We start from the raw sequence: 106609 nt of genomic DNA on the forward strand, positions 1-106609 counted from the left end.
AACATTTTCCTTATCAGGCAAGGCTTAGTTTCATATGTCCTTTATCAATGTTTTTTAAGTGAACCATCAATCACAACATATTTTTCAAGAACATTTGACATACAGTTCCCCTGATTAACAGGGATGTAAAAGACTACTACAACAGAACACATACATACTGGAGCTACTGCTAAATACAACTAGGTTCATCCTAGTACCTACACAACATTGCAATTCACTACCTAGAGCTATTCACCCTTTGGCACAATCTTTCGAAAAATCTTAATTTATATAAAATAGTTATACAGAGGCACAAGGCAAGTGTAAAAAAATGTTTATAGTTTCCATATTATTGTTACAGTTTGGGAAGTGTTATAACAGTCGCTAGAGTGATGGTATGAGAAACGACATTGTACATGTTGTGTCAAGTTTACGTTAATAGTGAGAAAATGTGTTGTGTGGTTAGCAGGATGGTGTGTAGTAGGAAGCAGAGCTACTGCTCCTAGCTCAAGCAGAGGGGCACCAACCTTAAAATACTACAGTATAATAAGTTTTAAATCATTTTATTTTTTATTTTTTGGTAAGAAAAATATTATTTGTTGACACTGTGAGAAATTATCAATTCAAATATTAGATAGAAAATGTCATTTGGGTAAATGTGATACACTCAACAGAAAGACGATTTAAATTTCCATCTTATGAGATTAAATTTGTCCAGAACTAAAATCCACTATTTGAAAAACATGCTAATATCTTAAATTCATAGAATAATTTCTGTTGAAAATGGATGAAAATAAAAATTGAATTCAAATTCTTTGATGCATTATATTAAATCTATAATAAATAGAATGAAAGGTGTCTGACAAAGTATACACTCCTTTAACCAGCATAAATGTCATTATTGGCAGAGGAAAATTCTTGTCTCTTAGATCACTAACTGCAATACTGAAAAATTACAATAAGGTGTTTAAAACAGAATACAAGTATTACCTAAGATAGAAGTGTAAACATGGTACTTTTTTTAACAAGAAGCTGCTAAATTAGTCAACACTGTTTCAGCAAGTTGGTTTAACTGCTTATTAGGTAAGATACATGTTTTATTTCAAAACTATGTCATTTCCAGGATTGGGAAGCTTCTACAGTGTTCACAGGTCATATCACTATACCTTACTATCACCAATTTATATCTATAGTGAGTTTTAAAGGCATAGCCAAAACTTATTAGAACATAAATGCTATTACTAATCATAATATGCTTATAATTAATGTATGCTATTTATCAGAATATTTGCTATCAACCAAAGAAGGAACTGTAGAAATTAGCTTAGAAGATTTTTGGTGTAAGGTTTTTTTTAGAACATGAGGACAGACTGCTCCTTTACTACAACACATAGTACTCAATAAAAAAATGTTCATCTAATCAAAAATTTTAGGCAATTTTTGATAAAATAATAACTAGAAAATAAATATTTTATGACAATTCTAGTCCAGTAAAATTTGAGAAAAAAAATTATTAAGCACAAGGTGATATTATTAAAAGAACCTGCAAAATTAGTTGGTTTATTATTTTGTACACAACAGAGACAACATCCTGTAACCTTCATGAAATTGTGTAAGAAAAATATTAAAATTCTACTTATTCTAGACACTTTTAAATAAGTCTTAAAATATTTATGAAACATGATAAATATTTATATCTTCCATGAATAGTATCAGGAGAACATTAAAAGTCAAAGCAGGAACTATAGTTATCTTAGTCACTGTAAAGACCAATAACTAATTTAAATTCATTTAATTCTTAATTAACAATGAACTACAAAGGCAGACATTTTAATACAACTATGCCAATAATAAATCAATAACCAAACATTATTTCATTAGTAGTTAAAATATTATAGCCGAAAAAAATTTGCATTAAGTTGTTTGTATTTAGAAAGAAAGTGTTAAATACTATTTGGATTCAGAACAATATTTTAATTATCAAAGGTAAGTAGCACTATTTATTTGCATTAAACTAATGAAATAAATATGATTTGCATGTATATAACTCTGTTACTATAACACAACAAATCTATTAAGGTGAAAAAAATAATTACTTTTTTTTATAAAATTACTGAATGTATCGATGATCTGGTATAATTTGGACATACTTATCCATTTACCTAGTAAATACTTTCTATAAATGAACTTTACATAATCTAGAATTATTAGGAAATTATTGAAAATAACATTCAAATAAAACAATCCAGCTAAACAACATGAAAGAACACAAAACAATTTTTAAAAATGACTGAATCGAATCTAGTCACACTTAAAATATTAAATTAAATAATTTCACTGCTTTTTATTGTAAGTTACACTGTATGTAGCAGAGCAGAATTCTGTTATAAATGAAATTAAAAAACTAAAGTTTTAATTTTACTTTTAAATACCTGAGTTAGCAGGATACGCTGGATATTGAGTTTAAGTGAAAATGTCTTCAATAAAATTTATTTTTTTGATAGTTACAAAAAAAAACCCAGTTCAAACTTGAAGACACTCAGGAATGGTTGGCCTGAACCTCAACAAGACCACTTACTCTTCAACTTATAAGATTTTAAAATTCTGCATTACAACAACTTAAAATCTTACAAGTTCATTGCATTTGTTAGTGTCATCTGAAATAATTATTTTTTTAGTAATATAACAATGCTTGCAAATTTTTTAATATTAATTAGATCTTAATATCAAAATTACAGAATATTAACATGTCCAAAAACAGAAAATTTGTTCAATAAGCAATTTTTTAATTAAATGAATAATTCACCATGTAAGCTTAAATGTGGGATATGATGGAAATTTTGTATCTTGTGAATAATGCCATTCTGAGTGGGATGTAATTAAAAATTTATCTCAAACACTATCACTTAATCAAGTTTTAGAAAAGATTTCTAATAAAGTATGTATTTAGTTTATAATAAAAAAAGGTCAATGATTTTCAATTTTTCTAAACATGCCTTATACTAATTATTGTTATTCTGAAATGTAATTTAAGGAAATTATTTAAAAAAAAGATATGTATTTGAAAATTATGTGTCCTGTTAAGACCAAAATTTTAGGATGAATAATTATTTTGTAATAAATTTATAAAATTGTAATATCATATAATACCATCAAAGAAGTTATACATAAAAATGATACTCTTCATTTCTTACAATTGCTCTATACTTATGTAAATTTTTCAAAATATACTTCTTTATTAGAAACACAAGAAACAATTTTTATCAGAGAGAATTGAAGACCAATACTCCCTTCTTTCATTAAAAGATACAACAAAATAAGTATAATAATATTTATTAGCTTTATTTTTTCCTATATAGTGGCATGTATTAATTGAAAAATATAAAAATTATTCTCTTTTAGCAATCAACTCCAAATGGTTTTTCCTGTTTTTAATAACACTTGTAGATTGTTGAAGTTTTGTCTTTTATCTAACATATGAGATGTGTTCAAAAAGTAATGAGAATTTTTTTTTTTGGAAAGAATTTTATTTATTCGTCTACAATAATGTTATCCACTTCAAAATAGTCCCCATTAGATATTATACACTTATGCCAGTGCATCTTTCTAAGCCCCGAAACACTTCTGGAACTCGATCTTTGGAATAGGGTTTAGCACTTTCAGCGATTTGCTTTTTATCTCATCTATGCTTGTAAAACAAGAGTACTTTAAGGTTCTCTTTTTGGGAACAGAAAAAAATCACACAGGTCCATGTCTGATGAATATGGCGGCTATTACAGTGTTGTTTTTGGCTAAAAATTGACGAACAAGCAATGAAGTGTGAGCAGGCACATTATTGTGGTACAAAAACCATGAATTGTTTCATCAGAAATTGGGCATTTTTTTCCCATTGCTTCAAGCAAACATCGTTGAAGTTGTAGGTAATACTCCTTATTGATCGTTTGACTTTGTGGCAAGAATTCATGATGTACTATGCCGTTAAAATTGAAAAACACAGTGAGCATAACCTTCACATTCAACCATACTTGTCAAGCTTTTTTCGGACTTGGTGATCCGGAATGCCTCCACTGGGGTGATTGAGCCTTAGTTTTGACATCATATTCGTAAACCCATGTTTCATCACCTGTTATGACACATTTCAGTAGTTCTGCAATGTTGTTGACTTCATTTACCGACTCCTGAGCAACTTCCATTTGCCGCTGTTTTTGTTTGAAATTCAACAATTTTGGAACAAATTTTGCTGTCACATGTTTTATACTCAAAACATCCAAAAAGATTTCATGGAATGACCCAACATCATCAGTAACATCTCTGATTGTGATTCGGCGATCATTCATAATCACTTCTTTCATTTTTTCATCGGTTGTTGATGTGCTGGGGTGTCCGGGGTGCTTGTCATCTTCACAACATTCTTGGAAATGCTTATACGAGGTGGATGAGAAAAGTAATGAGACTGACTTTTTTTACCTTCTAAAGTTTTTATTTTTTTCAAACAACAATATAATGCCCTTCAAAGTAGTTTTCTTTGGCAACTATACACCGGCGGAGTCGTCGTTCCCACTCCTGGTAGCAGAGCTGGAAGGCTTTTAACTGGACGGTCATAGTCTTTTGAATGTTCTCCAGAGTTCCAAAATTACACCCTTTTAAAACATGTTTCAATTTCGGGAAAAGGAAAAAGTCATGACTCAAATCTGGTGAGTAGGGGGGGGGGGGGGGTTGAGAAACTGTAGGAATGCATTTTGAGGTCAAAAATTCCCTGATGGAAATGGCCGTGTGACACAGGGCATTGTCACGAAGAAGCATCCACTTGTCTGCAATGTATGGTCTGACGCGAATCACTCTTTTCATGAGTCTTTCAAGGACACCTTTGTAAAACACTTGATTGACAGTTTGTCCAGGAGGAACAAATTCTTTATGCACTATACCTCTACTGTCAAAAAATCAAATCATCATGGTTTTGATTTGCTCATTCGACATTTATTCAGTTGAGATGATGGAGTGTGCCACTGTTCGCTTTTCCGCAGGATCGTCCTTAAATATCCAGGATTCATCACCTGTGATCACACGATTGAAAATTTCTTGGTCATTGTCAATCCTCTCAGGAAGAAGATCAACGCAACGTTTCTTCGATTGTACTTCTGTTCCGTTGTCAGGTTTTTGAGCACTAATTTCGCATGACCAAATCGTCTGTCAAAATTTGATGTACGGTGAAAGTGTTTAAATTTAACTGTTCACTCATCATCCTTATTGTTAATCGACGGTCTGATCTCACAAGAACCCTCACACGCTCAACGTTTTCGTCAGATTTTGAAGTTGAAGGTCTCCCTGGATGAGATTGATCTTCAACGTGTTTTTGCCCTTCCAAAAATGATTTGTGCCAGCGGAAAACTTGTGCTCTTGATAAGCAATGTTCCCCATAGGCCTGTTTCAACTTTTCAAAGGTCACACATGCAGATTTCCCAAGTTTAACACAAAACTTGATTGCACAACGTTGCACTAAATTTCGATGCTCCATTTTCGTAATACAAAAACAAAACTTCACTGATGGCGCTGTAAAAAATAACGGAGTTGAAACTCGTCTAGCACACACCAGTAAACACAGCGTTGCCAGATCGCTCGCAGTGTTACCATTCTCATTACTTTTCTCACACACCTCGTACCACTTGAGAAGTGTTCAGTCAAATGTGTTTTTGGTCAACTATTAAAAAAAACAGCATCCAGTGAGGATACCCAAAACGTGTGAAATGTAGTGGGCACTGAGATGTTTACAATGTCAACAAGGTCGCATAAATTCAGTCGTCAATCATTTAATGGCATTGTGATTTTTGTGACATTTTCATAGGTTGTAATAGTTTCTTGGCATCCTGAGTGTTCATCATCTTGAATGGATATAAGACCATGTTTAAATTAAGTAGCTCACGTTTTCATCGTCAAAAATGAAAGGAAGGAATCCTTAAAAGTGGAACCTGACTCCTTTTGTATGTCCATCGAGGTTAAACCTTTTAACACAAAGTACTTTATAACAGCTCAAACTTCAATTTTATCCATTTTTCAAAAGATTTCTTACTTTGCTTTACTTGATCACCAAAAACAAGCAACTACACGCATAATTTTGAAACTTTGCAGCACACCATCTAAAGGATCATATTTGAAAATATCATAGTCATACTTAAGCCATCTGTATTACAGGTCAAGAGCTTTGACCCTCCTACAGTTAATGTACAAATTGCTACATTAATACAATTTCTATTTCAGCAATGGCAGGACACATAAAAAAATGAGTTATTTAGTACCTAGAACTCATTTAGTATCAATTTTTAGTTCCTGAAGTAAAGGAAAGGAAGTGTTGTGATCATGAAAGATTATGGTTTTCTGATTTCAATAGAAATATCCATTTTGACCATCCCTGAAACCATTTTAACTAGTTTCGGCGTGACAATTGTACATATGTATTATGTCTCCTAACTCAAAAATGATTAGCTGCAGGATGTTGAAATTTTGGATTTAAGACTGTTGTAACATCTAGTTGTTCATCTTTCCATTTGATTGCAATCGACTGAACCAAGGGCCCAAAAAATTTGGATTTTGGACTTTCTCTTTAGGGCAATAAGCCCTCATCGAGAGCTTTTCAACGATGTATCATAAGTGGTACTAATTTTCATTAGTTCCAGAGTTATAGCCAAATAAAATTTTAATTAATGAAATATTTGGATCGTACAAGGGAAGGCACATTGGTTCAAATCAACTTCATTATTTTAAAAAAAATTTAAATGTAGTTATTTATTACCTCTGATAGTTAGTTAACCTCTGATTGTAAATAAATTTTTTAAACTTTTACAAAATTTAAATATTTTGATTTATTAATAATTATTAACCTCAGATTGTAAAAAAAAATGTGTATATGTAATTTAATAGGCCTGCAAGGAACTCATGTAGTGTCCACAACAGATTCTTTACTGTTTATTATAGAATAGTTATTAAAACATTGTTACCACTCATAAATTTGTACAGACATTCAACTTCATACTAATTGTAAATATTAATAACTACTGAGTTATTCCACATTATGTACAGCCATTTTTTTGTAAATAAAAAGCATCAGCAATTGATTTTACACATGAATTAGACTATTTTAAGAATGATTTTATCATAAACATATTTTTTTGTCTTTGCGTCTACTAGATTTTCTCCAGTAACATAATCTATTAAAAAAATTATACTGCATTTCATTTCACATACAGCAGCAATCTCAATGAGAGATCTGTGAAACCTACAGAAGTACTTATAAAATGACTTGCTTGTTGAATTGTCTGCAGTTAATGTGTTATTGAGAAACTTGAGCTAACAATTTCTTATGCCAAAGTTCAATTTATGGTGGAATTGATGTTACAAATATAATATTTTTCTTTCAACTAAGACATATTTATGATACATTTTATTAATACTTTTACTACTTTTTATTTTGAAATTAGTGATTTCAAAAATCCTACCTTGCACAATAAATATAACTGGATCCTTTCACTCTATTTCTGGATAATACTTTTTATTAATATCTAACATTTATGAAGTGGTAACCCCCCTAACATATTTCTGTTGAAATGTTTATAGTTTAATATTTTGGAAGTTGCCTTTCTTTCTGTAAAGCAAAGTTCTGGGGTCAAACCATAAGGAATGTGTATCGAGTTACACTTTGTAACAGTGATAAAGAGAAAAAACTGTGCCATTGCATCTTTAACAGTTATGAAGTGATTAATTGTTTTGATATTATCTCATTCAGATCTATCTCTATAGTCATAGTTGATTTCTGAAAAACTTTCTTTTCCACTTGTTATTTTCATATTCGTTTTCGTAAAGAATTTTCCTAGCATACTCTAGTTTAATAATTTAAATAGTAAATAGCCTTAATAATGAAAATATGTCATGAAGTCTACCATTGTACATAACTCCTGTCATTTAACTGAGCAAGCAAGGTACAGATTTCTGTGATTGTGAACTAGTAAATATATTTAATGGCTCATTTTTTAGCTCAAAAAATCTTGGAAGGTTTTGTAAGATTTTTTTATTCTTTTGAATAATCTTTGGCAACGAGACATCTTGACAAATGAAGCAGCAGTTAAAACATGTACAAAATCTTGTCACTTTTCAATCTTCCAGTAATTACAAATAGAATGATAATTTTTTCACAACAGTTCGTTTTGTTTCAAGATGCTGGATCTGGAATTATTTTAATCAACAAATCTGATGTGATGTGGTCCTTTACTTATAAAGAAATTTAATAGTTAGCTTTTTACGCACATGGCTTAAGACATCTGAAAACATCAGTCTAATAGAAGATAGTACTGATTAACAAAAGGTATTTATTTTTTGCCAGTCACCTTAAACTGATTTAATTCCTTCATCACAAACTAATAAAATTGCATACTTAGCAATATTATGAGACAATTATACTTTTTGGCAATTTTATAACTGTCAGCTTGTGCTTGTACATAAAGAGTTGCTTCCCATACCGAACCTTATTTGTTTTGCTTCAGGCAACAATAACTGACTAAAGTAGTTGTTAAAATTTTCAGATGAGTATGTGATTATGTTTGTTATTCAAATGTTCTCCAGTTAATTGGGATCATATTCTCAATGCATGGTTTTCAGGTCCACTGAATATTGACTGAAAGTTTAGATAACAAACTTGGCTGTTCTAGTAAATTCCACATTCCTCTCTGTACTGCTTTTATGATAACACTTGCAATTTGTTCATTTTCAAGTTGTTATTGAATTTTGTCACCAACTCATTTTCAATTTTTCTCCTTTAATATATTTATTGATATTGTAATTTTAAAAAAATTACACATAACCTGTTAGTCAAATGTGGTATAACATGAACAAACATGTGTCATAACTGTAAACCTATAAACAATTGAATGCTGATGCATTGTATGTGAGCAAGTAGTCTTTTGCAGTATTGATCCTAGTATATCAGTGTGCTATTGAGATCCACTACAAAGGAGAGTGCTGTGAACAATAAAATGGGTTCAGAAACTCTGGAGTAGAGAGTAGTTGTAGCTGCAAAAGTTTATTTATCCCTTAAGTAGACAAATACATATGATAAACCAATTCCTACATAAATATGAACTACTAAAGTAAATACTAAATAAAAAGAATATATAACATAAGTATTTGACCTAATGAAAATATACACTGAACAGTTTCCTAGAAATAATAATTGTTTTAATTATAACAATATCACTAACGAGAAAGTTTTCTAATAGAAATAATAATAACTGTGTTAATTATAACAATGACACTAATGAGAAACAGGCACAACCATAATCATGCTGAAGATGGAAATGCACAAATAAGAGTTCCAAAAACTTCTTTTCACAAAACTGTATAACTTGTTTTTAAACTCGTTTTGCAATAAATAAATAGAAACACCTTTTTATTTAAAACAAAATTTCAAAAGTGATTGTATTGTAATTTTAAAAGTGATTGTATTTCATCCTCTTATTTATTTAATTCTGGGTTAGAATGGAGGCAATAAATAAGAATCAAATATTAATATGTTTCATTTATTAAGAAAAATGAAATACAAAAAAATAAAATACATTAAATATAAATTCTTTAGTACTGTTTTGGAAAAAAAATTAATTTCTTAAAACTGTTTTTAATACACAAAATAAACATGTTTGTATGAAACTAAAACACTCAAAAACAATATCTAATTATTTTAAATACTAATAAAATAAGCCTTTCTTACTAAATTACCGAGTTACAATAATAAAAAACTAATTAAATGAAATGAACAAGTTCTAAAAATTTTCTGGTATATGTTCTCATTTTACTTACACCAGTTAGATAACTGTATTGTAATACAAAAAATTATTTAAAATTTTTTGTATTACAATACAAAAAATTTAAAATAATCAAAATTGTTTATTTAAACAAATATGGGTAGGGAGAAGAAAAGCCAGCCTCTGAGAGTGATTCTGACTGAATTTTCAATTTGTGTTCGTTTTGCATAATACTGTGCTTTTTAATTTTTATTTTGATAATTAATGTTGGTATTTTTATAAATGAATTTAACAGTAAAGAATTATACCATTTGTATATAGTAATTTTTTTTAATGAAATTAGAAAAAAATGTTTAAAATTTTTTTTCCAATTCATTATTTGAATTTTTATTTATATGTAGGCAAGTCTATTAATATTTTCATAATAATATAAAATTTTCTGTTGAAGTTTATATGTAACACCATAATACTGTTTCTTATCAATCTTTTATAGCGATTTAAAAAAAATCTATTTCATTACAGAAAAATGGCCTACCATTTTAATATTTATATCTATCACCACTATGGTATGCAAATATGGTGTGTTATTGTAGTAATGTAGGAAATAAAGGATGGCTTGATGAATTTGTAATGGTTTAACTTAACTATCCATTAGAATTTTTTCAGTCAATTACAGTAGTCTACAACTATTTGTTCTTACAATATACGATAAATATGTAATTTTTAACAATATTTTACCACTTCTGTTTACTTATAGCAAGATATATCAAAATTATGTAAAATTCTTTAAAAAAATGCTATTTCTTAGATTTGTTCTAAAGAAGCAAATAAAAAACCAATCTAACACAAGGCAATCAGTAACCAGACTTTAACAAGACTACTACGTTAAATGTAATATCTTGCTTTTAATTATCTAAGTTGTTCATTCTCTTCTTATGACGTTCTATAGCTTCCTGATGTCTTTTGATTTGTTCTTCATGAAAACTTATCTCGTCAGTTAAATCATCTTTCAGTCTTTTCAATTGTTCTTTTTGCTGAAACATAAGACAATCATTAATTTTTAACAAGATGAATGGATAAGAAGGATTATTAAAAAGGATCCATTCAGTAAATTACAAGATAAATGCTTTATAAAATGAATCATAAATCACCAATTTTTATGAGTACTTTCTTTGGTGTAGTTGAAGAGTACTTTCTTAATCTGGTTAGGAAACCATTAAAATATACTAAATAATGAGGTCGGTCTCAGACCATATTTTTTCCTCAAAAAGTAGCTGAATGTGAGCAGTAAAACTCTGTATAGTTCAGTTCTAATATCTATGTGAATCATTTGATGTGTGTGTTATTGTAATAGGTGGTTGTTGGATTTTTATTTCATGTATAGCAACAAGTTTTTGAACAATGTATTGCAACAAGGTCTACAAAAAGTTTGCTGATATCTTAAGCAAAATGATTCATAAGATTAAGTGTTCAGTAATGAAGCTATGGGTATTTCACAAATTAAGAGTGGTATCATTTTCAAACTGGCCAAACTTCAGTTGAGTGTTATCAGGGTACTGGTAGGGTGTAAATTTAAAATCCAAATGTCATTAGTAACACACACATTTTGTTAATGTAAACTGTTGACTGATCAACCAAGAAATTATAAATGGTAATGGGATTAGCAATGCTTCCATATAAACAATTTGAGGATGTAAAGCATGGCCATGGAATTTAAGCTAAATCTAATTTCGTTTGAACAAAAAAAGTTTTCATGTTACACAGGATCTACTTAAGTGTACCAGTGGTTATCCTAACTTTCTTAAGAATATAATGGCTGGCAAATAATTTTGGATTTACCAAAATTATTTTTTTAATTTTAGATTCAGAGACCAATGCTCAATCATCCCCAAGGCCTAAGAAAACAAGAGATTAAACCTGCAAGAATCACAAGTAACAGTACATCATGATAATGCACCTACTGGTTTGTCATCTATAATCTGGGATTTCTTGGTCAAGGATGAAACTCTTGAGGATGGCCAGGCTCCTTGTCATTTCTGATTGTTCCCAACATTGGAAATTCTGCTGAAAAACGTCCTGATTTGATAGGCCGAAGATAATGAATGTTAACAGTGCATTTGGTAATTATTCCAAGAATGGACTACAAAAGATTCTTGGGCAGTTCTGGACAGGAAGACTGACTTTTCATTATTTTATTTTTTCCTTTTGAAACATCAACATTCCAACTTACAGCATCATAAAGAACAACACTCTTTTAACTTGCCCTGCTCAAATTTTTTCAAACTTAAATTGAGTACAACTCAAAAAGACTCAACCAATTTTAATCAAATTTTTCATATGCACAACTTCATATACACTACTACAGCAAATCTAAATTTCAATGAAATTGATCAAGTACTTTTTGAGATTTTCAAACCATGAAATGTTATATATTGGCTTATAAATAAACATATAAGGAAACCACCACAATTTAAGTGAATGGTATTTTTGTCCTCCTCAAATAATACATGTGCTGAAAGTTTTCCCCTTGCCAACTGGTGTATCTAGTGTACTAGTCTGTTGTGTTTGTATTTTATATACAAATGTGTCATGTTATAAATAACCGGATGATGTCATCTGGTTAGATAGTACAACAAACCACACTCATTCTGTCCCCACTTATGCCAGCTGACCTCAAAACATAAAGAAAATTCATTTTCATCGCCAACTTCCACCATTGTAATTGAAAGTAATTATGTATTTTTCTTTGAAAAGTTGGTAAAACATTTCTAGCAATGGATTAAGTGTGTGGAATGGTGTCACAAGAGGAATATACTGAAGACCTGGAAGTCACTAGGTATTTTTTCATGTGTGAGGTTGGATACTTTCTGAACAGGTCTTGTATATTTTATCTATGCTATTTTTATCATATTTAGTATAATAATGTATCACATATTAGTCAAATGCAATAGGATTCTGGTTTTTAAATGCTGCATATAAAACTTGAATGATGTAGTTAATGTCTGCATGTATCCTGTTTCTATTATCTGATTTACAAGAGTGGATCTTTTGGTGTGTATAGTGCCTGTGCATTCCATGTAATTTGAGAATGAATATGCATCAACTTTGTCCAATCTAATATTGTACAGTCACTGCAGTTTAATTTGTATACTTTTGGGTAGCTGTGTATGCTGAACTACTTAGCAATAGTGTGAAAGTTTGTCATGTTTGTTTATATACAGTGCATGTTTTTTTTTCCAGAATAATATTTTCATTTGAATCTTGTTAACTTAATATTATTATCACCTTTTCATTTTTTGTAAAATAGCAGTGCAGTAGGTAGTAGTTTTTTCCAGCAGTAGGAAAAAAACACTAATTTTAAATTTAAATATCACAAAAAAAATGATTACAATAAAATTAAATTTCTCATTAAATAGTTAAAAAAATAACAATACAGCAAAATGTGATGTAAGAAATAGAGGGTAATCTGTGAATGGAATACAACATAAAGTATTGAGCAACTTCTGGTAATAATGAAAAGCAGCATTATTTTGGAATGAATTTGTAATCATTGAGTGAAAATGATGCCTACTTTATCAATTATTCATGCTCAACCTTTGATATGGCTAGAAATGGCTGAATTAAATGCTTAAAAAATGACATGAGATATTGTACCATGTTTGTATGAAGCCAGTAATGAAAATGCAATGATAGTAGCATGGAGACTACACTGATCATTGATTATTGGTGATAAAATTAAAAAAAAACAAAACATATACACAATGTCTATGGAAATGAATAATTTTTTTAATTATGTGGTCAAAATTTATGGCTAAAGTAGTAATTAATTTATGGTCTATTTACTGCATTTATGAAACTCTGGTAGTTTATTAATTTTTTTTTTAATACTCTTACATTTAAATTTTTGTTTGCAGAGTGGATTTATTATCAGTTTTGTAAAAATTTGGACTATCTAATACAACAACAGTGCATTCAAAAAATAAGTCCCATAGAAAAAAACTCATTTTTATTTTTCATTCAACATAAGGTTGTAGCATTTCTTTGGCTTGGTTCATCACGATTTAATCCAGACAAATAAAATGTTCTTTCATTTAAATACTTTTTTTTTACATTAGACATAATTTGGTTTAGTAACACCAGCTATTATTTTCCTAAATATGTAATGAGTAGAGAAAAAGTTCTTCTAAAGCCAAAATTGATTGCCATTAACTAAAAAAAAAATTTATAGATAAAAAGAAATATGCTAAATTTTAAACAAGATACAAACAAAATTATTATAAAAAATGATCTATAATGGTTATTAAAATAAACTTGTAAAAAATAGAATTAGTTTAGAATCATTTTTATAAATTTATTAAGGATCTGTTATAAAAAAAATGAAATCATTATGAATCAAAAACATAAAAACTATTATTTTAGCATTTACTAGATAAAATACATTTAGCATTTTAAAATTTATTTGGCAGTAACAAGATATGAATTTCAGATAACAACAAACAATAACTGTTGCTAACATCACAAAGCTCAGGAAAGTGAGGAAGCTAAAAATATCACTCAACTTATAATGATGTAAAAATGGTTTGTTTTTATTCTACAATATGGAACATTTCCAAACACATTTAAAACTTATGTTAACAGCAGAAAACAAATTTACATTACAAATATACTTAAAAATCTGAACAATAAAACTAATACAATAAAATACAATACATAATTTATTACAGTTAATAATTAAAACTAGGATTAATAATATGAAAACATCAAAAGCTAGAAACGTCTCGCAGTAGTATTAATGATGGGGAAAAATATTAATAAAAAGTATATTTATATAGAACTAGTTAAATAAATCACTTTTAAAAAATTAGAGGATTTAAATAACTAAAAGAAAATTAAATTATACACTTATTAGTTTTTCATATGAAATGCATGACAAATAAAAAAAGATAATCACTTAAACAATTTACAGGTGAACAAATGTATATATGTTCACTCAGAGATGGGTATGGGAAAAAAGTGTACCATGTTAATAAGTATTTTTAGAACTAGGACAACACCTATAACAAAGTCAAAAAACCTAATTGTTTACTATCCCCTCCACATCAAAAACTTTTTGATATGGCAATATGTTCTATAAAATGATTTGCAAATGATAAGGAAAGAGGTCTTGAGATTCAAAAAGGCATTGGGTTGAATAGATTGTCATTATCAGGTAGTAAAATCCACTTACCGCGAGTCTGAAGGACAATGTTCCACGATCACATAATTCAGTTGTGGTTATGGCTTTGACATATTCATATGATCAGGCTTTTTCATGCAATGGATGCGTATTTACATTATGATTTTGTTTTATCGAAAGACAGTGAATCCTTATCTACGTGTTTGTACAACCACAGTGTTTAACAAAAATCGAAGAAATGTCTGGATTGCAGAAATCAAATGACATTACATGAAAAAAAGGAGTGTTTTATTGTCAGAGAAGAGCTAATACAGCTGATTCTCACCAGAAATAAATTTAAAAAAAGTTGTGACAAAACAATCTCACAAAATAATATTTTGTTTTCGTCAAGATTTAACTAAACAAAAATCTGTTGATTTTTGCATTTTGGTTTACATTAAAACCTCCGCGTCTCTTGTATAACAAGATTGGCATATCTTCTGGTGCATGTGTGGATAAAGTTCATATTTTTGTGAAGTTTGAACATACACTGTATTACACAAGTCTTCAGTGATTGGTGTAGGAGTAACTGTTGAATTAGTCAAAACAAAAATACAAAATATAATACAGGAAGGCAGATTGATGTTAATGAAAATTCAGAGGTATTGAGAGTGGCAGTAAAAAGGGTTTCTTTATTCCAGTTCCGACTTGTGGAAGTTAAACTTTATTAGCAATAATTAAACAATACAGTTTGCCTGATACTACTATCACTAGTAGTCTCAAAAGTGTTTGAAGTTTGAGTTACAAACAGCTGATAGTTAACCACTTGGTATAGTTTGTCATTCCAGAAACTGGGGCTCATATGCAAATGAGAGAACATGGTGTGAAGTTTGGGCAAATGTGCCTAGTTGTAGTAACCAAAAGCACCATTTATTCAGCCATCTGGCCAAATTCATATTCTGTCAACTTAATCTGGATTGTAAATTACAAATCTATGCCTTGTTAAAAACAGTAGAATAGCTTTACAACAGTTCTGAGCAACAGCAGCAGCCAGACAAACTACCTTCAACAAATGTTTTTGAATCTTCTGAAGACAACTTTTAAGGTTAGTTAACGCAAGTTTTTATGAGTTTCCACCTTAAAACAGACGTTTTTCTACTGTTCATACTTGGTTTAGATTAATTTATTTCAAAATCAAAAAGTTCAGAGGCAGGTGGAAATTGAAAATAATTATTATCAATACATATTCTCCGATTTCTCTTATAAGGTAATTAAAATAATTATCTTGTCATAAACTCCAAGATAACTTTCAATAGACAATAACTACGATATTTATTTCTGTAAATCACGGAAATATTCAAGAATCAAAAACTAAACATAAAAATTCATTTAATATTCAAATTGTAAAAACCTACCTCCTAGGTCAACTAGGTGTCAACCTGTACATTATCAGCCAGGAACAAACTTATTTTTTTCAAATCACAATCTTGAATATGCATTAACAAAATGTATTTAATATAGAAAATGAGATAAATGAAACAGTGGATACAAAAATTACTTGATTTAAAGAAAAGTAGATTGCTGGTTAGATGAATTAAACATAAGACCAGATGATTTAGAAGCCTCTGTTCTGGCCCCACTTCCTCCATAATTAGTATTTCTAACTGACTTAGGTCATTTTTATTTTCTAATATTCATGGAAGTAGATGATTTGATAAACATGAAATTCTGAGGTAATCTACCATCTTAGTTTATAACAAGATCTAAAAAGAAATTAAAAATTTTCCCTTTTGATATCTTTTAAGTGGAGGGGGAGGAAAAATTTGAAATATATGTCATGGCAGTATCTATATATCTGTTTATTAATACAAATATGACTGACTGAGATTTGAACCCAGAACCTTCTGGATAAAAGTCAGAGAAACTACCACTCTGCCGATTTCTTATGCAGAAAAATATTAAGGCATAAATTTGTGTACAACTAAATGATTATTTTGTTTTATTTGGATACAGACAGATGAAGTTAAACAGTTTCATCAAATTATTAAAATATAAAACATGTAAGAATCATATGCAATAAGATGAATCTTACTTTTGACATACATGAAGTAGCCACCCGTAGTAAAAAAGATAGGAAAGATCCTACATAAATAAATCAATAGTTATATATATATATATATATATATATATATATACAACCTTCAGTGGTCTACCTGATAATAGAAGTACTCTTCTTCTTTACCAGCTTCCATTTTACCAAATGCACCTCCAGCTTCTCTAATTGAACCACCACCACCACCACCTTTTCCAGCACCACTTCCAAGATCACCAACTTGGTTTTTTGAATACTGTGCCATACTGCAAAGAAAAAATTCAAGTTCTATTTCTAAATGCTGTACATACTTTTTTTACAATTACTATATCATCGTTATTTTTAAAATTTACTAAACTTTTGACTCCTAATTTTTTTACAACTGTTCTAATTTCTATAACTGCTTTTTACAAATTAATTGACAATTGTACAACACATTACTGTAGAAATCATTATGTACTGAATTAAGAGTTGTTTAATTCTTTTGATTAAACATGACTACTCCTCTTGTCTGCCATCATTGTCTCACCTGTGGCACTGTCAAACTAATGACCGAGATGACTATAAAGTACATCTGGGCCTGATAATCTTAACTGAAATTAAATTTAACGTATTGCACATCATTCTGATTTAAAGTTCAGTTTTTCATAGTTGGTAGGTAAATTTATTTATGACTACAATGAATAAATTTGCTAGTGCAGCGCTTTCTATATATCTATATACATTTTAATAATATAATACATAATACAATATAATACAGGTGATTCAAAGAAACGGGAAATTCTGAAAGTTGTGTTGATAGCCGTGGGCAATTGGTACCACTTGATAAGTGGTGCTAGCCCCTCTAACCTAACCTGCCATTTAGTTGTCATGGATCCTTGGAGAGGTGCGCAATGTGCATTTGCTATCAAAGTGTTTTACAAAAACAATGACAGTGTGGAGGGAGTGCGTAGAGAATTTCCCCGTCATCTTAATCTGGGATGGCACGACTGTGTTCCATCAGCACATGCAATTAAAACATGGATATCTAATTTTAAGGAAACTGGTTTGGCAATGAAAAAGAAATCTCCAGGCCGTGAGCGAACCGTCCATACACCACAGAATGTTCAAGCTTTACAAGATGCTGTCACACGAAGTCCACATCGGTCAATCCGTCGTATCTCAGCATCTTTACAATCGCATAGTTCAAGTGTTCGAAGAATGTTAGTGAAGGACTTGCAATTCCATCCATACTAGTTACAGATCGTACAGGAACTGAAACTGAACGATGCAGTGTGCGAGCACAATTCTGTAAAGTAATGCTTCAGAAGATAAATGATAACAAAGAGTTTGTTCACGAACTGTGGATGTCAGACGAAGCGCATTTCCACCTCAGTGGATTTGGACAAGCAAGATTTCAGATATATTTTTTTGAGGATGACAGTCTTGCGATTACAGTGACATCAGCTCGTTACGTAGCCATGCTTGAAACCTTTGTTGTGGAACAACAAAAGAGATTTCCACTGTTTGTTAATACAGCCTGGTTTCAACAAGACGGAGCAACATCACATACTGCATGAATATCGATGGCAGCTGTACGCCGATTGTTTGGACAACGTGTCATTTCACGAAACGGTGACATTAGATGGCCTCCCAGATCGCCTGATCTCTCAGCTTGCGATTACTTTTTGTGGGGGTCACCTTAAAAGCAAAGTGTTCCACAGTAGACCTGCTTCAACGAAAGAACTGAAGGCAAAGATCCGAGAAGGAATTGCAGGAAATTCCAGTTGAGATGTTACGTCAAACCATGAACAATTTAACGAAGCGACTTCGTGAGTGTTTACGTAGAAGAGGAGGTCACCTGCAAGATGTCATCTTTAAAAAGTAAACTAAAATGTATGTATCCTAAAATGGCAACATTTGTACAATTACATGAAATAAAATTCATTTTCTAAAAAAAATTTTTCATTAAAGTTATTAAATTTTTTAAATTTCCCGTTTCTTTGAATCATCCTGTATATATATTTTCAAATATATATATATAAACAGGCTTTCAAAATATCTTTGCAGAGCAATTTTTCAGCTTCTTTGACAGTGAAGTTGTGCTGTTAAAGGACAACTTGTCTGTTTTGAAGCAGCTGGGAAATCCTTAAAAAAAAATAAATTTGTTCTGTTTTTGAATCTTTTTTCTTTTAGTTAATTTTTTTTAGCCAAATTTTGTGTGTTTATTTACTGATCACATAACATCTGAGTGTGTTGATTTTATGGATTCTTTGTGCATTATGAACAATTTGCATCTTACAGTTAACAAGTCTGTGAAAAAGAAAGAAATCTGTTTTGATATAAAAGTAATTTACATAAATATATTTTAAAGAAAAGGAGAAGCAATGTAACTTTTAAGAAGTAATACTATTTATATGAACATATTAAACTTTACATAAGTGATAGAAAAATATAAATAATTAAATTCCTTGACTAGATCATATTTATATTTCCAAGTCAGCTGAAAGAAGTTCAGTAACTAAGTTTAAGAATTTTTTTTCATAATGTATGTATAACATGAATGTGTTTATATTGTTTCTAAATCAACCTTATATTTAATCAGTATGCATACACCTTGTTTTTCTCTTTGGCTGAGAATGAACTATGGCTTTAGCTAGTTTACACAGATGACATATTAAAATAAACTGGATAAGTTGGTGAATGGATAACTTTCAAATGGTTCTGTCTTGATTATTACGCCAAGAGGACTAGACAATTATTGCAGATGTGTGGGAAATGATTAATGTACATTTAGGTGATGCTACATGATTTACACAATGTAGCCTGAAAACAAATTTTTTATAAAAGAAACCAACAAGTAAAGACAGCTGTTTTCATCACTTTTTCCATGAGCTGTAGCTTTCTTATTTGACATCATAAAGAGGTCAAATAGGACTTTTTGGAAACAGTAAAGTTGGAACTTCTCATAGTGTACTCAAAATTAATTTTTTTATGTAACCAAATTTTGTAATGTTACTGAAGTTACGTTTACAAATTGTTTTTTCAAATTTTCAGCCCAAAATAAATAATGAAGGGCTTAAGATAACAGGCCTGTTTTTTACCTTTTAATTATTAGGTACTAGTAGTACTTACAAAAAAAAATGGACTGATACAGTGTCCTTCATTAAAAAAAAATGGCCGCCAAATCATAAGATTTTGAAAATGTCTCATTTTTGGGGCCCAAAAACCACATGTGGGACAGGTGGCAAAAATCAAAAGTCTGGGCGACCTTGAATCAGAAACACTTATGTTAGTTTTGGTACACAAGAACATTAGTGTTTCTGATTGCTTTATAGATTTACCAAAGCCAAAATGTAAAAATTACGCCTGCTGCGTATATGATGGCAAGTGTTGGTTAGGCAAAGTCATTGAAGTCAAAATACATGAAAATGGAGAGTAATATCGAATACACTTTTTCCATCCGTAGGGTCCTGGTACTTCATTCAAGAAATCATTGTGGGATAATTAAACAAGGGTACAACTCAAAATTATTTGAAAGATTCTCATGCCTTAGAACTTTTTCTATCAACTACTGGAAGAGGACACAACATTACACCAAAGATAGGTGAGGATCAGTTCTACTCAATTAAAAAAATGGCAGGAGCACTAAGTTATGTTAGTTAAGTTTATTAACAAAAAGTGCAAGATTTATTCATAACTTTTATTAGCAGGAGTAAAATAAGGTAAAAGTGAATTGAACAACTTGTTAAAGTAATTGTTTAGTGATTGAATATTTATCATTTTATAATTGACTACTATTTATTAATTATTAATTTATTTATTCTAATGAATCTAGTTGTAAATTTTACAATGAAAAAAATTTTGAAAAGATACATAACATCAGTATTTTTGGATATGTTGTTTACAGTTAGAAGGAACAGTGTTTTTAGCGGTTCTGTTGGTTTCATTACTCGTCAACCCCTTTGAGTGATAAAATAAATTTATATTGTTTTAAAGTATGTAAAAAGTACTTATGACTGTAAACATTTCAGATTTTTGCCATGTGTCCCACATGTGGTTTTTGGGCCCCAAAAATGAGATCCATTTTTTTAATGGACACTCGCTAACAGTCCAGTTTTTTATAAGTACTACTAGTACCTAAGAGTTAAAAGGTAAAAAACAGGTCTGTTACCCTAAGCCCATCACCATTTATTTTGGGCCCCAAAATTTGAAAAAAAAAAAAAAACAATGTAAACGTAAAGATTACAAGATTTGGTTATGTAACAAAATTAATTTTGAGTACACTATGATGAAATTCCATCTTAACGCTTTCCATAAAGCTCTTTTTGACCCTCTGTACAATGTAAAATAAAAATGACAAAAATGTCTGTATTTACCTGTTGGGCGAGTTAGAAAATAGTCTACTACTCAAGAACATTTTTTTTTTGCCACTACAATGTGAGTAGTTATCATATACCAAATATCATCAAAATCAAATATAGTGATTCACTGATCATTTGCTGAATTAAAATGGAATACCACAACTAGTAGTGTCTAATGTGGACACCACATAACTTCCTTGTACGCCTAATATTAAATTACATATTTTTTTTTGTTATTATTGAATTATTATTTATTGCAAAGTTTTTTTTTATAATCAGAAGTTAATAATTACAAATTTATTTATTTATTTAACCAGCAAATACAGCGAGTTAAGTTTAAGTATACAAAGATATACGAAAAAACTCTCAGCCTATAGAGGTAATCTGAGTTACCTGTACATAGTTCTGGTATCTTATGGCTAAATAACAATCAATAGTTAAAATAATCTTATTATTAAATTCATCTTTTCCCCTTTATCACCCACAAAACATTTAAATATGTGCATAAAATTAATTACAAATGAAACAATTTTTATATTTATAACACTTGAATTATAAATTTATTATGTTCTTAGTCCTTATAGACTTTATCACTTTGGTTTTAATACTTTTTACTGACGAGCTGATATTTTTCAGCTCAATAGGCAGTTGGTTGAAATATTTCACAGCAATGTACTCGTTATTTGTTGTAGATAAAGTCTTATTAATTCTTGGAATTATTATGCTTTTATTTCTCGTTTTGCTGTTTGATTGTAGAAATTTATTTCTTAAATCATCGAAATTGTGAATAACGAAAATTCTGTTATGTTTAAAGGCACTATTGTGCTTTGATTATTGTCTTTAAAAATAATTTTAAACATTCTCTTCTGTAATGAGATCAAGGAATTAATCACATTACCACAAGCGCTTCCCCACGCTATGATGCCATATGTAGCAATACTATGGAATAAAGCATAGTAGATTGCTATTAATTGTTTGGTATCCATCAAATACGAGGGTTATTTTTTTTCAAGGTCCGATCGGTCACAAAATTAAAACCAGTGAAAATAAAATTTTTTTTATTTGTAACAAGTACTTACATAGTAATGCTATTTCTCTACATAGTTGCCACTCCGATTTAGGCATTTGTCGTAGTGTGGTACCAACCTTCCAATACCCTCGTCATAGAACTAAGCTGCCTGTATTTTCAGGCATGTTTCTACGCTGGTCTGCAGCTCGATGTCTGTGCCAAAATGTTGTCCTCCTAGCCAGCGTTTCATGTGAGCAAAGAGGTGAAAATCGGATGGAGCCAAGTCCGGACTGTATGGTGGGCTATCAAACACTTCCCAACGAAAACGCTGCAGGAGCTTCTTTGTTACAGCTACAGTGTGCAGCCGAGAATTGTCATAGAGAAGGAGAATGCCTGATGACAACATTCCTCTCCGCTTATTCTGAATTGCCCTTCGTAGACATTGAAATCACGCAGTATGAGGCTGCAGTGGTCGTGCCACTTTCCATGAATTCCACCAAGACAACTCCATTCCGGTCCCAGAACACAGTAGCCATACACTTTCTGTTGGAGAAGGTTCGCTTGAACTTCTTTGGTTTACTGGGAGAATGAGAATGCATCCACTGTTTGGATTGTTCTTTTGTTTCTTCAGTTTCGAAATGGACCCATGTCTCGTCCCCTGTGACAATTTTGTTAAAAAAATCTTCTCCTTCATTGTGGTAGTGCTGGAGAAACGTCAGGGAGGTGTCCATTCTCATTGTTTTGTGATGGTTGGACAGCATCTTGGGAACCCATCTCGCACACAGTTTGCGGTACTGAAGTCTCTCACTCACAATGGTGTAGAGAGCTGACCTTGAAATTTTAGGAAACGATCACTCAACACAGAAATTGTGAACCGACGATTTTCTCGAATTGCCTCATCCACTCACTCAACGAGATCATCGGTTGACACTCTCTTCCTTCTCTGACCGCCTGCATCATGAACATCTGTACGTCCTGCTTTAAAGTTCCTGCACCATTGATGCACTTTGCTGTCATTCATTTAAGTTTCACCGTTCACATTACTTATTCGTCAATGAATTTCAGCTGCATTACACTCTTAAGCCTGAAGAAGTCGAATTACCGTACGCACTTCACACTTGGCGGGAGATGCTGTTGTTGTAGACATGTTTATGTGCTAGCTGTGTGTTCAGAACTAAACCAAGTGATGCGGCGTGATTGAGGGCCATACTAGAGACGCTGCGCAACACATATGCGCAAAGGTTCATCCGATTTTTGCGCGGGTTTTTATTTGGGTCCTTGAAAAAAAAAATAACCCTTGTAACTTATTTTTTTAAAAAATAAACAGCAGATATCTGACTCTGCACTTCAGATTTTGCACATGATGTTCCCATTTTAATCTATCAATTATTATAACCAAGTATTTGGTTTTCTCGACTCTGTCAATAGATTGTTCCTTAATTTGCACATCAATGACATCAGGAACACTGTCACAATACGCTCCAAAAGCCATACAATAAACAGTCTTTTTGATATTTAAAGAAAGCTTGTTAGTTGACAGCCACTTACTTATTTTTTCTAGGTAGTTATTCATGTTTGTTTGGATTTGAATCCAGCTAGGACCAGTACTAGTAACCACCGTGTCATCCGCGTAGGATATAATGTTATTGTCTGGAATGATTTTTAATACATCATTTATATAAACTAGAAATAATAGTGGTCCCAGAATAGTTCCAGTTGTTATTGATAATTCACCACTTTTGCAGTCCATGATCTTTACTATTTGATAAGTAATCATTCAACAGTTTTAATGCTTCATCTCTAATTCCACAAGACTCAAGTTTATCTAGAAGTATTGAATGGTTAACCGTGTCAAATGCCTTTGACAAGTCAAGGAATGTTGCTATTGTTGGTATGGAAGCATCAATATTATTGCAGATGCATTTTCTTATGCGCGCTAAGGCATGACTTGTACCCTTACCTTTGATAAACCCAAATTGATTTTCTGAATTATTGCTTCTTGAAAAATTTTGAAAGTCTGGTATGCATAACTTTTTCAAAATTTTTCGCGATATTTGAAATCAGCGAGTTTGGTCTATACTTTGTAGGTAGATTTTTATTACCAGACTTGTAAATCGGTACGACTTCTGCCCTTTTAAGCACTAGCGGCCATATTGACTGTTCGACTGAAAGATTAAAGATATGTACAATAGGTTCACTAATGTATGTTATTACATGTTTTAAAACTTGAACACTTATTCCATCCACTCCACCAGCTTTTTTTTTCATGCTGTGTACTATGGTAAATATTTCATTGATGCTAGTAGGATTTATAAAGATGGAATTGTTATTTGTTTCAGTTCCTCTTTTATGTTCAATATCTGTTGTTTCTATTGTTTTAGCTAGTTTTGGTCAATATTACTGAAAAATACATTGAAACAATTAGCTATATCTTGTATGTTATCTAATTTTTCTCCATCTTCATTGATTAAGTATTCCAGAGGTTTATTCTTGCTGCTATCTTTCCTATTGATTTTCATGTTTACTAGCTGCCACAATTTTTTACTGTTTGTAATCACTTTTTGGAATTGATTTTTTTCATATTCTTGCTTTGCCTTCAATATAACTTTATTCAGGTTTTTTTACATACGTCTTGCATTCTTATTTCAAGGTCTCGTTGTGGATATCATTTCTCCAGCGCTTATATAATTTTTCTTTTATTTCACAGGACTTTATAATTCCTCCGGTAATCCATTTAGATCCTTGCCTCCTTTTCTTCATAACAGTTACTATTGTTGATTTTTCAATTGCGTGTTCATGTTTACTAGCTGCCACAATTTTTTACTGTTTGTGATCACTTTTTGGAATTGATTTTTTTCATATTCTTGCTTTGCCTTCAATATAACTTTATTCAGGTTTTTTTACATACGTCTTGCATTCTTATTTCAAGGTCTCGTTGTGGATATCATTTCTCCAGCGCTTATATAATTTTTCTTTTATTTCACAGGACTTTATAATTCCTCCGGTAATCCATTTAGATCCTTGCCTCCTTTTCTTCATAACAGTTACTATTGTTGATTTTTCAATTGCGTGTTGAATTGTATCTATTAACATATTTGTTGCTGTGTCTGGATCACGTTGCTCATTTATAAAGTTCCAGTTCATTTTGCCACATTCCATTGTTAGCTTATTACAGTTTATATGTGAATAACAATATGTCTTTTTTATTTGCGATTTTTCAGTTTGGAAACTTAGAAACAGTGGCAAATGGTCTGTGAAAGGATTCATGTACTTACATACTTTGACACCGTCTTTGTTGGTTTTGATAAAGATATTATCAATACATGATCCACTTGATGAGTTACAAGTATTTGGTCTTGTAATTCCCTTAAAAGAGGGAAGATAAACACTTTCAAGAAAGTTATTAACACAATCATTTACTATAGGATTACCTTCCATGATATCAATGTTAAAATCACCTACTATGCAATGATTATTGCATAGTTTGTTTACTTTTAAGTATACATTCATTATATCTATAAAGTTGGTTTTAGTGATATCATGGCATCTGTATGCACCAGTTATCTTAATATTGGTTTTATTATTGAAACTTATTTTAGTACTGAAGCACTTGAAGTTGTTTACATATTCAATCGTGGTCGTTTTTTTAAGCATTTATTAACATACATGACCACTCCATCTGCTTTGTTTATTCTACTATCATTGTAGTATATGTTATAATCAGGCATACTGAAATACTCATAGCTTTGTAGCATCCATGTCTCAGTACACACGATTATATCTGGTTTATTACCCAGCCTTTCTATAAAAGATTCCAGTTTATTATGATTAGTGTTTAAACCTCTTATATTAACATGCAAAATAATCAATTCGTTGCTGCATAAATACTTATGCATTGATGACATGTCGATAAATTCTAGATCTACTGTATCATAATCAGTTATTTGATTCATTAATGTTCCTTATCTTTATTTACCGTTGGTAATTTATTCTCTCGTATATTTGCTTCTTCAGATATTTTTCCATTGTATCCCAGGAAATTTGGAATTTTTGGTTTGCTAGGATAATCAGTTAATTTTATTTTCTGATGTATTATATGCTGTAGATACACACATTTGGCTGTATCAGTTGTTATATGATCTTTGTTCCTGTTAAGACCATATTTTCCATTATAAAAGGAACAATTTATACACCTAATAGGCTGTTTATAATTGCAGTCTTTTATTAAATGATTCCCACTGCATCTAAGGCAAGCTAATTCTTACATTTTTTGGGACTATGCCCAATTCTGCTATAATAAACCAATGTATTTAAATTTAAAAAAAGAAGAAAGAAGTAAATGAAATCGGATTCCCGCCCATATCCCTTTCCCTTAGTAAAGTCATATTTCATTAACTAAAATTTTATTGTGCTATAACTCTGGAACCAAAGAAAAGTACCACTTATGATATATCGTTGGAAGAGTTTTCAATGAGAGCTTATACTACAGTTAAGAAAAAGTCCAAAATCCAAATTTTTGGACACTTTCGGTTCAGTCGATTGCATTCAAAAGGGGAGGTGCATAACTGGATGTTACAACAGTACTAAACCCAAAATTTCAACATCCTATGGCTAATGGTTTTTCAGTTATGCGAGGTACATACATACTTCTTTCTTTTTCTGTTTAGCCTCCGAGAATTACCGTCTGGTATTATTTAAGAGGATACGTATGAGTGTAAGTGAAGTGTAGTCTTGTACAGTTTCAGGTCGACCATTTCTGAGATGTGTGGTTATCCGCATACAGATCGTGGTATCCACGATCTAGTATTCAAATCCATATTAAAGTAACTGCCTTTACTAGGATTTGAACACTGGAACTCACAACTTTCATATCAGCTGATTTGCGAAGACCAGTTCACCACTAGATCAGCCTGCTGGGGGATATATACATAGTACGCACGTACAGACATCAAACTGAACTAGTCAAAATGGATATTTCCGTTGAAATCTGGAAACCGAAATTTTTCGCGATTACAATACGTCCTTGCTAATACAAGCAAGTAAGAACACATAAATCCATATAATACATACTAGCCTACATATTTCAGTTATTAAATGTCTTATCTCCATTCAACTTGAAAAGATTAATAAATTACTTTGCCTTCACTTCCACTAAATAGTTAATACTACAAAAACCAGTAAAAACCTAGTATATCTAACTGTAACACAACAGATTAATGAAGCAAGACTATCAATCTTTAGGTATGATGGGGCTGCAGAATGGTCTTTGAGATACAGCTAATGGCTCTTTTTAAACAGAATGAAAATGAGGTACATTAAACTAACAAAATGGTTGTTTGTATTCGAGTAGTATATTTAATTAAACAGGATATTTTCCGGTGACCAATAATTTCACAATATTACCTAACGTTAACTTAATTACTAAGAAAAATTAACCCGATTCAAATTTATACTTGGTTGGTTAATTCTCACTCAACAACGTGAATTCTAACGGTTCAATTAATTTAAGTAAATGTTATCTTAATCATTTAAATTTACTACCGTATCGGAAACACTTTAATCTAAATTTAACAAAATAAATTTCATTGTAAGGTTTAGATCAAACAAAAGAAGTTGCAATTGAAATTATCCTTACATTGTATGCATTATCTTAATAAAATGTAAGGAATAAAAATGACTATAACTCACTTTATTAAGTTCAACTGACAGCGAATAATCCCAGCTGCAGTATTGCGAAACATTTTACCGAAACACTTTGGCTGTAGTTAAGAAATTACACCACACTACAGCTCTGAGTACGTAGCGAATGGAAAGTGGAAGGAGCTACTACTCATTAAATAAAAGAGGTACAATAAAAGTTGAACATATATTCTAAATCTAAGTTAGAAAAGGAATTGACGTTATGCATTGAAAAAGACATTATTTGGAATTAATCTTAATAACTTCTAATTATTTTATATTATTTAGTTTTATATTTTTAAAATAAATTACCAATTTTTATGATCATATTTTCATAAAATTAAAAAATATAATAAATAATTTGCTATAGTGTATCTGAAAAGATATATATATCAAATTTTTGATTTAAAAAAATAAAAGTTTTATGGTTTGTTAAGAAGAAACACTGTTGATTTGAATTTTAGGTTAACTAAGCTGTCAACTGGTTAAAAATAGTCGCTACTCTGGAGTGATTTTTCGGCTATGTTGGTGTTGGATGTTAATAATAGAAATGTGTTATGATACTTATGTTATAGTCAGTAAAGGAATTTAGTGAAATTACGTAATGAGACTGAATATAATTTTACGTGCTTCCATGAAATTAATTTGAGGCAATTAAAACTTATTCAAAAGCCTAAATGTGTTTGTCTTTGAGTTACAGTTCCTTCACGGATCCTGTATTAATATTACATAATGATCTTGAAATTATTACAGTCGGTATTAATTGCTTCTAATTTATTTCCTTAGAATCGTATGACTGATGATAAATGGAAGGTTCTGTAATTGAAAGTCTGGCTCAGTAAATTCAGAAGATAACTGTAACCATATACTCTTCTGTACAATATTTAACTTAGTGTTAACAGTATGGCTTCTGGATCTGCGACTGGTGAGAGAATTTTTTTTAAACGTTTTATTGTCATTTTTTAAAATTAATTTTTAAGATGCTTTAAAATATGTAACGTTCTAGAACTGAATTTTGTATTGAAACATTTTGCTAGTTAGTATTTGTACATTTTTACATTAAATGTTAACTGCCATACTGCATAATAATTGTATACTGAGGGCTTTGTGTCAACACTGTGTCAGTAAATTCATGGTATATTTTGGTGCTATTTTGAAAGCTAAAGCGATGGATACTTGAGGCAAGTGCCAAATTTAAGAGAAAAATTTTAATATTTTATCATGTAGTCGCTGGCTCGGCATGATCTCTGAACTACTCTGTTCAGATCAGTGCAATAAAAACGTTTTTGTCTTATGTGCTGAGAACATCAGGAGTTGCACTGTGTGTTCTCCACTGTCAAGTGATGTATGTCATTGATGGGAATAGTGTGCACATTTTGCTTCACAAAATTGCAGAATTAAAAGTATAGAAGAGTAGGATCATGGATACTGTGGAGGCCATTGCTTCCATTCACTACTTCTGATTCATTGATAGAAAGATTTATTGAGGAAGTTATGAACACAGCTAGCACAGTAGAGAGGAGTATCAACCCATTGAAAAAGCAATAACCATCTCATTTTGGTGAAATTGAAATAGTTCTAGCATATCAAAGTAGTTGTAATATATCATGATAATCTCTAAATAAAAAAATGGTCAGGTCTCGCCCAAGAGCATACCAAATGTTTAATATACGATCATGGTATGTTAACAGTTCATTGAATATTAACTGGGCAGAGTATAATTAAAATTGTATCACATTAAAATCTGGTACTTTTATAACAGTGCCACTTGTCATTTCATGGATTAATCACAGTAAATTTAATAATTGTTATTTCTGTTATATTAGAACTGCCATTAATGTTTATTTTCTATTAATTTTTAATTACTTTGTTATCTCTAAACTTTTACACACGTCATGTGTGTAAAATTCTGTTTTGATTTTTTGTTGTCTGTACTTTCTTACCAGAACTCTACTCTGTTTTATAGCTAGATACCATATTTTATTTTTTCTGCATAATCCTTGTTCATTACTTTTTTGGTATAATTGTCTGAAATGATAAAATGGCCCTTCTTACAACTAAAGATTAACTTTCTTTTTGACATAGGAATTCTTCCTTTAAATGCATCTGTAGAGATATTTGTAAAAAATGCTTATATTAAACATAGTTTATGGGTTATGTAATAAGTGCTTATGTTGCAGTAAAGTAGTTGTGCATATAGGCAACTGATTTGTTAAGCCTATGCTGCCATTTGTTTCATTTATTCATGGCGGCATGAGGTGATTATGAAATGATATGATTACCTTAGCATTTGAATATAGGAAACAAAACATACATAGGAAACAAAACATAACGTTTTTTTTTTTTAAAGTATCATTATATCAAACATGTTTGTTATTTATGTATTGTCTAACTTACTTGAAATTATTAAGTAATACAAAATTTTTATGCTGCTTGAATCATATAGTGGTTGGTATAATATTTATAAGTTATATGCAAATAAATACTTTTTATTAGTACTTACCAATATTTTATTCGGTAATATATATATATATATATATATAAAATATCAATCTACACGGCAGAGTTTTAGTGTCTGTCTTTCATCTGTAGGTCCTGGGTTCAAATCTTGCTCAGGTATGGCATGTTTGAAATTTGAAACCTTTTCGCGAAGGAGCAAAGTAATCAACAGCCTCTTTTAAGTAGTTATCTCACTAATATAGGCAGTTAAATTAACATTCGTGAAATAGATAATATGGAGAAAGATGAAAAATCAAGTTAAGATACTGAATTACAAATATTTGCTTTTAAAGCAAAATTCATTTTAAAAAAATGATGCATATTTTTTTTATTCTTTAAATCATAAACGCTTATTGAGTTTCTTCATTGATAGTTATATTCAGCTTAAAAATTTTAAGAGATGTTTTATACTTGATAGTTGATGATAGTTAATAATAAATAAAAAAAAGAACTGTTTTGTTGATATGTGCATGATAAGAAAAATTTTCATTTGATGACTGCTATGAAAAGAATGGTGAACACAAACGACTAAAAGAGTATACTGAAATGGTATGTAATGTAAATATACACTAAATAAGCATTAAAAAATACATTAGTAAATATACACTAAATAAGCATTAAAAAATACATTACTGGAGTAGGGAAACATGTGCAAGTATGTTGTGTAGGAGCTACTTACAAACTAATAAGATAATGGATTACATTGTCAAGTTATTAGGTTAATGATAAAAATGGGGTAATGAAATAATATATGAAAACTGACAGACTTTTGCCATTAATTGACCCTTAGTCCAACCGAATTAGAAGTTGGGATGAAGATATTAGTAAGATAAGTTATTTATTGTAAATTGTATTATACAGTGGTAATAATTGGAAGTGATGAAAGAAAGATGGTGATGAATGGGTGTGAATTCCTTGCTGACATTGAAAAAGTGTTGAAAATGGTAATTGAAAATTTACTTATATTTTAATAATTTGACATTTTATTAATTCATTTTTTCAAAATCATTCCATCATGGATTTTGAATCATATAAAATCCAGAATATATTACAACTTTTGTTGTTTAAAGTTTTAAGTGTAGGTATTTTATAGTCTATTGTAATATTCATTGTTCTTTGTTATCCATTTCTTACATTGTTATATATACATGATCTTGCTATCTTGCTTTTATTGTATAAGATAAAACTTTTAATGCTGTAGATCAAAAGTTGACAAGAAACCTGCTGATTAAAACCTTAAATCAATGTTATAAAGAAAACAATTTGCCAACAAACCATAGCAGAACTGAAGTAGATGATTTAGATTGCAATAAAATTATCTCTGCTTAGAGATAATTTTGAGAATCTCAGATATGTAATAGTACTGTTGAATCAAATCATCTGTTTCAGAAAGCACTGAAAACACTTTCTGCAAGGTGTCAACAGGAATGGTACCATTAAGAATCTTACAGAATATACCTGGGGAATGAAATAGCATACTTCAAACTTCAGCCTGGCTTTAAGCTTCTCAGCCAGAGAATACATGATCCTAGTATGGAGTACTCCTTGTCATGCTAAAGAGATCAGTCTGGTTCTGAATATAAATGCAAATTGTTGGGTTGTTCAAATCAAAAGTGTTCGAATCTAGCATCTGTATTTTTTATGTTTGCATTGAGAGGTGTTGCCCCATCATGTACTAGAGTTAGAGTAATTGAAGAGAGGAATAATGCTTGTGAAAAATTAACTTAAACCATCTATTACATATGCAGCAAACAGAGGTACCCAGATTCTGTTCCATAGGGAGCTTACCCTCAAATACCTCAAAAGCTTCACATGCGACTGAAAAGTGAAGACTAATTTTTGGAGAATGACATGAAGAGTGATAAAATAAAATTCAAGAGAGTCTCACCATAGGTCACGATCTACTAAATCCAATGTGGTGATTTCTGAGTAGGCCGAGAACTGATATTATACAAAGAATGCAGGGAGAACCTGTATGATGGTGATACTTCATGAACATGTTATTTTACTCAGAACTCCTTTCGCTTGGTATAGTGACCAAAAAGTAGAGCATGTGAAGATGTGGATTTTTTTTAATAGCAAATGACAAAGTTTTAAGAGCTGCAAGGTAGATGATGTATGATTTGGACTTCATAAAGTAAAGTAAGTTTTTTATTGAACAGGTGATTTTATTAAAATTTTTATCCATAAGTTATTTTCTAAGAACTCTTAGAGTTGTTCATTGTACATATTTTAGTAGTTATTTTTTATCATGCAGGTAACCCTCGCAATAAAGTGGCCTTAAAGCCTGGTCATTCTTTAATGGACTGGATTCGTCTTGGAAATTCAGGAAAAGATTTAACAGGTGTTGGAGGTGCATTCACTAATGTAACAAAAGCTGAGTTAGCTGAGCATAAATCAATGGAGGATGCATGGTTGTGTATTAGAGGTATTTTTTTCATTCTTCTGAAATGGTGTTTCATAGCTGTATAATTTTATTTTGTAACCGTGTTTATAATATATTTGCTGTATGACTGTATTTTGTCATCAATCTAGTTAAGACAGCAAACATGTTTTATTAATGTTTATTGTATGTTTAATGTTGTAGCATCTACATATGATCAATGTGAACAGCCCTTTCTAAGTTACTTTTGCAAGATTTACATTTCAGAAGGATTTTCTTATTTCTTTAGGATCAGGTGGAGGTTGATTCATCATTGATCGTTGCTTTTCATTGTAGTATTATTATTATCTTTTTTTTTATAATGACTATCTCGAAGATTTTATTGTCCATAATGGTAATGGTGAAGTTATTATTTTTAATATGACTGGAAGAAATTTTAAATATTGAACAATTTGTTTACCTGTTTTGAAATATTAAAATCAATCAAATCATAAATTTAGTAATGCTATTATTAAATAGAAATTCTATACTTATAAAAAACACTTCTCATCATACTCAAACAGAATGAAACACTTATTCCATTCATATGTGACTAAAAAAATAATTTGATTTAGTTAAAAATCCGTACTAGTTTTAATTATATTCTAAATATAAATCTCAATTTGTAAAATTCTAACATTATTTCACAATGCAGTAGCAACACTGTGTGTTGACCATCAAACAAAGCTGTAATGTCTAGCTGAAACGGTTGGGAGTGGATGATGGATGTTAAGTTTAAATATTGTTCACTTAAAAATATATTGTTTTATTTCCTGTTCACTTTTTTACAGTTTTAAACATTTACTTTCTCCCCTCCCACTTTTATATAACAAGATTTTTTTTTGTTTTCTTTACTAAAAAGAAATTCATTTGGTTTATTGTTTTAATAATACAGCAAATTAATGAAGATATTTGCTTTCTGATATTTTAATCAATTGCAGTAAAACAAGGAAGGAAGTTGTTGATTTTAACTTATATGTAATTTTTTTTTTAAATATTCAAGCCTTATTTGTTGCTTAGTATATCTACTTTGACCATTCTTTTTTTAGTTTTTAGAGGAAGTTCCTTTGGTGTTCCTTCTACATTTTTTCTAGAGAGCTTAAATAGAAGATATTAAAAAAAAAAATCTTCTACATGAATGATTGGAAGATATTGTTTATCTTTTTATTATCTTCATTGTTTGATATAGGATCATCAGTGCTGCTGTTTAAAATAGAAAAATTATTTAAAATAGAATTTAAATCCTTTGAAATTAGTGTTTCACTTATTCAATAAATTTGCTTGAAAAACATGTGTAATAAAGAAAAGCAACTCAAAACAGTAAGCATTATGATATGCTGTTTTGTTTACACAAAAGTATATTAACAGCATTTTAACTTAACAGGTTAATTTAAAGTAACATCTGTATTAACACATACATTTGTTACTGTAAACATATAAATTGTATAAATTGGTGTTTTCTGCATGAAGTACTTCAGAACTAATAAATTCAAGAACTAATTATTAAAGCCTAAATACTAATAGAAAACATCCTGATAATTTAAAAGCATAGGAAGATGGAAGTGCTTGAGATTGATGTATATAGGATTCAGGGAATAGGTACAACATATAATGGGTCCATATGTTGTAATTTGTTAAAACGCATGTTATTTGCATTTGCTAGAGACTGCGGGTATACCTCCTATTAAATGCTGATGAAATAATATGGGTTTATATATTATGTTTTTCTGTTTGCTAATTTGTGATATATGTATTGTCTTTTGTGTTGTTATGATTATAAATTCTATTGTTAGTCTGTCCGATTTAAAGTTATCAGTAATTATTTTATTTTATTAGGTGTTGTATATAATGTAACTCACTACATGGACTTTCATCCTGGTGGCTGTGATGAGTTAATGCGTGGTGTAGGAACAGATGCAACTAATTTATTTAACCAGGTATTCATTCTTAATCAGTTATATATTTCATTAAAAGGTTCACAGTTTCAGTGGAAAATAACAATTATAATAGAGTGGTGTAGATTGTTTACATAACATAGCAGGAATGAACCTGGTTATATTCAGAATTTTCTCTTGCAACCAAATACCATATCATTTCCTTTTACATAAGTCTTCAGACTTCTTTGCTAACTGAGTCATTAAAAAGAAAGGAAGATTATGATAGGTCTTCTGTTAATAGTTTTTTATCTGTTGCTCAGTAATAGTATCCTAACACATTTATTAACTGATTATTTTATTTTGTTGCATTGCAGTAGGTAAGTAATACAAGTGGTAGATGTGTAAAAAGTCTGCAGTTGTATTTAATTTTTATTTATACTTGTAGTCATTGTAGTAACATGTGGGTTAATGAAGTGCATTATTGTACTGTGTTTGCATGTAAAGTTATGAGTTTCTAGCACGGTTAATTCTCATACTTACCATCATAAGTTTTAAAAAACCAAACTGGATTGGTGAGAAGTATTTTCTCAATTTCACGTCATCAATTTGTTTGATTTGATACATTTTCTCCATTACTTTTGATTCTATAGATCTTACATTTTGAATTATCTACATCCCATATTCAAATTCTTTACTTTCCTTACTCTTTTTACTTCCTTTTAAAGAAGTAAAGGAAGTATTGTGATTGCAAAAAATTTTGGTTTTTAGATTTCAATGGAAATATCCATTTTGACCATCCCTGAATCCATTTTGACTAGTTTCGATATGTACACACATATGTATCTCACATAAGTCAAAAATGATTAGTCGTAGGATGTTGAAATTTTGGATTTAGGACTGTTGTAACATCTAGTTGTGCACCTTCCCGTGTGATTGCAATTGACAACCAAACGTGTCCAAAAAAGCCGAAATTCCAAAAAAAAATGTGGATTTTAGACTTTTTCTTAACTGTAGTAATAAACAACCTTCATTATAAGCTTTTCAACTATGTGATAAGTGGTAATTATTTTCATTGGTTCCAGAATTATAGACAAATGAAATTTTAATTAATGAAATATTTTGACTTAGAAGGGGAAGGCACATTGGTTTGAATCAGACTTCATCTGCTTTTTTTTTTTAACTTTTTTTTAATTTAAATATATTGATTTATTAATAATTATTAACCTCTGATTGTAAAAAAAAATTATGATTAATAATAACTCTATAATAACAATAAAAAAAAGGAAAAATATTGGAAGTTATTAATGAAATAAAGTTTTATGTACTTTTCATTTAAAAAAATGTGTATATGTAGTTTAATAGGCATACAAGGAAGTCATGTGGTGTCCACATTAGATTTCTATTCTTTCATTTTCTTCTAGAACCAAATTAATTTATCCTGAAAGACATAATATATTGCCTTTCAATTTTGTCCGATATTTAAAAGATATAGTCACAAACTTATCAGTATTGCTATTTGCTTGAAATCTTTTAATTTCATCTATTGATCCAATCAACTACTTTTCAGTATTCTCTTGTAACACTACTTTTTGAAAACCTTTGTATGTATGGCTGATGTCTGTTTGTTTTGCTAACATAAAATGCTGATATAGGGTGTTTGTAAAAGAGTTCCTTGGTTCCAAAAAATCATAATGAAACAATGTAATTGGTTAAAAGCATCCAATTTTCATATTTATGTTTGCTATATTATTAAGTTTTTCATCACAAATATTCATTGCGTTGGCAGCAGTGTGTGACCTTCACTGCATATCCGGTTGACAGTTTCACTCTCAGTCATGACTACATTGCAGCAGAAAGCTCAGTGTGTGATTTGGTTTACTGATTCAAGATCATTTACCACAATTAAGCATAATTATTGATATGAATATGGTGGTGCCGTGCCTACAAATCAAACAGTACTCCAGCAGTTTAATCAGTTTAAGGAAAGAGGAAGTCACCAGGCAGGCCGTATGTATCTGAACAGAATGTGGAATGGAATCCAAGGATCTTGTATGTGTAGCCTGAAAAGTCGTTAGCAAGGTGTAGGTTAGAGTTAGAATACCTAAATATAGTGTAAGTGGTGCATTAAAGGCTTAGACTACGTATGTATAAGATGCAACTTTTACATGAAATGTAAACCTTATAACAAACTTAATGACTAGTAAAAAAATTGGAGTTTGCAGCTTTAATGGTTAACCACATTGATGAAAATGAGGACTACCTGAAAAATTTCATGCTTTCAGATGAGGCAGTAGTCCACATTGTGTCAGTAAATTGATGAAATTGCAGGATTTGGGGATCAGAGCCACTGCATCAAGTTATTGAACATCAGCGTGACTCTCTAAAGTCAATGTTTGGTATGAACTGATGAATGACCGTATTTTGGGCCTGTTTATTTTTGTAGAAGGTACAATTATTGGGGGATATTTTCTGTGATATGCTTGAAGTTTCTGTCTTTCCATAGATTGACAATATTGAACAATAAAAAGGATTAATTTTCTATCAACTAGATGGTGCTCTGCCAAATTATAGCAGCTGTGTTCATGCTGCATTAAACATTTAGTTTCAAAACAGGTTGATTGGAAGAGATTGGTGGCCAAAAGTATGGCCACCAAGGATCCCAGATATGACCCCACTAAGTTTCTTTTTATGGGGGAATGTGAAAAACATTGTTTATTCAGAGAAGATCCATGACATAAACAACATACAGGAGAGTATTGTTGTGGCATTAGCATCCATTAAACCTGATATGCTGGCAAATAACTGGGAAGAGCTAGATGTGTGCAGGGCAACGATTGGTGGATATATTAAAGTGTATTAATTAAACATGAAAAAACTTCAGAATTTACCATTTCAGAATATTTACTCATGTAATACTTTAATTGTAATGTTGTTTAAATAATACTTTAAACCGAGGAGTTCTTTTATCGACACCATGTATTTTTGATTACTGAACTATGTGGTTTATACTGTTGACCTTTTTCTGGGCTGTATCAGTCAGAAGCAAAGTTCAGTTAGTATCTTCCTCATTTCATCAGTTATTATTAATTTACTTCTTGTAAAACAAAATCATGCTTGTTCTTTATATTGATTTTTGTCTTTTTAAAAAATTTTTTTTTAAAAATTTTATTTTTATTTAGTACTTCATCTTTTTGTTATATTTCATTATTTTTACTTCACTCTTGTTTACTGTTTAAATAATTTTTTATTTAATTTCTCTAGCAATATGTCCATAGCATGAACACTAACTTATTCCAAGTTCTGTCAAAAAAAAAACTTATCATTAGCAAATCTGAATCTTAAAAATTTTATTCCCTGAACACTTACTCCATTCACTTAAAGAAGAGTCTCTTTTTGTTGTCATAATTCTTCTATTAGAAACTAAAAAAAAAACAACGATGTTAGGTTACATCCTTGTCTTACTTTCTGGATCATTTCATGTAATTTCAGCCAATATGAATGAATTTGGTTGCTTCATGACTGAGAAAAATTTCTTATGTACATGATTTCCTAGATGATTTTAGAGTTCAGTTATATAATTTCTTGTAGCAGAGTTAGCCAGTTTTAGTCATACTGCATGATAATTTATCTTTTACGAGTGTTTATGTCAGTTGATGCTGTTTTCAATGTTGCTTGATTTCGATGGGAAAAACTAAATCAATTGAATAAGCTGCCCTCATTCTTTCCTCCCACAGTTAAGAATTTAAAATAAGAAATGATTGAATTTGGTAATAAAATCTATTTCAGTTTTCGCTTTTGAATTGCATTATATTTAATTATAAATTTATTATAAAATATTGAAAACACAACAGTTTCTAGAAGTTTATGCTTCATCAGGCACTTCATGGGATGTTCAACAAAAAGTTATTCTTTTTAACAAATTAATTAAAAATTTTAATAAAAATGATTTCAGTGATAAAGGCTTCTTTTTACAAGTCATTTACTTTTATGAACTTAGTTAATCTCTGCCATCACAATGTTGGATTTTGATATTGATACTGAATGGAACTTTTGTGGTACATTTTATAATAAACGTTTTTGTTATGATAGTGGAGGAACTGTTAAATACTGTAATTTATAGATCTTCATTGCAACAAGTGCTAATAAGCCGTATTTTGAGTCCTGAGACCATGTTTGAATTTAGTAAATTGAATATTGAAGGGATTTTTTCTTTTACACTGCTGAAAACGCTATTGAGACATTAATTCCTTATTGAATAACGAGTTTGAAAATGTAATTTATGTGCGTGCAACTGGATTAGTGCATATATTTTTGCCATTCAATTAAAATAAAATAAAGTGCTTCAGAAATTCAATTTCTACAAACTGTGAGAAATAAACATTTTTTAAATTGAATCTTCTATTGTATCATTAATTCAAGAAAGGTACTACATTGCTTGTATGTATGATTCAAGATGGGGAGGTTTTGGAGAAGAGGTAGAACCATTTTTTCATCCACCACAACCTGTGGCATTTTCTAGTTTTTTATTTTGATGTCCGTTATTATGTATCACTTTTAAGATGTTATTAATTGTGATGAATTTTACAGGTGCAGTCAGGTAGAGAGATATTGATAAAAAGCAGAAGTACGACGGCTGTCCAGAAAGTAACTTACGTTTTGAAATAAAAAACCAACCAAATAAAATAGAAATTTTATTATGTACACTTGAAAGGGATAATCTTAAACTTTTTTTCTAGATAGTTGCCATTTAAATTGAGGTACTTATCATAATGATGCACAAGCTTTTCAGTTCCTTCTCTGTAGAAATTTGCCGCCTTAGATTTTTGGCACCCATCTTGCACAAAACTTATGATAATCAAGCTTCCTTGATACAATTTGATGCAGTAAACTTCATGAAATTTGGGGGAAATGAAACGAGAGTTCTGTAATCGTAATGCAGCAATTTTCATGAATTTTATTGTTGATTTTCATCGTCAGTTCATCAGTCACAAGGCTAGGCCGACCACTGCGGTCCTAATCATGAACATTGGTGCGGTCATTTTTAAACTGAATGAATCACTGCCTCACTCATTATTCCATCTCCGTACATCTCACAAAGTTGCTGATGAATTTCAATTGGTTTGTAAAAACTTAATTACTGAAAGCATCTCACAACTCATTGGATTTTTTTATTGAAGTGCACATTTAAAAAATTCACAATGGACAAAGTAGAAAAATCACAGACCACATACTGCGACAGCTTGATGCATACTGAGTGTAGAAACATTTTGACGTGAAGGTGGCAGCTCTATTCCCATCCATCTCCACGCTAGGCACAAACGTAAGTTACTTTCTGGGCCACCCTCGTAGAACTTAGTCAACTGAGCTGTATTTTTAAATGAAGATTATTTAGTGTTAGAAACATGAATAAGTAGTAGTAAATATATGTAAAAAATATTTTTATTGTTGGGTTAGGTATAATTTTATTTTATTATAATTTATGTGTTTGTGTGTTTAATAATTAACATTATATAAAAAAAAAAAAAAACAACAAAAACTCATTTATATTTTAGCTATGTTTGAAATTATTATTTAATTATTTTTTTCAAATGCATAATAAATAAATATTGATATCATTTCATGTCGTTAACAGTTGTATCCCAAGAATGTAATAATGCTGATTTGAAAGTACAGGTAATGGAAATCTTTTATCACTCAGTAGTTTATGAGTCATTCCATTTTCAAATGGATTGGATAGTATTCCAATAAAAACATAAGTTGGTTGCTTGACCAATTAAAAAAAAAAAAATGAAACTTACCAACTTGTATGCTACATGTTTCAGGACCTTAAAACTATTTTTTTAAATTTTTTATTTAAGCAGTTTACCTGTGGAAGGCATTTTTTTTATGGTGCGTACACCTATTTTTGTGATTGTAAGGGTTAACGGAAAAAATCATAACTAAAAAACTATTGGTCCTGGAAGTTTGAAACAAAAATCAATTTAATATCATATTTTCTCAAGGTAAAAGATTGGTCCAGTGTTTTATTTACCTTTTTTTTTAAGAGGTGAAGAAACCATTTTCAGGTGCTTGGGCAATGCCAGGCTTGCTAAACACAGGTCCTGCAAGATGTTATTTATTAAACGTGTATATGTTTCTTTGCACTGCCAACTAAACCTCCACCCCTGGCTACCCACCCTTCCTGATACAGCTGGTGTGTATTACTTCAGGAAAGGGGGAATATGCCCTCACAAACACACGTCAGACTAAAATCTCACCGCACACTTCATGACATCCAATCATCACTCAGAGAACATACCTCATATGCGTAACCTATGAGAGTGATGCCTGGAGGTAGAGGTGTAAAATATGCCATCATACACTATATTCCAAAGGGCTGGCCCAAGGATCGGCTCTTGTGGAATTCCTCTATCTATGCACTGTTTGATTGCTGCATCTTTCACTTGCTGAGATAGGAGAGAATTATCCTTCTCAGAAATGGGTGGACTCTCATGCTCTCCAGCACAATCCTAATGGCATCATGGGTCACACAGTTAAATGCGTTGCACCACGAGCATGTAGATCCTCCTCTCTCCAATAATTCTCCTTGCCATACCAACAACTTCCGACACCATGTCCAAAGCAGATCTTCTTCTCCAAAAACCGAATTGTTTATCTGAAACTACCCCTGCATCCTGAATAACTCAGTCAGCCTCTGCAGCAGCATGCACTCAAGTATCTTTGGCATAGTGTTGATCAATGCCAGTGGTCTATAAAAGGACAGCAGCATCAGGTCCTTCCCCAGCTTGGGAATCAAGACCAGGCGCTATCATTTCCACCTCTTAGGGAACACCCCCTCATCTAAACAACTATTGTATATCTTCAAAAAGGCATTAGGGTCCACCCCAACAGTCAGCTTAACTGCCAAATTTGAAAAGGTCTGGTCCCACTGCCTTATCCAGAGGCATCCATATCACTGCTGCTGTAATCTCCCCTCTGGTGAAAAGTGGAGAGGAATTCACATCATCCTCAACTTCTGCAATGACCCCATCTCCATAAGGGAACAGTCTCTCAATTATGTTATGAACCTCTCTGGTGTCCAATGGTAAGGGGATTCTCTTAGTTCCCTTTTCACGACAATTTTAAATGGATTCCCCCAGGATCTGTATCAATTTCTGAGATAAATTGCTTCCAAGATGCCCTTTTAAAGTCTAATGAGTTATTGAGCTTGCTCCTGTACCCCCTATATCAGGCCATGTATAATTGTGCTAGTGAGTAGAGACATGTATGCTGCGTGAGCCTCCTAGCCCCCAAGGCACTCACCGTGTTTCTGAGCAATGTCTTCTGTCCACCAATATACTGGGGAATGATTCTTCTAACAATACCTGCGAGGGAGAAGAGCAGCACGTGCTGTTTCCAAGCAGTTGACCAGACATGCGGCCCCATCCTCTGCCGCAGTAACCTCGCCGTGCTGAGATCCAGTGTCTCCACAAATTCTTTCGGGTCCATACCCCAGGTAATCCAGCCATGGGAACTGGGCTCCCAGCCCCCAGAGAACCTCCATCCGTAATACTCATGAGGATGGCCTGGTGATCACTTACTAGGTAGTCTTCACTCACCTGCCAGTCCCAAATCTGCACCGACAGATCCAGTGTAGGAAAAGTAAGATCAATAATGGACCCAGTGTTCCCCTCCTGAACATTAGTGCACCATTCTAGATTCAGTATTGCAATGGCCTCGATCAGTAGTGGTTTATTTACCTATCTTCTTTCTTTGAGAAAATTACCAATAAAATTGAACATGAAAAATGGTGAAATTTCACCTTTGGTAATGTTTTTAGGAGGCAGGGGTGGCATACACAGTTCGAATAATTTTTTTTATATACAGGTATGTGTTAGTAGTTTTACCATAAATAATATTAATGGTGATATACTTACCCCTAAATTTTTATGAATTTAAAAAATTCTTTTTTTTTAATTAAAATTTTGGCTTCAAATAACTGATGGGGCTGGTGATAAAAATCTCAAATTTGTACAACTTACAGTTTTTTTATACATGTTTAAGGCCAATAAAAGTGTTTCTTGTGTATTGTACTAAAAAAAGTTATAACCTCTCAAAAATCATGAAAAATCTGTTAAAATTTTTGACTCGCTAAATAAATCTAAATCTTCTTGCCCCAAGGGGTTTCTTGTCTTCTTGGCACTTAATATTTTTATACTTATTACTATCGTTGAAGTATACTTGTTTGAACCATTCAACTGCAGTGCAGTGTTCATGTTAAATAAACAACTAGTGTCTTTCACCTGAAGAAAATATGAATAAATTGCTTTTTGTTTCATCCTTCCAGAACCAATAGTTTTTTAGTTATGATTTTTTCTGTAAACCCTTACAATCACAGAAAATAGGTGTGCGCACCATAACAGAAACGGCTCTCACAGGTAAGCTGCGTAAATGAAAACTTAAAAAAAATAGTTTTAAGGTCCTGATACATGTAATAAAAAGTGGGTAAGTTTCTATTTTTGTTTGAGTTGGTCAAGCAGCCATCCTTGGGTCACTTCAAATGGATTGACTCTTATACTAAATGCCAATATATTGGTGGAGATGGAATATGTTGGTGTGAGATGGGTAAAATAAATGTGTGAAGTTATTGGTATTACTGGAGCTAGAGTGGTAAGGGCTATTTATTGTTTGCATATTTAAGTATTGCCAGTCTGGGTGGGCCGAGCATTGACTTTTGAACAAAGTTGCTTAATTATGTGTTATTTGTTGAAATGCAGTTAACTGTTGAAGAATCTCTATTTGTGATTGAAATTTATTTAGAAAAAATTTCATGTTATGTGTTGGCAAAAGTTCAGGAGAAATTTGAAAAGGAAGCACTAGTGTAAAGTGTTATTTAGAAGTCAGCTAAAAAGTTATGTGAAACAGGTTCGGTGTTAGACTTTTTTTTTTTCCTGTTTAGTCTCCGGTAACTACCGTTTAGATAATTCTTCAGAGGATGAATGAGGATGATATGTATGAGTGTAAATGAAGTGTAGTCTTGTACATTCTCAGTTCGACCGTTCCTGAGGTGTGTGGTTAATTGAAACCCAACCACCAAAGAACACCGGTATCCACAATCTAGTATTCAAATCCGTGTAAAAATAACTGGCTTTACTAGGACTTGAACGCTGTAACTCTCGACTTTCCAAATCAGCTGATTTGGGAAGACGCGTTAATCACTAGACCAACCCGATGGGTTTCGGTGTTAGATCTGAAATGTGCTTACCTGACAGGTCAGTTTTAACAATGCATGTCATACAGGACATTAAAGCAGCGGATCATTCTGGAGACTAACATTTCACTAGAACACACTGCAGTGAGGAGAATGCTGACATATAATTAGAATCAGATGCAAGTTTTCCATCAGCTAACTAATGCTAATTATACTAAAAGGGTTCATTGCTGTCAATTGTTCAAGAGCTTCATGAAAGGCAATATTGGCATTTTAGATCAAGTGTTTTTCACAGATGAAGCTTGGTTTGACCTTGATGGGTTTGTTAATAGTCAGAACTACCAGATCTGGAGTATTAAAAACCCACTCATTTTCTTTGAATCTCCCCTACACCCACAGAAATAGGCATATGGTGTGTGGTTTCAAGGCAATGAAAAATAGGATCCTGTTTTTTTTTTAAACTATGGATGCTGCAGTTTTTTTTCATGTCCAAGAAAGGGAAAGCTCTTCCAGCTGCTGCCTGCTCACACAGATAGGAGTGTTGGGTTCGCAGTAACTAAAACCCCTTTCTCTGGTACAAGATGCTCTGATACCCACCTTTTGGCATTACTCAGGGGCATGCTGTGCTTGCTGTGGGGCTTCAATGGGTGATTCAGAGAGTCCTGGGCATCTCAACAGTAGTGGTGATCCTAGGAGTCCCTGGCTATTTCCTCGCCTATGTCCTCTCATCCTCACCCAACCCAGTAACAAGCATAATCAAGGAGTTTATCCAGAAATTTGCAGAACAAATTTTTCTGGTGATTTCAGTGCATTGTAATTTTTCTTTGGCTCACCTGGAGCACTTGAAGAAGGTGTGGCCTATTGTGTCATTTAGTCCACAGTAGTCACACCCTGCAACCTCTCTTCTTCTTCTCTTCCTGTTCTTCAGGTAGGCATTGAATGCACTGTGACCTGTCAGGAGCTGGTTTAGCCAAAAATTCACCTCCCTGTGCTGACAGACCCAATTTTCCGTGCTTGGGATGATCTCATGTTTCCATCGGCCAGTAAGGGCAGCATCCGTCTCTCCTGCTACTTTTGTAGTAGTGAGATCTAAGCCTGTTCCTTTGTTTTGCCCACTTGCCTGTCAATGCATTTACTAATCTTGTGATCCAGAGGCGCCCCAATGTGCAGAGTGATTTGGAGCGCTGTCCTCTTCTGAATCTTGTTGAGCACATTCCTGCACCTCTCATATTGCAAGGCTCTGAACCAAACTAGAGTAGCATATGAAGTAATGGAACCCACAATTCCAGCAACTTCCTTGTGGTGTTCATGGGCCTCCTATATTCATCATGAGTTTGGAGAGGGCCATTGCCACTTTTTTCACCTTCTTTTCAGCTTGAGGTCATTAGTGTCTTTTCTACTACTACCACCAGAGCTAAATCTTCAGCAAACCCTACTGGTTTGACGCCTTCTGACCAATTCCTCCTGAGAATCCTTAGAAGAAAATGTTCCATAGGAGGGTTCCCAGCAGTTTTCCTTGTGACACTTCCTTCCCTATTGGAAACTCCACAGGCCAATCTTCTGTAGATACAGTAATAATCCTGTTTGAAAGGTAGATATGCAACAATTTTCTAAGGCTTGATGTGATATTCCTCCTCTTCAATTCTTTGAAGATCGCCGACCACCTCATGCTTTTGCAAGACATTTCAGACATACAGAAACATGACCATAGGTAATTTCTTGGTGTGCCTGGCGCCACGAACTGCCTTTTCAGTTAGCGTGGTGACCCTTGACAGTGCATCAATTATGAGCTTCCTCTATTGGAAGCCATATTGGTGGTCAGATAACTTCTTGCATGCGTTGACTGCACCCTACAGCCTCCTAACTAATTGCCTCTAACAATTTGCTATGAGTTTAGGATCAGATTGGCCTGTACCCAGCTGAATCACCATCATTGCATCCAGGCTTCCTCAGATCACTTTCTGGCAGATGGAAATTACATTGGTGCAATCTATCATCATCCATAAATTCAAAAAAAACCTCAACATTCTTCCTTGCATAAATACTGGGAGCAATCATTCCAATTGGTTCTTGATTCAGTCTTGACATGTTGAAGTCACCTTACATCACAATCCTATATTGCTCAAAATCAAGTTCACTGATCAGCTGTTCAAAATAGCATCAGCATCTGAGGTAGGTGTTGGAGCTAAATTAATGGTTTCCTTCTAAATGTTCATAACCATCTTTCTTTCATACGTATATTCTGAACACATTTTGCAATAAAGTCCAATTTCTTTTTTTCTAAAACTTTGTATTTGGTTACTAACCGCTGTCATGGAAATCTCTCTATGAGGTTTGCTAGTTTCATGGTAATTAATTCATGTTTAGTTTTGTAGATTAACAATTATTTAAAAAGTAATGCTGTCAGAATGGTTTCCTGAGATTTGTCTTTGTGCAGCTGTAACATCATGTTACTCTAGAAGCTGATGCAAGAAACTCATTAGATTTAGGACAAGAAATCTGACAATCTGATATAAGATTCTTCTTCTTTATTTTTCCCTTTGTATCATTAAATGTTGTGTCCATCTAGCCATTTCTTGTAACCGTTTTGGTCTGTTCAGTCTTCTCTAAATGGCTCTATCCTTTTTTCTTGGTTATGAGCCTAGTATAAGTAATTTTCATTAATTTGAATAGCTTTTTCTATTAATTTGAATATTAGGAAGCCTGAATAGGAGTGTATAGGAAGCCTCAGTAGTATCTTTGAACAACAGCACAAACATTTCCTTCTTTCTAGGTTTGACAAGATGTAAATTAGAATAATCACTATTTACAATACGTTTCCTTTTGTCACTACTTTGCTTCTTCAGTTCAGTTTTCTTCATGTGCTTAGAGGAATTAATCACTTTACAATCATTGACAACTTTCTCTTCTTAAGAAATTTTTTTTTTTTTTATTTCTATTATTTTCGACAGAGATGAAAATTTGTTCTCACCAGTGGCTCTAGGAGTCATTATTAACTCCCTTTCCTTTTTTTTAATGCCAATTTTCAGTTCTTGTTTTAACCTTGCTGTAATTTACTGCAATTACAGAGTTCATTACATAGAGAATTCAGTTTTTCTTTTAGTTATCTGTTCTCAGCTTTTAGCACTGTATCATTGCATTTGAATAGCTGATCCACACAAATCTGGCTCATCTGTTTCTCTAAATTAAAGATGAACTAACTTCTTAGGAACTCAATTGTCACACATACAAGATGTGCTCAAAAAGTAACTAGAATTTTGAAGTTTCGTGGGTTGTATTCGTCTGATTCTTGGGATTTTTTCATTATTGTATTTGTAAACATGTCTTAAAATTATCTGTACATTTTTAGCCATATTGGATGTTTAGTCTGTTGTCAGTTGTCAAAAGGATAATATGTGTTTTGATATAATTGGCGATTTTTTATTTGTATAAATAATGGAATAGAGAATTTGCATTAAATTTTGCTGTAAGAATGGAATAAAGTGCAGCAGTGTTTTAAAAATGTTAAATATTGCTTTTGTTGAGTCTGCTATGAGTAAAGCAAGAGTTTACGAATGGTGTAAGTGTTTCTGAGAAGGTCGTGAAGACGACGAGCACCCCGGATGCTCCAGCACATCAACAACTGATGAAAACATGGAAAAAGTGAAAGAAGTGATTATGAATGATCACAGAATCACAATCATAGAAGTCGCTGATGATGTCGGGATATCGATACCTAAAAAGGATTGAATCAAAAATGTGAAGAACATTAAACTATCAGCTTAATATCACATGCTGCAAAAATAATACTGAGAGTTATGAATAGAAGGTCGATTTCAAAAATGGAGGAGAATGCCGGGGAAGAACAATCTGGATTCAGAAAAGGAAAAGCAACAAGATCAAAGTGTAGAATTGATCAGAATGATTGGAGAAAGATGTTTTGAAAAAGGAAGAGGATTTGAGCTTGTGTTTTATAGATATGGAAAAGGCATTCAACAGAGTACAGTGAGAAAAGTTATTTGAGATTCTGAAAGAAAAAGAGAGTTGATTGGAAGGGTAGGAGATTGACTAATGATTTACATAAAGCAAAAAGCAGCTGTGAAAATAAACGAGAATTTCATAAATCGGTTAGAATTTTGCGGAGTAGTAAGGCAAGGCTGCTGTTAATTACCGACAATGTTCGCCTATTATGTCAAGGAAATTTTAAAAGAAATAATTGATGGCCAAAAAAGAGTAAGCATAAATGAAAGAAATATAAATTGTGTCAGATTTGCTGATGATCTGCTGATTGTAGGTAAAGATATTCAGACATTACAAGGAATGATAAAAGTGTTGGAAGTAGGAATGAAGGAATATGAAATGGAAAGTTAATGGATCCACTGCTGTAAATTTGTTTAGTGTTAAATTTTTTTTACATTTGTCTGTTTGTACATTATATTAGTGTGAATTTAGATAAACGTATAGCTTGTCTATGCTATTCTGCTATAGATAAGAGCCCAGGTTGCCATTAATGTGTTTTTTTTTATCTTGGCAAAGTAAAAAAAAATTAGTTATTGTAGGTAAGATTTTCTGTAACTCCTTTTTTCCCCTATTCCTATTGGGATGTGAGTTATAAAAATTTGAACTTTAGAAATTCGTTAAAAAAAAGTTATGAGTAATTTATTTCTTTTAGTTTAATAATGTTTTAATAAAATTAATAAATAAAGTGGTTGAAACCAAATTGGATGTGATGAATTTAAAATAGAACTAAAACATCTTTTCTTGATTATTAATCTTAAAAATACATGTTGAATTCATGATGTATTTTCTCATGTCATTTAACTAATTTCAAATTATCATTATTCATTTATTTAAATTTAAAATCATTGTGTATAATATTAGCATCTGTGTTAGTATACAAAATTTCATTATCGATTGGTATAATAAATGGAAATTGTAAGAAAGTAACTGCTGATTTTAATTTGGGTTTTTAAAGATTTTATTGATGTTTTTTCAGGTTCATGCATGGGTAAACTATGAATCTATATTAAAAAAATGTGTGGTTGGTCGTTTAGGTTCATCTGGTGAGGATGATGCATTTACTATTCCTTCTTCACCTAACAAACCAGCATCTTCATCACTCAGTAAGCAATATTTATTACTGTTATTATTATAACTTAAGTTTTATAAGATTGAAGAGCTATAAGAAGTACTTCGGACTGAAACTAAAGACCTTTGGTTTAGGTGTCACATTACTACTTATAACATTATAACATTGATGTTATAATATCTAAAGCTGATTTATGTTGCAGGTTGGTAATGCCACTCTTTTATTCATAAGGCTCTTGTTCAAATTCCAATCTGGCTTTGTATTTGTCATTTGTTAAAAAATGTATCTGTTACAAAGACTCTGTAATTGGGAATAAGCCTGTTGCTGCTTAATAAATAAATAAATAATATCCAAAGTGATTATAGTGGTGTTCTTACATGGCTAAGTTTTAGCATTAACTTGAATTGAGTACGTTTAAAGGGATATGGAGCTAAGTTGGTTTTGATGTTACCATCTTGTACGCATAATCTAGCGATTTTTGTGATGGCTGAAGTAAAGAAACAAAAAAGTTGAGTTCAAATTTTATGTAAATTCTGAGAAAATTGTTGCAGAAATCGTAACAAACATTCAAACGTATTTAATTGGATATTGAGGTGTTCTAGTCGTTTTTGGGGTTCAAGGTCAGCTGGATGTAAGTTGAATTTATGAGATCCTTGACTGGCAAGCACTAAATCTGGCATAGTTTCTGCAGCTTATTTAAGGAAATTAATATTAAACCATTCATAATCTTTGTGAACAATTGCAGATGAGTTGTAGAACGTGTCATAAGATTCTCGCTCTAGAGTTGAGGACAAACTCCATTCCAGCAAAATTTGGTCTTCAGGCTACTGATAGGTGATCAGTTACATCAACACATCAGTACTTTTGCTGTGATTCATTAATCTGTCTCGAGGATGAAACTTTCTTCTCCAAGGTTGTAACCGATGTTGAGAGCTTACTTTATGGTTGATTCTGAGTCAAAGCAGCGGCCATTTTAGGATAAAAGTACTTACTACCTGTTTGTCTCCAGTGGAATGTTAGATTAACATCATGAGCAAATTTATTGTTTTTAATCAAATTTAGATTTTTCAGAAAGAATTTGTTTTAATTCAAACTGTGTGTTGTTTTTATATTAATTTAATATTAAACAGCTTTTGAAAATAGAGGAATAAAATAAAATATTGGAGTTAGTATATGTAATAGAAGAAACATATATCTTTTAAGTGAGATATATGTGGAGTATAGTAGATTTCACTTCACCTAGTTATGTTGCAGTTGGTATGAAAATTGAAGCGTTTTAAAATTTAAGAAAAAAGAAATTGGACAGAAAATGCTAAGAATTGAGATTTGAATGTCTTTAATGTGGTTACTTTATACCCTTCTTCTTTCTTTTTTTATTGACCTTTTTAACGCTTTTCAGATTGAACCCAATCTAAATTTTGATGAACGAGGATTACTTTTGTTTGTTATGGGATTAGAAAGATGCTTTTATTATGAAACTTTTCTAAACAGATAAAAAATGGCATTAAAGTATTTTTAGATTTTCAACCGTATACAGTTAAAAAACTTGTTCATGTTAATATTTTTATTAAATTTTGCTTAAAAATTATTCATTATAAAATTCATTATTACTTTACGAAATGTTTATAAAATCCCTTAAGACTGCTGTACTGAATACAAAGTGTATTTACAGCTGTTATCTAAAAACATTGTTTTTATTAAGCAATAACTAGAATGTGTTTTAACTTCAATTAATGACCTAAATCTTTGGTTTCCCCTACTAAGTGCTTAAAAAATGATATAATTTTTTTTTTTGAGTTTACAACTATATCTTCATGAATATCGATGTGCTCATGTTATTAAAAACGAGAACAAAGAACAGAAACATAGTTTTTCTGTTTTGTATAGGGTGTTCACACTTGTTTCTTGACTATAAACAATTTTTATGAATAAAAATTGTCTTGTTAAACAGAATTCTTAATAAAAAATCTGATGTGGACATCACAAGGCTTCCATGTATGCCTATTAACTTACATATACACATTTTTTTAAAACGAAAAGAACATAACATTTTATTTCATTAATAACTTGACATTTTTTCATTTTTTTTTTATTGTTATTGAATTATTATTTATTGTAAAGATTTTTTTACAATCGGAGGTTAATAATAATATTAATAAATCAATATATTTAAATAAAAAAAAAAAGTTTGATATAATCCGATGTGCCTTCCCCTTGTAAAATCTACGTATTTCATTAATTAAAATTTTATTTGGCTATAACTCTGGAACCTATGAAAATAAGTACCAGTTATGATATATCATAACTGATATATCAAATAATATATCATTGAAAAGATATATAAGCCCTCAATGAGGGCTTATTACTGGAGTTAAGAAAAAGTCCAAAATCTAAATTTTTTTGAGATTTTGGGCTTTTTTGGACAATTTTGGTTCAGTCAATTGCAGTCAAAAGGAGAGGTGCATAACTAGATGTTACAACAGTCCTAAATCCAAAATTTCAACTCCTACGGCTAATCATTTTTGAGTTATGCGAGATACATATGTACAGATGTCATGCCGAAACTAGTAAAAATGGATTCAGGGATGGTCAGAATGTATATTTTGGTTGATATCTGAAAACCAAAATTTTTTACGATCACAATTCTTCCTTTACTTCATACAAGGAAGTAAAAACATTCAAATACAGCTTAAGTTTTTTTTACTTATTTTTTCTACTTGGGCAGATATACACAAGTGGATGAGTTTATTTTAATTTTTCAGTAATATCTCCACAAAAGTTAGAGTAATGTGGAACATATATTACGTTAAAGAATTCTGGATAAAGCAGAACTTTTAATATTAAAACATTGCTTTAGATACCAAAACTACGTTTACTACTAAATTAGACAATTAATGCTAAGAATGTAGGAATTGTCTCAAATTTTTCATATTGTATGATTCCTGAAGCTCTCCAAGCTGTTATCAGGAATTATTTGCTAAGCTATTAATAGAAAGGCTTCATTTAAGAAAAGATTCACATAACTGCAAAATTTTTCAACAGGAAAAATCTTCAGGGTTCTGTTTTGGACCTTTTTTTTTTGTAGAATCTGGTATTCAAGGGCTTAATAGAGCTCACGCTCTTTGAGGTTGCCCCCTCACTGTCCAAGTTTTGGCAGATGATGTTTTCAGTGTATGGAAACTCATATCCACTATTCTATTCTCAAAGAATATAATGCAGATGACCTTGGCAGTCTCCATATAGCCAGATAGATGCGTTTGTTTTGATATCGATCATCTGGAAAACAATCCATATCGTTCTTTTTAATCTTAGAGTACCAGACTTGGGGAACGATATGTCTGTAAATTCTGTGTGTGAATAACTTATGCTTAGGCTGTAGGCTTAGTCCAACCATAGAAATTTTACCCATTATAAAAAAAGATTTAGAACCTAATAAATATCATGGCTTTGTAGGATTGTTGCAGTCGGATAAACATCTGACATTTGATTGTCTTGTTCTTGGTGATAGAGAATTACCTGGAATTTCAAGGGGGGAGAACTGGTCTCATTGATGACAAGACTTACTGGTGTGAACTGTGAATGCTAATGTGACTGTGTAGGAATTGTTCAGTGAGATTGCATCGCAGTATTGGTGCCAGTTTTAATCTATTTTTCTGAAAGTAAACCCTCCTTAAAAATGCTGAAAAATGTTAATTTTGAAAGTTTCAAATTTTGTTGCTTTAATCCTTACCTCTGAATGAATGAACTCCTTCCTGTTAAAAATTTCAATAAAATCTGACCAAAATGTCTTTACAAATTTTATTGGTTCTAATTTTTTTTTCATAATTCGGGATTTCTTCATGTAACCATTGTAAAATGCCTTGAAAGCATGGTTTACTGTTTCACCTTGAGGAAAGAATTAAAAATGCACAATTCCATTAAAATTGAGAAAAACAGAGAGCATCACATTTGATATTGGATCAAGCTTTCTCGGGGCATGGAGATCTTTTGCCAATCTATTGTGATAATTGAACTTTTGTCTCAGTGTCTAACCATAAACCCAGCTTTTTTCTCCCATTATGATCCTTTGCATGAATGTTTCATTGTCATTGGCATATTCAAGAAGTTGCAGACAAACGTCCACTCAATTTTCTTTCTGCTGTTCGATCATTAAATGAGGAACAAACTTTACTACAACTAGATGCAAGTTTTTCAGTCAAATGTCACGGCATGATTTAGTTGAGATGCTAACCTCTTCTGCAAGTTCTCTGATAGTCAATCAGCGATTTGCACGCACTAGATTATTGATTTTCTGAATGTGTGTGTCATCAGTAGAAAGGTCTTCCTGGTCAGGGGTCATCTTCAATTGACTGACAACCACTTTTAAATTGTGAAAACCATTCGTAACATTGTGTACGTCCCAGAGCATTATCTCCATGAGCTTGTTTCAAAAGTTGAAGTATTTTTATGAAAGTTTTCTTCAGTTTCATGCAAGATTTTATGTTGTATTGTTGCTCCTGAAAATTGTACACTACAAAAATTGTTACTAATACTTAAACACGTTACAGTCAAATAACTGTAGCACAAAAACTAAATGAGATATCAACATGTGGTTACAGAGGAAGTTATGTGAAACAATGCTGCCAACTGCATGTCACTAAATATCTCCATTGGGACGTAATTAAAAATGTTCAGTTATTTTCTGAACAGATCTCGTATAGTGGATAAGAGTTTTAAAACAATACTTGATGGATTTGATTTCACAATTTTTTTTATTCATCATATCAGAAGAAACTGCTGAGTATTATTTTAGTATTATTATGTGAAACTAAAGATTCAACTTTGTTGAATACAGCTATTCCAGTAATTTGTTAAACATTCTGGAGGCAAATAGTTAAAAGTATGTCAGCTGCCAATCGCTTTACACGATTAAAAAAATGTATACCATGCTATTTTACTTTTCATAACAGATTCACACATCTTTTACAACCTCTGCATTTATATTTTAAGTAATATTATAATCGATAGTTACTTTTAACCTGGTTTTTATAAAGTACTTTGTCAAGCGTCTCATTAAGTAAGTTGTTTGCTATTAATAAAGCCTTTTAAATTTACTTAGCCCAACATTCCAACACGTACTAGTTAGCCCAGATTCCATGAGTGCCTTGCAAGCAATTAGCGACATGTACTCCAGAAATACTATTGTGTGTGAGATACAGTATGTTATTTCTGAAATGATTCGACATAACACAAGTGTGAACTTCTGTTGTATCTCCAGCCACATTGGAATTTCAAGCAATGAGTATACTGATCGTGTGGCATAAAGAACTTGTTTTCAGCCTCCTTTCATTGATCGCATTATTTCTGAAGATCATGTCTGCTTTGTGAAAAAGGCGGTTTGTGATGAGTGGTGAAGTGAATGGTGTGCTACTATCAGTAATAAACTTCATCCAGTTTAAGGACAATATGTCATCATGGGCCTCTTCATCCAGGAGTAACCGACAAGAGAAAGTTATTATTTGCCATTTGTGATTAAGACACACTAGATTTACTCATGTACATCTCAAGACTCAGATCGATGCACCTGTTTGTGTTTGCTGTGACTGCCAACTGACTGTACACCATATACTTATTGAGTGTCTGTTATGCACCATTGTGTCAGAAATTTAAACTTGGCGATAACATGAGAAATATTTCAGGAAACGATATGACTATGTTATCTAATTTCTTACTATTTCTTAAGGCCGTGCGTCTGTATCTAAATATTTTATTATTTTTATAATGTGTTTCATCGATTTGTTCTGTTTGGCATATGCAAGGTAGCAGTTTTGGTATTTTAAGTTAAATCTTTAATATTGTTTTTATTTTGCTTTTAGGATACAGAGTAGATGTTTTAAATCAGTTAAATTTTTTAATTAATTTACTTGCTTTTGATAGTAATATTGTGTCCAGGTGTTGATAACGACACTTCTTTGTGCGCCCAGGGAAAAAGAAATTAAGTAAGTTGGATAATTTTGAGTAATCTACTAATTCAGTTTGGGTGAATCCAGATTATTCACTTTTTGGGTTTTGTGATCTGATTCGGGTGATCTAATTTTTTTCATAAAAAATTAGGGGGGAAGTCTTTCGCGAAATTTTGATTGAAACATTGCGGGGCCTTCCAGAAGGGATTGAAGTTTAAAAATGGTATATTTAATGCTGAAAATATGTATAAGAATAGTTAATATGTGTTTGAAAAGGGGCTCAAGTTCTGTCGATTCAAGCAACTTGAGGAAGAAAGAGCTGAGTGAGAGAGAGTTTGATGAGTGTGGTGGGAGGGGTAGAGAGAGTTAAAAATACAGTCTGAATTGGTAAGATTACACCATGTCCATCCACTTTGATAATTTACTTTGTTATTTTGGTAGGTTCCTGAGATTGTAACTTGTGAAATGATGAAGTGTCTGTTTTTTCTTGATTTATCTCTTTTCCTTTCTTCATTTGTTATCTTCTGTCAATTGAATTTTGAGTGTTACATGTTGTTTAATGAAATATTAAAAATTAAATTTATGTACATGTTCCGTTCCACGTCAAGCCATCCAGTGCTGCGATCTAGTGGGTGCTAGCACTCACCGGAGAGTTAAGCCTTACTACTATTTGGCGCTCGAATCTGATCCAAGGCAGTCACGTCATACTCTTAGTCCGGATGGACTCCATTCTTTGTTCGGATGAACATTAGCTTTAATGTTTTATTTAATTTTATATGTCAAGTTATATGTTATGTTACAATTCATTTCATTAACTGTCAAGATGGCAATTCATTAAACCATTATTCAATAAGCAACAAGGTGTTGTCTTCATTCATCACCTATGAACATACAGTCCAGCCTCGCTCTAAAATCTACCATCTCTTCATGGTCATTGCGGGTCGGATTGAGGGACAGGATCGTTAATTGGCCGGATAAATAAAGTGGATAGCCGGATAAGGCTGGATAGTTAAGTTGACGGATCTACCACAACTCTTTATGGTCATTCATCTTCACATTCAAGAACCAGATTGTCAAGTCACCGTACCTACCAAATCGACTACTGCATCTTTTAATCGCTGTATTAATGACACGAACTTAGCCGCTCTACAGCATTCATCCATGGGTTTCGATAATGTCAAACAAAGTCAACAACCCGGTATTTATAATTTATGTATAAAAAGTGTATCAAAAAATTAAGGTGTATGTTAAAAGTACAATTAAAAATTAAAATTAGTAAAACATTCAAGTTCGTGAATATCTCAATGTTTTATAATACAGTTAAAATTGTATCTATGAAGCTAGCCAGGTATAAGAAACCAACCCTTGATTCCAGTTTGGACAAGTTTCACTTAATCGCTCTATACAAAACACGAGTGCACATATCTCAGGCAATCTTGTTATTGTTCGCTGACCTGCAAACAGCAGATGTTAGCAATATTGTATCATATTTACAACCAAGCCAGTTCATTAACTTTATGCATAAGCTATACTTTAACAATATTGTTGTACATGACATTTATCTTTTAACCTTATTTTACAATAACTTTGTTTCATTCAAATTTAATATTATTTTGTGTTTTATTCCAATAAAAATGGAATTCAAGGATTTAACTAAAAAACGAGGCATTATGAAGAATAGTATAGCCAAATTAAAAACATTCATTGAAAACTTTGATCTTAATTCAGGCGATTACGATCTATTTACCATTAATTTTGATAAGCTGTTAGAATATGAAAAACTACTTTTTGATGTTCAATCTGAAATCGAATTGCACCAAGATGCGACTGATAAGGACCTTGAAGTCAGAGACACTTATGATAATCTTTTTGATAAACTTTAGTTAAAACATAAAAAATTAGAAAATTGTTTCAAAATTTCAGAGGTAACTGATGCTACTAAAGTGATTAACAAACCTAATCTAATTTCTTTAAAACCTATAAAAATTGAGCCCTTTCACGGTGATGTTAAGGCTTGGCATAAATTCTTTTATCTTTTTAATAGTTTAGTTCATAACCGAGAAGAATTTTGTAATGTTGAAAAATTTTATTACTTTACAAATTTCTGGCAATGAATGCTCTTGGCGTAATAAAAAATTTATCAGTAACGTCTGAAAATTATGAAACTGCAATAGAATTACTTAAAGCTTGTTATGATAACAAAAGGCTAATAGCATCTAAATATGCTTTAGAAATTATTAATTTGAAACCATTAAAAAAGGAAAATTCTGAAAATGTATCTAAGTTCATTGACTCAAGTTAATTCAAATATTAATGGATTGAAAAATCTAAATAGTGACTATTTAGAATTTATTATAATACAGTTAATTACTCAAAACTTGAATTTAAATACTTTAAGAGACTGGGAAAAAACATTGGAAAATAATGAATATCCAAAGTTAAAACAACTCATTTCTTTCTTAGAATGTAAGCGTAAACTACTTGATTCCACTGACATGATTCAATGTAATGAAAAGTTACAGCCGTATAATGTAGGTTTTAGTGCCAAAAAATATGATTACTCAAAACCTAGTTCTAGTAAAAATGAATTTTATGTAAATAATTGTAATAATTTTATTTGTACATTATGTAAAATTAACAACCATCCATTGTATTGATGTGATAAGTTTTTAAGTTATAATGTAATGAAAGGAAAAATGTTGTATTTCAGGAAAAATTATGTCTTAATTGTTTAAGTAAACAGCATATTGTGAAAAGGTGTCAAAGCAATCGAAAATGTAAAAAAATGCTCACAAAAGCATCATATGCTAATTCATTTAGATAAAATGCTGCAAGAGCCAGCAATTAAATCTTCTAAGCCGAATCAAGCTCCTTCGGCTAATAGTTCTTATTGTACTTTAAAATCAGAACCTAACAAGTCTGTTTTACTTGCAAGTAAAAAAGGTAAGTTCATCCAAGCCAGGGTCTTACTTGATCCGCTTCGATGGTTTCATTTTGTACTGAAAGGTTTGCCGCCAAACTTGGGCTTCAAACCAAATCTGTTCTCATGCCGATTACAGGTATTAGTAATGTTATTACTAAATCTAAACTAAGTGCTGATTTAAATATTATTCTAGGTATGAAAACTTTAATTTTAATTTGAAATGTCATATACTGCCATCTATTACAGGTCTGTTACCTAATAATTTTGTAAACGTAACTGACTGGGAAATTCCTTCTTAACTTTTCCTTACCGATCCTAATTTTAATATTCCTGGGCAAATCGACATTCTCCTAGGAGACCAATATTATCTTTCTCTACTTAAGAATTAATTCATAATTCTAATCATACCAAACTTCAAGAAACTTGTCTTGGTTTCATAGTCTCTGGTCAAATCCCTACTACATCTAGTAAACGGAAAAACGATTCTAATTCAATATCACTTCTTGTTTGTAATGAACAGCTTTCCTCTCAATTAGAATCCTTTTGGAGATCTGAAGAGATCGAAGATCATTTACCGACTAAGGAGGAATCTTTCTGCGAAAAACATTTCATTGAAAATACCTTTCGTGATGACAAAGGCAGATTTGTTGTAACTCTTCCTCATAAGGAAAACTGCTCTTTAGAAGATTCTTATGAAAATGCAAGGCATCGTTTGAATTTGTTACATCGTTGATTTCAGAAAAACGCTAAACTTAAGGAAGATTACTTACATTTCATGAAAGATTATCAAGAATTACATCACGTGCAACCTGTAGATTCATCTCAGTGTAAGGCTCCATCTGAAACCTTTTACTTGTCCCACCACACAGTATTTCGTGAATCTTCCACCACTACCAAAAGTAGTATTTGACGGTAGTGCAAAAACATGAAACGGCTGATCACTCAATTCAATTCTTGAATTGAATCTCAATTTAAATTTTTCAAATTTGTTTTTAAATGCCAAACATCCTATAGTTTTAAATCCTCATAGTTATCTTACTCGATTGATTATTTTTCATGAGCATTTAAGATTATCCCATGGAGTTTTACAGTCAATTCATTCCTCACTTAGGCAGAAATATTGGATTGTCAACTCTAAAATTATAATTTGCTCTGTCCTTCATAAATGTTTAACTTGTTTTTGTTTTAGAGCTCGGTCTCAGTGTCAGTTTCTTTGTCAACTGCCAAAAGAAAGAGTCAATTTCCAGACCATTCCAGTCAACTGGTGTTGATTATGCTTGCCCATGGTTGGTGGCGTGGTTGATTATCCGTCATGGTTGGCGGCATACATCTGATCCAGCTCCACTTACTCTTGGACATTTTCTAACCTTCGCTCCTTTAATTTCCCTACCTGATCCTGATTTCTCAGGCATTAATGTAAATAAGCTTACTAGGTGGCAGCTTATACAAAGAATATTGAAAGACTTTTGGAAAGCATGGTCTATCGATTATTTACATTCCTTGCAGCAGAGGAACAAGTGTAAAATTTCAAATAATAAAATTTGTGTTGGCAATGTAGTTATAATTAAAGAAAGTAATCTTCCTCCGCTGATGTGGAAATTAGGAATAATTGTTGAAGTGTATCCAGGTAACGATGGACTAGTTAGATTAGTTGATGTGAAAACTAATGACACGATAGTGAAAAAAACTATTAATAAATTGATTGTTCTTCCAAATTTAAATGCTTGCAATGACATATGTTGTCCCGAATGTAATCAATGAGATTTATTTAACGTCCTCCTAATGTATTTGTTTATTTCAATTTATTTTGGTTGTAAGCTTTGCCTGTATCATTGTTAGATTTGTTGAGTTAACTTTAATTTTTGTACTTTCAAAGTTTACGTAATTATTTTATGTAATACTCTTTGTTTGCATCTTAAGTTTTATTTCATGTAATGTATGTATCACGGAATTATAATTGGTGGGTGGTGTGTTCCGTTCCAAGTCGAGCCGTCTGGTGCTGTGATCTAGTGGGTGCTAGTGCTCATCGGAGAGTTAAGCTCGTACTAGCATTCAGTGCTCAATCTTAGCCAAGGCGGTCACGTCATACTCTTAGACTGGATGGACTCAATTCTTTGTTCAGATGAATGTTTTATTTAATTTTTTATTTTTATATGTCAAGTTATATGTTATGCTACAGTCATTTCATTAACTGTCAAGACGATAATTCATTAAACCATTATTCAACAAGCAACAAGGCGTTGTCTTCATTCATCACCTATGAACATACAGTCCAACCTCGCTCTGAAATCTACCAGTACAATTTTTAATGTTATTTTAGTAGGCTAGTGTAATTTTTAATTGTTTGTAGTGAAAAAATTACTAATTTGTTTTTTTTTTATCCATACTCAGTAAAATAAAACGATAAAGTAAGTTCTAATTTCTGCTTTATTTATTTGTGTATTATATTAATTAAATGAAGAAAAAAAAAAGTTTATAGATAAGCATGAAATTGTTGATAATATGTCTAAATTATTATAAGTTTGTAGTAATTTTGCCAGATGATAGTTGATTGACTAAAATGGAATGGAGTTGTTTATTTGATTTCTGATTATTAATTATAGCTGTTAAAAGTGAAAGTTTTTTATTAAATTTTAAATTCTTTTTATTCATTTCTCTTTGTCAAAGAGAAAGTACTTTATTTTATTGTAATATAGAATACTTATAAATAGATTATTTTATCTCTTCTTCTGTAGAAATGAAAGTAAAAATTCCATTTAAAACATTATTATTTACACTGAATATAAATTTAACTATATACTGTAAATACTCTTGTAAGTTATATGTTTTTATCTTCTTAAATATTTCAGTGTTTTGTATTATTTACATGTTTAAACAACAATACGTCAATTGAAAATTGTGTAGATGTGTATTTGTTTTAATTTTATGGGAAATTTAAATCTGTAAATTTTTATTTACCTTATTTATTTTATTATTTATTTATATATTTATTTTTTACATATTATTTTTATTATATAATTTTTTATTTTTATTTAAAGTTTTATTTAAAATAATGTTTGGTAATGTTGGGTGTGTTAGACTACGTTTGATCTACAAATATTATTGAGGGAAGTGAGATGCCAGTCTTTTATGATGTTAAAAAAAGTTGCAATTTTTTTTGATAGTCAAGGGCAGAATCTTTCAAATATTCTGTACAATCATACAGATGTATGACTCCGGAAATGTCTTTAGGTATATTACCAGTCGAATTTTTGACCAGAAAAATTGAAAGTTTGTTTGTGGTGGTAGGTGCATTATGGATAATATCAGACATAAATAATTTCTCTCCTAATTAAAATTTTGTAATGAACAATCATTTATCATTTCAATAAATGTGGTTCAGATGCGTTCTAAAACATGTTGTCTTAATTACTGTAATATAATGTGTGACTTTTATGGAAGATTCTGTTATAAACCATCTGATAATGAAGATAAAATTTGAAATTATCAATTTGTGAAAAGGAATGTTATTGATTGATGTTCATCAGTTAAGAAGAATTTAACATAACAACTTTAAGCTTAAACAAGGTGGTAAGCATTTTAACTGCAGCCAACTGTTAAAAAATTGTGATGCTAGAATCAACAAAACACATTACGTATTTTAAATATAGCTAATGCTATTTTTTAATCAAGCCAGAAAAGAATAATGGATTGCAGTTGACAAAACATTCACTTACAAAAATGATTTGTTTTGTTTATTATTATTTTTGCTAGAGAAAAGCAGACAAATTGTTATTGATACTGGGTCTTTTCAAGAGGGTATTTGATGGATTATTTTGTGCACGATTGGTTTTTGGTAACAGAAAAGCTCAAGGTCAAAGTTTCACAGTTCATAAATACAGCAAATTCATGATTATGATTAACAAATATTGTGCATACCATTACAAAGAACAGGACTTTTTGATAAGATGGAAATCGATGAACTTACTGGATTTTAAAAATTTCCAAATTTTACAAATGTGGTTTATTATTGGTTATTTAATTTATTTACAAGTAAGTCAATATGTATGGTTAATTTTACCAGTGGTTATATCCAAAACACTGGTCTAATTGTGGTTAACTGAGGAAAGCATTTTTTTTTTGCCGTAAAATACATTATATTCTATACATTGTAATGTTGTATTCAGGCAGCACTGCTGTTTGGCACCATGTAATGATAAATATTAACTTTTCCTTCTCTTCAACATAATTTGTTTGTATTTTATTAAACAAGTGTTTTTATTTATTAATTGTTATTGTGTAACACACAAGTATAGATACGGCCTAGTCGCCAAGCTTGTTGGATTCAATCTTATTATATTATTGGGTGTTAAATTATGGCAGGCAGTATGTTGAGACACAACCACCAGGTTGGTCTAGTGGTGAACGCGTCTTCCCAAATTAGCTGATTTGGAAGCCGAGAGTTCCAGCGTTCAAGTACTAGTAAAGCCAGTTATTTTTACACGGACTTGAATACTAGATCGTGGATACCGGTGTTCTTTGGTGGTTGGGTTTCAATTAACCACACATCTCAGGAATGGTCGAACTGAGAATGTACAAGACTACACTTCATTTACACTCATACATATCATCCTCATTCATCCTCTGAAGTATTATCTAAACGGTAGTTACTGGAGGCTAAACAGGAAAAAGAAGAAAGTATGTTGAGACACAGCTCCTGACAATTCACCCAGCTCCTGGTGGTTCACTTGGATCTGTACTGCACACTGGTCCTGGCAAATCATTCAGCTCTGTCTACACTACAGGGAGTTTGTTAAATGGTTGGCTGACTTTAATTTTTCGGATTCTACTTGTTAAATTAAACAAAAAATATCCTTACGAAAACTGGCAAGTTCTCCTTTTTTCTCCCCCTGTTCGCCATTTTGTTATTTTTATATCTCAAGTTGGGATAGACGAATCACATTAATATTTCGTAAGCGTCTTGGTAATAAAGTTTTTAAATTAGAAAAAAAATCAGGAATTAAATAGGAGATATAACAGATTGAAAAATAAATATGGCTGCCATTTTATAATGCACGAAGGTATTTAATTCCTGATTTTTTACTAATTTTAAAACTATTACTAAGACGCTTACCAAATATTAATGTGATTTCGTCTATCCGAACTTGAGATGGTCAAGGGGAGAACGAAAGAGAAATTGCCATTTTTTTGTAAGGATATTTTTTGTTTAGTTTTACAATTAGAATCTGAAAAAGTATAGCCAGCCCATTATTTTAGAAACAGTGTATATAAGAGCCGGCTCAGCACTAGAATTTACCAGTCTCGTCTCGTCTCATCTAGTCTAGACTCGATCTATCATTTGAAAACTGATATTGTTCAGTCAAAATTCACACATCATCCAGTAGACATGTACATACATTAAATTATAAATATATTTCAACAATATAATAAAAATTAAATTAAATCATGAACATGTTAATACACAATTGTTAATTTGAATCAGTATTTGTTTTATTTACAGTCCACTTAACATAAATGGAACAGTTATGTTGTTTTGCCCAAATAATAAAAAGAGAAAGTATATATCTTTTCTTTTCGTTATCAACCAATTCCAAACCATTCCTTTTAGCCATTTGATCTTCTGTCACCCTTTATGTTTGCTCTTACCTTCTTCTTCCCCTTTCTTCCACCATACCTTTTAGAACTTCCATTTGTCTCATTTTATTAGTTTATTTTTTGTTTAACTAGTACCCTAGTACCTTTTTCTATTCTATTCTTTTTCTATTCTAAGTCCAGTTTTTTTTCTCTTGTTTTCCAATTCTGTTAAGAGCTTTTTCATTTCTTATGTTACTGTTTATTTATCCTGTAGTCTTTTCCATCTCCACAATTCAAACATTTCTTGTACTTTTATATTCTTTCCTCAAAGTCTTTCTTTTTCTACAATGTATACTGCCATATGTCAGGTAAAACATTCTGCCGACCTTTTCTTCATGTATCCAGATTCTGATTTAGTAGTCATTTTTTTCATATTGAAAGTCCATTTTTGCTCTAGATTTTCTAATTTTCTGACTGCAGTACAAATCTTCATTTGTTTAGATATTTGAAATGATTCACTTGTTCTTTTTTATGTTTCTGTTCTCATTATTTTCTAATACCATGCTCTTAGTTTTCTTTACATTTACTTTCATTCTGTTTCTCATAGTTGTCCAATTTTTGTAGCATTTCATTTGCTTTCTGTTCACTCTCTGTTAGTAACAGTTTTATATCTTCAGTGAAGTAGATATATATGATTCTTCTTCTACCTACAGCCACTTCTCTATTTCCATCCAAATATTGATGATTTTCCTGAGATATACATTGAATAGGATAGATGACAAATAGCATCTCTTGTTTTTTTTTCTACTCATTCCATTTTTTGTTGTCATTTCATTTCTGATTAGTACGCTTACCTGCTGGCCCAGGTAAAATTCTTTATAAGTCTTGTTTCGTTTTTCCTTTTTTATTTGTGTATTTCTCTGTAAGGATCTCCATAAGCTTATCCTTCTTCATTCCATTGAAATCCTTTTCATTACCTATGAGTATAACATACATTTTACAACCTTTCTACAAAGCTTTTCTTTTTGTAAACCTTTCTCCTATCGATCTCAGCAAGGTTGATGATATTTCTAGTACCTTTATCTTTACTTAATCAAAATTGTTCTTCACCTAGTGAATTGCCCATGTTTACACACATTCTATGATTCAGTATTCTTTTTTAAGTAATATAGGGAAAATATATTAATATTGATAGTGATTATCAATAATGAAAGAGTTCATTGAATTGATAAATTTTTTTGTTTGGTTTGTATTGGTTTTAATTTTCTATCCCATTTGTATGTTTTGTGTTGTGTTTGGTTGTGTTTTTGTAATTTTTCAAGCTGTATTTCACATAAATTGATTTTTATGGTAGACTTTGTAATAGGCTTGAAAGTATTATTTATTAAATGTACACGTGCATTTGTAATGTGCTGTGTGCTTGGTTAATTATATTGTTTTGAGTGGTAAAATTAAATGCAATATAACATTTAAGATAATAAATGTAGTGAAAATATTTTTACAGTAATTTATAATTATTGGAATTTGTTAGTTACGTATTTGTTTTATTTTAGGAATAACTGCTGTTAACAACAAAGCAAAACTTACACAGATGGATTGGTTCCAACAATTGGCATTTATTACTTTAGTTTTTTACTCAAAAACACCGAATCCTCAGGTATTTTGAAAAATCTATTATTTTCATTAATCCTTAAAATACAAAATCATGGAATGTTTTTATATTGATTCTTCACATTGTTTTATTATTTTTAGATAAATAGTTGTGGTTGGAATCAAAGCAAGCATTAATCATTAATTAGTTAATTAACATTAATTTTAAGAAGTGGTAAACATCTGGAGGTGATCAGTTGGTTATTTTACAATTGTACAATCAGCATAATTAATAAATGAATTAAAAATAGCTCTTGAGATTATATGTAAATGTATATTATTTAGCTTCAAAAGGTTTGGAAGGTCATTAAGTGTTGAATAATTTCAGTGTTTGCAAGGATCATTTAGTAATAATCATAGTTTGGTTCTTTTTAATTATAAGTACACATTTACTTTTATACCACTCTTGGATTGAAAAAGTTATAAGTGTGGTTTGAATTATGAACTCGAACTATTGGCCTAACTGTAGACACCCTAACATTTCTTTGAACAAGATGTACTACAAGGGGGAGTAGTAAAAATCCACCTCGTTTTGCAGTTATATATTATTTAAAAAGTTATTGCTTACTTGATTATGTACCCTGAGGATGTCAAGGAACAAAGAACTTTCCACTTCTGTTTGAACTTCGCCAGCTCTGTATATTATTAAAATCTCCACCTCTTCCCTGAACCAGTGTATGCACCCTGTCCTGCCATAAATTTCTTGGTCTGCTTCTGGGTCTTCATCTATCAGTCCTGACCTCGCATACCTGCTTAGGCAATCTATCTTCATCCATTCTTATGAAATGTCCCAGCCACCTAAATTGTTGTGATTCCACATTCTCTATAGTAGGCATCACCTTCAGCTCATTCCTTATAAATTAATTCCACAGTCTCTCCCTTCTTGTCTTTGCCAGGATCCTTCTTAAAAACCCCATTTCCTTTGCCTGGATCCTGCTTTTGTGCTTCTCAGACAAGGTCCACGACTCACAACTATATGTAAGAGTCTGTAGAAAAGTTGATTTATAGACTGCCACCTTACTATCTTGTTGGATTTCCTAATAAACCAATAAAACTTTGGTTCAAAGCGTAATAAAGCATGCCCCTTGCTGCCAATCTGCTATTAATCTCTTCATCAATGTGACCATCACTATTAACCATCAAGCCCAAGAATGTAAAAGTTTTAACTTGCTCCACCCCCACTCTCCACTTTAACCTACATTTCTTCCTTGGTTATCACCATTTTTTTTCTGCACATTAACCTCCATGTTCCTCTTCCTCAACTCCTCTACCCATATAGTAACATTCATCTGCAAACCTGTTTCAAATCGAGCCAAAAGCACCAAGTTATCAGCAAATGCAAGTTTAGACACATAAATAGGCTTTGTTTTCCAATTTCTGACAAAATATTTCTTTGTTCTTTGCTGTAGCTTTTCATTACATCATCTTAAGTATGACAACAAGAAAGGGATATTACCTTATCAAACTTCTGCTGTAGTAATAAATTCCTCTGACAATGCATTTGCTTTCCTTATGTAATTCCTGCAGTTTGTATAGAAACTATTCTCCTTGAATAAGGCTTTTATAAACACCTCAAACTCTTAGTACTTTCCATAGTTCCTCCCATGGAACTCTATCAAAAGCTTTAATTAAATCAGTGAAGCAGAGGTAGACTTTTTTCCCATACTCAATTCCTTTCTCACTAATCTGCCTCAATGTAAAAATCAAATCCTGTGAGCGCCTGTTAGGCCGAAAACCACTCTGCGTTTCCTCAAGTAAGGGTTCCAAGTGCCTCCGAATTCTTGTTTCAAGTATTCAGAATACACCTTTCCAACTACACTCAGCAGAGATATATCTCTATTGTTCTGGCATTCCCGATTATCACCTTTTTTAAAAATAGAGATTATAATTGAGACCTTCCAATCCTTTGGTATCCTTTTGTTACGGCAGGCTAATATTATTACTCTGACTAATAAGTTTTCTTCTATAATGCTCATGAACTTCACATTTCAGGAATGATGCTGTCTTATCCTACTGCTTTCCCTAGTTTTCATTTATCTCAGGGCCATACAGACCTCTTCCTCCTTAATCCTCAGTGACCAATACATCCACTGCTCCTTCACTTCAATGTGAGGTACAATTAAGTTGTCTTGGGGCTCGTCTCTTTCAAGGAACTTAGAGAAATACTTTGTACCTCTCCATTATATTCCTCTTTGAATTTAACAAACTTCAGGGGACACTCCTTATCCTTTCACATGTTTTTAAGAACTCTGTAGAATAACTTCTGATTTTCCTTACTGTTCTCTTCCATCAACCTTCTGAAATTTTCCCAACCTTTCTTTCTGGATGTCTGCACCATCTCTTTGACCAATTTCCTTTGTTTCTTATAGATGTTATAATCTGCCACCTATGAAGCTAAGCTAAAAATTGACAAACAAGCAATAAAATATGAGCAGGTGTATTGTCGTGGTGCAAAAGCCATGAATTGTTTTGCCAGAAATCCGGGCACTTTTTTCAGATTGCTTCATGCAAACGGCGTTGAACTTGTAGGTAATAAGTACTCCTTATTAATTTTTTGACCTTGTGGCAAGAACTCATGATGCGCTATGCCATTAAAATCGAAGTACACAGTGAGCATAACTTTCACATTCGGCCGTACTCAAGCTTTTTTTAGTTTTGGTGATCCAGAATGCCTCCAGTGGGACAATTGAGCCTTAGTTTTGACATCATATTCGTAATTCATTTTCATCACTTGTTATGACACATTTCAGTAGTTCTGCATTGTTGTTGACTTCATTTAGTGACTCCTGAGCAACTTTCATTTACTGCTGTTTTTGTTCGAAATTCAACAATTTTTGAAAAAATTTTGCTGTCACCCATTTCATACCCAAAACATCTGAAAAAATTTCATGGCATGAGTCAGTTGATATCCCAACATCATCAGTGACTTCTCTGATTGTGATTCTGCGATCATTCTTAACCCATTTCTTTCACTTTTTCCACGTTTTCATTGGTTGCTGATGTGCAGGGTGTTCGGGGCGTTTGTCATTTTTAACGTCTTCACAACCTTTTTGTTAATGCTTATACCACTCATAAACGCTTGCTTTACTCACAGCAGACTCACCAAAAGCAATATTTAACATTTTTAAAACATTGCTACACTTTATTCCATTTTTATAGCACAATTTAATACAAATTCTCTTGATCCATTATTTACAAATAAAAAATCACCGATCGTACCAAAACACGTTATCCTTTTGACAGCTGACAACAGACTAAACATCCAATATGGCTAAAAATGTACAGATACTTTTCAGACATGTCTACCAATACAACAATGAAAAATCCGTAGAATTGGACGAATACAATTCACAAACTTTCAAAATTCTCATTACTTTTTGAACACACCTTGTACTGTGTACATCTCATGTCCCAAAAATCTTTAAATTTGATTAATTTTCATATCTACGCTTGAAGCCCAGTCTGGTTTGTCTTTAGTTTTCTTTTAATTGTGATAATTTAAGGTGTTCAGGTTTTGGCCTACAGCACCATAACATGATGGAGGGGCTGCCTCTTATAGGCAGTCATGCTAACCATAAAAATAAATAAAACAAGCTTCAGTAGTCAGATTTGTGACTTATCTACTTCCTGAAATGAGAATTGACTTCCATCAGGTTGCAGTGTTACACTGAGGAAGACTCCCCGCCCTCAACATATGTCCGCTTGCTGATTCAACTTCTGGTGAGTTGCTCACCTTAACAGGTGTACCATATGTAGGTCATTTTGGAGTTGTAGTGATAGAGGCTGTGAGAATGCTTTTGTCTGAATTCTTGTATTGCAAATCATCACTCATTTGTCAGAGCTGAAGCCCTCCCCAGGTAAGCAGCTGGTGCCCTAGAAAGTTACTGGACTATATAATAGTCCAGTAAAATTTGTTTTAAGCATAACCAGTTTTAATGTTTTGCCCTTTAACATTTTTTTTATTTACTCCAATAAAAAGACCATAAAAGACTAAAATTTCACATCTATAATATTATTTTTCACATAATAAACAGTTTTTGAAAATTGTATTAAAAAGTTTTTTTTCAGCATGAAAAACTTTAATTAATTATCATTTTTCAACATTTCTTGATGTCCATGAATTTTTTGTTTTCTGGAATGAAAAATGAAGACTAAAATGGTAATGTATCAAATGACCTTGTGGATTGATAATGGTAATGATAATGACTGGAAGGACAGTGGATGTACAAAGCATAGTATTACATCTTCCTTGTGTAAACCCAGATATCTTAAAAATTTCTCCCAACTAAATCTTTTAAACATAATTTAATAGGTAGATATGGTAACTTGTTTTTTGTATTAGAGTACTAAGAATAATCATAAATTCGAACAAATAGGACATTATTCAAAGTAACATGGAATTTTATGAGATAATTTCAATAGTAAAAAAGATTCAATTGGGGAAATATCATATTTATAGGTCAGTGTATATTTTACTCAGTTGTATAGAGTAGCAAATTGAGATTATTTTGAGTTGGCAGTTCATTGATATTGTATTATTTCCAATTCCTTCTACTACATACTTGATTAATGTTATCAGGGGATAATTATTGTTATTGTATCTTATACATTTTATTAGAAATAAAATTATACCAATTTTACAACTGAATTTGTTTTAAAACTAATAGCTTATTTTAGGTTACAAACTGAGATGTAAGTTGTTTAAATAATTTTGGAAATTAATTATTCCTTCATTTTCAATCATTTCTGGGAAAAAACTCATTGTTTGATAAGAATTACAAGAATTTAATACAGAAAAGAATTTAATACATGAAAATAATATTACAGAAATTTACTGAGAAGACAAATTTTTTTCACATAGCTACTTTAATAAGCAAATTTAAAAGAAGCACTTAACAGCATGTATCTAACTCCATATGGGTTAATTTCTTACAGACAACAGTTACAAGCAAATGAAGAGACAGATTATTTAGTTCAACCTCTGAAGTTAATTTATTTGTCTAGCTTTTAAGGTTTGTGTGTTTGTATCGAGAGAAAATTTTGAGGTGTTTAAATGGTAATTTCACCTCACTTTAATGAAAATAGTTGAATATTAAATTGATTAATGATTCACTGAAAGAATTTACTTTATGTAATGTCAGACCTTAGGGTTCTATAATGAATTTAAAAAATATTTTCAGACTTATAAAAAGTTTTCAGATATTTAAATTGTTCATGATTGTTGATTATATGAAGTCAGAGGATTTACTGAGAAGTAAAGATAATGTGCTCCAAATACTTGCCGTTTAGATCATTTTTATTCATATTTTGCCATCCACAAGATTAGGAAGTAACCGATGAGATTTGATTCTGTTGTTTATGAAACATCCCTTGAATTACATTAATGATACAAGAAATGTTACTATATTTAACATATTTATTGTTACACATATTTCATGCAAATTGTAAAACATCACAGGACACTTGTTTGCAAATTTTTTTCAAATAAAAAAGAATTTAACAGCTAAAAATTAACATAATGGTATAATCATGTTAATATAATGATCATTACACTATCATACATTTTCTTCTTCAGTATTTACTTCAATATAGGTAAGGTTTGGGAACAACTTTCTACTTATTGTCATGTACTTTAACAAAGAATAATTAACATATTTTATTTCTTTCAATTAGTTCTATTATATTTAAAAAAAAAGGGTTAGATATGATTTAAAAATATTATTTTTAACATCTATATTGCAGTAAACTTAATTGCATGTGATTCAAGATCATGCTCGACTGTTGCCAACAATTTGAAAATGGTGATGTGTTGAAAGAACAACTCTTAAACAGTCTCTTTCAAACTTGTAATCACAGTTACCACAAAATGATATGGTTCAATAATTTTCATATTGTATGATAATATAAACAGATTACAATCAGAATAATTTCCAGAAATATTGACAAATGTTAGGTATTAATTAATAATTAAAATTTGTTAAACTAGTTGAGTTTGATTTGCCAATTATTACAACAAATAAAAACACATTTATAAAAATAATAACTAGTTCATTAAATCTTCAAAATGCTACTTATTTGCAAATTCATTTTCAAATGTTGTACTCTTGATTCAGAAATGAGCAGTGCAGTTCTGAGTGATTGCAGTGGCCATTGTATTCCTTATATTCAGGTACAATCCATTACTCTAAAAATCATAGTCATGGTATTGTATTTAGACGGGAATAAATTTATTCCTTACTTTAGGCAAGAAAAGCTGAGTGGACATTTTATCAAGAATATTCTAATTCAATATTTGAATGATAAGATTGAAATTCTTTCTGTGTATATTAATAATGTGGAGAACTTTATTATTAATGTGGAGGGACCATTACTTCTGAATCAGTCCACTCCGCTTTATATTTAAATTAACTTATCATCTAGACCGTGAAGATGTATAAATGAATATAAAATAATAAATAAATAAATTTTATTATGTATTATAGCGGTATATAGTTTTGATATAATGGTATATAAGTTGGTACATTTGATAATAATGGCTGTGATACTGTTGGCAGCAGCAAGAAAACATCTATCAGAGCATACAAAGTAAGATAAGAATTTAGTATTGTTTATTGAGAATAGTAGAAACCATTACCTTTAATTATGTTTTTTATGTTTGTAATAATATTAACATTGTCTTGAATAACTCTTGTTACTGAAGAATAATACAGTAACATTAAACAAGATTAGGAATTTTTTTGCACTGGTAGCTTTATATGTTCTTCAGGTAGTTGGAGATATGTATGTTTTTCTGTTAGGTTTAACTGTTTATTAGTTATAGAAGAATAAAGAATTCTAAATGAAAATTTTTATATTTGAAAGCTGCTTTTTGGAGTTGGAAGTCTTTTTACTTTATTGTCAGTTATCCTAAATAAATATCTACCTTGCCAGTTACACATGTTTTCATAGGAAAGTTTAAGTTTTATTGCATTTTGTGTGAAAATGCAATAAAGCTTGATGCAATAAAATTGCATTTTGAGAAAAGAGTTATTTCTGCAGCAGATTTTAATATTAACTTAACTGCTGATGACAAGAATATTTTTAGATTTGAGGAAATAATTTTTTTCGGTTCTACTAGGTTACTGAAACAAACTTGTATTGGCAAAATTTTGATTAGTGTTAATTATGTTTTCTTTATCTTGACTTCCATTTGTATCACTTGTATGCAGATTAGTTTGTTTATTACTTGCTACCTTACACTTCTCATTATTTCATTAAGCCTTTTTCCAGTTATACATAAAATAACTTATAATGTTATGAACTTTTCACAACGTTCTCATATTAAAAAAAATTAGCAATGTTGATAGAGTGCCCTCTCTACCACCATGATTTTTTTTCAGATTTCAGCAGTGTATTGCTGGTATTTCAGCAAGATTCATTGTTATCTTGTTAATTGTATTAATGCATTCTACACTAAAGGGAATGCCAAGGTCTTTCTGACAAACTGTGTGCCGTGCTTTGCTGTGCAAATGTTTATTGTGAATGACTAAGAATATACCTTTTTTTATTTTCTCACTTATATATGAGAAAGTTATGATTGACCAAAAATTGGTTTTCAAGATTTTCATTGGAAAGTAAGGCCTTTAGGGAAACATTTTTAGGGGATCACTGAGTTGAGAGAAGTAATTTTCACAATGATGTCTACCTGTCTGTTGTTGTGTGCCTGTGCACAGAGCTACCGACGGTATAATTTGACTAATTTTGATGAAGTTTGGTGTATAGTTTTATTTCTGCAATATCCATTTGTTTTTTCACTTTTTTTAAAATTAATATTTAGGTGTGGTTTGCTCCAAAACCATCCCAAAAGTAGGAGAATCCATATTTATTAAAAATGGCTCCAATAAAATGGCTGTCGTTTTCTGGAAATTTTAAACTTATAATACTCATTTAAGGTGATTGTAATTTGACATAATTGCCATGTTTGGAAAAATTTGTGAGATCCGGTCTCTGTGGGAATCATGGGAATCTTATTAGAATTTTTTTTTTTTATCATCATTTATAACAGGCTTAAAGAGCAACCTCAAAGAATATCTTATAATTTTGAAAAACTCAATTCATGTCATAATAGTTTAAAATTTATGTTTGAAATGGATAAGTGCAGAAAAATAAGTTTTTTAGATGTTGACATGGAAATTAATAAAAAAACTACGGATGTTACCACCGTATATAGGAAGTCAACAGCAAGTAAAATAACTATTAATAGAAGATCAAATCATCCTTGGTCACACAAAATTAATTATTTACAAACATGTTGAATAGAGTAATATATTACATACACAACAACAAGGGTAAATTAGATTAAAAAAATATCATAAAAAGTAGTTGCACTAAGAAATGGATATAGCACCTCATCAATTGATAATATTTATAAAAAACAAAGGTTAAAATAAAAATATAACATCGAAACTATAAAAAATAAACATGGCAGTGACAATATCTGTATAAAATACTTTCATACTAATAATGTTACTGAAACTTTTTTATTAATGTTTATAATGATGAAAAATATAAACCAGCATGTTTGCCAAACAACCATATAAAAAGACATTTAAAATTCCATAATGATGATTATGATTCTAATAATTTATGTGGTGTCTATAAAATAACATTTAATGATTGCAATAAAATTTATATTGGGAAAACTAATAGATCATTTAGGGCAAGGTTTGCAGAACATTTTAGACATTATAAAAAGAATATTTTTCTAATGTTGGCAACATGTAATAGTTAACAAACATTACATTACCAATTTAGAAACAGATTTAAAAATTATTGAAATTACAAAAGAAAATGATAATAATGATAAAAAAGTGGACATTTTAGAAAAATATTATATATATGTATACAAATATGGACAAAAATTCAGCTTGATTAATCTGCAGATAGAGTTTGATAATGATTTTCCTTATCATAGCTGCTATTATTAGCAGCACTTTTGTAAATAAATAAAATTCACAAAATATTAGTCCAGTATTGTATATAGTGGCTGGCCACAGGCATGTACAGGAAATTAAAAAAAAAATTAAAAACCTCTTATTAAGAATGTTTAATTTTTAATATTTCATTTTAATTTTTGACTGCATATTTTATAGTATATATGCAATAATTTTAATTTTTAATGTGTAATTTCAATGTTTTTAATTTTTTAATCAACTGATGTAAAGAAGAATACTCGAAAGTGCTTTTTAGTCCAGTGTACAGTGGTAAAAAAAGGGTCTTACCTTCCAATTTTTTCCATTTTTATGATGGATTTTTATGAAAATTTGGAATTAAGATAATTAGACCCGCTACTTCAAAGTTATATATTGCCGATTACTGCTTTTTATTTTTTAAGGGTGAAAAATAACCCTTATTAAAAAAAAATTAAAGCAATAGAATGAAATGTTTTCGCGTTTTAATATCATTCTCATATTTGTAGTACAAATATTTTTTTATGTTTTTGAACTTAATTTATGTTATTTAACGTTGTAACCCTTAAAAAGTACCTGTTATAAAGAAAAATATCTTCTAAATGTTTTATTATTATATAAATGCTGAAAAAAGTAATTTTAGTTTTTTTCAATGAAATTTGATTTATTATTACATTTCAACCCTTGAAAAACAACCCCTTACAAGGAAACGAAGGGAAAAAATTGGTATCTTACAGTGGCTTAATACTGCATTTTATTTATTACACAATATCATAAATTATACATTATATTGTACAAAAAAACATGATGAATCATTCATCATTATCACTCTCATCACACGATTGCTCATCTTGATCGGTGATGGGAGCAGAGTTATTGCAACTATCGCCGGAATATGTCCCACTTGTAGCATTGCAAAAAAAGACCCAACTTTTCGGCAAGTACATGCTGCGCCGCAACCTTTTTTACAATTGCTGAAAATCATTTTGAAAAGTTCTTCTGGTACAGGTGTCTTCTTCATTTTGATTGGGCATAATGATTCACCGTCACTAGTCCACCCCCAATCAGTAGGACGAATATCTTTTTTTCCTAACCATACCTGCGTTTGGTAGTAAACCCATTTAACGTGCTCATCTATAGCATCAATTGTCGGAACAAGTGACGATAGTTGTTCAGCATTACTTTTAGTGGTTGCCGTGATAAATGATTCGTAATGCATTTTCTCAAGAAACATTGAGAAATCTTCAATACAATTTAATTTGTTCACCTGTGTGTCTTTACCATTTCCATATAACAAAGCCGCACAATATTTACTGGTTTTTAAAATGTCTTCAAACTCTGAATTTTTATTATGAAAGATTTCTACTTGATAGATTGAAAAACTTTTCCTTTCCTTTATTGTAAAACGTAGACGTTGTATCGCACCCAGTGAAGCAATGTGCAAAAAGGATCAATTTTGAACTGTTAGGTTATTCCATCTCAAAACCTTTTGATGAATACAAAACAGAAGAAACATTTTTCCCCCTAATTTCAAGAAATATATTGTTTCAGCGTCTTCAGCTCGAGCACTCAAAATCAATCAAAAATAGCAGTTGGGTTTTTGCGATATCTCTTGTCAATTTTTAAAATATCTGAATCATCCAAAAACCATTTTGTAGGGAATTTTAAGGCTACAAGATCCTTTAAATTAAAACCCCTTCAAACCCTTTGTTTTTAAAATTTTTGAGTTTTTAGGGCTTCAGAAAGGTGATGGTTGCGCTAATTACAAACTTTAAACGGTAATATCTCAGGTAATTTTTTTCCTAGAAAAAAAATACCAAAATTTTTGTTAAAAAAAATTCATTTTTTTACTCTTGTGTTTTTATGAAACATCTTTAGTTTTTGAGTAATTAAAAAAAAAAAGTGAATTTGTTGAAAAATTGAAAAAAACATTTTTTTCATTAAAGCAATTTTTTTCAGAACCAAGCATTTTAAGCCGGTTAAATTTCTAGATCATATAAATAATACAAGAATAAAGTGAATCATAGAGGGAATACAATACATTTTAATTATGGTAGACATGGTGTTAGTTTTACTGCTCACTTTTTAAAAAAAAATTAGAGTGAACCATCTTTTTCTCATTGTAACTCGCTTAGTTTTAATCTATTTGACTTTTATCAGTAGTCATTTTAAAGCTCTTTTTAAGCCCTTTAAAAAATTTGAATTGAATTGAATTTTTTCCAAAAAATGTATTTGTTGTCTGTTATTTGATGTTAAATACCTCGACTCAAGTCCTTCACAAAAAATAACTCCCCTTCATCAAGCCATAACTTGCTTGTATTGCACTTAGAGCACTCATAAAAAAAAAAACAACTTCTTTGTTTTTTTATAAGCTTCATTTTTTCTTTTTACACTTTTTTTTATAAAACATTAGGTTTTTGAGTTATTTGCAAAAAATAGTTGGAAAACATGCTTTTTTGGGTAGAAAATCAACATTTTCAACTGCAAGTAACTCAAAAAGTATTGGTTTATCAAAAAGACTTCATACCACATTTTTTTTTGCTTGAAATTGGTCCCTCTATTGATTTCCGGGGATATTTTGAATGAAAAAATGTCCACCCCCTAGAAGGGGTGGTATCCACCCCCAGGGTAAAAGCAGGTATCAGCACTATGTAACTTATGTTCCTTGAGCTATTTCCTACTAACTATCAAAATTTTACTTCATTCGATCTTTATGGAAAGAATTTAGAGGGGAACACCACTATACACTGGATTATTTGATGTACAAATGAAGAAGTAATAATAAGGTAAGAAATATTATTAAATTCTGTTCTGTGGTGGTTTGCTGAATTTTACTTTTAGTCTTTTATATAATTCGTACAGAGGAAGATATGGACAACGATAAAGGAAGAACTGATTTTAATAAATTAATATTTATATTTAGATTCATTGTTCAATTTGTTTAGTTTAGTATTTGTTTTAGCATCATAACACATTTTGCTATGAGACTTCAGTTAACAAAGGTAGAAATGTTACTGTACTTAGAAAGAGAAAGTAGTAGTATGTGGTATGGTGCTTCCTATGTTGAAATCAAATTGCTGTTGATGAATACATAGGTAAAACACATCTTAGTTTGTTCCATTTTTTAAAAATCATTATTAATGTCTGTTGTGGCCTCTCCTAGAAGTTTTGCCATCCAGAATGAATTTTACTAGTATAATCTATAAGTAGTATTAGCTGTATTATTGGCGCCAAACAAATTCAGAATATCTTTGTTTTAGAAATTAATTCCCATCTGTGAATTGCTACTTTTTAAAAATACTGGAGCCTCTCAGAGAACTTCATTTAGTAAGAATGTATATTCTTATGTTGTTATGGAGGTTGTCCAGAACTGTTAAGTTTCATAAAATATGTAGAAATTTATTTTTTTTTAATTTTTTTTTTTTTAAGTCCAATAACAGCTCTTAAGAAATTTCTCTGTGCTCTCAGTAAAGAGTAATTTGAAAGCAGTATGAAAGTTGAGCAAATTATACTGATTCTACTGTAAATTTTTAATATAAAATGTGCAATATACATAATATAATATTACATTTTGTACGTTTGTAATATAAAATATACAAAAATGTGCTTTCTCTAATCTGTACAGCCTAATGTAATGTACATGTCTTGTGTGGCTGAGAATACTTTATAATATACTTATGAAAAAGTACGTGCTATTTCTTATCATTTCTTTTTGGTTTTGTTACAGGTACAAATATTGTTAAGTGAACCAGATGTTTTACAGTGTAAAATAAATCAGGAAGTACAAATTCTCCAATTAGAAGGAAAAGTTCGATGGCCATGTTATGCTTCAATGAATTTAAATGGCAAAGTGCAGATAAAGTTAATTAAGAAGAAGCCTGCGCTGTGGAAAGATTATGGTCAAATTGTCAATAAAAACAGTGAATATAACAGTTGTACTAGTAGTAGTAGTAGTACCAACAGTAGCTTTCTAACTGATTTGGATGATTCTAATTATTGGCCAACAGAAGTAATAAAAATTGCTAAAGTTACCCATGATACGTGTTTAATAAAGCTCAAGTATAATAATAATAATGTATATAATTATATACCACCTGGAAATCATATATTTGTTAAACAGTCTGTTAAAGGTAAACAATTTACAATATTTTTTTTCTTGATTTTATAATAAATTTTGTTTATTATTTATACTATGGGCTGACTGACTGACTGACTGACTAAATCTGTGATGTCTCTTCAAAAGGTTCCTTTGGTTTTTAATTTTTAAAACTTTTTTTATGGATTTGATGAAAGATATACTATATTTTTAATTCTGCTGTGGTTTTTACATTCCTTACCATTTCAATTTCAGAACATAAGTACTAACTTATGTACTATTGATGATATAAGTTGAGCGTTTTTTTTTTTTTTAAATTGTCGTGTGATATTTGAATGAATTAAGTATTATATTTTAAAATGTGGTTTAAATCTTCTTTATGATTATGTTAATAAATTTAATGAAAGTTGGCCTTAGTGGAGTTATTTAATAATGTTGTATAGGAAACAAATAAGTTTAATGAGCTGGCTTTTTTTTAATATAGCATTTTATTTTCTACTTCTATTTGGTAATTAAGATATATTTGTACTCTTTTTACCCACTCTTTTTTAGGATAAATAACACTCTTTGATGTTAGTTTAAACTGATGCTATCATTTTTATTCCCATTTCAGATATTACATTACATTTATGATTTGTGCTAGGATTATGTGGAAACCATTTCACTTATAGAGAATCATACTCTAGCTTCAGTTTAATTTATATTGGAATACAGTATCAGAGCCATTTTATGATGTGTTTATCCCAAAGATTTTATAATTTACTCTGTTAGTGTGTAATAACAGGGTTTTATGACTGTCTAACAAGTACGAAATAGGGCCAGATTGTCAAAATAATACTGTCTTGTCATAATACTCCACCATACCAACCTTCATGTGTTTCCTGAGTAGTTTGGTTGAATTGATTTTCATGTCTGTCAAGATTTTATTTTTCATGATGTATATTTATATTTTTTGGGACTATTTTGTTTGTTCTATCTAATTTAATTGCATCATTGTTACCTAATCAGTCCAAGAAATATTGCCACTGTATTCAATTTTACTAGAGTTGCAGAGGTTAATTGCATTTTGCAGTTACTAGTAGTTAAGTATTTTACTTATAAGTGTGATTGTATATAATGGATATCATTCGTTTAAATGGAACACGATAAACTTAAAATGATGAGAGCTTTTTTTAATGAGAAGTGGAGAAAGGAACATTATTCAAGAAAATATATTTTTGGACAAGTATGATTTTGTAGATTTTTAAAAAAAGTTTAAATCTTAGATTTAAGTTTAAAAAATTTAGACTTAAAAAAAGTTAAAAATTTCACTAGTTTTAAATTACCTAGTTCAAAAACTTTGCTTTTGTGTTGGTCAGTCAGTGTTATGAAAAACATGCAAAATCTGGTGTCTTATTGACGGAAATATTTTAACTTTTTAATATTAATTCGGTGGCATTGAATATTTTTAATAGGCAGTCTAATATTAGTATAGTTAAAGTTTTTTTGAGAAGGAAGAATCAGAGTTTGATATTTTAAGAAGTTTGGATCAACTTAACTGCCAACATTATGTGTGTTAATGTTATTAGAATTTATTGAATTTTTAGGGGCAGAATTTTTAATTATTATTTTAAGGGTAGTCAAACTATTGCCTTGGGAGGTATCTGAAGAATTTATAAGGGGAATCATTTCAAAAACAGAAAAAGGATTCGATGAAGAAGGAATGAAAGATATAGAAAAAAGTGGATAATAAATAAATCAGCCTCTACTGCCTTTGATTGAGGTAGTTTACAGTTTTTTCCAAGACCATAATATGCTGTAACTACAAGTAATGTGTAAGGTTGTTGTGTGAGTGTTTATTCTTGGTTATTTTTATATGGCCTATTTTTATAGAAAATCAAGAGTGGTTGCTTATTTGGCAGATTTTTTGTCTTCAGTCATTTGACTGGTTTGCTGCAGCTCTCCAAGATACCCTATCTAGTGCTAGTTGTTTCATTTCAGTATACCCTCTACATCCTACATCCCTAACAATTTGTTTTACATATTCCAAACGTGGCCTCCCTACACAATTTTTCCCTTCTACCTGTCCTTCCAATATTAAAGCGACTATTCCAGGATGCCTTAGTATGTGGCCTATAAGTCTGTCTCTTCTTTTAACTATATTTTTCCAAATGCTTCTTTCTTCATCTATTTGCCGCAATACCTCTTCATTTGTCACTTTATCCACCCATCTGATTTTTAACATTCTCCTATAGCACAGTATTTCAAAAGCTTCTAATCTTTTCTTCTCAGATACTCTGATCGTTCAAGTTTCACTTCCATATAAAGCGACACTCCAAACATACACTTTCAAAAATCTTTTCCTGACATTTAAATTAATTTTTGATGTAAACAAATTATATTTCTTACTGAAGGCTCGTTTAGCTTGTGCTATTCGGCATTTTATATCGCTCCTGCTTCGTCCTTCTTTACTAATTCTACCTCCCAAATAACAAAATTCTTCTACCTCCATAATCTTTTCTCCTCCTATTTTCACATTCAGTGGTCCATCATTGTTATTTCTACTACATGTCATTACTTTTGTTTTGTTCTTGTTTATTTTCATGCGATAGTTCTTGCGTAGGACTTCATCTATGCCGTTTATTGTTTCTTCTAAATCCTTTTTACCCTCGGCTAGAATTACTATATCATCAGCAAATCGTAGCATCTTTATCTTTTCACCTTGTACTGTTACTCCGAATCTCAACTGTTCTTTAACATCATTAACTGCTAGTTCCATTTAAAGATTAAAAAGTAACGGAGAAAGGGAACATCCTTGTCGGACTCCCTTTCTTATTACGGCTTATTTCTTATGTTCTCCAATTGTTACTGTTGCTGTTTGGTTCCTGTACATGTTAGTAATTGTTCTTCTATCTCTGTATTTGAACCCTAATTTTTTTAAAATGCTGAACATTTTATTCCAGTCTACGTTATCGAAATCCTTTTCTAGGTCTATAAACGCCAAGTATGTTGGTTTGTTTTTCTTTAATCTTCCTTCTACTATTAATCTGAGGCCTAAAATTGCTTCCCTTGTCCCTATACTTTTCCTGAAACCAAATTGGTCTTCTCCACACTTCCTCCACTCTCCTCTCAATTCTTCTGTATAGAATTCTAGTTAAGATTTTTGATGCATGACTAGTTAAACTAATTGTTCTGTATTCTTCACATTTATCTGCCCCTGCTTTCTTTGGTATCATTACTATAACCCTTTTTTTGAAGTCTGACGAAAAATCCCCTTTTTCATAAATATTACACACCAGTTTGAATAATCTATCAATCGCTTCCTCACCTGCACTGTGCAGTAATTCTACAGGTATTCCGTCTATTCCAGGAGCCTTTCTGCCATTTAAATCTTTTAATGCTCTCATAAATTCAGATCTCAGTATTGTTTCTCCCATTTCATCCTCCTCAACTTCCTCTTCTTCCTCTATAACACCATTTTCTAATTCATTTCCTCCGTATAACTCTTCAATATATTCCACCCATCTATTGACTTTACCTTTCGTATTATATATTGGTGTACCGTCTTTGTTTAACACATTATTTGATTTTAATTTATGTACCCCAAAATTTTCCTTAACTTTCCTGTATGCTCCGTCTATTTTACCAATGTTCATTTCTCTTTCCACTTCTGAACACTTTTCTTTAATCCACTCTTCTTTCGCCAGTTTGCACTTCCTGTTTATAGCATTTCTTAATTGCCGATAGTTCCTTTTACTTTCTTCATCACTATCATTCTTATATTTTCTACGTTCATCCATCAGCTGCAATATATCGTCTGAAACCCATGGTTTTCTACCAGTTCTCTTTATTCCGCCTAAGTTTGCTTCTGCTGATTTAAGAATTTCCTTTTTAACATTCTCCCATTCTTCTTCTACATTTTCTACCTTATCTTTTTTACTCAGACCTCTTGCAATGTCCTCCTCAAAAATCTTCTTTATCTCCTCTTCCTCAAGCTTCTCTAAATTCCATCGACACCTTTTTTTCAGGTTTTTAAACCCCAATCTACATTTCATTAACACCAAATTATGGTCGCTATCAATGTCTGCTCCAAGGTAAGTTTTGCAGTCAACGAGTTGATTTCTAAATCTTTGCTTAACCATGATATAATCTATCTGATACCTTGCAGTATTGCCTGGCTTTTTCCAAGTGTATATTCTTCTATTATGATTTTTAAATTGGGTGTTGGCAATTACTAACTTATACTTCGTGCAAAACTCTATAAGTCGGTCCCCTCTTTCATTCCTTTTGCCCAGCCCGTATTCACCCACTATATTTCCTTCCTTGCCTTTTCCAATGCTTGCATTCCAATCTCCAACTATTATTAAATTTTCATCTTCTTTTACGTGTTTAATTGCTTCATCAATCTCTTCATATACACACTCTACCTCATCATGATCATGGGCGCTTGTAGGCATATAGACGTTAACAATCGTTGTCGGTTTAGGTTTTGATTTTATCCTTATTATAATGATTCTATTGCTATGCGTCTTGAAATACTCCACTCTCCTACCTATCTTCTTGTTCATCATGAAACCTACTCCTGCTTGCCCATTATTTGACGCTGAGTTAATTACTCTAAAGTCACCTGACCAAAAGTTGCCTTCGTCTTCCCACCGAACCTCACTAATTCACATACATATATTTATATATATTTTATATATTTATATATATTTTATATATTTATATATATTTTATATATTTATATATATATAAAATATATATTTTTGTCTTATTATTATATTATTGTGTGTGTCTTTCTTATTATTTTGTGATTGGTAACCATATGTATAATGGTATTGTAATTTTTCTGCATATAATTTTTACACATTATTAGTAGTAATTCATTGTATTGCTTATCTTAAAACAGTCATGTTTTATTACCGACATTGAAAAATCACAGTTTTGTTGTGATTAGCCATTCTGAGCCACCTGAATTTCATGAATTGGAATTTATAGCTATATCCTGTATTTTGAGATATGTACTCAACCTTGATGATTAGTTTAGTTTCATTCACTGTCATTTTAAGACTTGTGGTAAAAAACATATTAAATCAGAATTAGAAAATTTACATGTGAAATATGCTAAAACTGTGATTGTAATCTGTGGATTAGGAGAAGTTAGATTGGAAACTGTTTACTCACCGGGCTGGTCTAGTGGTGAATGCGACTTCCCAAATCAGCTGATTTGGAAGTCGAGAGTTCCAGCGTTCAAGTCCTAGTAAAACCAGTTATTTTTACACGGATTTGAATACTAGATCGTGGATACCGGTGTTCTTTGGTGGTTGGGCTTCAATTAACCTCACATCTCAGGAATGATCGAACTGAGAATGTACAAGACTACACTTCATTTATACTCATACATATCATCCTCTGAAGTATTATCTAAATGGTAGTTACCGGAGGCTAAACAGGAAAAAGAAAGACTGGAAACTGAATTTTAAAATCTTTAAAGAAAAGTTTTCAAAATCTTTATCACCATAAATATCATCTTTATTTCATCTTCACTTTTAGATTCAGCAGTATAGCAACATCACTTTCTAAACATACTTTGTTACCATCTAAATGAAAGCTAGGGTCCACCATTTTTAGACACACATAAAAACACAAGAAACACTTAAAAACATAAACAAACCTGTACATATATAAGTTATTTTGACATAAATAAAATATACCTTTATACTGAATTTTCTCTATTGCAGTTATGTTTTATTTATATATATATGTTAAAACAATGATGTAAACTTATTAAAAAATTTATTGAACTCATGATAAATTGAAACATCTGTTAAATATGAACAAAATACTAAAACGTGAACAGTAAACAGCAGCTTGAAATTGAATTACATGTGATAGTTGGGATATTTCACTTTTAATTGGTATTACTGTGGTTATTGGGGTCATTTGTGACTTTATAGGGCCATGTGTATTGGTCATATTCTAGTGTTATTTAATAGCAAGAAGAGAACTAAACTAAAATAAGAGATAGGGGACAGAAAATTGGGAAAGATTACTTCAGGATCAGAACAGGCTATTCTGTTCGTTTTGCATTGAAAGAGGATTTCTTCCATGATTCTTCCTCCCCAGCATTTCATGACTAAAGTAGCATTGTCCGGATCTGATCCACCTTATGAAGATCAAGAAACTCAGAAAATGGATAGTATATTTTAGCTATTATGTTAAAATGTGCTACTAAACTCTGGCAGAATTATTTATTTATTTGAAGAATATCTCTGATGTCTGTGGAAATGGATAGTGTGTGAAGTTACGTGACTAAAATACTCGTATATTTAAATCTTGTGTGAAATGTATATTTTTCTAGTTAGTCAATTGTAAGGAGAACTTACATTATTGGAGTGTACTGTGATTGATTTTTCTACATTTTCATTTCTGGTTGAGGAAGATCTTTTTTATACGGTTTGTTCTATTTTCTCCTATGCTTTAGTTCAATTGGAGGTTATAATGTAAGAATAAAAATCCCTGTCAATTTTCAGTATTTACTGTTCAAAAAATATGGCAAGACTACATTTATTGACAGGTTTTATATTGGTAAAGAGTGATTTGTAGTTTTTCTCATTCATTTAAGAATAATTTGGCTGATGAGTGTAAGAGATTCTATAGTTTAAATAGGCATATTTCATGAGGTTATTGGGCAGAATTATGAAAATTTTGTATTAAAAAAGTTTTATAATTTCTTCAAAACTATAAGAATTCAAACAAATTTTCTTTAGGTTGACACGCATTGGTTGCTTTGATGAAATTATTCCTTTAATTTGGAATAGTTATGTACTGACATTTTTTGAACTAAACTTAAAAGTGGTCTTTTAATTTTGTGAAAATTACTGTTATTTAAGTTTAAATTTGGAACAAATTTTCCAGACAAGCTTGCTAGCATGTGAACCAGTTGCTAGCATTGTTTGTTGCAATAAGTAGCCTTGATGTCATCCAACAATTGGGAGTAGTATGCTGAATTTACTGTCCTTTGTTTGTGCTGGAAACCATTCAGCCAGCAGCACACTTTTTGAGGCCCAAACACAGTTACCAGAACTTTAACAGCTGACAAGCATTTCTTGGCCACGATTGTTGCCTTCTCACCACTTTTCCATCACTCTATACTTGTTGGCTTTCTGGGGTGTAGTGGTGGGCCCATGTTTTGTCGCAGGTCACAATATGTTCTAAAATGCCTCTCCTGCATCAAAGCAAATCAGAAGATCCTGAATCACTTCTGAAAGACGTGTCTTTCCAGACATTTCTCTGTACCTCAGGAAGAGATGTGGATGAGATTCACCTCGCCAACACTACTGTATCCAAGAGTACTTGACAAGATTGTATGTGCACTCTGAATACTTTTACCCACCTGTGATGCAATTTCAACGACAGTTATGCCGTGGTCACCTTTCACAAGGTCACGAATGGCCTCAATGTTGTCATCATTGATGCTGGTTCGCAGATGACATCTGTGGCTTTTGTTCTCCACTGCATCATGGCCACTTCAAAATTTTTTGGCCCAATTGAACATTTGAATTTTTGACAGGGTAGTATCTCTGAACTGTGCCTGGAGTTGAATCAGAATTTCAGAGGATTTTGTTACCTTTTTTGGCAAGAAATCTGATTATAATTTGTTGCACAATGGACAATGGTATCTCCTGCACAGACATTCTGCTATTGACATGGGAACATAATCTATAGGTGGCTGGCTGGTTGTTCCCCTCCACACCTATCCAGTTAACTACCTATAGAGCCTGACCGCATTCATGCCTCAATCCATGTGGCAAAATTTCAGTTTATATTTGAATGATTCTTATATAATTTTTTGTTAAAAGAATGTTTCTTGTAGCTATAACTCTGTAATAAGTGTGCCCACTAATAAAATATGTGTACTGAATAAAATGGAAATTTGAAAATTAAAAACCTCCTATATCATGCATATGTTTCATGTATCATATGCTTGTGCATTCACATCCTTTCTTACATGCAGGTGTAAGTTTTTTTTTTAGCTTGATTGTTGTGAGTAGAAATTAGAATTATTATTATTATTGGAATCATATTTTAATTGATTTTCTGCATATTTGTGGTTGATTAAGATCTCTTTCTATACTGTATTAGGTGATGAGGTGATTCGTCCATATACCCCCGTACCAATATTTCCAGTCACAACACTTCCACCTGGTGACTGGAAAAATACTGATGAGGGCGTGAATCTGTTGGTCAAGACTTATCCATTGGGTCACATGAGTTCCTGGCTTTGTAGCCGACGTCCTGGAAGCACTGTGTTCATAAGCAATCCTAAAGGCACATTCCGTACTAGTGTACTTAATAATGCGACTGAAATTTATCTGTTTGCTGCTGGAAGTGGTCTTACACCGATGTTATCAGTGTTAGTTTGGGTACTGCAGTCTACAAGGCATGTATCTCATTAAAAAAAAATTTGTTTAGTGCTATTATTATAACTATAATTTTTTGTTATTTTAATAAAAACTAGTAGTACTAGTTTGCACTTGTGTTTGCACTTATCAAAACTAGATTGTGTTTGCACTTGTTTTTCTATTTAAGAAACCTAATTAGGAAAATTTAAGTTTGATAACTTTGCTTATTTGGTTGTCTCCTATACTTTTTGTCATTATTCTTGTCATAGAAGTTTCTGTTCTATGACATGAGTTATTTAATGCAGTTATATAAAATGTGGGTTTTTAAGTTGTCTGTGCCTAATAGGAATGCATACATAAATTATTTATGTCTGTCAGTACTTCTTGGATTGTCATAATATATATATATATATACATGAGGTGCTACCCTAAAGTTCGGGGAATTTTACCATAAAAATAAAATAGCTTACCATAACTTATAATTTCCACAGTCTCCTTCAAAGTAATCCCCTTGGGTATTGATACAGTGATCTCAGCGTTTTTCCCATGAACTTGGCGACTTCCACTGCGAACTGCTGCTTAGTTTCAGGGTCATACCCGTACACCCATATCTCATCACTGGTTATGATGTTGGAGATGAAGTTAGGGTCATCTCTTGCTGAATTTTTCAATTCACTACAGACAGCTACGCAATTTTGTTTCTGGTCGCTGTTCAACAGTCGGTATGAATTTTGCACCAATGCGTCTCATGTTCAAATTCTCTGACAAGATGTGTTGCACGGACCCATATGACATTTGTATGATTGCACAAACATCATTGATTGTTTGTCTACGATCTGCAACAATAGTCTCTCGCACTTTCATGATGTTTTCCGGTGTTGCGCATGTTGGTGGTCTTCCTGAACGCTCATCGTCGACTGTCGTTTGTCCATCTTTGAATCGTTTGTACCACAAAAAAGTTTTACTTTTACTTATAGCATTGTCACCAAATGCTTCCACAAGTATGCGATGGGTTTCAGGTTTTGGCTTGCAGGTTTTTTTAAGCATGAACAAAATTTGATGCAGGTTCTTTGTTCTTTAAAATCTGCCATTTAGAACTTTGCCGAAGCAGTAAAGCACAACCACACAAAAGTCAACAATGCAGCCTCTCACCGTCACAGTTGTTGGAACACTGATTCACAGAGAGTACTGTTAGCCACATCTAGCGGCAGCAGGTCGTACCAGCAATGATTCGCATGCGAAATTCAAATTCCCCGAACTTTTTGGTAGCACCTCGTGTATATATATATATATATATATATATATATATATATATTATATGTATAATTATGTATTATATATATATTACATATATATTTATTATATTTATATATATTTGCCTTAGGTCTGCTTGTTCTGTAATAAAGGCAAGATTTTATTATTTTACAAATTTTTATCATGTGGAAGATTCCATAATATAAAGTATTAATACAATGAAATTCAATCATTAATGATAAAATGTATCTCAATCTTTTAAAAAGATTACTGAATTGATCTAACATCTTGATTAACTAAAGGTTTACTGGTCTGAATATTTCCTCTACAAATAAGATAGATTGAAATCATTGCTAGGATGTTGATTTTGAACATTATTATTTTAATTTAACATTCTAATAATGAAACATTTTACTTTAAAGTATGAAAATGCAATTGTAATGGAACTTTTCTATAACTGAAACTATTGGGTGTCAAAAAAATATCCACTTAGATATGTTTAAAGATTAACTTGATTAATGCTAATAAAGTTGTAAAAAAATTAAATGTTCACCATAGCTTAACCACTTTGATAGTAGGAAACTTTGTTTATACTAAAGTAATAAAAAGAAATTACAATGCACTAAAAAGTAATATTAAAATTATAATAAATAGACTTTTACATTTTCCAATGCATTTAACAGAATATTCAACAATGTATTTGATGGCGATTAATCTAATAAGTAAATAAATAATTTTCATCTCTACTGCTTTTATCCTTTGTATTCTATGTTCAACAAGCAAAAAGGCTTGCTTAGCTAAAGTTTTTTTGATACAATAATGTAATAATAGAAAGTTTTCACAATGGTACAGTTTCTTTGTATCTAAATTCAGCAAGGAAAAATAGCTTACTTTTCCATCCTCCTATATCATTATCAGTGTATCAGTATCACTGGCCTGCATGAACTTGATTCCATTGATAGTTACATCATGATTTTAAATGTTCACCAGGTGATGCTGTGAATTAATTTTCTCCTGACAATCTTATCCCTTTCTGAATTTGAGATTGAATAATTCTATTTTAAATTAAAAAATAAAGAGCTTATTTATAAATCACTCATGAACACTGTGGTTAACCTCATTATCAGAAACAGTTTATTTTCTTTGTCTCATTTTTCCATTTAACTTTTCACAGACTACTGTGTCATATCTTATAATATTTTTGTTTTGCTGCAGTGTTTCTTTAAAATTGTTTAAAAGAAATTTGTGTTTTTATCCCCTTTATTATCTTTTTTCTAGTGTTTTTTTGTTAGTTTTAGTCTTTTATCAAATATGAAAAATCAAAATAACATTGGCTACTAAATTTTTATTAAAAAAGAGTTTGAAAGTATTTTAAAAAAATAATAAAAAAAAGTTTAAACTTCTGCAGTCGGTGTATTACTGAATAATTCATCAGATTACATCAATCACATGCAAAATATTAAAAAAAGTGATACAAATAGGTATAATACTGTTGCTGCAGTATTCATGCTAATTATGTCAAGGTAACATAAAATCCAAACACACTGAAAGCTAACTGATTAGGATTAGGGGTCTGGGGCCTTTCTGTACCATGTAGGCATTTTTATTACTATTTTGGCTCTTTCTGATACCTGTCATGGATAGGAACCAATCTGTGAACAACAAGAAGATGCCAGCATGGTGTCAAAGATGGAATCAGGGCATATGATTCAATGAATGGCATTGTCCAACAAAAATAAATAAAATATAAGAAAAGAAGCAAGAGATGGCTGACCCACAAAGGGTCATTTCTGTTCAACCGGGCTAGTTTGAACATTATTTAACAACTATCATATGTAATATGAGAGATTTTTTTTTCAAGGTCCGATTGGTCACGAAATTAAAACCACAGTGAAAATAAAAAATTTTTTATTTGTAACAAGTACTTAAATAGTTATGCTATCTCTCTACATAGTCGCCATTCCGATTTAGGCATTTGTCGTAGCGTGGTACCATCTTTCCAATACCCTCGTCATAGAACAGAGCCGCCTATGTTTTCACTCATGTTTCTACACTGGTCTGCAGCTCGATGTCTGTGCCAAAATGTTGTCCTCCTAGCCAGCGTTTCATGTGAGCAAAGAGGTGAAAATCGGTTGGAGTCAAGTCTGGGCCGTATGCTGGGTGATCAAACACTTCCCAACAAAAACGCTGCAGGAGCTTCTTTGTTACAGCTGCAGTATGCGACCGAGCATTGTCATAGAGAAAGACAATGCCTGATGACAACATTCCTCTCTGCTTATCCTGAATTGCCCTTTGTAGACTAAGAGTCACGCAGTATGAGGTTGCAGTGATGGTCGTGCCACGTTGCATGAATTCCACCAAGAGAACAACATTCCGATCCCAGAACACAGTAGCCATACACTTTCTGCTAGAGAAGGTTTGCTTGAACTTCTGTGGTTTACTGGGAGAATGAGAATGCATCCACTGTTTAGATTGTTCTTTTGTTTCTTCAGTTTCGAAATGGATCCATGTCTCGTCCCCTGTGACAATTTTGTTCAAAAAATCTCCTTCATTGTGATAGCGCTGGAGAAACGTTAGGGAGGCATCCATTCTCATTGTTTTGTGAAGGTCGGACAGCATCTTGGGAACCCATCTCGCACACAGTTTGCGGTTCTGAAGTCTCTCACTCACAATGATGTAGAGAGCTGACCTTGAAATTTCAGGAAACGAATCACTCAATACAGTAGTTTTGAACTGATGACTTTCTCGAATTGCCTCATCCACTCGCTTAACAAGATCATCGGTTGACACTCGCTTCCTTCCCTGACCGCCTGCATCATGAACATCTGTATGTCAAGCTTTAAAGTTCCTGCACCATTGTCACTCATTGAAATTTCACCATACACATTACTTATTTGTCTATGAATTTCAGCTGTATTACACTTCTCAGCCTGAAGAAATCAAATTACCGCATGCACTTCACACTTGACGGGGGATGCTATTGTAGTAGACTTGTTTACGTGCTAGCTGCATGTTCAGAACTAAACAAAGTAATGCGGCATGATTGAAGACCATACTAGAGACGCTGCACAACACATATACGCAAAGGTTCATCCGATTTTTGCGTGGGTTTTTATTTCACGACTGGTCGGACCTTGAAAAAAAAATAATCCTCGTATAGTTTACGATAGATTCTATTTATTTCTAAAGTATCTCATCTCAGAATTTACTTTCAAAAAAACATTCCAAAATGAAATTAAATAGCCTATTTTATATTGAATTACAATTTTAAAATTTTTGTGTTGCTAGAAAAAAAGATAAAATGTATTGCCAAATTATTTATAGCATGCCTAAAAGAAAGAAAGAATTATCTCCTATCATTGTAAAGTTAATTTTCTTCATTCAAACAACAGCTATTCTTCAGTACATATTTTCTATTATCTTTGCTTTAAAAAGGTAAATAGTCTTTGAATAAGTTTTGTTCTTTATTAAAGGTCTTGAAGCAGTAGGACTTATAATTTATTTCACATTAGGAAGGTTTAGTTGTATTGTCTCATAAACTAGTTATGAACTGAAATTACAAGAGTTCATTCAGAGTGATCAGAATGTAAATTGTTCATTTGCAATATCTGTATTGAACAATGCAGAATTCCCTCTGGACTGAAAGGGTATGACACAATACGGGCTGTCCAGAAAGTAACTTAAGTTTTGAAAAAAAATAAATTTTATTATATACATCTGAAAGGGACAATCTTAAAGTATTTTTCTACATAGTCGCCATTTAAATTGAGGCACATCATAACGATGCACAAGCTTTTCAATTCCTTCTTTGTAGAAATCTGCTGCTTAGATTTTTGGCACCCATCTTGCACAAAATTTGTGATAATCAAACTTCCCCAAAATTAAGTTTTTGGGGAAATGAAGTGAGAGTTCCGTAATCGTAATGCTGTGATTTTCACAAATTTTATTGTTGATTTTCATCATCAGTCTTAAGGCTAGTCCGACCACTGCAGTCCTCATCATGAACATTCATGCTGTCATTTTTAAACTGAGTGCACCACTGCCTTACTCCCCCTTCCTTCATTATTCCATCTCTGTACATCTCACAAAGTTGCCGATGAATTTCAGTTTGTTTGAGGTTTTTTGCCAGTAAAAACCTAATCACTGAATTTACCTCACAACTCGCAGGATTTTCTATTGATGCGCACATTTTAATAATTCACAATGAACAAAGTAGAAAAATCACAGTCCACATGCTACAACAGCTTGATGCGTACTGAGTGTAGAAATGTTTTGACACCAAGATGGTGACTCTATCCCCATCCATCTCCATGTTAGCCACAAACGTAAGTTACTTTCTGGACTGCCCTCTTATATAAAATATCACTAGTCAGTTAGAAAGAATGAATTTTTACTTCATTCATGAAAGATACTTTTTGTATAATCATTAAACTGATAATTCCATTTTAGTTTTAGTTATCTTCTGTTTCTTCTTCCGTTTAGAAACTATTACCTCTATGGGTCATGTGGTTCTAGATTCCATAAACACAATCTAGCACATTTCCTATTGTTTCTAATAGAAGAGATTCTGATGGTTAATACCTAATTGTGCAAAGATTCCTGTTTTAACTTATATGGAAGTATTTGATGTAAAATACTTCTTGTCAATAATTATGCTGAAATTTAACTTTAAGATTATTGCTAAATATAATGATCCTATTCCATTTTGAAATTCATAAATTTAGTGAAATGTTTAATGATTTAGATACCAGATTAATTTTTTACTGTTGAAATTTGAGATAACTGAAAATTTTTGACAAGTTTTGGTAATCTAAAACAGGTTCATACGTCAAAAAGAAATATTTGTATACACCTTGATCAAATAGTAGTACTAAGGTCATGTAATAATAATTATAAATGGTTGAATACGTAAAAAATACAAAAATTCTTTTGAAATAATATTTTTAAAATAGGATTATTATGTAGTTTATAAAATTTATTTCAGGCCAAGTAATAAACAAAGAAAGTTTTGTCTTAAAAAAGTGGCTCTTGTGTACATAGTTTAACTCTACCCCGTAATTTTAATTGTTCTATTTTTGTCCTTCCTTATACTTTTAAAATGTTTAGAAGAAACCCAAATTCAATTAGATTTTTTTCCTAATAAATTTTAATAAAATGCAAAAATTTTAAATTTAAAAAATAAACAATAGTTACCATTCAAAAAATTGGTTTAGTAATCTCCTTTTTGAATTATCAAATTCCAGTTCAAGAGATTTAAAATGACATTGAGTTGATCTTAAGTGGTTGTAATATAGTAACAATTATTTTTCTACTATTCTTTTTTTTTAATTAAGTTAAAAACTGCTTTATTAGTTTGCATACTTTATATATTGTGATTTTGAGTACTTCTGTCAGTAGAAAACAACTCATGAAAATCTGAAACTTAATGGCTCAGATTATTGTTGATTTGAATTGAGTATTATATAACTATTATTATTGTTTATTTGTACATTTATATATATTTTTTGTTTATTAGTGATAAGGTGGTGAAGTTACTGTTTTTTAATAAAACTAAGAAAGATATTATTTGGGAAAGAGAACTGGAAGATTTGGCCTCTGAAAATAGCAGGTAAGGGAATTATTCAATTTTTAAATTCTATAGAAATTACCTCAAGAAAAAAAAGTAGTAACGCCCCTCATTATGCAGAAGAGAAAATATATTAGAATAAAATTATTGCATTTGATAACATCCAATATAAATCTCATTTCTTTGCTGAAAACTTATTTTACAATTATTAAATATTAACATTGGTTTGCATTTTGACATTATCACAAATGTTATGTTTCGCTTAAAAGAATTATGTTAGAAAAAGATCCTATGAATTATCCGTGAAGCAAATTTTATGCTCATGATTTGTCAGGAGTTAAATTGAAACTTAGTAACCTACTATACAGTGTGTCCATAAAATAAAAGTGGAGTTTTAAATGGTTGTAGCATCGAAATAAAGCGTTGTAATAAACTGTATGTTAAACTAAAGAGAAGCGCTCCAAGTTTCTTACCTGTTCAGTACACTTTGATGTATGCTCCGTTAGTTGCCCTGCAGACATCAAGGCTATATTCAGTCTCTTGTCATACAGGGCTGAGAGTATACAGCATGATAGAAGAAACAGCTTTAGTGGTCCTTTCTTTTAAATGGTCTAGATTTAGAACTTGAATGAAATGCATTTGTGTTTTTATATAACCCCAAAAATAGAAATCCAAGAGAGTAAGGTCTGCCAATCCACCCTTCTCATCTGACCCATTACTGAGGAAAAGTTTCTTTAAAACAGTCCTACACAATTGCAGCAAGTTGTGGAGGAGGAAAATAGAATTCTCCAGTATTTGGGGTGCTGCATACACTTCTAACATATCCAGTAAAATTTTCCCGATTATCACATTCTCTTAGCAAAAAATAGGGACCAATAACTCTGTTTTGCCCAGTAGTGCACCACACTTTCGCACTTTTTCAGTTATGCTGATGTTCAGTAACATCATGTGGCGGTTTAGTACCCTATTACGAACATTGTGCTTTTGTACTGATCCAAAAATATGAAACATTGCTTTATCACAAAAAATGAACTGATTTTAAAAAATCATCATCCTGCTCTAACCTATCCAGAATGTCTACAACAAAATTAAATTGTTTCACTTGTCGTGTGGGTAAAGTTGTTGTAATGCCTAAATTTTGTGTGCAGTGGAACATCTTTTAAACACATTGTGAACAGTTGTTTTAGGAATGCCTAACTCCTTAGAATACTTCTGCACAAATTTCTTTGGGCTATGCAAGAAACTTGTTCCCACTGCTTCAATCTTTTCATCAGACACTGGTTGCCATCCTGGACATGTTTGCTTCAGTAAGCTGCCTGTTTCTTTGAGTTGTTTGTCCCACCGTCGAATGTTATTCTCATGTGGGAGGGGGGTTTCATTATACACATGGCAGTATTCATGCCTAACACGTGTAACTGACTCACACTTTGAACCTTCCTCTGCATCGCAAACATGATAACTAATGTGCATGTGCTGCTTGGGTGTACTGAAAATGCAACGTGCATGCACTAGCTTTTTCTCGCATAAACTTGGGAGTGTTTCTCTTTCATTTAACATACAATTCATCCCTCTACAATGCTTTGTCCCGAAGCTATAACCTTTTAAAACCTCACTATTATTTTATGGACACACAGTATATATTTCTGAAAAAAATCAGTCTCTTTGTAAACTACGAATGTAGATTTATTGTATCTTAACTTATTTGGTACAGTTCTGTAAATTACATGTGCACCTGTTAGATGGAGATGTATAAATAATGCTGTTATGGCGCTATTTAGATTAAGCACTACTGGGAAACTACATATTTGTTTAAGTACAGAATATCTAAATATTATAATTGGCTTAAAATATTCAATATGGAAGTTCAAGTTCAGAAGTAGTTTTCAATGTAAATTTTACATATTATTACTGAACTCTTAAAAAAATATATATATGTGTATATATTTAAAAAATTCACAACATACTGACCACTGTGCTAAATAACCTAAAATTACCACCAAATATTGTAACAGAACCTAAAAAACTAATACCATCAGTTGATAAAACTTTTTTACCAACTGATGATGCAGGATCCCGTGAACTCTCCTTTGGTTTTTAGGTTCTATTACTGTGTTTGGTAGTTATTTTGTTGTTTTATGTATATATTATTAGTTTCAATTAATATTTGTTCATTTTTGCTTGTCAGTCTTAACGTAAATAAAATATGTTAAATAGTATTGGTAAAATAAAATATTCTTAAAATAAAATTCAAGATCAAAATAAAAAAGATTTTTTGTAAACTTTTTTTATCTTTAAAATCTGTATAAATGCAATTTGTCCGTGGTACCTGTTGGGGACCAGACATTATATGAGGTGTGATTGGAAAGTTTTAAGACAGGTACCGTCACTGCTCAGTAAGAGGAGGTAAGTTGCCTGTGGGTGTGGAAGGGGAAGCTTGGTATGTCCTTGAAATGTCCTGAAAAGTTAGCTAAGATATCTTTGTTCAGTAGAAAGTGGCATCCTAGTGAGTAAAGAAGTGTTTTCAGTTCTCAGCGGATTATTGATTTTGCTAAATGGATGAAAAACAGAACAAGTTTGTGTCAAATTTTGTTTGAAAACCGGAAAATTAGCTTTGGAGATTTATGAATTCTAAAACAGCTTTTGAGGATAAATGTCTGAACCAGTTTGTTTTTATTTGATTCAACAGATTCAAAAATTACCCCTGGTCAAGCTGGTCTTTCACTTCAAAAACCAATAAAAACATTGTGTAAGTTCACAATTTAGTGTGCTCTGGCTGTAAAGTTGGGAGATGGCTTATGAACTGAATTTAAGTCTCCATGTGGTTCAGTCCAGTTTAACTGAAGATTTGGATGTGTGTTAAGTGTATGAAATATATCCCGAAATTTATTGTCAGACCAGCAAAAACAATACTGACTTGAACCCAAGAACTGATTAATCGGGTTGAAACTAACCCAGATTTGTTTAATGAGGTAATTACAGGCTACAAATCATGGGTTTTTGGGTGCGACCCAGAAACAAAGGCACAATCAGCACAGTGGAAGGTCCAAGTTCACCATGACTGAAGAAAGTGTGATGAAGTTGGTCAAATGTGAAAACAAAATGTTGGTGGTTTCCTTTGATTGTACTGGTATTATGCATCATGAATTTTACCATGGGGGGCAGATAGTAACCAGGAATACTATAATACTATAAAAGTGTCCTTCAACATTTGAATGAAAATGTGTAGAAAAAAAGGCGTGCAATCTTTTGAAATTACAAGCCCAGTCTTAAAACTTTCCAATCACAACTTGTAAATATGAAACTGGTATTTGTTCTGTATTTTTTAATGATAGTTACTTAGAACTGTAAGCAGAAAAAATGTAAGTATTAGCATAAACGATTTAATAAGTATAAGGCAAATGCAAAATAAAATTTGTGATGTTATTTTATAAATCCTTTTTGAATCAATTTCAGATTTGTAACTAAAAAAAAAAATTGAAATTTTTTTTTTATTACATCATACATAGTAATTCTTGCATGTACTCTAAAAACTTTATTCTCCAGAAGGTGCTCGTTTTTATTTTCCATATAATCATATTTTGTTTAATATACATTCATTTAATGTTGAAATTTTTTATAAATCAACTATGAATATTAAGTGATGGATGATTCTAGTATATTATTACAAGACATCTGTTGTGATTAACTCATTTTAACATCCTACAGCTAATCGTTTTTGAGTTATGTGAGATACATACGTACGTGTGTACAAATGTCATGCTGAAACTGGTCAAAATGGATATTTTCGTGAAATCTAAAAACCAAAATTTTTCGCGATCACAATACTTCTTTTACTTTGTACAAGAAAGTAAAAAGGAAGTGTTAGGGTGTACAAATGTAGTTAAATTAAACAAAAACAAAATGATTAAAATAGTTTTGAAATTGGATGGAAGAGATAAATCAAGGAAGTTAATTCAAAATATATTGTACGAGGGTTATTTTTTTTTAAGGTCTGATCGGTCATGAAATAAAAACCCACGCAAAAATTGGATGAACATTTGCGTTGGGCAGCGTCTCTAATATGGCCTTCAATCATGCCGCATCACTTCGTTTAGTTCTGAACACGCAGCTAGCACGTAAACATGTCTACAATAATAGATCTCCCGCCCAAGTGTGAAGTGCGTGCGGTAATTCGATTTCTTCAGGCTGAGGGATTTAATGCAGCTGAAATTCATCAAGTAATGTGTACGGTGAAACTTCAATGAGTGACAGCAAAGTATGACAATGGTGCAGGAACTTTAAAGCAGGACGTACAAATGTTCATGATGCAGGCGGTCAGGGAAGGAAGCGCGTGTCAACCGATGATCTTGTTAAGCGAGTGGATGAGGCAATTCGAGAAAGTCATCAGTTCAAAACTACTGTATTGAGTGATTCGCTTCCTGAAATTTCAAGGTCAGCTCTCTACACCATTGTGAGTGAGAGACTTCAGTACCGCAAACTGTGTGCGAGATGGGTTCCCAAGATGCTGTCCGACCTTCACAAAACAATGAGAATGGATGCCTCCCTAACGTTTCTCCAGCGCTATCACAATGAAGGAGGTTTTTTGAACAAAATTGTCACAGGGGACGAGACATGGATCCATTTCGAAACTGAAGAAACAAAAGAACAATCTAAACAGCGGATGCATTCTCATTCTCCCAGTAAACCACAGAAGTTCAAGCAAACCTTCTCTAGCAGAAAGTGTATGGCTACTGTGTTCTGGGATCGGAATGTTGTTCTCTTGGTGGAATTCATGCAACGTGGCACGACCATCACTGCAACCTCATACTGCGTGACTCTTAGTCTACGAAGGGCAATTCAGAATAAGCAAAGAGGAATGTTGTCATCAGGCATTGTCTTTCTCTATGACAATGCTCGGTCGCACACTGCAGCTGTAACAAAGAAGCTCCTGCAGCGTTTTTGTTGGGAAGTGTTTGATCACCCAGCATACGGCCCAGACTTCTCCAACCGATTTTCACCTCTTTGCTCACATGAAACGCTGGCTAGGAGGACAACATTTTGGCACAGACATCGAGCTGCAAACCAGCGTAGAAACATGACTGAAAACACAGGCGGCTCTGTTCTATGACGAGGGTATTGGAAAGTTGGTACCACGCTACGACAAATGCCTAAATCGGAGTGGCAACTATGTAGAGAAATAGTGTAACTATGTAAGTACTTGTTACAAATATAAAATTTTTTATTTTCACTGTGGTTTTTATTTCGTGACCAATCGAACCTTTTATTTCTATTTTGGATGTAGACAGTACTAAAACTAATGGAAATAAATTATTTTTATTTTTATATTTCTTTACTTTCGCCTTCTGTAATAAGTTTTATTAGTAAATTAGTGTCATAATTAGGATAATAATATTATGTTCATATTAATTAATTTTTTAGCAATATAATGGAAGAAATAAAAATATCAACAAAAAAATTTTCTTAAAAAATCATTGAAAGTTGTAATTTAGAAAAAAAGACAAAAATTTAAAACAAAAGAGTAACTGAAACAGTCACAAAATGTAAATTATTATATTAAACTATAAAGATTGTTAAAAAAAAACCAAATTAAATATTTAAGTAAGCAAGAATACTAATGCTACAAGAGAAAAAAATTAAACTGAGTTAAGATAATTTTGTTTCGGCAAAGGGCTGGATGTTTAATCAATAAAATATGAATTGGATGATGTAACATTAAATAAAGCTGCAAGTATATAGATGTTTGAGCTGCTAAAGACTATTGTAACTTGCTAGCTAAAGTAGTAGAAGAAATCAAATACTTAGCTTCTTTGTAATGCAGTGTCATAGAAATAGGGATCTACTGCAAACATATGCTGTAAAGGACTGTGCAGTTGTGATTTTAATAAGTGTACAACAATTGATTGTTCATTTAAAACATTACAATTTAACTCACTTAAAAATGTTTAGTGATGTAGGAGGATATTTCTGCAGTTGAATTTTATTCTTTATTAAGATCTCAGATGATTTAGTTTTATAATTATTTTAACAAAGAAGATTAGGTAGATGAAGTAATAGGTGAAATTCCAAATCCTTATTAGGGATTTAACTTGAAGCCAGCTGATCTGTTTGCAACATAATTGTGCGATGCTAAGGACTCTATTTACAATCACTCTTCAGGAACTGATATGATCATTATAGTAGGAGGCTGTAGGCTCTACTGTAGTATAATAAATTAGCCTTTTGTTTTATTATCATTATTTCATTATATTTGCATTTATTAAATCATGTGAAATGTGTGGCATTTACATGTGCTGTTAAATGTGAAAATTTTATGATATCGGGTGTGTGTTTTATAATTTTTGAAAAATTGCTATTCCAGGTTCACTGTAGAACACATTTTATCTGAGCCAAATCCTGAGTGGACAGGAAAGAGAGGACATGTTACACTAGATTTGATACAGACGTTTTTACCATGTTATACAGTAGACATTCCTAGGACAAACTTCATCTGCATCTGTGGACCTCGACCATTTACATTATTAATAGAGAAGTCAGTATTTATAACAAAAAAATTCAATTTTTAAAGAAATAGTTTTTCTTTCATTAAATGTTTTGTTACTAGTCATGCTTAACTGTGGCTTTATATCACATGATTTGAATTATGAATGATATCAGTGTGGTCAAATGAAATGAAATGTAGATGTGGTTTAGTGTTCATAGGTTTGTGGCCGACGCTTCGCATTTGTTCTCTATTTTACTGTTTTAGATTTTAGCTCCTTGTTCAGGGTCTACAAATTGCTGTCAGAGGAATAGTTATATATGAAAAAAAATCATAGTCTGTAAAGTAAAATCTGTACATCACATATACAGGGTCTGTTTTTATTCTAAAATGTGAAATAAAATGTTTTTAATATGTATGTAGAGTAAGCATTTCAGATATTTAAAATGCAAAAAAAAAAAATAAAAAAAAGAATTGGTTAGAGCAGCATGATGTCTAGATCATTCTGATGCATTCATTCAGTAAAAATTTCAAAAGATTTTTGTCTTGTAATTCCTTTAATACTACAAATTGTCAATTTAGCAATGTAAATATTAATATGAAAAGTGAATATCCACTTGGTAAAGGATGATGACCAGTTATTTTGTTCAGATAAGCCAATTTCAGACAGTAAAGTGGAGATGTATTTAAAGATATATGGACTGTTTCTGACATTTTGTACTATTTGCAAGTAAAATGGGTATATCACTTCAGTAATACATTTGAAAGCTCTGTTAGGATTAATTCTATTTGAACTCTGCATTTTGTTTGTACAAGATTGGCTGCTGATAAAATCTTCTGTACATGAAATTGGAGAATGAATTGATCACTATGGATGATTGACAATAAAAAGTGGGCTCTTCTGATGGTAAAGCTACCCTGTAATATTAATCTGACTAATGGCACTAAAATTGTTTGACTGTTCAAAATTCCAGTCCAGGATACTAAAGGGGTTATCGCAATAAAACTAAGAATTGTTTCACATGTATATGGGTGGTTTTTATGTTTGCCGTAGCAGAAGCCTGAAACTACAGTAGGGTTGCTTAGGCACTTTAGCAGCAGCATAGGTAAATTACGATCATCACTGACTACATATATCTCCATCAAGAGATTGCATTATGCATTTTCTGGGGCGGTCTTGTGATATTTAATGAATCAATACACAGCAGTTTTATTCCTTGCAGGTTTAGAGATGTCATTTATGGTATCTTTTCAATCTTTTTACGATTCTTAGATCTCTTATATTGTAACTGAGTTGAACACGGAGAGGTGCATTAGCATTTAATTATTGTGGGTAATGAGAGAGATGACCTGACCAAAAAGGATAATAAGACACAATTTATTTGACCAAAGTCAGCTGAAGAGTTAGTGATACCCTAAAATTGGAGTCTAGCAGTAATTTTTCTTTCTCTGAGACCCATAATTCCATTGTTAGAATTGATAGAATCCAGTCCTCAGATGAAAATAAATAATCCACTGAAACATCTAATACCTTCTTAGACTATACTGGCAATGTATTAAGAAAGGGTGACGTATCTGGGAATTGTATTTTCATACAGTTGTTTATTTGAGAAGACGTGTTATGTAGATAATGCAAAAGGTAAAAAATGTAAAAGGTTAGAAAAGGTAAAGAGGCATTTAATTGTAGAACATAAGATGCTATAGAACCAAGAAACATATTCTTTAAAATATCCTCTTTTTTGAGGATAGGTTCTGATTTAACAAGCATATTCCTGAGTTTTATTAAGGATGTACGAGGGTAAGTCAATTATTATCCGCAGTGTAGTTATAAATTTTATTACAATACAAATAGGAAACTTACATGTACATCATTTTTCAACATAGTCCCCTTGCATTTCAACGCACTTGGTCCATCGTTGCACAAGCTTCCTGATATCCTCATAAAAGAAGGTTTTTGGTTGAGCTGCGAGCCAGGAATGCACCGCTTCTTTCACTGTTTCATCCGAGGTAAATCGATGGTCCCTGATTGCCTCTTTGAGTGGACCAAACGAGTGGTAGTCAGAAGGGGCAAGATCAGGATTATACGGAGGATGAGCCAGTATTCCAGATTTGAGTTTCTGGAGCATTTCAGCAGTGTGGGCAGCAGTATGTGGACGGGCATTGTTGTGCAACAATACAACATCTTTCGACAGCAGTCCTCAGCGTTTACTTTGAATTGCAGGCTTCAGCTTTGCAGTAAGCATCTCACTGTAACGTGCACTGTTTATTGTCATGCCCCTTTCCTTGTAATGTTCCATTACTGGGCCTTGTGAGTCTCAAAAAACTGTAAGCATCAGTTTTCCTGTGGATGGTTGGGTCTTGAACTTTTTTTTGCAGGGTGAATTTGGATATTTCCATTCCATACTCTGTCGTTTACTCTCCGGCTCGTAATGATGGATCCATATTTCGTCACCAGTGATGATTCTGTCTAAGAAGATGTTCCATTCGTTACCATAGCGATCCAGATGTTTTTGGCAGATGTCTAAGCGCGTATGTTTATGCAACTGTGTTTATTTGTTTTGGAACCCATCTTGCACAGACTTTATGAAATCCAAGTCTGTTGTGGATGTTTTCATAGGCAGAACTGTGAATAATTTACAGACGATGTGCCACCTCATCAATTGTCTCTCTAAGAAAACCATGTCACATGCACGCTCAATGTTTTCCTCATTTATGGCAGTAAACAGTCTTCCAGCTCCTCATCGTGCGTAACACTTGTGCGACCATTTTAAAATTTTTCAATTCATTCGTAGACACTCTGTTGCGACAACACACTTGTTCCCGTACTGTACCGAAAGTCTTTGATGAATTTCGATTCCTGATACACCTTCTGACTACAAAAAAACAGATCACTGAACGTTGCTCTTCTTTGGTGCAAACAGAAGCGGAAAGCCATGGTTAACGGCAGGGTAGCGATAATGAAACTAACCTAGCAGCATCAAACCTCCACAGACATAACAATTAAATCACGCATGCATCATCTACGCAACACGACAGTACTACCAACATAAACAAAAATATAACTAAATTGTGGATAATAATTGACTTACCCTCGTAGAACTTAAGGAATCTGGTGGATTATAATATAAAAATCTTTTTTTATGTTATACATATAGCTGGGCTGTTCTTGTGAAATCTAATTTGGTCCAACATGAACTGTGAATTTGTCACAAGGCGTAAATAAATGGCCATAAAATGAGTATTATGGCTCTGATCCATTATAAATATAAAAGAATTTATAGATTTTTTGAATTAATGAACATTTTAAAGTTCTGGTTTGAAGAACTAGAACTTAACAGTTTGAATTAATATTTACTTTTTTAATGTAGTTTATTCTTTACAGTAAACAGTATCTTTTCTGTTTATTGAGATGTTACAAAATTATTTTTTAGATTGTTGAATTAATTATTAAAATTTTGATTTCAGGTGGTTGAAGGAAGATTTGGGTTACACAGGTGATAATTATTATAGCTTTCTAGGACAGTGATAAAGGAATATTTGAGTTATACAGGCGATAATTATTGTAGCTTTCTAGGGCAGTGGTGATGAAAGTATGTATTTTTTTAATAATGAATTAAATGAGCATTTTGTATAAATAAATATTTGTATAATACAAATTTATATAATTTATTTTCCGTCTAACACATGCCTTTCATCAATAGGAAGATACTTCTGGTTAGATTAACCACCATGTAGTGAAGTCAAGAACAATAATTTACAAATAAATGAATATGTAATGTTAAATAGATCCAATAAATTGATCTCCTATCTGAAGGTGCCAAAATGAAGGAAAAATTCACTAAATATAAGTGATATAGCAAAATGTAAGTTATAATAAAAGACAGACATCATGAGTTATAAAACCAGAAATACAAACTATTTTTAGACGCATGTTATAATCCTGTTTTTTTAAACTTTTCTAATTGTAAGTCAAATAGTAGTAAATTATTATTATGGCTGGCATGCTATATAATTTAAGATGTTAATTTACCAACTGAAAAAAGTGGTTTAATTTATTTAAAATTGGATTTTAAATTTTTATAATTTTTTTTTGTGAACAGTTAAATAAGTTACTATGACCCAAAAAGCTGGAATAGAACTATACAAAAAATAAAATTTTACAAAATTTGTTGTATAAAAACAATATGTGAGGTTATACAATTTCTTATTTTAATTTAAATTAATGGAAAATGTAGAAACAAATGTATGAAAAAGGTTGTTTGTGAAAGGACCACTTCAAAATGAAGCATTTATGCACAAGATGATGTATAAATACATCACTCAAAAAACTATTAAAACAATTATAAAACTTATGTAACAAGAAGAAAAATAAACAGTAATTTGGGTGAAAGAGCTTAAATTAATTGAGAAGGGAGTGTAAAGGGCTCTCCCATCACAAAAATAAAAAAGTTTTCCAATTTTACTTACATCATCATTCAAATTGCTGGATTAATTTGAGCCTCTGTTGGAATACATTGTATTTAATATGGATATATGTATTTTATATGGATATATTGGAGCATTAGCAGATGATATGAGGTATTCACGTATATGTTAACCCTTGAACTGATAGCAATCAATTGATTGACTGGTATGCCTACTTCATGTGCCATGGTCAGTCTGTCTATAGAGCTATTATATATTTCCCACTGTAATTGTCAATATTTTTTATTAAGTGATAATACTGTAATTTTTGAACTTTTTATTTCTATTGTACACTAATTTGAGGGAAAAAATTAATAAATGTATTTTTGTTGGTTGAAGTAACAATGTAACATGACTGGCAAGTAAGTTACTGTTCATTCTCTTGTGGTACAGGTATTGTTCACATTCAGTTATAATTGTTTGTGATTAGTTTCTGGTTCACTTTCAGGTTAGGAACCCAAGACATAGAAATTTGCCATTACACAATTCAAAACCTATTGATACGATGGTCTTTTTGTACTTATTACTTTGTTTTGATAATTATTTATCAATACTTCTTGTCCAGTAATTAATAAATATACTGGTTCTTTTCTTCAGATAAAGGAGGGATATGTACAATTCTAACATTAGGTGCAAGAAGTTAAGAATGGTCTTTGTTCAATATCAGTTAATAAGTAAATCTTTTCTAATGAACTTCAAATGGCCTGTCTTATATGGTCAGCTGAGTTATGATTTATTGAATAAAGCAATGATGGTTGCCAAAGTGTGCATCCCGACACTGTGGGAAGCTACAAAATATTTCCCAATTTTCATGATTTTATTTTCATTTCCAATTTATTGTCATAGGATGCAACATCTAGTGGAGCTGGTGCAAACCACTTAGTTACTGTTTGTGGAAGGCTCTGTAAATGGTTACTAGAAGACAACAATAGTCTCTTGACTGTGTTTTTGTAGTTTCTTGAAATTTCTATATTTTGTGTTCATATATAAATAAGTGTTGGTTTCACATGATTTTGGTGTTGAATTAATTTTTGGAATTTTATTTGGACTGGACTAAGTGTGTAGGTTTCTGTACTGATGGTGCTTGTTCTAAGGTCAGGCTGTTATGGAGGGTTGCAGGCTTTTCTTCAAAGCAAAGCCCCTTGTTATTAAAAAGGATTATGGACTACAGCAGTTATTCACTTTGAAGCACTCACATCAAAATATCAGATTCCTACATTGAACCAGGTCTTCGAATATGTAGTGAATGTAGTTGTAATTTTATAAAAACTTGGCCATTGAAAGCAAGATTTTTCAAAAACTATATGAGGATATGGGATCCAGTTACCTTTCTCTGTTGTATTACAGCGCTTTATGATGGCTTTCTTGTGGGAATGTATTGTCTCTTATGTTTGAACTGCAAAAGAAGTTTTTTGTTAAAAAGGAGGAACAAATTATGAGTATACTGCAGATTTTGTGAATGACATTTTTTTTTATAAAATAGCATATTTATGTGATATTTTTTAAAGCTGTTGCTGTGACAAATCCTTACCTGCAGGGAATCAACATGCACCTTTTAAAGTTGATTGAGAACATTTTAGCTTTTATAAAATCTAAAGCTATGAAAAAGAAAAATGGATGAAGATGAAAGCAAGGAATATAACAATAATTGTCCTTGAATGGAGTTGATTTCTCTTGAGATATGAAATCCATTTTTGTAGAAAACTTACTACCTGTTTTGTGAAATATTTTTCAACTGATAATATCGATAAATTTGCATAGATTTAAGATCCTTTTATGCAACTGTTCCTTCTGAATTTATTCCTGTAGAAGAAGAGCATTTGATTGGGTTGTCTTGTGACAATACATTGAAAACAAAATTTACCAGCATGGGATTAACTGAATTTTGGATGTCAGTAAAAAATAAATATCCAATCCTTAGTGTAAAGCTAAGAGAATTTTAATTCCATTTGCAAGTTAATTGTGTGAAGCTGGGTTTTCGGCAGTTGCTGTGATAAAAAATAAGTGTGAATATCAGTGTGGAGAGGGAAATGAGGATGGCTGTTTCCAGTTTAATTCCATGAATTGAGAAAATGTGCAGTGATCAAAAAGCTCACACATCCCATTAATTATTATTTTAATTAGTTAAATTTGTTCTATTATATTTTTTTTTGTGATCTAACATGTTATATTTAACCCTTGCAAAAAATGATTAGCTATTTCAAAAAATGTACGTGTAGAATTTCACAAACA

General features: G+C 31.5%; 2 protein-coding genes across 5 annotated transcripts; one reads left to right on the forward strand and one right to left on the reverse strand.

Annotated features, from left to right (window-relative positions):
* Positions 1-1853: 1853 nt before the first annotated feature.
* On the forward strand, positions 1854-103563 carry LOC142317372 (cytochrome b5 reductase 4-like). 4 transcript variants are annotated; one of them, XM_075353892.1, is made up of 11 exons: positions 1854-1965; positions 28829-28967; positions 32799-32969; positions 34800-34900; positions 49006-49132; positions 65091-65194; positions 77863-78265; positions 86356-86653; positions 93385-93477; positions 99794-99964; positions 103379-103563. In XM_075353892.1, exons 2-11 carry the CDS (start codon positions 28946-28948, stop codon positions 103437-103439), a joined length of 1551 nt encoding a protein of 516 aa, XP_075210007.1. In that variant the 5' UTR covers positions 1854-1965; positions 28829-28945; the 3' UTR covers positions 103440-103563. The 4 variants fall into 4 exon arrangements, with proteins under 4 accessions (XP_075210007.1, XP_075210014.1, XP_075209997.1 ...); XM_075353899.1 differs by lacking the exon at positions 1854-1965 and adding an exon at positions 12622-12639; XM_075353882.1 differs by lacking the exon at positions 1854-1965 and adding an exon at positions 28134-28209.
* On the reverse strand, positions 9527-28191 carry LOC142317387 (ATPase inhibitor mai-2, mitochondrial-like). Its single transcript, XM_075353914.1, has 3 exons — positions 28052-28191; positions 17133-17277; positions 9527-10798 (listed from the first exon to the last, which is right to left on the reverse strand). Exons 1-3 carry the CDS (start codon positions 28102-28104, stop codon positions 10670-10672), a joined length of 327 nt encoding a protein of 108 aa, XP_075210029.1. The 5' UTR covers positions 28105-28191; the 3' UTR covers positions 9527-10669.
* Positions 103564-106609: the final 3046 nt, after the last annotated feature.

This window comes from Lycorma delicatula, chromosome 1 (genome assembly GCF_047948215.1).
Source record: "Lycorma delicatula isolate Av1 chromosome 1, ASM4794821v1, whole genome shotgun sequence".
NCBI lineage: Eukaryota > Metazoa > Arthropoda > Insecta > Hemiptera > Fulgoridae > Lycorma > Lycorma delicatula.

Bases quoted from the DNA above. Each gene is read 5' to 3' on its own strand.
- LOC142317372 (XM_075353892.1), top strand. From the start codon at position 28,946: ATGGCTTCTGGATCTGCGACTG. The intron at 28,968-32,798 runs GTGAGAGAATTT...TTTATCATGCAG, and splicing joins GGCTTCTGGATCTGCGACTG to GTAACCCTCGCAATAAAGTG. The intron at 34,901-49,005 runs GTATTCATTCTT...ATGTTTTTTCAG, and splicing joins CAACTAATTTATTTAACCAG to GTTCATGCATGGGTAAACTA.
- LOC142317387 (XM_075353914.1), bottom strand. From the start codon at position 28,104: ATGTTTCGCAATACTGCAGCTGGGATTATTCGCTGTCAGTTGAACTTA. The intron at 17,278-28,051 runs GTGAGTTATAGT...TTTTCTTTGCAG, and splicing joins TGTCAGTTGAACTTAATAAA to TATGGCACAGTATTCAAAAA. The intron at 10,799-17,132 runs GTAGACCACTGA...CTTATGTTTCAG, and splicing joins AAGAGTACTTCTATTATCAG to CAAAAAGAACAATTGAAAAG.